Source organism: Ursus arctos, unplaced genomic scaffold, assembly GCF_023065955.2.
Source record: "Ursus arctos isolate Adak ecotype North America unplaced genomic scaffold, UrsArc2.0 scaffold_30, whole genome shotgun sequence".
In the NCBI taxonomy this organism is placed as follows: Eukaryota; Metazoa; Chordata; class Mammalia; order Carnivora; family Ursidae; genus Ursus; species Ursus arctos.
In genome coordinates, this window is record NW_026622986.1 from 9,705,930 (window position 1) to 9,850,108 (window position 144,179).

The 144,179-nt window shown below is 38.1% G+C and overlaps 1 protein-coding gene and 1 long non-coding RNA gene across 11 annotated transcripts in view; one reads left to right on the forward strand and one right to left on the reverse strand.

The window, feature by feature from the left end:
• Positions 1-22,745: 22,745 nt before the first annotated feature.
• Positions 22,746-105,083, reverse strand: WAC (WW domain containing adaptor with coiled-coil). Of its 10 annotated transcripts, none has more exons than XM_026483507.4 (14): positions 104,875-105,083; positions 103,832-103,868; positions 102,068-102,263; positions 58,441-58,547; positions 52,042-52,157; positions 51,346-51,458; positions 46,753-47,061; positions 34,452-34,697; positions 32,888-33,010; positions 31,857-32,005; positions 29,005-29,123; positions 27,328-27,514; positions 26,167-26,294; positions 22,746-24,211 (listed from the first exon to the last, which is right to left on the reverse strand). In XM_026483507.4, exons 3-14 carry the CDS (start codon positions 102,204-102,206, stop codon positions 24,142-24,144), a joined length of 1,806 nt encoding a protein of 601 aa, XP_026339292.1. In that variant the 5' UTR covers positions 102,207-102,263; positions 103,832-103,868; positions 104,875-105,083; the 3' UTR covers positions 22,746-24,141. The 10 variants fall into 10 exon arrangements, with proteins under 10 accessions (XP_026339292.1, XP_057160636.1, XP_026339290.1 ...); XM_057304653.1 differs by having other exon boundaries at positions 102,068-102,280; positions 103,831-103,868; XM_026483505.4 differs by lacking the exon at positions 104,875-105,083 and adding an exon at positions 104,278-104,746.
• Positions 105,084-141,801: 36,718 nt separating this feature from the next.
• LOC123000264 (uncharacterized) overlaps positions 141,802-144,179 on the forward strand; it is a 21,598-nt gene continuing 19,220 nt past the window's right edge. Inside the window, exons 1-2 of the long non-coding RNA XR_008956509.1 lie at positions 141,802-142,052; positions 142,480-144,179. The exon at positions 142,480-144,179 is cut by the window's right edge and continues 6,526 nt beyond it. This is a non-coding gene — a long non-coding RNA (uncharacterized LOC123000264). The remainder of the gene's footprint in view (positions 142,053-142,479) is intronic.

The window sequence follows — 144,179 nt, forward strand, 5'->3', positions numbered from 1 at the left end:
ATAAGTGATTGAGCTTCAGTATCTGCCTTTAAAAAATTTTTTTGATTTATTTTTATTTTAGAAGGGGGGGGGAGAGAGGGAGAATCTCAAGCAGACTCCACAAGGAGCCCCATGTGGGGCTCGATGCCAGGACCCCGACCATGAGCTGCGCCAAAATCAAGAGTCGGACGCTTCACGGACTGAGCCACCAGGGGCCCCTTCAGTATCTGCCTTTTAGCCCCAGAGGCGTGGCTGTGTTTGCCACTACGAGTCTGTTCAGCATGTCCAAGGCTCATTACTGAGGTCTGGGCACCACCGGCCGGGGGGCAGCGGCCCCGTGTGAGTGACGCCTCACAGGCCTGGATGTGTGAGCCAAACTGGCCTGGGATGGAAAGCTGGAAGGAAGAGAAAGGTCGTGCGCGAAGCAGTCCCTTGTATAAAAAGAACCGGCTAGTTAGTTACGCGGGTTCCCTCCACGCTTTCTCCCTCGGAAAGCTAGACGGCGTCACTGAAGGTCCGATACAGAGTAAAACACACAGGCTCACATTCCCGGGTCGAGCCGAACATCCTCGAGGATTAACTGCTAAGTCTATCTCGTGTTCTTCTTCCTTTTGGGAAGGCTTTTCCATTTTCTTCCTCATCAGGTTAAAAAAACAAAACCACCCAAGCTTTATTTTCAGAGCAGCCACTGGTGCTGCTCGCAGCTCTGCAAAGAGCTAGTTACTAGTGTTGAGCTCACTAACTAGCCTCCCTCTTTAGAAAAGAGAGGAAGGCTGTTTCTGGCAGATTCGGTTTTCCCCCTGAATTCTGCTTCCTTTTATCCCCTCTGTGATCTGAGTCAAAAGGCAAAGATCAGAACTAAGCAGGCTCGCACCAACACCGCCAGCCTCCTGATGTGTCATTTCCCTCCTTTTAATTTCCTCCCAGCTCCATAGAAACACAAACCTCACTATTTTAATAATGTTTGCTTTTCACCAAATCATATAAATCATAAATACCATTTACTTAATACCTTCTATGTGCCAAACACTGGACGAGGTGCTTTACTCCGAGAGGTGATTTGCCCAAAGTCTCACAGCTAGAAATCAACAGAGTTGAGATTCGAACACAGGTCCACCTGCTGTTCTTCTCACTGCCAGTCCTGGCTGACAGTTAGTGGAGACTAATGCCATCTTGCTCTGTACTAGAAACCTAGCATGAAGAGAAAGCCCAGGCAGCCACGGTCCAGCTGAGTTTAAGCTTGTCCCCAATGTCCTCTTATGGCACTGGCCTGCCTCAGTTTCTCTGCCATCCAACCCAGACCCTATTGAAAAGAGAGCCCTGCCCTAAACGACACTGGGAGCTTCTTGCAAGTCAGGCCCTAGTGTAGGCCAGGTTTGAACCAGACCTCAGTCTCCTTGCCCATGATCTAGGCATTTTTCCTGGTTTATCCAGGTCCCCACCCCACAGGACCAGTCCCGCTCTTGGCTTCTGGTTGGTGTCTTCCCATAGATCTGAATCACTGTCCACCTGGGCTATCATCCACCTGGACCCTTGGCCACGTCCAGCCACCTGCCAATGGCACACTCATCAGATGGGCCCCTTTTCCCCAGGTACCCTTCTCCTCCTCCCAACTAGCCAGTTTCTTTCTCTTCCAAACCAGTCTATGGAACGTCATACCAGCACATTCTGCACTCAAGCCCATTTGCATGGTGAGAGTGGGTGGTTAGTGGACCTACGCCGTCTATAAGGCTTTGGATTTTTCAGAGGGGCTGGAAGAGGGCAGGCAGACAGCTTTCTACAAAGCCCAGCACATTCTTTTTGCAGGTCCAGTGTGGCTCCAACAATTTACTCTTTGTCCTTTCCCTATGTCTTAGGAGCTCATCTCCAAGTGTATATCTGAGCACTTTGTGCATGGGGTCATCAGAACAGTGACCTCAAGGATGTTTTCCAGCTCCAAAAACTCACCCTCTATGATCTGAACACCAAATGATAAGCCTGCAGCCAAAGAAGTAGCTACCAACACCCAAGGAACTGCGCAGGACGGGCACTCGGAAGGTTCACAGCTGAGTCGTAGTGGGCACTAAACAGAAAAACAAACAAGACGGACGCCGTCTCTGCCCTTGGGGAGCTCATCACGCAAGTCATGAGAGGGAAGCCACAAACACAGAGAAAATAGAATGAGATAACCTTTCCTGAGGCCCCCGGATGAATTATTGTAAACTTAGAGAGTGATAAACGCCATGAAGAAAGTACCCAGAGGGGTGGCGTAATGAGCGACTCGGAAGGGAAGGCTCCTTGAGAAGGTGCCGTTGAGGAGCTGGGCAGGGAGAAGGATCAGCAGCGTGAGAATCTGGAAGGGACCAATTCCAGGCAGAGGAAACAGCTAGAGAGAGCAGAGCGGATTTGGGGTAAGAAGTGGCAAATGCATGGAGAGAGAGGCGGGCACCCCCAGCCCCAGCAGAAAGCCAGAGGAGAGGTGGTGAGGTCGGGATCCATAGGCTGGGAAGTGGGGTTGAGGTGGACAGGAGCGTGAGCGGGTGCGGAGGGCTCTGGGACAGCGTGCGGGCTGGGATGAGCCACCCAGCGACCTTGGAGTCCTTTCCACTCCACTGTCTGGGCGAAGCTGACTTGCACACATGGGGCAAAGCAGTTGGTGAGGGCGCTCAGAAGGGGGCTCGGTTAAGCAGCAGAGGGCTTGAATGTCTCCAGCCAGTTTGTTCCAGGTGGTTTCGTGCCACTGTTTTGTGAACCCCAATTCAGGACCTTTGTCCGTCGGGTCACTTATATTTACAGGATAGGCTCTATGTGGCTTGGGGTGTGCCGTCCTGCTTCTGAACCCATGGGCGCTGCCCACCTACCTAACCCTGAAGAAGAATCCTCCGTCCACCCAACACACAGTAGCTCTGGAAAACCGGTTGGCCAGAGCAGAGGCAGAAGTGGTTTTCAAGAGGATAAAGCCAACAACGACTTGGCCAACATGGCGCGTGTCCTTGCTTCGTGTCCCACTCTGTGCTAAGGGCTTTCCGAGTTTAGTCACGTTAACCCTTCCCCGCAGTCCTACAAAGGATGAAACAAAACCAAGCCTTCTCTGGGTCAAGTTGATTGCGGCAAGTCAACTCCGAAGGGACAGAACCTGGGTTTGAATTCAGTAGGTCAGACTCCTGTGACAATGCTCTATATAGCCCCCCAAAGAAGTGTGTTCATTAAAATAGTTCTCTGGTCATTTTGCCCCTTCCTGTCTCTTCGGGGTCTGCTCGCAGTTCTAACATTTACTTTGAAACCGTAACCATTCTTTTGCTCCATCCCTAAAGTTTCTTGGGGAGCCAGCTCACCGGTAGATCTGGCTGAATGTAGCCCAACACCGCCACCTAGTGTCAGCGGCAGGATCACCCAGGCCCACCAAGAGCCCAAAGGCCACACAACCCAGAAACCTACTGGTTCTGACTCAGCTTCCAACACCTGTGTCTTTGTTTTGTTTTTCCGACTACAAAAGAACACGCTCATTGTAACACTTTCAAGTATACTTGTGACGAACGACTCTAAAAGCTTTCTTTCGTAGTGGAAAGCCAGCCAAGTCAGCCCTGCTTTGACCTCCAAATGGGTATTTCCCTGATTTTCCTTAACCCCAAATGCCATCAAATTGTACCTGTTCTTGTGATAACAGTGTTATGCTTATGTAGGATAATAGCCTCACTCTTAGGAGGGTCACTCTAAAGTATGTAAAGTATGAGTGCCACAATGTGTGCAACTGGCTCTTAAATGGTTCGGGGGCAGAAGAAGAGAGGCTGGGGGTGGGAATGAATCTAGACAGTGGTATTCAAGATGTTCGCTGTACAGTTCTTTCAACTTTATGTATGTTTGGTCACCCAAATAAAAAGCCACAGGCGTCACTGGGATGTGTGAGGAGAGAGGGTAGGCATGGTTCAAATGTTACTATCCAAGCTTAGAAATGTGGCCCATGTGTGTCCTTCCCCATGAGTAGAACTTCTAAGGACCGGGTATTGCTTATGGGCCAATCGAATCATGTGGGACTGGATTCCAGCCTACAACCTCAAGGGTAGCGTCAAACCTTCCTGGACATAAGTAATTTTCCTCTACTTGATAAACACAGTGGTTCCAACCAAACAAAATATAGTAAATCTGATACATACTATGGTCAATGAAGAGGAGCAAAATTTGCTACCCCAAAATATGTCACTGTGGCCCGAGGATTTTTTTGAGCTAAAGGTGATCAAAACCCAACAGGTCTAGCTAGATCTCTTTAGCTCCCCTGAGCTACCTAAATTTACATTGGAAAGGAGGCCCGTAGCAGGAAGAGAGCCATTATCAGAGATATCTCTTTACCTAAGAAACCTATCTGCACAACAGGGCCACCTTTGTTTTCCGAACATCTCCCTTTCCTGTGAATGGCCTTTCTTCCCTTTATGTCCTTGGACTCCCACCCCTTTCCTTAGCTCAGGATGTTATATAAGCCTCCATTACCGGGCTGCCTTTTGAGGATCATATCTTTATGCGGCTCCCATAAATACAAAATTAAAATTTGTTTTTCTCCTGTTAATCTGTCTCTTATCAACTTAATAAAGTGACTGGCTGAAGAACTCAGAAAAGAAGAGGGAAAATGTTTTCTTCCCTACAATAACATATGTGATTACACGGAAGAAGAGGGAATGCAGAGAAAAGGGTCCTTGTGATGAGTGGCTGCTGAGACATTGTCACAGGCCCGCAGCAAGGGCTTGGAGTTTGCTCTGGGGTTGAAATTGGCCCGTCTATGAGCGGTTCCTCTCTTTCCAGTTGTTACACAGGGGAGCTCTATTCCCAGATGTTTCTCCTCATAGGCTTTCACTTTAGGCCCTCAATAACTGCTGATACTACTTTGCCATTTTTATGCAAAACCAGGAAATGCTGGATCCTAGCAAAAGGAATCAAAAGCAAAATGGAAAAGAACAATGGATTAAGAGACTGAATTAAGGTCTCCAAAGTGTAAATTGATACCTCTTCCTGTGGCGGCTGGGACAGAGGGGACCGGGTGCCTGTGCAGGGAGAATGTAAAGAGCCTGACCAAGCTGATGGGTCATGTGACCCAGAGATGGCCATTGCTTCTGAAGGCAGACACTCCGGTCACCTGACAAACTCCTGTGGTGAACATATATTTAGCTAAAGTAAACGCAGACTTTTGCAACTAATTGGATATACTGCTGGGGGATACAAAGGTGGGGAAAGGCTATAGTGTAAGCACGCCTCTCTCTTCTGATTTACACCCTTTTTCTCACAGGCATGCTGTGAGATTTCTCTAAGGGAATTTACATTGTCTTCAAAACTGGAAAGTGCTTTACATTTTAAAGGAGGACCCCTAAGGAAGAATATTTGGAGGTCATCCATTGCAGGGCATAGCCTCTTCACTTCCTCGGTGAGTCTGGTCCTGGTTGAAAAAGGATGTGGCTGACTGCACCTGCCTACACTCCTCCCTTTTGGTCATGCCTACCTCAAGTACGTGGAAGATTGTGGCCTGAGGTTTTGTCTACACTTTTTTTTTTTAAAGATTTTATTTATTTATTTGACAGAGAGAGACAGCCAGCGAGAGAGGGAACACAAGCAGGGGGAGTGGGAAAGGAAGAAGCAGGCTCATAGTGGAGGAGCCTGATGTGGGGCTCGATCCCATAATGCCTGGATCACGCCCTGAGCCGAAGGCAGAGGCTTAACCGCTGTGCCACCCAGGCGCCCCTGTCCACACTTTCATTAACTAAACATTTTAGTATGATCGTCCTAGCAGGATACGTAGGCTTGTGTTGATAAATATTGAACAGCAGTTTTGGGGAAGTGAGACCCTGATTTGAGGCTTAGCCCATTGCCGTGTATAAATGTTCCCACCATGGCCAATTTCGAGCTGCCAACGTGAGGTCACTAAACAGAGTTGGGAATGAGTGTGCACAAACACCCAATCTACACTCCTGAGCTTGACTCCTGCGCAGCCCTGAAAACCAGAGTAGAAAATGCCGAGTATGTGGAATCATATTAAATGAAAATAAGTTTTTCTTCCTTTGCCCGCAAGTCATCCTCTTCAAAGTCAGCCACTATTACTGGTTCTTCACGTATATGCTGGAAATGTATTTTATGTCTGTGCCTCTCTCTATATGTGCATACCTTCGTGTGTCTGTGTTTTAAGTAATTGTCCAGACTCATACTCTACTTACTATTTTATGTCTTGCATCTTTCACTTCATAAAAATCTTAGACATCTTTCTTTAGGAGTGCTGTTGAAAAACAAAATTCAACTCAGCACATTTGAAAGATCTTATTGGCTTTAGTCAATGATTCATAAGTCAGGGAGCATCCAATCTAGCAAATAGAAAGGAGCTTTGAATTGCTGGACAAAAGGAAAGAATTTTATAGGCCGCTGGGGGCAGGAACAAGGAAGTTATTCTAGCAAAAAGTAGACTGGCTGTGCCAAGGTCACTTTCCTTTAGGGGACGGCAGGGGTCTATCAGGCAGCTGACTTCACTACTGCTCATCAGGGGGATCCTGACTAGCTGGTTTAAGATGCCATTTCTGGGGGCACCTGGGTGGCTCAGTCGTTAAGCGTCTGCCTTCGGCTCAGGGCGTGATCCCGGCGTTCTGGGATCGAGGCCCACGTCAGGCTCCTCTGCTAGAAGCCTGCTTCTTCCTCTCCCACTCCCCCTGCTTGTGTTCCCTCTCTCGCTGGCTGTCTCTATCTCCGTCGAATAAATAAATAAAATCTTAAAAAAAAAAAAAAAGATGCCATTTCTGGGAGAGGTTGAAACGATAATTAAGTTAATTCTTGATTCAGAGCCTATCTAAGTGACTCCCTTTTGGATCTGTTGTCCTGTTTGTAACAGTTACATACAGATCTGCAACAGCCCGTATAACGGCTGCACAGCATTCCCTCGTGTGGCGGTCCCAATCAATATTAAGTACAAGATCCCTGTCGACAGGTTGTTTATTTCTCTTTTTTATTGTTCTAACATAAACAATGCTGCAATCATCATTCTTGCACGTATCTTGGTCTATTTGTGTGAACGTATCCATGTTGCCGTGAACTTGCTGGATCTCGTGGCATGTGCATTGAAAGATTTAAAGACGCTACCAAATGTGTTCCTGTTCCCCATGTATTTATCAATATCGTGGATTTTGTCAAATTTTACGATTTTTGTAAACCTAATAGTTGGAAATTGATGTCTTTTTGCTTTAATCTGCATTTCATTCTGTCACCCGTTCGACAGGTATTTATTGCCAGAACTCTGATGTATTGAAAACGGCAGTAAGTAGGGCCGTGAACCACATTCTCATAGAGTTTATGAGCTATTTATACTTCTGCTTCTGGGAACTGCCTGTTTTATCTCCTGCTGCATTTTTCTTGGTTTGTTCCTAGTCCTTTTTCAGATTTGTAGTTACTCTTTGTGAGGACCTCTCCGATTTTTCATGCGTTGCCAGTTTTTCCTCGGTTGTCTGTTTTTTATGTTGGGTTTGTTTCGGATTTTTAAACTTTGTTTTTCCACTAGCGAAGTTTGTGTTCCTATGTAGTAAAAATAACTTATGGCATCTGCGTGTTGTCTCTGGCTCAGAAATACCTTCCCCACCCAAGATTATCAATAAATCAACCCATGATTTCTTCTACAGTTTTTACATTTAAATGTTTGATTCATCAACAAAAAAGATTCAGATCCAGAGTTATAGCTTTTAAAATTCCTGGGCCAGTTCTTCCCAGTTTTGAGTATTTACTATTTCCATACCAATTTGAAATGTTCCTTTTTATCACATCCTAAGTGCATATTTATATTTTTCATCTTTTCTGGGCTGCTATTATGTTCTGCCACCTTCTCTGCTAGAGTTCACAAGTTGTGGACTTTATGTAGTGTTATGGTGTATAGTATGTAAAACATGATAGTAATATGTTTTCGTATATGTTTAAGATACGTCCCATTAGGCTTTTGTTGTTGTTCAATCCCACAAATGTCTTATTATTCCCTCTATCAGTTAGGATGTTTCTACCTTTAAGTCACAGAACACCCAACCAAAAGTCAGGAAACCTTATTTTCTCACATGACAAGGATAGAAGATGAGCTATTTCTCAGCTCACGTGGCATCAAGAATATAGGCAGGCACTTTCCATCTTGTTCTGCCATTCTCAGGTAGTGTCACAAAAAGGCTGCAGAGTTCCTGCCATCGCAGCAGACACGACATTTAGCAAAGAAAGATGTTTTATCCCATGCTTGGGAGGTTCCCCCCCCTGGGTTTTAAAAACATTTTATTTTGGAAAAAATTTATCATTTACAAAAGTAGACAGAGTTATATAATAAATCCCTGCTTCTGTTGCCCAGTTTCAGCAATTTTCAACTCATGTTTAATCTTTTTCATCTATAGCTAGCCACTACCATTTCCTACCAGATTACTTATTATTTATAAATCTTTGCCATCATTTAATCCTATTCATAAATATTTTAGTATGCATAATCCAAAAGTAATAATTCTTCTTTAAAAAAGGGCCCAAATGTCATAAGCATAGCTAAAAATATTAACATTGTTAAATATTATCAAATACAACTAGTACTCAAGTTTCCCTGTCTTTTAAGTATTGTTTTTTCCTTTCTTTCTAATGTTTTAAATTTGATTTATTTAAGCAAACAAAAAAACAGTTCACCCACTTCTCCCACCCAGAACCCCCTGCCTCTGGAAACCACCATACGTTCCTTAAGCTATCTTCATATTTTTTCATTTTCTTTTCTTTTGACAGCTCCACTGCCTTGTCTTCTTGTTGACTGATTCTTATGCTCCACCTATCTGCTGTTGAACAACAGTGTATTTTTCAGTGTAGTTACTGTATTCTTCAGCTCTGTGACTTCTATTTGGAACTTTCTTCTATTTCCCATCTCTTCACTGAAGTTCTCACTGGGTTCGTCCATTCATCTCCTCAGTTTTCTGAGCATCTTTATGACATTGACATTGAACCTGTTATCAGGTAAATTACTTATCTCCATTTTATTAAGGTTCTTTTTTTCCCCTCCTGAGGTCTTATCTTGTTCTTTCATTTGGAGTACATTCCTCTGTTTTTCATTTTGCTTGACTCTCTGTGCTGGTTTCCATATGGTAGATGAAGCGAACAATTCTCTCAGTCTTGAGGCAGTGGCTTCACATAGGACATGAACCTTGTCGTTCGAATAATCCTGCCTCAGCTTCTGGTTGTCTTGCAAACCTCCATGCTCGTCCAGGCAGACAACAATATTTTAATAGCTCCAGTGGCTGAGGATGTGCCCACACCTGTCAGTGTCCCCAAAGGGAAAAACTCAGCACCTGGATTCAGGGTGACTAGAAGCCAGACCCTCAGACATCAGCTATTAAAGATATGCCAATAGATACAGTCCTGTGGGGCTGCCAGCATCGGCCGTGCTGGCCAGCAGAGCCAGGAGATCTGGAGGGGTCCCCTGAATGGCACTCACAGAAATCAGGGTGCCAGACAAGTGTGTATACTTTCTTCTGGGTGATACCTGAGACCCGGAACAGAACAGAGGGAGAGCGCCAAGATGGCTTCCGCAGACCGTGTTTCCTCAGAGTAGCTTCGTAGGCCTCCACAGGTATACCAAACTACGGGCTGCTCCCCAGGCTGAAGCTCCGGGACAAGTAAGGAGGCCTCCCTCACAGGAAGTCTGGGGAACGCGCCTCTGTCCGCGGTCGGCACAGCATCCTGAGGGTGATAGGCTGGCAAGAACTGTCTCTCTGGTTGCACCGTCTCATGGGACCCAGGAGTCCAAGCCCCACTTCGGCCCCTGGAGCCAGGCAATCAAGGGGTGTCTCCTGGGCAGCAGCCACAAAAAATGGGAAACAGAAACAGAAGCCAAGGCACCAGCCATTTTTAAAGCCTTCCTCCGGAAGACACTGGCACTCTGGAGCGTGGCGGAGGGTGAGCATGAGGACAGGCCTGCCCTCTCGGGTCCCTGGAAAGGATTATAGTCGGTCCCCAGATTCGTGCCTAATCAGAAGGCCACCACAGCCACAGTCACGATGTTCAGCTAACAGGCCTCGTTCACAGAAACAGTGAGCTCTTGGGCCTGTTGCCTCTGCTGTGCCGTGGAAGCTGGTGAAGAACTTTTCTCCATTGATCACAGTCCTGGGGGACCCATGAGCATAAGCCCCACCAGCCGCTAGAGCCAGTAGACATAGAGGTGTCCCCTGGGAGCAGTCACAAAAATTGGGGCACCAGACATGTCAAGAGCTTGTCTCCAAAAACACTGGAGTGCAGCAAAGGGAGAGTTTAAAGATGGTACCAGCCTCCATCCCCAAGTGTTCTAGCAGGTTCCTGGATGTGTGTGTTAAATTAGATACCTGCCCCTCAGGCTAACTTTAATAGAAGCAAGTGGGCCTCCTTTACTTTAAGTATGGGTGAGATTGACTGCTTCTGGGCTAGGTCCTGGGGCAGGTGAGTCCAAGAGCGCAAGCCTTTTAAGAGCAGCTGTCCAGATCACTTGACACAGGACTCAGGACACAGACGCTTTGGGGGCTCATCTTTCAACTGTATGTCCCAAAAGTTGGGATGCCCAATGTGGGGTCCAAACGCCTTGCCCCTCAAGGAGAAGCTCTGGATTCTGAGTTCCCTGCATTGTGGAATGCTACACCAACTGTGGGATTTACAGAGAGATTGGTCCCAGTCTCTGCTACGCATTTGGAAGTGGTTTTCTTCTCGTTGCCCAATGTGTAGGCCAACCTTTGGGATTTTTTATGCTTTTTTTTTTTTTTTTTTAAGATTTCCTCTTGTTCCATTCGTAGCTATAGATTCCGTGTTGCCATGGGAGGAGCTGAGTGCACGATCTTTCTATGTCACCATCTTGAACTGCCGTCCTCAGTGGCCTTTAAAAATTTTTTTCCCAATAATCTGTACATTTATTTTTCCAGGTGAAGATAGGTATCATTCTAACAAATTCTCACCAAAAAAAAGTGGCATTTTATTGACATTACATTGAACATATTGAGGATTTTGACACTTTTTTCAATATTGAGTTTTCCTATCAAGAATATGCATGTTTAAGGGGCGCCTGGGTGGCACAGCGGTTAAGCGCCTGCCTTCGGCTCAGGGCATGATCCGGGCGTTATGGGATCGAGCCCCACATCGGGTTCTTCCGCTGGGAGCCTGCTTCTTCCTCTCCCACTCCCCCTGCTGTGTTCCCTCTCTCGCTGGCTGTCTCTACTCTGTCAAATAAATAAATAAAATCTTTAAAAAAAAAAAAAAGAATATGCATGTTTGCTATTTAAGCTGTATTCTATATCCCACGGAAAACCTTTAAAGATTTGTTTCACATAGACCTATACATATTTTCCTCTACCCCCGTTTTATTGAGAAATAGTTGACATATAATATTGTGTAAGTTTAAGGTATACGACATGATGATTTGATACATGCATATATCACACAGTGATTCCCGTGATCAGATGAATTAGCCTGTCACCTCACATGATTTTGCTTTTGTAGTTAGAACATTTAGGGGCGCCTGGGTGGCACAGCGGTTAAGCGTCTGCCTTCGGCTCAGGGCGTGATCCCGGCATTATGGGATCGAGCCCCACGTCAGGCTCCTCCGCTATGGGCCTGCTTCTTCCTCTCCCACTCCCCCTGCTTGTGTTCCCTCTCTAGCTGGCTGTCTCTGTCTCTGTCGAATGAATAAATAAAATCTTAAAAAAAAAAAAAAAAAGAACATTTAATCTCCTAGAAACTTTCAAGTATACACTACAATATTAATATTAATATTGATACAATATTAATATTAATATTGATACAATATTAATATTAAGAGTCACCATAGTATACATTAGATGCTTAGAACTTATCTTCTTTAAAAAAAATTTTTTTTATTATTAACATATAATGTATTATTTGTTTCAGGGGTACAGGTCTGTGATTCATCAGTCTTACACAATACATGGCGCTCCCCAAAACACATACCCTCCCCAATGTCCATCACACATCCACCCCATCCCTCCCACCCACCTCCCCTCCAGCAACCCTCTGTTTGTTTCCTGAGATTAAGAGTCTCTTATGGTTTGTCTCCCTCTCTGGTTTCTCCATGTTTCATTTTTTCCTCTCTTCCCCTATGATCCTCTGCCTTGTTTCTCCAATTCCACGTATCAGTGAGATCATACAGTAATTATCTTTCTCTGATTGCTTATTTCATTTAGCATAATCCCCTCTAGTTCCATCCACATTGTTGCAAATGGTAAGCTTTCATTTTTTGATGGCTACATAATATTCCATTACACACACACACACACACACACACACACACACACACACACCACATCTTCTTTACCCATTCATCTGTCGATGGACATCTGGGCTTTTTCCATAATTTGGCTATCGTGGACATTGCTGCTATGAACATCGCGGTGCAGGTGCCCCTTCGGATCACTACGTTTGTGTCTTTGGGGTAAATACCTAGTAGTGCAATTGCTGGGTCATAGGGTAGCTCTATTTTTAACTTCTTGAGGAACCTCAAGATGCTGTACTTTGTCAAATGCTTTTTCTGCATCTATCAAAAGTATCATATGGTTCTTGTCCTTCTTTTATTAACTTAGTGTATCACATTGATTTATTTGCACATGTTGAACCAACCTTGCAGCCCAGGAATAAATCCCACTTGGTCGTGGTGAATAATCCTTTTAATGTACTGTTGGATCCTATTGGCTAGTATTTTGGTGAGAATTTTTGCATCCATGTTCATCAGGGATATTGGTCTGTAATTCTCCTTTTTAGTGGGATCTTCATCTGGTTTTGGGATCAAGGTAATGCTGGCCTCATAAAATGAGTTTGGAAGTTTTCCTTTCGTTTCTATTTTTTGGAACAGTTTCAGAAGAATAGGTATTAACTCTTCTTTAAATGTTTGGTAGAATTCCCCTGGGAAGCCATCTGGTCCTGGGCTCTTGTTTGTTGGGAGATTTTTGATTACTGCTTCAATTTCCTTGCTGGTTATGGGTCCGTTCAGGTTTTCTGTTTCTTCCTGGTTCAGTTTTGGTAGTTTATACGGCTCTAGGAATGCATCCATTTCTTCCAGATTGCCTAGTTTGTTGGCCTATAGTTATTCATACTATGTTCTTAAAATTGTTTGTATTTCTTTGGTGTTGGTTGTGATCTCTCCTCTTTCATTCATGATTTTACTTATTTGGGTCCTTTCTCTCTTCTTTTTGATAAGTCTAGCCAGGGGTTTATCAATCTTATTAATTCTTTTAAAGAACCAGCTCCTAGTTTCTTTGATCTGTTCTACTGTTCTTTTGGTTTCTATTTCATTGATTTCTGCTCTGATCTTTATTAATTCTCTTCTCCTGCTGGGTTTGGGCTTTATTTGTTGTTCTTTCTCCAGCTCCTTTAGGTGTAGGGTTAGGTTGTGTATTTAGGACCTTTCTTGTTTCTTGAGAAAGGCTTGTATTGCTCTATATTTCCCTCTCAGGACTGCCTTTGCTACATCCCAAAGATTTTGAACAGTTGTGTTTTCATTTTCATTTATTTCCATGAATTTTTTAAATCCTTCTTTAATTTCCTGGTTGGCCCATTCATTCTTTAGTAGGAGGCTCTTTAGCCTCCACATATTTGAGTTCTTTCCAACTTTTCACTTGTGATTGAGTTCGAGTTTCAAATCATTGTGGTCTGAAAATAGGCACGGAATGATCCCAATCTTTTGGTATCAGTTGAGACCTGATTTGTGACCCAGGATGTGATCTATTCTTGGAGAATGTTCCATGTGCAATAGAGAAGAATGTGTATTCTATAGCTTTGGGATGGAATGTTCTGAATATATCTGTGAAGTCCATCTGGTCCAGTGTGTTATTTAAAGCCCTTATTTCCTTGTTGATCTTTTGCTTAGATGATCTGTCCATTTCAGTGAGGGGGGTGTTAAAGTTACTGTATTATTGTCAATGTGTTTCTTTGATTTTGTTATTAATTGGTTTATATAATTGGCTGCTCCCATATTAGGGGCATAAATATTTACAACTGATAGATCTTCTTGTTGGATAGACCCTTTAAGTATGATATAGTGTCCTTCCTCATCTCTTATTAGAGTCTTTGGTTTAAAAATCTGATTTATCAGGCGCCTGGGTGGCTCAGTTGTTAAGTGTCTGCCTTCAGCTCGGGACATGATCCCGGAGTCCTGGGATTGAGCCCCACATCAGGCTCCTCCGCTGGGAGCCTTCTTCTTCCTCTTCCACTCCCCCTGCTTGTGTTCCCTCTCTCACTGGCTGTCTCTCTCTCTGTCAAATAAATAGATAAAATCTTTTTTAAAAAATCTGATTTATCTGATATAAGGACTGACACCCCAGCTTTCTTTTGATGTCCATTAGCATGCTAAATGGTTTTCCACCCCCTCACTTTAAATCTGGAGGTGTCTTTGCGTCTAAAATGAGTCTCTTGCAGGCAGCATATCAATGGATCTTGCTTTTTTATCCAATCTGATACTCCGCGTCTTTTGATTGGGGCATTTAGCCTATTTACATTCAGGGTAACTACCGAAAGATATGAATTTAGTGCCATTGTATTACCTGTAAGGTGACTGTTACTGTATATTGTTTCTGTTCCTTTCCAGTCTATGTTACTTTTGGGCTCTCTCTTTGCTTAGAGGACCCCTTTCAGTATTTTTTGTAGGGCTAGTTTGGTGATTGCAAATTCTTTTAGTTTCTGTTTATCCTGGAAGCTTTTTATCTCTCCTTCTACTTTCAATGACAGCCTAGCTGGATAAAGTATTCTTGGTTGCATATTTTTCTCGTTTAGTGCCCTGAATATATCATGCCAGTCCTTTCTGACCTGCCAGGTGTCTGTGGATGGGTCTGCTGCCAATCTAATGTCTCTACTGTTGTAGGTTACAGACCTCTTGTCCCGAGCTGCTTTCAGGATTTTCTCTTTGTCTCTGAGATTTGTAAGTTTTACTATCAGATATTGGGGTGTTGACCTATTTTTATTGATTTTGAGGGGGGGTTCTCCGTGCCTCCTGGATTTTGATGCCTGTTTCCTTCCCCAAATTAGGGAAGTTCTCCACTGTATTTCTGCCCCCCTCTCTCTTTCTTCTTCTTCTGGGATCCCAATTATTCTAATATTGTTTCAGTTTGTGGTATCACTTATCTCTTGAATTCTCTCCTCGTGATCCAGTAGTTGTTCATCTTTTTCTCAGCTTCTTTATTCTCCATATTTGGTCTTCTATGTCCCTAATTCTCTCTTCTGCCTCATTTATCCTCACAGTTAGAGCCTCCATTTTTTATTGAACCTCATTAGTAGCCTTTTTGATTTTGACTTGGTTAGATTTTATTTCTCCAGAAAGGAATTCTCTAGTGTCTTCTAAGCTTTTTTCAAGCCCACCTAGTATCTTTATTATCGTTATTCTGAACTCTAGTTCCGACATCTTACTAACATCCATATTGATTAGGTCCCTGGCAGTCAGTACGGCCTCTTGTTCTGTTTTTTGAAGTGAGTTTTTCCGTTTTGTCATTTTGTTGAAAGAAGAACAGATGAACGAGAGAACAAAATGCTAAAAGGGTAACAACGACCCCAGAGAAATATACACTAAACAAATCAGAAGAGACCCAAAAATGGGGGGGGGGGAACAAAAGAAAAAAGAAATATGATCAGGCTGGTGAATAGAACAGAACTCCACACTGGATTTTGGGTGTACTTTGTTCTGTTAGAAGAAACTGCACCCCAAAATTTTAAAGAAAGAAAAACATATATACAAAAATAAGGTTAACTATAATGAAGGAATGGGATATGACGGTAAAAATAAAAATTAAAAAAAGATTTTAAAAAAGGAATTGATAAGTTGGTTGAAAAAAGAAAGAAGAAAAAAAGAGAGAGGGAGAGAATGTGATCAGGTGGGTGAATAGAACAGAGCCATACACTAGATTTGGTCTGTTAGAAGAAACTGCCTCCCAAAATTGTAAAGAAAGCAAAACTTATATATATATAAAGATAAGGTTAGATACAATGAAGGAATAGAATATGACTGTAAAAATGAAAATTAAAAAAGATTTTTTAAAAAGGAATTGATAAGTTTAGGATGAAAAGGGAAATAAGAATAATTCAAAAAAAAAAGAAAAAGAAAAAAAAAGAAAATTAAAAAAATTGAAGTTGAAAGACTAAAGAGTCATGGGGAAAAAGCCATGAATTCTCTGTGCTGTACTCCCCTAGGGCTGGAGTTCGCGGTTCTCACTGGTCGGTAAACTCGGTCTTGGCTGGACGCTCTTGCTCATCTTCTGGGGGAGGGGCCCGCCGCATTGCTTCTCAACTGTCTTTGCCCGGGTGGGATTGCGCCGCCCTTGCCCGGGGCCAGGCTAAGTCTTCTGCTCCTGTTTGCGGGAGTTTTATTCCCTAAGGCTGTCCGCGCAGCTTTAGAGGATGGGAATGGAAACGGCGGTGTCCCACTCCCCGGCCGGAGGAGCCAGGAGCCGAGAGCTCGGGGCCCCTCCTCAGTGCGCGCTCAGAGAAAGGCAGGCGCTCGCTCGCGTCTCCCTGGTGTCCCGCGCCTCTCCGCGCTCACCCGGCCTGGGACCGAGCGCCTCTCTCTCTGGCGCACGGCCCTGTTCGGAGTGTCCAAACCCAGCAGACTCGGGCGGTGCTCTCAGGCTGCGGCTCCCGGGGGAGGAAGGGGAGTCTCCCCGGTTCTGCCCCTTGTTGGGCCCCAGGGGAGAGAACAGTGGCCCGACCGTGCCACGGCTCGTGGTTTATGGCCACCCCGAGCTGAGCGCCCACTCCTTGGCTCTCTGTTCCCGGCCGGATTCCCCACTCCGGTACCTGGAGCTCTGCCGCGGTCAGGCAGCCCCCGTCTTCCTGTGACCCCGAGGATCCTGAGACCACACTGTCCTAGTGAGGGCCCCCCGCCCTGCTTAGCCACGGGAGCGACAGCCCTCACCGGAGCCGACTTCTAAAACTTCCGATTTTGTGCTCCGCAGCTCTAACCCTTGCCCTGAGCTGGCTCACAGAGGCTCCCTAGCCCGCGGTCTATCTTCCCATATGTCGCCTCACATTCACTTCTCCGCACGTCCTACCTTCCAGAAAGGGGTCGCTTTTCTGTTCATAGAGTCGCTGCTATCCTTTTCTTCCGTTTCCTGTCGAGTCCGTAGGTGTTCAGAGTGGTTTGGTAGCTATCTAGCCGACTTCCTGGGGCCAGAGGAAATTTAGGTCTACTCCTCCGCCGTCTTGGACTCTCATCTAGAACTTTCCTTCTATTCTTAAGTTTGTACCCTTTGATCAACAACTCCCCATTTCCCTTACCCCTCATTCCCTGGCAACCACCAATCTATATTTCTATGGGTTCAGCTTTTTTAGATTGAGTCTACATAGAAGTGGTACCTCACAATATTTGTCTTTTTCTGACCTATTTCACTTAGCATAATGCCCTCAAGTTTCGCCCACGTGGTTGCAAATGCCAGATTTCCTTCTTTCTCATGGTTGAATAATATTCCATTTTATAAATACATTTTCTTTGTCACTCACCCATTGACGGACACTTAGGTTGTTTCCATATTTTGGCTATTGTGACTAATGCTTCAATGAACGGAGAGCACAGACATCTCTTCGAGACAGTGATCTATCATTTCCTTCAGATATATACTCAGAAGTAAGATCACTGGATCCTATGTGGTGTTCTATTTGAAATTTTCTGAGGAGCATCCATACTGTTTTCCACAGTGGCTGCACCAATTTACACTCCTACCAACAGTGCACAAGCGTTCCCTTTCCCCCCACATCCTCCCAATATTTGTTATCTCTTGTCTTGTTAATAGCCATTCGAACCGTTGTGAGGTGACATCTCACTGTGGTTTTAGCATTTCCCGGATGCTTAGTGATGATGAGCACTTTTTCATGTATCTGTTGGCCATTTGTGTCTTCTGTGGAAAAGTTTCTGTTCAGCCCTTTGCCCATTTTTTAACTGAATTGTTTTTTTGCTATCAAGTTTTAGGAGTTTTGCACATATTTTTGATATTAACTTCTTGTGAGGTGTATAATTTGCAAACATTTTCTCCCGTTCCATAGATTGCCTTTTTGTTTCTTTTGCTGTGCACTTCTTAGCTTAGCGTTTTTCCACTTTAAGATTTATTTTTTTTTTGAGATAGAGAGTGGGGAGAGGGAGAGAGAGAAGGTCAAGCAGACTCCCTGCTAAGTTCAGAGCCCAGTGAGGGGCACGATATTTGCTAAATATAATATTTGGGCCACAATACATTTACTTACACATTTCCTAGAACTTCATAAACGTGGTGTTCCATTATCTAATATCAGGAAATGTGGCTTGAATTGACAGTTTTGCTCTTCCCTTTGTCTACTGGTAGGCTCAGAGGTTATGCTGGTTGTTTGCTCTCAGATTCATTTTTCTCTACCCCTCTCAGCATCGCAGGGACTGTCCCAAACTCTCCTGCCCTCTTGCTTCTGAGTAAGCTCTGCCAATGAAGGCAGAACTGAGGACAAAGGGGTACAGCCTGGGTTTCTCCCTCACCCTACTTCAGAAAGCATCTTTTTCAGCAGCTTTGTCTTTTCCTCGGATCCAGCTCCCTCCATACTGCCCCTCTGTTCATATTCCCAGCTCTCTCTCTCCTTTATCGTCTCCTCCAACAAGGCCTGCCTTGGTTTTATTCTCCCCTAGTTTTAAATTCTCTCCTTTTGAAATGCCTAAGGTGATTTCTACTTTCTGACTGAACTCTAATTTGGGATGACTAAATGTGCAAAATTATACCAAAATTTTCTATCTTCCTTTCTTTCCATCCATCACCTTTCAAAGATTATAGAAGTTTCATGTTTCTTTCATTGTCTTGATGTTTGTGGAGAAATATTTTGGCTCTTTAAGTACTTTTGTTAAGCACTGGGTGGTATTTCATCAGCCAGCTTATCCTGCAATTCCATTACCAGTATTTTACGTGGTATCTTTGGAACCCTTGGGCTTCTGAAACAGGTATAGAGAGATGCAGACTGGGACTGAACTGGCATTTTAAAAATTAGAGCTCTTGCCAACCATGGTAGTATTTAATCATTTTAAGTTTTAGTTCATGAAGATGACAAAATAAATGTCAAGGCATCCAAATGAAAAAAAAAAGTGACATTTAAGCAAGAGGCTTGTTGAAATTTCAGTGACTCTCTGCTCATGGTCCCTTTAATAATTTAAGACTGTATTTGTAAGTAATCTCTACACTCAAAATGGGGCTAGAATTTACAATCCTGAGATCAAGAGTCACATGCTCCACTGAGCCAGCCAGACACCCCAATAAATTAATTAAAAAATATTTTTGAAAACATTATGCTTAAAGATTAAATACAATTTCAGCAAACTTACAGAGCAAATATTTAAAATATATATTTCATTCACTCATTCCTGCAAGCATCTTGAGCACCTACTATGTGCTGATTTTTCTAGATCTGGAAGATATACCAGAGACAATTTTGTTCTTACATTCTGCCTTTCTCATCTAAGGTAATAATCCTGTAACTACCCGAAAGAGGTAAGAAAAGTTTTGATCCTAATGCAGCCACATAGGCTGGTCGAATTAAGCAAGTAACACTAGGCACTTTAGGAAATGAAAAAGATCCTGTTTAGGAAGTGCATACAATGGTATCAAGGGCCTGTCAAATCTTACATCTTCTCACCCATCACCTATTTTCCTGTTGGATTTTATATGTAGTACAGATGTTCTATCGGTGACACATCTTAAAATGTTGACTTGAATGTTTCTGGCCTTACACCCCTGTCCTAAAAAGTCAGAAGGGTCTTGTTGGATGTGAAGGCATCATCTGAACCAAATGGGCCTATCAAAGCATCCTACTGTGAGAGCACTCTAATTACTACTGGTTCGGTTGATTAAATTGCTTAGAGAGACCACATTTCATAATGATAGAACAGGTTTGGAGTTAGGTTTTGGTAACCATTAGTAAATAGCAGTAATTTCTTTTTTTAAAAAACCCAAAAACCAAGAAACTAGTTGCTGTTACTTTCCTATCTCCCAAGGTGAAAGAACCAAAAATCAAAACTTGAAAAGAAAAAATATCAGTAAACTTTACAAATTTTAAGTCGATTGTTTCCATAGCCCTTTTTCTTGACTCATTTAACATATATTTCTGGAGTACTTACTATGTATCAGACTCTGTTCTTTCGAAGAAAATGAGTGAAGGGGCTGTGATGGTGTTTTTAGATGGGAGGTCAGGAACAGAAGAGACTGAATGGGCAGCTGCTGTGCAAGTCTCCAAAAACAGAATTTTCCAGACAGAAAATAAAAAAACCCTAAGGTGAGATTGCAGTGAGGGAGGGAGGATCTAGTGGACGAAATCAGGGTAGTATTCAGGGGCTTGAACCAAGCCATGGTAAGAGATTTCAGTTTTGTTGTATGTGAAATCATTGATCTTAAGATTATGAACAGAAGGACGTGTTTTGTTGTGTTTTTTCACTCTGGTATGGACAACAGACTGGTATGTGTGGTGGTGGTGATAAGCAAAGAGAAAGGTTAAGAGGTTGGGGCAGTAGTCTAGTTCGTAAGAGGACTGTGGATTGGAATTGAGTGCTAAACACAGAGATAGTGAGCTCTCAGATCTAAAATACATTTTGGAGAGAGCTCATGGGTCTTGATGATGGATTAAATATAGGGTGTTAAGAGAAATAAAGGATGCCTCCTCTGGGTCTCAAGCAATGGGGAATGATGGTGTCAATTACTGGAAATGCGGACACTGGAGAAAAAAGTCTGAAGTACAAGAGTTCTTTTCAGAGAATTTGCCACGTTAAGGCAAGTATCTGAAAGGACTGCTGTTCAGAGCTCAAGAAAGAGTTCAATACTGAAGACAATTTAAATGTGACCTAAGAGTAGGAATCTTATAGCCAAGGGCCTGGATAAGATCACCTAGGCAGACCACATGAGGGCACTCCCAGAATTCAGAGATCAGAAAAAAGGGGTATGGCAAATTAGAACAGGATTTATAGATCTTAAAAGATCTTTAAGCCAAAATTTTCATTAAAATAGTGCAAAGAAATTATGTTGAAACTTCTGAAACACTAAAATCTTAGCAGTAATTTGGCATTTTCTTACTCAAATGCAAATTATGCATACTAAGACTTTCAAAAGACTGTTCTGAAATAACTGCACAATATAGTCAAAACATATTTATTACTTTAAGTGTCATTTTGTACACTCCAGTACAAATACAAGAATATAGCCATATTTACAGGTATCGAAAAGAAATCCGTATATTCAAATCCCACATCTAAATACAGTAGCTTTAAGTCCTGAACTACAGTAGTTCCGGTTTGCAGAGTAAGTTACTTCATGACACCCTCCCCCCTGAAATAATCCCTTACAGCTAGTTGGGTTTAAACAATAGATTGTTTGAAATGGGGTAACAATTCATCTTTGCAAAGTTTTAAGCACCTCCTTTCCAAGGTTTTTTAAGTGTGAAATATATATAAAACTTAGAAGATAAAACCATTCATCTGGGCTATTAAAAGAAGCATCATGTCTTTAAGAAGAGTTGAAGCACGGAGTTTTCAGTGTGCTTAAAATCTGGAGTTATAGTCCAAGTTTTAAAATTAAAAGTTAGTCAAACTAAACAGAAAACAAAGGAAAAACACGTAGGAAAGCTGGTGAAGAGGAAAGACTTTCTAACAGACCCACCTTCACAAAATACATTTTATTACATCAGTTTTTAAGGTTTGAATATAAGACTACTAATGTCCTTTTAAAAATAAAAACCCTGAGGTTTCCTGGGCGCTCTATTTCCTTATCTGAACCAAGGTGCAAATCAAAATGAGATATACGTTCAAAGTCATGGCAACAGGCCAACCATAAAAAGAATATTCTTGGATATTATGCCTATTTTAATAAATATTCCCTGGTTATCTCAAGGAGGTTAGTAGCTGGACACACTGTATTAAAGTACAACACTTAAAATAATATACTACAGAATAATAAGCGAATCAAATATTGTAAAAATATTTCCACAAAAATTTTAATTTTGTTTAAAAATTCACCAAGAAATTTCATATTAGGCATCTTCTATATATATGTGAGCAATTCATTTAGGGACGTAAACACTTTTTAAAGCAAAGGAATAAGGTGACATAGATCAATAAACTATTAGCAAATAAAATTCAAATTTACCTTAAATCACAAGTCAAGTTGCCATCTGATCAGGAAACATTTGCCTACTACATCGCAAATCGCTCACTTCTTTCCAGGAAAGACACAGGACTCCGTCAGTGAGAGTTCTAGCTTAACATCGCTCTTTGGAGTTTCACTTACATGCACTAAGCAAGCCCAGCAAATGTTAACAATCTTACAGGTATGAACATTTCATGATAGGATTTGACATTTGTCTTTTCTTACATTTAAGTATGCTCAAGTTAAAATAAAAAAAAAAAGTTTCCAGTATAAGATTTTAATTCCTCTTAATTACACTGGAACATTTTTTTTGTATTTTAAAAAATATCATTCATACTATCGCTTACATTTTACTTTTTAAAGTTTATTGAAAGGTCTGAGCATTATCGTCTATACTTTAAATATGCTTAAAGCACAAGAGCAATTTTGGAATTTTCATATCCAAAAATGCAGTAACATTAATGTCTAACATCACAAAATAAGCCCTTGGTGCTGGCAGTTCTGAAAGCACATAAATACATCTGCCTCAACAGGAAAAAAGTCTCTAGATCGGGTAAGATTTTGAAATTAAAATTAAATTTTCTGCATAAAGAAACCCTTGTGATTTGATATAATACTGGCAGTGTCATGCTAAGGCCATGTGACCAATATTTTAGAAAAGAAAAAAAAAAGCCAAGGTAATTTTATAGTAGCAATAGTTTCTTTTTTTATTTTAATATACTTTAGGAAACAATATACAAAGCTGAGCTTTCCCACCATTTCCAGATAACAGAAGGAAGCTCCAATTACACAAATTTAGCGTTTTGTGATGGCTAAGAACAGCAGTCAGCACCAGACTTGAACAGTTAGCTACAACACAAACATCCTTCAAAATGAAATGTCATAATAGCAAGACAGGTTAAACCAGGGTTTATAACAAATGACAACCACTTGGGAAGTGACTTAATCATTCTTGTTGAATTTCATATTTCATTAAATATCTTATACACAATTTCCTGTTAATATGCTTTAAACAAAACCTCCCTTAAGGAATTATTTCAATTAAGTATAAATATTCAACAAGAATAGTTCTGATAAAGAATCCCCAGGTAGTTCAAATTCTAATATGCATTGACCGAAGGAAAAGAAAAATAACAATTTTTTGTTTGCTTTAACATGTTTATTACAACAGATACAATTCACATCTGACTAGCTTTGTTTCCTCTTTCCCCTCCCACAACCATGTTCATTGGGCCATTTCCTTATATTTGAGCAATCAATGTACTTTCAGCACACATGCCCAGCAGTACTTTCAAGTCCATTCTTACAGGGTGCAAATGGATTTCAATAATTTATACAAACAAGTGGGTTATGCTCAATCACTGCAATTTTAAGCTACTGTACACAGGAATGAAAAGGTTATAGAAAAGTGCCATAGCAACAGTGCCTTAAGAAAGGAGAAAAAGAGGAGCCTTTAAAAAATGGATAAAATCAGATCAAGGATTTCAGAGGGAAATGGAACACACGGGAAATGAAAAACATTTCTCTGCAAAACAAATGGAGAAGCACTGCTCTTGATCAGGTGCAAGTGTGGAAACAGTTGTTTCATGATATTTTGTACACTGCCCATATGGTTCAAAATCGTATCCTTAGACACAGATCGCCTGGCGCTTGCACTGAATTTTTGAAAATGCAAGATTTCTGAATGATAAATTAACCCCCCCAATTTTTTTTTTTTTTTTAAAAAAAGCTAATTTTGCAGACAGGTTTACATGTAAAAGGCTAGGTATTTAGCCACCTCAGCATTGATTAGTTTTGGATGTCTAAGCTCTGTTACACATGGCTTCCCATGGCTTCACTCTACAAAACATATTTACAACGTGAAGAATACATCTACAAGAAATCTACATTTCAAGGGTTTTACAAATCAATCTTGTATCTTTCCCCTGAATTGACTCTCACAGACCCCGTCCCCTTGTCATTTCCTTTGCCCAGCTTAACGGTCCAAAGTCTACTTAAATGCAGCTCAAAAATGTTAAGATTGGGCAATAAGATTTACAGTTCCTGTACGCAAAACCATGTGCAATTATTCACATCTTCACACCATGAAGGAATTCTGATTTTTTAGCTTTTCGAGTTCCTTAATTTGTTGTCTCAAAAATAGTATCCTGAAAAAGAAAAAAAGAAGGCATTAGAACTTGTGTGGTTCACATAAATGTTACAGAAAAACCAAACAAAACTTTAGCTACGAAAGTATCTTAGAAAGATAAAATGAGTAACTACAATTAAGACTTAAGTAATTAAAAATGGATTAATCTAGGGGCACCTGGGTGGTTCAGTCAGTTGGGTGTCCTGACTCTTGGTTTCGGCTCAGGTCCTGGTGTCAGGGTCCTGAGATCAAGCCCCACAGGGGGCTCTTGTGCTCAGCAAGGAGTCTGCTTGAAGTTCTCTCTCCCTTTCTCTCTGCCCCTCCCCCCTTCAAATAAATAAATCTTTAAAAATAAATAAATATGGATTAGTCTAGAGTTAAGACAAAATGACCAGTGAATGTATGATGTATTAAAGAATTAGGATGACAAAAGTTAGAATGTTTCCTAGTTTTCTAACAATTTCTCAATAATTTGACTATGAAGACTGATTTAAAATGTGGTTTGTTTTATCATCACACACACACACACGGCAGCAGATATTAAATAGGAGACAAACCTATACTGTGTATGTTTTCTAGGCCACAACTGAGTAAAAGCCTAAAATTAACCAGGTGCAAGAGACTTAATCATTTTGAAGAACAATTCTCAATATAAACACAGGCTCAGAAAAACAGAACTGAGTCAAAGTCCAAATGACATGCATATTTAAAACAAACTAGATTTCCTATGAACTTCATAAAACTGTTCCCCTTCTGACCCCTCCTGTAAAGTATGATTATTTACTGCCTGTTCCAGTGAACAGGCATAATCCTCAAGTGGCTGGTATTTACCAGTGTACACTGTGTCAACAGTTGAGGCTGCAAATAATTTCCTAAAAGTCAAATCATCGGTCTTATTAAGCCAAAATTGCAGTCAAGTTTTACGTATGTTTGAAGTACTTTCAGAGCAATCCTAGAGTAAACAAATCCCAGCTGATAAACACAATGTAATTCCAGATAGTTTAGTAATTGAAAGATTGGATAAAAACTTTTTTCCAAATTTAATATAAATTCCAACTTGGTAGTTGCTAAATATTTGTGGCTTCATGTTAAGACTAACTCTACTGGTGACCCGGTGACTTATATAGGGCAGGATGTGAGAGGCCATTAAACGTTTGTCCTTGCTTTTGTAAGACGCATTTAAAAAATATCTGTACTATTTACTGGGATGTAGATATCCTTGAGTAGGATACCAGACTAAGATATGTGAGACAGTTAAGAGTTTAGGTGAAAACAATTCAGAAAATAGATACACTTGCTAGACAACTAAATTTCCAAGGCGTCTATCAGTGATCCAAAGACAATGTAAATAGTGATTTCAAATTTCAACTGAAACAAGTACCCTCAGCAATAGAGTACTACCCTCGATAGAAGAGGAGCCGTTTATAATTAGTTGCTATCAACAATACACTTTTTAAAAATATTTTTATTTTTTAAAAGATTACAGTATAGTTAACACAGTGATATGACATTTCACTTTTTAAATATTACTATACCTTACAGAGTTGTAAGAATAGACCAATGAAGCATTTACCATGGGTTAGAGAACTAAAATCTAGATGCCATTATCATTCACGAGGAATATTATTAAATTATAACAACACAGTCATAGTGTGGGGTGCCTGGGTGGCTTAGTTGGTTGAGCATCTGACTCTTGGTTTTGGCTCAGGTCAGGATTTCATGGGTCTTGAGATAGAGTCCAGTGTCAGGCTCCAAGCTCAGTGGGGACTATGCTTGAAGATTCTCTCCTTCTGCCCATCGCACCCCACAACCCGCCAACTAAATAAATCCTTTTTTTTTTTTAATGCAGTTACACAGTATTATGGAACGTGATATATCAAAGAGAACTTTAAATTTCAGAAATGAAATTTGATTTATATTCTTCAGTCTGATTTAAGAATGCTAAGACAAAAAGTTTGTCCATGAAAAACTTACCTTTGCTCTCGCAAAGTTGCTTGAATTTCACATACTCGGACTAAAGATCTTAAATTTTTTAATTCAGTACAAATTTCTGACATGTGAACACTTCCCATATTATGGGCTTCTTCTCGCAATCTTGATGCCTATAATTAGAGAAATAAAGATCACATAAAATATAAGCCACAATCACATACAAAAAAAAAAAAAAATCAAACACTAAATTTCTGAGTACAACTTTATACCAAGATTACAGGATAATCCTCCTCCCTTTAAATCCACAAAAATGATAGTGAATCAAAGGGGGAAAAGGATTTTCTTTAAAAAAACAAAAACAAAAACAACAAAAACCCCGTCTCTAATGGTGCAAGGCACTTTTCAAAAATTTCCCCTTCAACTTCTGGAGAAAACAGTATTTCCAATTTCAGTACTGCATAGCACTAGGATAGAGTAACTCATGATTTGTGGTTAATAAAAGATGCTGAGTCAGCAAGAGTAAAGTTCAGGTGTAACACTGATAAAAGGGCCTTCACTGTATTCTTGTGTCATAAGATACACAACATTATCTCTGTGAACTTACAAAAACTTTCAGATGGTCAGTAAACCACTAAGAGAGAGAAGCCAATGGCAGTAATTGTAATGTCCAAAGGTCTCTCATTCCAAAGCAAAACTGTTTCCTAACTTCTAGGTGCTAGTCTAGTGGAGAGATGTAAGAGTAGTAGTATGGAGAAGTTCTAAAACTATGAGAGCGAATGGCTGAGTGGAAAAAGCACACTAGCTTTGAGCCCCGTTACTGTTTTAACTGGGTGACCTTGGTATGTAATTTATTTGGTCCTAAGGGCTTCATTGGTAAAATGAAGAACTCATTATCTGTACTGGCTAACAGTTTTAAGAAGTGGAAAAAATAAAGCACTCAGCACAGTTCTAAATGCGGAGTATTTGATAATGGCAGCTGTAACAATATTAAAATATTTTATGTGAAACTATAAAAACTTATAAATACCCTAAAATAAGTACTTACCAAATATTTTATAAACTGACTACAGACAATCTAATTAGAAATTAGTTATTTCAAACGTAGTTTAAATTTAGTGACCTAAATTAGATTTTCTAGAAATAGAAGTTTTATTTTGTCACTCATCCACAGGTAAAACATCTGCTGTGAATCATGTAACATACCTGCTTCTCTGCATGATCTGCAGGCCATCCTTGAACATGTTTTATGAGATTTTCGTTGAAGTGTGCTGCTAGCGTAGGTGTTAGTGAACACGTAGGTCGGGCAGATGAATTCTGTGGGACAACTGTTGCATTTGATGCATTACTACTAGAAGTGTGATTTGGACCAGGTGATGGACTTCTCTGGCTACTGGAAGAGAAAACAGAATTCAATGTGCACTTTGTTTTAAAAAGTAGCTATCCTAAAAATTGTCAATACCTTCTATTAAATTAAAGATATCCAAATTCTTAAGAAAAAATTGTTATTTTAAACATCAAATAAACAGAATTTAAAATCCAAAGTGTATTCATATCATGTATTCCTCTCACACACTTTTGGGGGAAAAAAGAGCCCTTTTCATAACACTAATGTCAGTTAAATTTAAACTAATAATGCTCTCTAAATTTGACAGCAGCACCTGCTGATTTTGCATACCAGAAACATAGTAAGAATGTAACTAAGAAATGGTCACATTTTAACAGTTGTAGATATAAGGCACAACTGAATATTCTATCTTAAATACATGTAGATAAGGAGGGGAAAAAATCTATTGCCTTTAACATCAGAACAAAGTATTGAATCGGAGGGTAGATAATGTGAAGCAATATACAGGCATTTTATTGGACAGCAATGAATGAGTTTAGTGGCAAAATAAGACCAAAAACAACACTCTGAGACTGAGATCTTCTTCTTAAACTGTATGGTTTGGGCTAGGGTTTGAGGATATGGTGGTGAGAACCAAAAATTTAATCACCCAAGTTGATTTCCTACCTGCTTCACCAGACTTGGCTCTGAATGAATTTCAGTTATTTCCAAAAACTAAATCTCCCAAAGGATGAAGAGTTTTCATCACTGAGGATATTTAAAATAACACTGCAGCCTCTAAAGACAATTTAAAAGAAGAATTTCCCAAAAATGTTCTGAGCAATGGCAACATTGCTGGAGTAAGTAGACAGCTTCCCAAGGTGATTATTTTGAAGGGAACAACTCTCATTTGGATGTATAAGTTCTGAAATGCTTGTTTAGAAAACAACAATAAAAACAACAGTTGAATTATTTTGCCACCTCATAGCAAGAAATAAAAATAGGAAAATCAATCAAATGAAAACCATTTAAAGTTGTATTTGTTAATTAACAAAGAAAAGTGACAACACAATACAGCCTTATCTGACAAGTACTCCACACAGGGGTCAGAGTTGAAACTATTAGGAAAACCCGACACATACCAGTTGGGAAATACTGGCCCGTGTTTTAGATTTAACATTTTTGGCTTCATCAATACACTCAAATCTAAAACTGCTTATGAGAAGGTTAAAAATGAGGTCATTTCCAGCAAGTGAAGTATTATAGAATCAGGTGCCCTCTTTGTACAAGTATCACATATTGTTACTCCTATCATATTCTACTAAGTAAAATTCTAAAGAATCACTTTCTTCAAAAATAACCTGGCTTCCCTACTAGAGACAACCACCTACTTGTAGATAAGATTTGCCTTTGTAAATCTTATAATACATAAAATTTAGGCTATCCGTGGATTCTTCCAAGATCAAGTACTATTATACATATATTTTTATAATATTCAAACAACGCAGCATGCAATATTAAGGGAAAAAATGATGTTTCAACACGTATCAACTTACTTTGAGCGCTGAAGACTTCGAGGAGAGACAGGTTCATGACCTTGCTGCTTGTCAGCAGTTACAGGCTGCTGCGTGGCCGATTGTGAAACCGGTCCTTGCTTAACTACTGGAGTACTAACCTGAAATGTCAAAATCTGGTGAGACAGGCTGCTATCACACAGATAATACCATGGAAACTAGATAAAAGCAAAAGTACAACCAATGAAAAGTCCCTATTATTTCTATTCTTCAGTAATTTTTAAGATAACATGAGCTGAGTGATATAGACATATTTAATTGTGTGAATCATGGTCATTTAAGGACCCAAATCTGCATACCCCTCCAAATCTAGTTGGATAATTTTAAACTCTGAAAAATCTAGATTTAAAAAATTAGAATCAAATAAAATTCATGTAGTTACAAGACAGTCTAGTTTTGAGACTAAGATCTAATTTCTTCATAAAATGGTCCAAGGCCGTAAGATTACTTTCTTCTTAGCACAACAGCACAAGAAACTAGTTCTCCTAACGTTGAGCCCAGTTTTCTTTCCAATACACTAAAATAGCTCTTCTGAGCTACTGTAACTTTTGTATCAATAAAAATTAATGTTACCACATCCTACAAATACAGCTGCTCAAATTTCAACCACATATGCAGAGAATGTACAGATTGGTTTATCAGAGAATGAACTATGGCCCATAACAAAATTCAACTGGAGTGGTCTTCCAAGAGATGTCACCCTTTAGAGGTGGGACAAGAGGTCCATGACTGTTGGTGGGGATATATACTATACATATTTAGATGCCAAAGAGAGAGAAAACAAATAGTTTTAAATATAAGCCTCAAATTAAGGCAAAAAGGCAGACAGCCATTTGTGATTAAGTCATATCCTCCAACAGCAGCTTTAAAAATTTTTTTTCTTCTTCCTTTTAGATTTGAGAGAGAGAGAGAGAGAGAGAGAGAACAGGGGCATGGGGGGCAGAAGGAGAAGCAGACTCCCTGCTGAGCTCGATCCCAGGATCCTGGAATCATGACCTGAGCTGAAGGAAGATGCTTAATCGACTGAGCCACCCAGGCACCCCTTTTTTTAATTTTTTTTTTTTGATTGATATTCTCCCAAACAAATCTGGATAGCCTGGCTACTTCTGAACATAAAAGAACATGCTCTTTTATAAAGAACATTTTTATAAGGTCTACATATTACTGAATGCCCACTTAAAAAAAAAAAAAACTTGGGAAAGTTTTCAAATGCAAAAAACTGACAGCCATATGCTTAAGGGATTTGAAATGCTAATTTTATAAAAGACTGTAAAACTAACACTACCACTTACTTCACTTTTAGTCATCATTTATTGTACTCTTAAGATACACCCTGACAATGAGTTTTTTAAGCTCTAGTAATAAGGTCTCCATTGCTGAAACTCACATTTTTATTCCTCTCCCACCAAAATGCAGGCAAACAATAAGAAACTGCATAATAAACTAATACTTTAACACAGAATTTAAAAAAAAAAAAAATCAATCCAGACTGACCCTAAAACATGCTTATTAGATAAATGACTTAAATAGGGAAGGGATGAGCCAATAGGAAGACCTAAAAGCTGGCCTACCATCAATTTCAAGTTATGTTTCAATGCATTTTTATTTTTAGGCTTCTGTTTAGCAGAACACCTGGCTGGGTCAGTAGGTAGAGCATTCAACTCTTGATCTTGGGGTTGTGAGTTTGAGCCCCACATGAGTAGAGACTGCTTAAAAATAAAACCTTTAAAAAAAAAAATCTTTGGCATAAAGGATTCAAATAGCCCACTTTTTTTACTAAAAAGAATTTCCTCAATTTACGATTAAGAAAAAAACAATTGCAACTTGTGCATATACCAACTTGCAAATCTTTTAATGTTTGGCTGGTAAGAGGACTACAAAGCAAAGAATGAGTATAACTGGGATTTGCTTACGAATTTGTGGGCAAGACTCAAATGATGTAGTACAAAATCTGAGTGCAGCATTGTTAAGGTCCTGTTTATAGTCCAATGAGAAGAGACAAGGAGAACCACCTTTAACTGTGCTCTGGGGAGCCATCCACGCAAGATTATGCTTGGATAAACAGGTAGTACAGCTTAGTAAAATGGGTTCTGTGTTCAGAAAGACCAAGGCCTCAAATTCTGACTCCACCACAAAAACTAGATTTAACTGAAGGCTTCATTTCCTTATCTATTAAATGAAACAAACAGTAGTTGATTCTCACGATGTGAAGCTAAGTACAATACATATAAAGCTCTTAGCACAGAAACGGACTCATTTCTAAAATAAAACTATGGGAGGAAAAGCCACTGGAAAACCTGTTCTCTCGTATCTTTTAGAGCTAAAAAATTCTACAAATATTAAGACAATTAGTATACCCTCCTTTATCCCACAGTCCATGTCACAAATCCCAAGCCAGTAGGAGAAAACAATCAGCGTGTAAAAGTAGCACAGATGATGGGACACCTGGGTGGCTCAGTCAGTTAAGCGTCTGACTTCAGCTCAGGTCACGTTCTCCGGGTCCTGGTATCGAGCCCACGTCAGGGTCCTCGCTCAGTGGGGAGTATGCTTGTCCCTCTAGCACCCCCCAATTCTGCTCATACTTTTTTTCTCTCTCACAGAAATACAATCTTTAATAATAATAATAATAATAAAAAAAGTAGCGGATGCAATTCCCTCCTCTAGCCCCTCAATTTACTGAGAATCTAACCTACATCTATTCCCACCCATCACTCACTCCACCACTACTACATTCTCAAAGAGGGCTTTTTCTACAATACAGATTCTAAAACATTAAGCTTGTTTTTCCAAAAGTGAGTGCTTTCTTTTTCAAATTTCCCTCAAAGGCAACATACCTTTGGCTGTGATGAAACAGGAGGAGTACTAATCAAAGGTTTGATAGGGACTGTGTTAGTCTGAGGTGTGCTTATTCTTGGAGACACATACGATCTTGGGGATGATGCATCAGAAGTTAAAGACATTGGAGACTGATTAGATGGCTGGGCTGTGAAAAAGTGAAGCAATTAATTTCAAATAAACCAAAACTTCTATAATATATGTACAGAGGTCTTTCCATCTCTCCATATGCCACCTTAACCCCAAAGAGAACACTTATGAGAAAGTCAGAATCTGAAATACTCACTGGGGCCAACACGGACTAAATGAGCTGTGGATTAGAACGAAGCACACCCAATGTGTGCCCCCCCAACCCCTTTCTTAGGCTAAAGCAAGAAGGTAAGCCTGAACCTATTCTCACATGGAAGGCATCCTCACCATTCTTATTTCTTTCTTATTCTATATTTAGGCCTTTATCTCCCACCTCATAAGGCTAACCAGAGGATTATAAGTCTTTTTCCCTATTATATTTCAATTTTAGAACAAGTGTTTCTACTCAGTTTATCAGTTTTCTGAGTTGGGGCTGGGAGACAAGTCAACGTGACCCTTTCATTTCCCCTTTGTTCCTATGTATGTCTCTTTTCATTGGCTGCTTCCACAGAAAAGAGAAATAGCTCATTCAAGAAAGGACTTGAGCATTTCTGTATCCTCTGGTCAAAAACCATCAAACATCAAACGTGAACCAAACTTCAACTCTTAAAATATATTCTGTTTCACAAGGATTGAGAACATACCAGTTTACGTTCAGCTTTGGTGTAAAATATTTCATTGACAAAGTCTGAATTAAATATATATTATAGATTTAATGGCAATATTGCAAGATAAATGTTAATGCCTGCCCCATCTCAAAAAAAAAAAAAAGACTATATACTAGTGTTAAAATCAAACATCAAATCAGTATAGCTAATCTCTTCAAAGACTAAAAAAAATTTGCTATGAATCCCCCTCCAAAGCAATATACAATTCTAGTGATACCTAAGAAAATGAATACCTTGTGTAGAGAGCTGAGCAGCTTGAGAAATCAAAGAAGTTATGTTGAAAGCAGATGGTCCAGCAGTAAGAAACTTATGAATTATAGACTGCAATGAGGCTTGTGTCACAGCTGCTGTAAGAACTAAAAACATATCTTAAATTAAAATAAAAACATAGAGGCGTATTATGGCATTAGTAACAACTTGAAAACTCAAAAAAAAAAAAAAACAAAAAAAACCCCAGAGAAAACAGCAGTGTATCAAACTGGAACTCTCAAAACAGAAATCTAGAAGATCAGAGTAATAAAAATGGGTCTAGAGATAGGAAATGATCTGAGGCAGAGGAAAAGATTTAATAGATTTACAGTAAAGGAAAACAGTGGTTTCCTTTGCACTAAAATTCAGGCGTTCAATTTAAGAAACTCCTGAGACTTTTTAAAAACAATAAACAGTGTTCACTGGAACTTCTGATTATACCAGAAATCTAGTCATCAATAGCTAAAAGGCTTAGTAGGTTACGTGGAATTAACTGGGTAAATGGTAGCTATTTCATGCAAATGCTTTATTAGACAAGCTGGCCACTCAAACCCTATAAGAACACCCACTCCAACAATCTTTTAAAAACAAACGTTAAAAAGCTAAATAATTTAAGAACATCATGTATATTCAGAGAACAAAATCTTCTATTCCTGACATTTTCTTATGCTATCATTTCAAACTGTTTCGAAGCCCCACTTCCCCTAGTAAAACATGTACCTATCAAATAGGAGAATGGCACAGTTATCCTAAAAGAATAAAATAAAAATGCAGAAAAGTACAATAAAAACAGAAAATTATTGACCAACTAGCCTGAAATAGCTCCATTTTTAAGATAAAGAACTTAAGCACTTAATACTACTGTTAAATATATTATGTGACAACGTACACAAGTCAAAATCGACTATTCAAAACAGGAAATTTTGCAAAGCTCTTAGGACTATTTGGCTTCTGAATTAAAACTACATCCACTTTTATTCAGACTTCTTTGAGGTAGCTACGTTAAGTAATGTAGTAGCATACTGAAAAAGCAAAGTTGGAATTAGCAATGCAATTAACTAGGAAAACCAGAAAAATGTTATCCATTACCTCCCATCTCAAATTTTTTTTCAAGTATTCTAAGGAACTACCTGAATTCCTACTTTTAGTAGCCTATTTTTAATACTCTAAATAATTATTTACCCATATATACAAGAAGTTTTTTGAAATATGCTAGAATTCAAGTGTTTTTATACAGTTTTGGGAAATGCTCTTAGTTTTCATTAAAAAAAAAAAAAAATTTTACCACACACATTAAGCAGACAGAACAGCTCCAGTAACTACCAAGTACATATCAAATCTAGGAAAAGATACAGAAAAATCCAAGTATTGCTAACTCAATTACAATACCAAAGCCCTTAAACCATGGGGGATATAAATTCGAAAGAATGAAGCTCAAATGGGAATTTTAAAATGAAACAAAGACCATTCCTAAACTGGGGATTTTACTAATTACAGAATTCTGCACAATGCAAATGAATTTAAAAAATTGTCACTATGAAAATTTACCTTCATTTATTTTGGATATGTCCACATTAGAATTATTAAGTTGCAGTGTGGCTTGCAAAGCAGGAAGCAGCTGTCTAAGAAGGTTTGGGTCCTGAAGTAATGGAGGTATTGGTGACTGTGGAACAGGAGAAACAGGGATTGCTGAAGCAGATGTTGGAGGTGCAGATGTCGGATTCAGTCCAGAGGCAGAAGATGTGGAAGGAGTTGTGCAAGAATGTGATACAGATTTGTCTCCTGGTGTAGACTCTAAGTAAAAAGGAGATAACAAGGCTGAAAAAAAATACTTGAATAGAGGAAACTAGAACCAACATCGAAAAATCAACTTTCATGTGCCAAACACCTAACTCAAGTAACCTCATTTAATCTTTCCAAGGTAGCACAGAGGGGGCTTAGTAAATACTTGCCTGATTAGAATAATGAGGTAGGCCATTTTTATATCCCAATTTCATAGGTGAGAAAAGTTCTCTGAACAAGAAAGATTATGTAACTTGCTTGAAATCACAAAACCTGGTTAAAGCAGTGATTCAACCATATTCGTGTCTGATTCTAAAAGTACCATGTTCTGTTTACTAGTAATGCTGTCTCAAACACAGTTATGTATTAACTACACGTTCAAATAAGCTTCTATTAGGATAAAGGGACAATACAATTCTCCTGAACTTAAAGTGGAAATGTTTATGACCACAATAACAATCCTCCCAAATATGACAATGGCCTGAAAACAAATCAGGATTGGCACCATGGTGAGCAATTCCAGAATGGGCTAAGGGGATCAGATGAATGAGACTCCGACTTTGTATTTTTATACTTAACAACTGAGTTTCCAGATTATATACTTTCCTTTTCTATTAAATATATAAAGCAACTAGCTCTATTTGTAGCTTTAAAAATAATCGGCACTAGAAAGGATCCTTTTTAAATAGCAACCCCACCCATAATACTCTATATATTGAGTATTTTAACACCCCCCCCCCAAAAAAGTATGAAACATGCATGGAAAATTACCATTATTTGAAAGCTGTTGTTGCAAAATTATGAATATAGAGTCAATGCAATTGTTATCAAAACCCCAACAGTGTTTTTGGCAGCATCTGACAAGTTCATTCTATTAACTTATTTGAAAAAGGTAAGGGCTAGTACAGCCATGAAATTCATGAAGAAAAAGAACACAGCTAGTGAAATGTGTCTTGCCAGTATAAAAACTTACATTTAAAACAAAACCTAAAAATTTAAGGTAGATTAAACTTCCGTATATATGTTTAAAGTCTTTACAACTAATAGATGAAATCAGGAAGGTATCTTTGACATCTAGATGCCAGAAAATTACAAAAAGCAAACATTCAAAGCACTGATAACCAAAGTACTTTAAGGAACTATAAATGAGAAAAGACAACCTACATAACAGACATGAAATAAAGACATTTTACAGAAGAAACCGGAATGATTTTAAAAAACACAAAAGATGATCAACTTCACTGATAATCAGGAAAATGCAAATTTAAATCAACAGGATATCCTTTTACACTCACCAGAATGACAAAAATTTTAAAAATCTGACAATATTAAAAATTGAAAAGGTCTAACAGGAACTTCACATTTCTGGTGGAGACTAAATTGATATAACCACACGGCAGAACAATTTGGCATTATCTAAGAAATTTGAGATGCACACGCTTAATGACCCACAGTAATTCCCCTTAGGTATAAAAACCTTAGAGAAACTATGATGTATATAAATTGGGAGAAACATTCAACAATTTTTATAATACTACTATGCTTGTTTTTACTTTAGCACAAAACTAGAAACCAACTAAATGTCTACCAACAGAAAGATGAACACTATTTTCACACCATGGAATTTTACTAATACAGTAACTTTAATGGAAGAAAAAAAGACAGAAACAGAGAGCCTCTGGGTAAAAACTTTTAAGATTCCACTATCCAAGATGTTCATACATATTCTTACAATACTGGCCCAAAGACTAAATAGGAAGATTTGCTAAAGAATCTTTAATTTCCCATATACCCCATTTCTCGAAGATTTTCAAGTTCATAAATACATGATATAACCTGAATTAAGACTTCTATTATTATGTATAAAACTTCCAGGAACACTGCATTTGAATATTACACTGCTACCTAATAACTGTAAATCCTCATTTCCAATTCTAAGAACTAAACATTCATTAATCTTCACGTCCCCACAGAAGCTGCGAATTACCAGCAAGCTTACTAAAAAGGGACTCCTCTATCAGTCTTTTTATACCATCACTGTAATAGGAGAACTAGGGGGAACAGCTCTCTGAAGTATGGATCTCACAGCTGCTTTAAAATCATTTCATGGCTATGTTGATCAACTATGATCAAAACTCAAAGTGTAAGACATTTGAATTTTTGTAAGGCATGCATTTTAAAGGAGGGTTATTTAGTCTAGCGGACTGCTGGTATATTCAACTTTGCTGTTCTGGATTCACAGACAAGTGTACAGAAACTTGAATGAAGTAAGATCTTCCCTGTGTAAACCTGTCAGTTATTGTATTTTATGGGGTAATTACAGAGCAGCAGTTTTCTCTAGGATCATATTCCTTAAGGGTAAGCTTAGGGGATATACAGCGTAGGGGCATTCTTCATTAATGTTTAAAATGAAACAAGTTCTGTATTTTTACTTTCTGCATGAACAATCAAATCAGTACTCTTTCTGTTACTTTTACTGTGGCTTTCTTCTGTTTTTAATGATAGGAGAAGGTATAACTGTTTTCAAATGTATTCTGATGCTGCTAAATCTACCCACGGATTTGAAAAATTAGCACAGCTTAAAAACTCTTCAGTGCTGCCCTTCAATCCAAGAAAAGGAAACACCCCAAAATAGAAAACTAATACTTATCACTATGAAGAAATAAAGTAACAAAAACTAAATATCCTTAACTCTCACTTTTAATAAGTTTATTTACCCTAAGGAGAAGTTTCTTTTGAAGTTCTGTGAGAGAAGATCATTGATGAACCAGTTGATACTACTTATTATGAGACCCTTGAACAGCTAACATCTTTACCTAAAGGCCAGAATTTTTCTATTAAAAGGTTTGATTTTGAGTATTAGTTTTCAACAGAATGCGTATCAGAATCATCTATAGACAAAACAAAATAACAGATACCTGGGCTCCACTCCTAATGAACCTGGGGAAGCCCAAGCGTATGTTGAACTTGTAAGGATTCTATGGGTGATTCTGACATCCCTTGATGATTTTTAAAAAAATAGTTTAGAGAGCTTCCAAGGTTGCTTTTGACTTTAAAAATCAAAGGAAACGAAACCAAAATAAAATAAAGCAGCGTAGCGCAAATATACAGGAGTGGAAGTAAGGATAAGATGCAAGACAGGAAAGTGCTAAGTCATTTTTCCAAGGCAGGTCTTCAGCATGCTAGTTTCTTATTGAGGTGTATGTAACTGACACACAACATTTTATTAGCTTCAGGAGTTCAGCACTGTTATCTGTATATACAAGGAAATGATCACCAAACATAGTTACACAATTTGTTTTCTTGTGATGAGAACTTTCAAGATTTATTCTCTTCGCAACTTTCAAATATGCAACAGTATTATTAATCCCATAGCTGCCACACTGCACATCATATCCCCATGCTTTATTGTATAACTGAAGTTTGTACCTTCTGACTTCCTTCACTCATTTCTCCCCTCGGCAACCACCAGTTTGTGCTCTGTATCTGTAAGCTTGGTTTTGTTTTTTTAGATTCTTCATATAAGTATTTCCACACTATCTTAAATAATGGCTCCACTCACCTCGTCTCCCTAAAAGACACATCCATACAAATGCCCTTCCAAAGCATGTTACATGTTAAAGATTTTACCTATTACTTACCTCAATCTACATGTGTTACTGAGAACAATGTACTGAGTTTAATAATATAAATATAAAATGCTAAAAGGCAGTCTTAAGTTTCAGCATTAAAATACTACAAGAGGGGCGCCTGGGTGGCTCAGCCACTAAGCGTCTGCCTTCGGCTCAGATCATGATCCCAGGACCAGGGTCCTGGGATCGAGCCCCGCATCAGGCTCCCTGCTTGGGGGGAAGCCTGCTTCTCTCTCTCACACTCCCCTTGCTTGTGTTCCCTCTCTCGCTGTCTTTGTCAAATAAACAAACAAAACCTTTAAAAAAAATGTTTTAAATAGTACAAAACAAAGGTATTGGTCGGCTACCTTTCCCCTACGTTCTGAGAGCCCTAACGGAGATCAATTTTATTGCCCAGCATCTACTATTATATAGTTTATCATCTTTCCCTTCCATTAGAACTTGAACTTCCTCAGGAGAGGAATTTTGCTGATTTACCTCTGTGGCCCTGGTACAAAACAGGTCTTGGCACCAAGATGGCATCAACATGTACTTGTTGAATGGGTGCCTCACACTGCAATAAAGGCCCAGGTTCAAGTACATGTCCTCTCCCTCTTAACCTCCAGGTTTAGAACTTACGACAATGGGGAGGAAAGCCTAAGGTCTCCATCCATAAATAACAGATAATTAACTGACAAAACAGACAATTAACAGCTTACTTTATGCTATTTTCATGAAGGTGAGTAACTATATACAGTCTTAGAGATAAATTTAACTTCTGTAGGCTTTTATTTTAAATAATCATATAAAATACTAAACCTCTTCTTTTAAAAAAAACACAGAAAAGAGAACTATTTGGAATAAAAAGTCATCAAATATACTTTTTCTCTATATAATTTTAATTAACAATTCTATTTATCTGAAAACTTTCAACCTGGATTCTGTTAGGAAGTAAGGCTAATATACTTACTAATGTGCTTATACAAACTTGTATCAAACATAAATAAAAACTTGGATCTTTGGAAATAAAGACAATTAAATGTACATAAGGGAATAAATGTAGTATTTTGTATTACAAAACCATTTCTTTTTTTTTTTTAATTTTTTTTTTAAGATTTTATTTATTTATTCGACAGAGATAGAGACAGCCAGCAAGAGAGGGAACACAAGCAGAGGGAGTGGGAGAGGAAGAAGCAGGCTCATAGCAGAGGAGCCTGATGTGGGGCCCGATCCCATAACGCCGGGATCACGCCCTGAGCCGAAGGCAGACGCTTAACCGCTACGCCACCCAGGCGCCCCACAAAACCATTTCTATAGGTTCTTCCACTTTTAAAGAATATCATCCTCCAGTCTCATTTACTTTCCCAAGCATTAAAAAAACCTAGCTTCCTTCGAGCATTTTTTCAGTCTCTTACCTAACCTATTTTAAACTTAAACAAACTAAGTCACTTTCCCATCTGACATTTCTAAGACTTACAGACCTCTAACCAACTCTTTAATATGAGCTTTAAAATATGTTATCCTCTGATTTTTTTTGTATATATGCTTTGACAAAACTTTTTCCCCTTTAAAAGCTTGTAAATATGTTTTATTCATTTACATTTCCAATGCTTACCAGTAGGGGGCGTAGCCTACCAAAGACTAAATGTCCCATAAAAATCACATAGAAATCTGTTACTATACCCTTGTTAAGGTTTAAAGTAATATTCACCTCTTCTAATTCTAGGCACCCATTCAAAGTATCCAAGAGCATAAACCAAAGTCAAAATCTATTTCTGACCTACATTTTTCTGCTATGACAAATAATTCCTTTTAGATCTACAATAAGATCTAAAAAGATACTGCACTTTAAAGAGTAAAAAGTACGATACTGCATTTCTTATCATTAATTTCCTCTGATGCTTAGAGAGTTGCTATAATAATATTCAAAGAGACATGTGAACAAAGCTCAAACCACTGATGCAACAAGGGCAGTCTGTTGTTGTATTTTGTAGTAGTAGTGTTACACTGAAGATTACACATAGAGAAGTTACAAAGTAAAGTATTCAAATGTAGTAGGAAAAAAACTGTAATAAGGCAGCTAGGTGACAGCACTTGGTTTATAATCTGTGACTTTCATTGATTTTTAATTTGATAATTCATGAATATGTTAAATCATATATCCACCCAGAACCTTTACAAAGGTACGTAAGTATGGGGCTCCTGCAAAATATATTAAGATATACTTTTGCAAATTGCTTTTTGTTCAATCAAGGAAATCTTTGATAATACATATAAAGAATAAACATATTTTGTAACTTTTAACAGATTTTATTAAAGTGATTCCTGCAATAACCAACTTAGTCCCACCAATTGTGCTTCCTCATATTCCAACTGGTAGTAGTCACTAATCTTAAGGGTGAAAAATCTTATTTTAATCTTAATTTCCAGTATACAATAATCTCTCTCTTGAAATTTTTTACCCTGTTAAAATACATATACCATAAAACTTACCATTTTAACCATTTCTTGGTTTACAACTCAGGGGCAGTTTTAAGTATTTACACATTATTGTGCAAACATCACCACTACACCCATCTCCAAAATTTTTTCATCTCTCCAAACAGAAATTCTATAACCATTTAAACAAGGGCTCCTCCTCATCCCACTCCCTAGTCGCCACTATTCTACTTTCTGTCTCTATGAATCTGCCCATTCTAAGCACTGCATATTAAGTGGAATCAAATTTGTCCTTTTGTGTCTGGCTTACTTCACTTATACTAAGGTCTTCAAGGTTCACTATGTTGCAGCAGCATGTGTCAGAATCTCATTCCTTTTTAAGGCTGAGTAATATTACACGCCCATCTAACAGGTTTTATTTATTTATTGTCCCTCAGCTGATGGGACACTTAGACTGTTTCCACCTTCGGGCTATTGTAAATAACACTGGTACAAACATCAGTGTACCTGTTTGGTTTCCTGACTTTCAGTTCTTTTGGTTATATACCTAAGCACAGAATTGCTTCATCCTATGGTAATTCTATGTTTCATTCTTTGAGAAACCACTAAACTGTATTCCATAGGCGCTGCATCATTTTGCACTCCGGCAAGCAATGCACGAGAGATGCAAAGCATCCTCAAAAACGCTTATTTTCATTGCTGTTTTTGTAATAGTCATCCTAAGGGTGTGAAATGTTATTTTACTGTAGTTTTGATTTGCTTTCCCTAATGTTAAACGCCTTTTCACGTGCTTACTGCCTTGGCCTTGGAGAACATGTCTATTCAAGTCCTTCGCCCATTTTTTAACTAGGCTGTTTCATTTAATTGTTCCGTTATAGGATTTCATATATCTGGATATTAATCCTTTATTAGATACGTGATTTACAATTTACTTCCTCCCATTCTGTGGGTTGTCTTTTCACTCTGGAGTGCCCTCTGATGCACAAAAGTTTCTTAATTTTGATGAAGTCCAGTTCATCTATTTTTTCCTTTGTTGCCTGTGCTTTTTGTGTCACATCTAAGAAATGACAACCAAATCCAACATCATGAAAATTTTCACCTGTTTTCTTCTGAGAGTTTTATAATTTTAGCTCCTAAGTTTAGGTCTTTAACCCATTTTGAGTTCATTTTTATAACTGTAAACCAAGGCTGGCAATCTTAAATTCCTCATATCTGTTGCTAATTTTTCTACTGGATTGTCTTTTTCCTATTGTTTTGGTGTAGTCTTAATGTATCCTTAACGTACTGTTAAATCTGTTACAAGTTATATTCTCCCAATCTGAGATGTGTCCTTTTCAAACCTTATCTCTGTCAGAGAGTTTTAAATGTCTTATGTGTTCAAATCTATCAACATTTTTTTTAAAGGCAAATGCATTCTGGGTCTTGATTTAAAAACCCCTCCCTTACCCCTCAAATTATAAACAGTATTTTCTAATATTCTTTTATCACAGCTATCTCCCCTGTCTCATTATTCAAAGTGTGCCATCTTAGGCTGACTAACATAGTTTTAAACTTACTAAAACAGACTAAATTTTTCCACTAATGTATTCCGTTATTCAACAAAATTTGAGTCACTAAGTCTGTGGCCAGTTTTCCTAATTTTCATGAATAGTTAGTAATCCTAAAAATTATCATAAACCAAAGCAATGGAGGGAGGGCTGAATGTAGCCCACTAAAGCTAGTTAATGACCTACACTGGCTATAAAAGGCTACTGCCTTAATGCACACCAAAGTCTTCAGGTTCATTCAAGTCTACAGACACCATCAAAACATAAAAGGGTTCCAAGTGATTAACTCACACCTCATGTTAATGAATGACTGACTAATCCCCCCTCCCATTAGACTGTGAAACTATGTAACCATTAAAATATTTAGATACATGCCAGCCCTCAGAAGATTAGCATAAGTCACTGAATAGGTCTGCTTCTTTGGCTATTTTGCTTTACTTTTCAAGTTTATCTATGCTAATAAATCATAACTCTAAATTACTAAGTAAGAAACTTGCTAATTAAGGTCATTAAACTCCTCTGACTCTGGCAGTTATTTGGCCAAAGTAATGGTCTCCTGCCTATTTTGTCATTTCATGAATATGGAAGAGAAGGTAGAGTAATAACAATTTAGAATGGTCAATGGAGGCAGGGGGGGGGCAGAGCTGCCTGGATGCCTCACTCGGTTGAGCTTCCCGACTCCGGTTTTGGCTCAGGTCATGATCTCACGTTCATGAGATCAAGCGCCTTGTCATGCTCTGAGCTATGCAGGAAGTCTAGAGATATTCTCTACCCACCCCCCTCCACTCATACTCCCTCTCTTGCTCTCTAAATCAATCTTTAAAAAAAAAAAAAAAAAAGAATAAAGAATGGTTAACAGGATGCCAACTGATAAAAATCAAGTTTTAGGTTTAAAGCACATCACTCTCTACTACTTTGTTTTATGGTTGTCCAAGAGAGTAATCTTGCCAACAGATGTTCAAATGTTACTCTAACAACAAATACAGATCTAAAAGAAGATACCTGACCTTGTTTCACCCTACCTAACGTCAGGATTGTTCCCTACAAAACCAGAGCTTCAAATTCTCCACACTCTCTTCAAGCAAGCACAGACTGAATTTCTTAGGTTCTTTTTCTTTAAAGGCAGAATGGTATTAAACAGATCTAAATCTACTGCTGACATCCTTTAATTAGATTCACAACAAATGTAATACTCTTCTTTTTCTCCAAATACATTTTTTAAACCATGACCACTGCAGATGCTTCCCCAACCCTTAACACACTCATTACCATTCTTTCAGTTATTATCCACCTACAGCAAGTACTGACTGACTGCCTATTACTTTGTCAAGAACTAGGGATAGAGCAATGGTACACAGTAACAAAGATCTCGCTCTCATATTATTTATTACAGCACCCTACCACCGACACCCCCAGATAGAGCTTAGTTATACTATTACCACTTACAACCAAAAGTCAGATCTTACCCAACCATCAACCTTTATAATATAAATTATCTGTTAAAGAAAAAATCAAACAAGGAAATCATATTGATGAGAAGAGTCAAAAGAAGGCTTAACTTGAATAACATTAATGTCTCCGTTGAGGAAAAAAATATTTTTCAAATTAATGGACACTTCACAATTTAGACAATCTGAAAAGATCCAAATTGTTATACATTTAAAAAAATAATACTGCTTTCATTTATATGTGTAAGGAGGACTTGGAAAAGTTATACAATTTTCACTATTTCAACAGTCAATCACAAGGTCATCAAGTTTTTTCCTGTTTAAGTTTAAAATTATTATATAAAGAAGTTATAAAGTTTGTAATTAGCAAACATACTTTGTAGGGCTGAAATTGACTCATCTATCATTTGTTAGGAATTTTGAATTATTGGGAGTCCAAATTAATATAGATTTGTTTGTACCTTTCATTACCTACAGTTTTATGGAGATAACATGAATTTTGGAGAAGGTGCCTCTGACAAAATGTACTTAAACAGTGGCAATGTTCAGGTTCTTATCTAAGAGATACACCACCTTCCCTCACAATGTTGTTTTAAGAAATAAACTAAAATATACAGTAAACACTTAGCACCAAGCCTGGTACAGTTAATTTTTAATGGTACTTAAAAAGTTTGTCAGGAATGGAGCTTGAAGCATGGAGGGAAAGGGCAGAAGGTGAACCAAGTTCAACATGAAATTAACACCTAACCCTAAACACTTTAATTATATGAACTAAAGTTATAATGTGGTAAGTGCTATAATAAACAAATATAAGCACCAGGGCTTAGGAAACACAAACTGGGAGAGGTTAACTGACACTGAGAACCCAAGGACATTAGAGCTGGCTCTTAAGGAAAGAGTACTGAGTTCAACAGCATGGAAGACAGAACATGTCCTTCTTTTCAGCAAAGGCTCAAACCAAGAATAGAACACGCCCTAAGAAATGTATAAGTTTGCAAAGGATGAATTATAAGGAATGGAAGAGTGGAATGTTGGAGATCAAGCTAGTCAGGCTGCAACAAGACTGTCAAGTACTTGCTATAACCTCACTAAGTAGTATGGACTTTATCCTGTGGATAATGGAAAACTATTAGAAGGAAAACACACAATCCAATCTGTATTTTATAATGATGCCACCATAAGTGAATAGTCTGGGTAGAAGGAAGCAGAGCAGTTATTAGAAGGTTATTTCAAAAGAGATGTCCTGAGTTTCAATAATGGTAGCAGCAATAACCAGAGAAAGGATATATATACATAAGATACAGAAGTCAGAATCTAGCATTTGTTGATAGGCAGGTAGGGACGAACGCTGAAGAACAAGAAAGAGTTGGGAGGATAGTGTAGTTACTTACTGAGAACCTGAAAATAAGTTGTGGGGAAAGGGAGGAATCTGGGAGACACCAAGTGCTTACCGAAAGGAAGCAGATATATCCAAGAGTTAGAAATTAAGATTTGGGAGTCACTTTTGTAGACAAGACTGCCCGGCAAAAGGGAACACACTGAGCAAGCAAAAAAGAACAAAACACAGCAAAAGGCTGAAAAATACTGGTATTTAAGGGGAGAGAAGAGAAATAGGAAATTGAAGGCTAGCAGTATTCCAGAAGCCAAGCAAAAAAATTTCAAAAAGGAGGTAAGAGCTAAGAGTTAAATGAACAAGAGATGAAATGAGATAAAGACTTTTTAAAGGCCATCAGATTTTTTTAACTGACCAGGATTTTAAAATAAAATTTCTGTGACCAAGTAATTAAAACTTTAAGAATTGAAGAACCGTTACTGTCCTTTAGGAAGTACTATCATATTAACAATTACAGCATTTTTCAGATTTCATCTCTCAAAAATTCTCTTTATAGTACTGATTAAATTCTGCATCAGGGTAAATATGACTTACACATATGGATTTTGATACAAACCATCTTAGGGGAATCTGACAACATTTGGAACCACCTGTTTATAATGCAGTAAGCCCTATACAATAAAAGTATGTGGCTTAATAATGTCATGAGGACTACAGACGAAATCCAAATAACATGCATAAAAGGAAATGTAGAAGCAAAAGAAATCTAATTATGAGAACCCTTTGTCAGCAAATTAAATCAATGTGAAATAATGAATCAGACAATAGATTAAAAGCTTAAAGACTCATTAGATCCCTGTAGCATCTCCTGAACCCACAGGACATTTAAAAGTTTCTCAATATTTACTGATGCTAATCTGCTAATTAGTCTAATGGGTCTGCCCATAATTTACTTATTGCCTTTTAATTTCCTTAATTTCTTAAAACACATTATAATGTGTTAAGTTTAGAATTGTGAGTGGTCTGTGCAAATACACTTAACTCATCACTGTGCTTGTTACGTGTTACCTTCTAAAGGAGTTGTTGCCACAATTTTTCTCTCTTAATAAGCTACCGTTATCAGCACTGAGCTGGATAAACACAATTTGAGTTACGAAGTTAACTTCCCTTCAGATTTAAGTTCTAATTCAGACATTAAGACTCTATCTTGTGGCCCAGGACACAGTTTTCTAATTCACAAACTGAAACCAAGAGTTGCATGTTATGCAGAAGTAACAAGTTTTAGAATGTCTCTATTCATATCAAATTTTTAATTAACAGAAAACTGAGACAATATCTAAACTAAACCATCATGACAATTATCACAAAAACCAAAAATCACTTTATACAAATATGAAGGGACAGTCCTCTGACTTTGATAAGTTAGTTAAGCCATTACTGTTATAAATTAAGCACTTGACTTCAAAGTGTCAAAGGCAAAAAACAGTTCTAAGGCTTCGTAATTAAAAATTAGAAGAAAAAATCTAAATATGGCTAATTCTAGACCTAAATCTATGCAGTAACATTCTAAGAGACTTTTAAAAAGAACTTATAATTAAGAGTCTTATTCAATCTAATGGAGATAATGTAATATAATCAAAAACTCAGAAACTATAGTTCAACGTGCAGCATCTAGTAATAATGGCATACCTTTTCTTTCTGTTTTCTGTGCAGGGACAGAAGATGTGGGTGTAGGCAGTTTTGATAAAGTAGATGCTCCATTAGCATCAAATGATTTCTTTGGCTGGTGATCAGACTGTAGCGTAAATGGACTAGAAGGAAGAGTGCTTGGGGTAGCAGTTGGATGAACCACTGGTTTGATGGGGTGCTGTACTGGCGTAGAACTACTGTGAGTCTCTGCTCTTGGCAGTCTGTAGTCTCTGTCATTGTGTCTGCTTGTCTGAGACAAAATATTCTGTGGGAGCAAACTACTGGCATCACTGGAATGCTTGTCTTCCACTTTAGTTCACAGTTCGAAAAAAGAGATGTCGGAATGACGGAAGGGGGAAGAAAAAAGATTACGTTAGAATCCTGTCTTTAACATCAGCTAATTTAGCAACATACTTGTATCTTGTTATAAAACTGCAAGCCCAGTTAGTATCTGCAGTTTTACCACCAGCATAGAAATATCCAAATACTGAAAGAGGATTTTTAGCTCAACTCTAAGTAACCTATATTCAGATTTCAAGTGGGCTACTAGTTTTGGGGGATTCTTTAGAACCACACCGCAGTTCAAACAAAACACTGAAAAAAATGAATCAATATACGGAGTTACAACATTTTACTCAAATGAGAAATTTTAAAATATTTTAAAATATGAAAGGCAAATAGTCCGTTCTTTTAAAATACGGGCCATGGGTTCTAATATAACTGAATTATCCACAGTGGTTCAACTGCAAAGGAATATTAGCTTTATTAGCCTGATTTTTCTGAATACTAAAGTAGCTATTAGTGGTCTCTAAAATAGTTTGTGCTAAGGCTTACATGACCTCATTCTGGGATGGCTGAATTTATGATGAACTGTGCATTTGGTAAGTAAATCAGTTCATATTTTTGATAATGCTAACAATACCAGTTAGTTATAAACTCAAGTTATAGATAATGCTGTCTGAAAATAGAAGGCCTACATCCAGCAGCACAGTCAGAAAAATCTACTTGCTATTACCACTTATACTACAAACATCCTCTTCCAATTTAAAGTCACAGAAATACTTAATCCTCAGAAGTACTTCTGCTTCCAAAAAGAGTATAAGAAAATTTTCAATAATCGTAATAAAATTTATACTGATCAAAAAAATCTCTAGCCAAAATTGTCATAGTCTAATCAGTAACTAAAAATTAAACAACTTTCAAGTAGAGAAACATCTTAAGATTCGAAAGCACATATGTAATAATAATAATATTACCAAAGGATTCCCTCCCTGTTGCGTACTTTAGTTTTTTCATTCATGGGTCCTCTGAGTCTAGAGACCAAGACAGCACAAAGAAGGAAGTATGCTTAAACTACAAGTCAGTTTCCAAACCTTCAGTGCACAACTCCTACATGTTACACACTAAACAAAATGTACTGGATACTGCCAAAAAGCTTCAGTTACACCAAAACACAAAGTCTTGACTTAATAAATGAAATTCAATGTTATAAATTACACATATATCAACCTTAGCAGAAAAAATGAGCAAATAGATTGAGCTAACACAGAATACAAACATCTGTTGCATGACATTAACTCATCGGTAAACTACCAATTTGCATGCACGAGAAACTTAAGAAATTTTATTCTACAAGTTCTTTCTGAAAAGAACACTGCTACAATAGAAACTTTCAGGGACAGATAAAACAGAAATAATACCATGTCCAATTCCCACCAATCCTGTCACTTGACTACCAAAAACTTTTATTTCCTGGACATCAGAAAAATCGCTCTCAGTTCCGTATGACTACAGTGAAAGAATATCAAACAAATGTATTCAGATGAAAATTAAAGCTGTTACTTCTTCCAACACTTGTAAGCTCTGGGGGAAAAAATGGCAGCATCATCACAGTAACTAAGGAAGCTGCAGCTGCAACAGCTTTCTGTGATTCACAATTCTAGGCAAAACGGTTAATGCAGTGACTCTATTTGCACACCCCCCAGAACAAAGACATTTGGCAAATGTCGGGAGACATTCTGGGCTGTCACAAGTAGGAAGAGGGGAGGTGTGCTACTGACATCTAACATGTAGAGGCTAGGTACAGTACTCTACATCCTATGACACAGGACGGCATCCCACAACAAAGAATCACCTAACCCAAAATGTTATTAGTGCTACTGTTGAGGAACCCCAAATTAAGGCTTCTGTAAGCATCGAACAATCATCCTATGAGGCACAGATTAAAGACAATGAAAATAATCTAGTAGCAGTAATATTAAATTAAAAATTTTATCCATAAAGTTTTCAATGTCAAGTTCTGAATAAAAAATCTACTTTCTACCTTTATCTCTTTACATATAAAATCTTTCAGTCTCCCCACCCCCCACACCTTTTATTGGCAGTTACGAACTACAAAGCTTTAGGTCTTACCCAATATGAACTCCAATGTACTGGACACATGGAAAAACTCTGCCAACACTTTTTTGATAGTAAAAGTTAACACTTAAATGGCTTAATGACTTCCTCACTACCACACTATTAAGTATTTAACTCAGTTGACCAACTAAGGAAAAATAAAAGGAAATATAGCTAAGGTTTTTCTCAAATATTACTTAAAACTGAAAAAGTGAGACACGTGACACTAGTTCAACACATACACAGACCTACTGACTCATCATTTGCACTTCTAGGAATCTGGCTAAGGAAGCAACAAGTGGGCAAAGATAGAAATCACAGCACTGCTGACAGTAGGAAAAGGCTAAAAACTACCCAAGTATCCATGGATAGAGGATTATTTATAAATGAGGGAACATCCAAAAAAAAAAAAAAAAAAAAGTGAAAACCATGCAATATAACACATACGCATTTCCAAACTGACACAGAAACATTTCCTTGAGCTATTACTGAACAAGTTAAACACAGTAACATATAATCCCACTTTTGATGTAAAACCTATACATACGTAGTTTTTATACACATGTATATATACACACAGGAAAAAAAACATATGTCCCCCAAAGTTCCTGGTTCATGAATTAAAAAACGTTCCCTCTTATTTTTAAATAACAAACATGCTTCACTTTTCAAATTATGAAGAAAAAAGAAAGGAACTCCTTCATTTTTGAAAGAAAAAGATGCACACAATTTAAAAACACAACTCTGATTTTATTTAAAGATGGTTTATTAAAAAGATAAAAAATACTACTTTCACTTCCATCAATATTTCCACCAGATCTTTAATTACTTCCTTCATTTACCTCAAGGGAGAAGAGACTTAAATGATAGGGTATTTTGGAAAGAATAAAGCAGACACACTAGACTCTTATTTTTTCTCTCTCTGGGAACCATCGCCCACTTAGTGAGAGGCATGGCCCAATATCTAAGAAAAAGTGATTATTTTTACACCCATCTGCCACTCCTCCTCCACACCCCCTAATATCCCTCAGCAGTTTGTTCAGGAGGACCACAAGCTGGGTGCTATTTTTTTTAACCTGGAGAGGAAAACCTTTACCTCATTTCTGATTGCTTGGCAGAAGTCACAGTTACTTAAGATACTAAGTAAAATGGAACTAGAACCCAAGTCTTCTGTCTCAAAATATAATAGTTTTAATTTCCTCACTTCAGTACTTTAAATCACTGCTTTCTAAGAATTAAGTACAATTTCACTAATATAAAAAATTAAGTGTTCCAAAGAACATACCGTAAACATTCAGTGCTGAAGAACTATGTTACTTTACTATGTTTTATCTTAAAAATTTTCCTGTCAAAAAATCAGTATCCTCTGCTGAGACCAAATACATCCCCTACTTAAGTTACAGAAGGAAGATTCAAATGCTTAACTCCAAGAATTCCCTGAACACATCTTTTAAAAATTCTTCTCAAATCTCAAAATTTAATAAAGAGCCTAAGAATTCTATGGCGGCATTTAAATTCTATTCTGGGCAAGGGAAGCCACTGGGAATACAATACCTTTAAGTAAAAGCTTCAAATACAAATTTAATTTGAATTCAGAAATAAATGTACGTTACTCATATTGTCCCACTTACACAAAAATCTGACCTCAAAAAAACATTACAGGATGCCCAGAGTTATGGAGATGTTATCTACATCTATGATCATGATAAAATCAGTTTCCAGATACAGGATAAAAAAGTTTCTCACTGATGAACGTAAAACACTAACAGACACTTTGATGTCACTACTTCTGTGTGACTACAATTCAACTATTAGACAGAAAGACAGTGAGTTTTGGAAGGCATCTCACTGTCCAGTTTAAGAGGAGACAATTCAGGAAAAGGGGGAAAACCCAAAAAACTCCTGTTTAAAAAAACAATCCACAATATTATGAAATTTTGTTTTCTACCAGTTCAACTGTTACAACCATTGTAAGTAGTGATGAATACATGTGTGTACTATTTCTTTGTGCACCCTTTTTCTTTCCAGGAAACAAAATGGTGAAGGTTAGGAAGACATATCTAACATAAAAGAAACCTGTATGTTTCTATTATTTTAGTTTACATATGTAAACAGCTATGTATATAGATAGAAATATATGAACTAGAGGAGTGAATCAAACACCACATTGTTTCAAAGAAAAAAATTAATACTTACTTCCACTGGCAAACCCACTAGTGGCTGTTGCTTGCATCACCTCCCTTCTGTAATCCCTATCTTTTGGGAAGCTATTAACTGCCATCTTGTTTGCTTCTTTCTGTCTCTGTTCTCTAAAAATAAAACATACATAAACCCATAAAAATCACATCAAGTACAATGAGTTTACATGTAACACTTCTGGTCAAATGCTCAACAAAACGGTATATGGAAAACAAAAGAACGGAACACAGCCATAGTATCAACTGGTGTGGGAGATGAACTATGGCTAACAGAACAGTAATGTTTCTCAGGGATGGTCATATTATAGCAATTATTTATAAAGTCATTAACCCTACAACCAAAATTCTCCAGTATTAATTCTACATATATGAAGGAAACACATTATTGTACTTTAAGAATTATGAAGACTTCTATTACAAATTACAAGGAAGATGTATTAAGTGTAGGCTGATATAAAATCTTAAATATACTGACAGTTTACAAGGTCCTTGTGGACAGTTGTTTATCTGTCCAAGTTGTTTTTTTGTTTTTTAAGTAAAGAGAAAATTACAGAAAACACAATGGGCCAATTACTACAGTTAAAGAGGGGAATGATGAGTTTCACTGTAAGAAACCTAAGCTCAGAATGTTCTAAAGATGTTAAGCTATAAAATCAAGAGTAAGAAATATTTTTCAATTAGTAAGAGCAAATACCTTTCAAGCCACTCTTTTGGTTTTTCCCATTGTGAAACTTCTGTTCGACAATTGTAGTAGTATTTTTTCCCAGATGAGCTAATATGCTCAGACCAGTCATCTGCAGAATCATAAGGCTTAAAAATACATTTTTAAAAATTAGAAATAGTAATACTATTTAATCACTTGATATGAAACATCAAGATTGCCAATGGTTTTCAAAGCACATATAAGGGAAAAGGCCATGAAATAAAAGCATTCTGATCTAGAATGTAATTATCTGTGTATATACATCTTAGGAGACCTTAGTCTATGAACACCTTAAAAAATAACAATGGAAAATCCTGTAAAATATGAAATTAAACACATTAATATACATTAGTTTATTAGGCACAAAACAAGAAACGCAAAATTAACATCTTGACTTAGAAAAGCATTACCGAAGTTCCCATTATAATTTTACTTGCTGAAATCCAGTCACATGGGGGGGGGCGTTTAGAAAATCCACAGTCGACTAACTGATTTGATGACATGATAGCACATCAGTTCTAAACTCATTATGCACAACAGTGTTCATATACAGTATTAACAGAGAACAACCTGCCTGTATTTACGGTTACTTAGTGGGAAAAAAAAAACCCCCACAACATTAAAAAAAAAAACCCACAAAGCTAATTAAAAGCCTATTATTTGTTTCACTGTCAAAATCCATGAGACGAGGCAAGTGTTAGCTAAACCTTGTCTCACACACAGGGTCAGCAGCATCACTCAAGTCCCTGTTAACAAAACCAGCCTTTCAAAAACTCTCAAATACATTCTCTTTAGGTATTTTATAAGTACCAGGAAATCTGGTAGAATACTGAGTACACTTCTAGATGCATTTCTTGACTATTTTCTCAAAGGAGCTTGAAATGTTATACTTTGGTAGTCTACACTTCTTCTGGGTTCACCAGTGTACCGTGACACAATTTTAAAGCTTGAGGAAACGAACGCTCAAGCCCTGCTGACTCAGCTTTAATTTTACCAAGTAGGAAACAGGCCTAGAGAACGTTAAGAGTTGTCGATAGGTCACAAAACTAACTGGTGATAGAAGAAAGGATCAAAACCTAGCTTTCAGGATGCCCGTTATTTCCAACAAATCAACACCAATTCTCAAAATGCCGCAATAATTTGGAGGGTAGATGAAAAAATATTGCATATTCTGCCACGTTTATGCTCTTGGGATTATGGCTCAAAATAATAAAGTGACTGGAAATCAGCCCTGTGCCTCCAAAACTCTCATACTAGGGGGAAAGTTAATTCTCAATCCTTCTAAGTTTTCAGAAGTAGGCTACAACCAAGTTGCAGAAACCCACAGAAGACCAAATTCAGAAAGTTCTCTTTCACCACTCACCACTCCTTGTACCTAAATTATTATACAAACTGAACACTTCTATGGATGTATCTGGAAAATTTGGTTTCCTTGGAAAGTGGTTATATGGGATTGATTACTAGTTTGGTCTGAAGAAGTAGAGTAAGATCTGAGGCAGGTGGACATAGAACATCAGAGTGGGGCAGAGTGGTCTACACCAGTGCTCTTCAAAGTGATGGTTTTGTGAACTGTTCTGAAGAAAGTAAGGAACAGGAAGGAGTATATATTGACATACTCTTTTCTCCGTCAAGAGTCTCACTTTAAGAAAAACAAAACAGAACAAAACTTCAGCTCAAGTAAACCACGTATTATTTAACGACAGTTAATTTACATCCTGGCATAACCTCCAGGACAGTTAAAAGTTCACAGACCAGAACCTTGAAGAGTATGGGTCTATGACACTGCACTGATTTTGCCCACCAAATCTTAGATTAGTGCAAGTTAATGTCTTACTTAACAAAATGTGTTTCAGGGTACAGCATTACAATAACATACCAGTAACTTTAGCTTAACTTCTCACCCCACTTCCATCCTCAAAAAAGGATAAGGGGATGGGGAAAAAGGTTAGTGATGGGGAATTTTTAAAATGCTGATGTGCAACAGGTGTTACTGCTTTTCTTCATTATGTATTTTCAACTTTACTGAAGTATAATTGACAAAACTGGAAGATACTTTGTGTATGCTGTGATGATTTGACACCATGAAAAGATTCCGCCTATCTGGTTCACTAACACATCCATCACACCTCACAGATTTTGTGAAAACATTTAAGTCTTCACTCTTAGCCAGTTTCAATTACACAATATAGTGTTACCAACTATCATCATCATATTAAACATCAGATCTTAAGTTATTAAATTTGATTAAAAAGAAAGAATATCTACAACTAAGAACCCCCAAAAAGGCCTGCAAACACTTCAAATATTCTGAATTAGGCTTGATGTACTTGCCAACATAAGCACTAAGGCATATAGTAATACTAAAATGCTTTTGTCTTTTTCTTCCTCATTCTATCACACGAACAAAGTGAAATTTCCCCAGATGCTATGGAAGGAGATTTGTTATCACGAAAGATTGAATGCAGAGCACATGTGAAGTTCTAGGTATCTCCTATTAAGACAGGCATTAAAGAGATAGTCAAGATCTATTTTTTTTACAAAGTTATTTTTCATAAAAACATTACATATGCTAACATGTAAAGGGTTTACAATCAAATGATTTTAAAATTATTTTTCAAGTTTTTTTTTTTAATAAAGATTTTGAGTGAGTGAGACAGTGACAGCACAAGCTCCACACACACAAGCAGGGCAGGAGGCAGAGGGAGAAGCAGACTCCCCGCTTAGCAGTGAGCACAACATGGGGCTCCATCTCAGGACTCTGGGATCCTGCCCTGAGCCGAAGGCAGACGCTTAACCAACTGAGTCACCTACCTACACAGCCCTCATATTTATCACGTTTTAATTAATTTTTAAATATGGTAAATATTGATAAAAGATAAACAAAAGGTCTCAATTTTCATGAATGTAGACAGAGGTCTTGAGACCAAAAGGTAGGAAAAGGACTGCTCTGAAAGAATAGTACTGAACAGTTACGGAGGCACCCACCTGCTCTCCTTCAATTCAAAATGTCTTTTAAGTGTGCTTTTCTCTTAAAAAAAAAAACTGTATCCCTTTCTGCTCTCTCTCTTAAAATACAGAATCCTACCACTTCTTCCCCAAGTGAAATGATGGAAAAGAAATGGTTAATCCTGGAATTAACTTACGAATTTTTAGTAAGGAGCCGTTCATTGAATAACAACATCAACATCAAAGATAGCATTTATTGTAACAAAGAATTTCATGGAGTCTTAAGAGTTCTCTGATAAATTTCTCATTTTTTAAAATTAAGTAGAGTATCTTCAGGCAAAGACTGGTTACAGAAAATAATCTTGAGAGCCTCAAGCTGAAAAGCTGCAAAAAATGCAGAAGATATTTACGTGATAACAAATGGAGCTGGAATATAAATGCGAAGTCATCTGTCATTGAATTTAAAGTTACTTCCCAGCAAATCAAGACTGGTGGATACACAGAAGGGAAGATATCAGTTATGTGTTTAAATGGGAATAAATTTTTTCTAAATGAAGCAATTCAGAGGCCTCTTAAAAATTACAAATACGCATAACTAATCTAAAACAAGCTACATGAGGTAAGTCCTATTATGATTTAGATTAGGAAGGAAGAAGCATTCAAAAAGCTTTTCCTAAATAGTTACCATGGGTCAGGCTCTGTGTTAAACCACAATAAATAAATAAACTGCATGTGAGTGAGTATCTTAATCTAATAGTGAAAACATAAGGCAACTTCAACTCGACTATCAACAGTTGATAAATATAAATCACCCATACAACCAAACGTCTGTGTAGATAACTAGATAATATTGTTACTGATTTTCAAAGACAGATTTAAAACCTGAAAACTTCAAAGAGAAAAAAAACCTATTTTTTAAAAAAGTTATTCTATATTTTAACCTGGGTTAAAAATGTGTTGACCTAAGTTACCTAATATTCATCTGTTCTTTTATCCTTTCACTACGAAAAAACTAATTTTATGTTTTACTTACTACTTAAAAACTTCCATCAGAAGTGATTTAAAGACAAAAAGTGAGTTTATAAGTAACCTGCATAAAGTTTCAAAAGCCAACTTCTCAGGTAAGATTAAATTTGCAGTTTATAAATAATATATGTGTCATGCTCACTGGGCACATTATAATAAAAATGACCACTACTTGGAGATTAATTATATACCTACAGCTGAAAACTACAGAAAGGGAAATCCTGATTCTTAAAACATGTAACACTTAATCCATTCATGTAACAGTCTTCAGCTTCTACCCACAAAATGAAAACCCCTGACACCATGTATGATTTGGATCAATCAAGCTTATCTGCCCATTATTTATCCTTTCTGATCTATGTTTAATCTAGGTCTTAGAAATCAAAACCACCAGAATTAGTTTTCCCTGAATTAAGATTTTTTTAAGCCAAAAGAATGTCCACATGGCCTGCCACCGTAACTATCAACAAATACCAAACTGGAAATGTCAGTGATAAATGGAACTTTAGTGTTTGTTACTTTGTAAATTAATGGGGCCAACTTCTACAGATTCATTCTAAAATCCTGAATATACGTACACCTTATTGGAAATAACTCATCACAAGTAGTTTGATGCTAACACCTGTTAAGGTTTACCAAGCTGCTGTCCCAGTCTCACCACCACCCCCTTCTATACTGTTCTGTGATGCTAGGACAAATTACATTGTTTAGTCAGCTAGCTACCTGTTAGATTCTGCCAACAGTAGGCACTGGAGTTAAGACTGAAAGGCACGAGAAGCCTAGCAGCCACGGCTATCTCCAATTTCTAGCTGCTATCTGTCCTGAACCAAAACTAGCTTCATCATACCCCACAGACGTACTATCAGCAGTTCTGTAGGGCTCCTCCTCTAAGCTATTAGGTTCTAAATACCACAACCTCTTCCTATCGAACTCGAGCCCTAAGGGTGAATACTACATTCTATATGTGTATTACCTCAGTGTTCCTTTTTTTTCCTGTCCTCAATAACACGTAGTATCTGCTTAGCCAATCCTGTATATAAAATTCTCTGTGCTATCAAATTTTCTGTGCTAACTAGCATGTTTTGTTTTCCTACCTAGACCCTGATACAATACTTAAAACTTCTAAATTTATCTTAATGAAAATGCTATCATTTATGTCTTGATTTTCTTTGGAAATGTACTATCCACACTGCTTCATTAAGGAATAAGAAAAAATCACAAGGACCTTTCAATGTTGATTAAGGTATGATGATCACCCAAATATCCAAGGCAAAATCTGTTGGATGCAACCTACACTTTATAGCCTTCTAGTTGTTCTTTCCTTCTTGTATTTTCCACGCTACTACCTGATAGAATTTTTAAAATTCCAAGTATGAGGTCACTTCACCAACTGTATCCTTCAATAGTTCTGCACTGCCTTTATACAAAATTCATATTCCTTGGTAAGATATACAATTTTTTGCAATCTTGCTCCCACTTATCTCTGTAACCTGAGCTCTTGCATTCTTTCACACTTTCAAAATCCTTGCAGTTCTCCAAATATGCTATGTTATTTCACACACTTCTCTAAGTCTTTGTAAATGTTGTTCCCTTTGCATACCACACAAATTCCAGACCTCTTCAACTAGCTGTTATAGTCAATCCACTGGGGAGTGTTACTTGTACTTTAATACTTTCCTCTCATCCCGCTTGGAGTTTCCCTTCTGAGTGCTCCCAAAGCAACTTTAACATGCACTGTTTTCACTGTTTACTCTTCAGTTTTCACCACAGGTCTAGAAGTTCCTTTAAGATGGGCCACATTTTCTTAGTACTATATATCTACAACCTAGCATATGCTTGACAAATTGAAAACTTATTAAACTTTTGTTGAATGAATGTATTAAAACTTCCATTTGAACCCTGACTTTTAAAAAAGCCAAGCTGAGTTACTTCAGTTTAGAAATATCTAAAATTCCTGACTTTCACTGCCTTGAGGACAGGAATCTACATCACTAGTGTTTAGTAGGGTGTGTAACACACAGATGTTCTGAATATATGTTTTAAGAAGTGTATATATTACAGAAGGAGAACAAGCTCAAGGTACAACACCTTAACTACAGACATTTCATTATCTATAGTTCTTTCTACCTCAGATATTGCAATGGTAAAATTTTGCTCTGTATAAGAAAAGTGATGAAATAATACCGAATGGTATCTCCTGACTAGTCTCAGTTCTACTAAGAAGGTTAGCACATTACTTCAAATACATTAAAAAAAAGGTCAACTTTAGTCAAAATTTTATTAGGTTTAACAAGACTTGGTGGAGGAATTTTTTTTTGGGGGGGGGGCGTAATAAACACACATACACATACACATACACACACACACACACACACGAACCCCCCCCAAAACCAAAACTGGGCATGTTTATATACTTACTGTATCTGAAGTTTTGCTTGGATTATTGCTTGTATTAGAAGAATGTGAATTTGAACTATGAAGAGCACTGTGGTTGTGTGAATTTTCTTGTGGAGAGTAACTGGTCCCTTAAAAGAAATAAAGACCAAAGTGAATAATACGTTGTATTTCATGTTTAATTTCAATTGGTTTCTATCATACTACAGATCGTGTATCCCTAATCATCATTTTACATAAGCATCTGGAATATATACATATTCATACTTCTTATATATAAAGTATTTGTGAGCCTACTGAAGATACGGCTTAAAGAGCATATAGCTTACATGGCTGACAGCCTATGGAAAATGTTATGTATAATTAGATGAGCAAAACTTCATCACTATCATTTATAGCAACTTTTTTTAAAAAATTAAGAGTTTTATTAGGGAAAGACAAAAACACAACATAAAGAAAAAAGGCACAAAATTCAGTGATACAGAATTAAAAGTCACAAATATCCAAATATTTTTGCAATTATTTTTCAATTTCTTAAATAGCCTCTGCAACTTGATTTTAAGTAGTTTCGCCAATTTTTCAACTAAAACAATACTAAGAAAGTTAAGTCTTAGGGAAGGTACTCTCTTTCAAGATGATGAAGATGGTATCAAGTCTCCTAATTACAGGACCAACTCTAAGAATTGCTTAAAAGTAATTTGTGAGTTTTATGAATTTTATGAGTTTTATGAGTTTTAATCCACACATCTCAAAGACCATCAGGGACGATAGCATTTACTGTCTTAAGAAAAGCCAAGGTGTAAAAATACAGACTTGCAAAAACAATGATTAAAGATACAAAAAGGTTCACCACAAAAGTCTAACTGCTATTACAATTTCTAATTGTATTTCATTACTTTTTTTCAGCAACAACGTACCATAATTCAACTTAAAAAACAAACAAACTGCACCGGCAATGGTATGAAGGCTACACTATAACGAACAGAAAGTGGGAAGAGTCATATAAACGGCTGAGTGGTCTAGCAATTAGTCACCAGTTAGAACCAGAGTTGTTACAAGTAGAAATGATTAAGAATTAACTATTTCAGTTAGGAGGGAAAATAAGTAGATAAGAAAAGTGAACTGGGACAGACAGAAGATGACTATAAAGTTTCAGATATCCAAGTGGAAATGTCAGCAGATCTACGGAGTACTAGAAATTCAGAAGTGACCTGGAAGTCTCCTCCATTAGAAGTGAAAGGCAGGGGACTCTAACTTGCCTTGCATAGTATCAACAAGCACTATGAGCTTGGAATTAATTAATGGCAAGAGAAAAGGCAATGGCCAACATCTAACCTTGGATAAGGGCCAGTTTATAAGAGAAGCTAGAAGCAGATTCAAAGACCCAAAAACACTAGTGATGTGACAAAAGACAGTACAGGGTTACTGAAGAACGTGGCATAATGTAGGTGGTACAACAGAGGAAATTCTCAACCAGGATACTGCTTGATGACTTCTTCATCTACTTGTTTTTAATTGTATCTTGCTGTATGTGTTTATATAAAACACTCTAAACTTTAATACAGCAGGCAAAATATTCTTTAGTAAACAGTGTAAGAATAAACACAATCAAAAAGAAATCAGTCAAGAGAAACTCAGTGGGCAGAAAAGTGAACATAGCCAGCCTAAGATCTCTATACTTAGAAAGGCCCGCTTGCACAGCTGGCCCTTGGTTGACATATGGGAACCTAGATTTCTGGAGAGTTCCCACAAGACCTGACAGTTGCTCACTGTGCCTAAGCTGCCTGTGCATACAATATGGTTTATGCTTAACATATGCTTTCCCATTGGGAATCCAGACTTTTGGTACATGGTAAATAGAGGTGCCTATGTAACAAACCAAATCCAATAAAAAAACTTTGGGTACTAAATCTCTAATAAGCCTCCTTTATAGTCAACATTTCACAAATATTGTCACAATTCATTGCTGAAGGAATGAAGTATGTATGTCTTGTGTGACTCTACTGGGAGAACACTACTGGAAGCTTGCACCTGGTTTCCTCCAGGCTTTGCTCTGCATACCTTTTCCCTTAGCTGACTCTGCTTTGTATCTTTTCACAGAAATAAGTCATAGCCATGATAATGACTATACACTGGGTCCTGTGACCCTCTTAGAGAATCACCAAACCCCAACACACTCATTTACAAAGAAAAATTAATACTCACAAGCTTTTAAGAAAATCTTAAACCTATGCCAAAATTTGTACTTTTCAGATGTAACTTATAATTTAAAAAAAAAATCAGATTTACAGGACAATACAGATAAGAAACTGAATAACATATACAAAGAATGTCATATTTATCCATCCCTAGTAGAGTTGAGATTCCCACTGAAATTTCCATAAATATGTTGGCAATAATAAAGAAAAGGCCAATTTTATAGACTGAAATGAATCCTAGAATGATCCTTTAAGAAGCCTGGGTTAGATGCCCTGACATTTATTTGCATATATTCTTAAGCAAGATGAGCTACACTTAAGACTATGAAATAAAAGTGCCACATTAATGATTTGTTAAAAGTGTCTTTTAGAAGTGAAGTACTCTATAAACATAAGGTATATTAGGAATGAGGTCTACCGATCTCTCATGAGGTTAAGATCCAGGAATCTACTCCAAGTGTTATTCTTAGTATCAATGAAAATTCAAAAAGTGATAAGCACTCAATTTTTATAAACTCTTACCTCTGAAGAGACAGTGAATATTCCACCAGTCTGACAGATGGTATCAGATAGTTTTTAGGCCTAGTATATGTTTTTTCAGAGGGCATTACATACTGAAAAAACCCAAGCATCGAGGCACCCTAGCCTAAGACTTTAGAGACAAGAGAAAACCCAATCAGCTGTTGAGAGGGAAGACATTTTCAGAGACAAGAGCTTCTTGACTAGGGATTAGAGTCTACATCCTGTGAAATAGATTTATCAAGACCACTTAGCAAAACCAACAACTGAAACTTAAAAAAGAAGTGAGAGGCAAGATTAAGATCTCAAACTTCTGTATCTTAGAATAAACTAACGTTCTTAAATAGGATCCAAAACTAAGTAAAAGAGGTTTTATAGAGAGTATGGTATGGTATGGTAGGCAATAAATCTTTAGATTCCAGCAGAAGGATGTGCTTAAGAACTGAACGCAGGGCAGATTTGCCCCTAAAAAACATGATCATACCAAGTTACAGTTAACTCTCCTTAATAAAAGCTACAATTTATATTATTTTCCAAGGTATTTTTGGGAGGTATCTCATTTGAGCCTTTTAATTCCCGCATGTAGTTTTTTTCCAAACTGAAGTTAACATACAAGTAGAAGAGCAAAGTGATTATACACACCCTACCCAGCATCAGAGTAACGATGACGGTGGTTATGATTTTCCAGAGCTACATTTTTTATACCTAATATACAAAGCACTACAACACAAAATTTCTTTGAAATCTTTTTATCTAAAAAATTCACATAATTTTTATTTCCTGCCCTACAAGGAGTCTTTATGTTTCAGGATAAGAACACAAGCTTTTTGTTTTTATTAATACTTATGACACACAGAGTCTAAGACTGAGAGAAGGAAGTGATCTGTGGATGCCAATATATCCAAAGAAGAGTAGAGCCATGCATAAAACCTGAACTCAGAATTTCAATAATAAATCAGTGATTATTCAAGTGCAAAAAGGAAGATAATATATATGCTGGTAAGAGACAGTCTCATGGATGCTCTCTGGCCCAAGAAAGTAATGGGAGCAAAAGCTGTTTCTATGGTCTGGTGCCCTTTATGCTCTCTGCATACTACCTAAAAATGGGCTCACTACTTAAAAATCTCTTTGAAGAAAGTAGTATTTATAGATTAAGTGGGAGACAACTGACTTTAAATGATACCTAAGAAATTAAAGTTAGGACTAATGAAGCAAGTTTTCAAGATTTCTAAGAAAAGGATACTACTGAGAATTACTTGGGCTTGTGGGGGGAGTGGAATAAAGGGATTATATGTTTATGCTTGGGCGAAGTTCTCTCATCCAGTGCTTAACCAAAGGCAGATATAAAACGGAGATGTTTTAACTTGACTGGATGCTAATGTCAGACTAGAATCCAAGGATCAGCAAATTACGATCTGCTAGATGCATGTTTTCTTTAATGAAGTCATTAATCAAGTTTTATCAATACACAGCGACAGCCAATCATTTAAGTATTACCTATGGCTACTTTTTTAATTATGACAGTGACTGTGGGACCCATGAGACTAAAATATTATCCAGCCTTTTAAGAAAAACTTTGCTGATTCCTAGATTAGACATTAATCTAAGATAAGCAATTAATGTAACACAATGCATGATACGGACCTCTCTGACAGAATCTTCATTATTTAAAGGGCAGAATAATCCCTACTTGGCATCCTCTGTAACTTCAGAAGCTAGAGCTTAAGGGTGAAAAGGCTAGAACCTTCGAACTGAGAAAGATGGAGCCCTAGGAGAGTACTCTGGGAAATGGGTCAAAAAATGTAGCAAAATGCACCCGACTCAGCTAGAAATTAAGCAATTACATTGCATTTCCACTTAGAAAAGGGATCTTGGATATTAGAGGGAAAACAGAATATACACTTCTATATGAGCCAACAAGGCCGGGAAACGCAGCCAGCTTTTCAAAAAATTAAACAGTAAGTTTTCTTTCTATTCAGGGGTAAATATTACGGCATTTGTGTCCTTATTCAGAACATGACAACCACTAGAATTCACTAGAACCAGGTCCTCGGACTTAGAAATTAAGTCTTAATGCTGCCAGCTACAATTAACTGGAAAGAATGGGTAAGGCATACCTAGGATACTAAATGAAAGATTTCAAGGACATCTACCACCCTAAACTGCTATTCAAACTAATAAAAGCTGACAGTAGGTATGACTGAATAAAGTTCAGCAGTGGATCTCAAACTTCAGTATATTTTTAAAATGTACATTTCAAGGTTGAATCTCACAGAGATTTTGATTCAGAGGATATGGGATGGGACCCCCAGGATGTAAATTTTTAAGAACATGGTTTTGATGTGGTGAGTATCTAGGCCACACTTTAGATGCTGTATTGCCTTCCACTGTCTTTGGTCTTCCTCTCATCAGTCCAAAACAAGAGACCACAAATAGTTAAAAAATAAGGAGATTTTACAAAGAAAGCCACATCTATAATGAGTATTTTTACCATAACAGGATAAATGTTTTCCTGACAAACCTTAAATTCTGCAAAATCGCACTAAAAATTAGTTTTACAGGAAAAATAGAGCACATCACTCAAAATTATGCAACTTTATTATAACCAAAGCACTAACAAAAACTTGAACAGCACAGGCAAGCAGCTCAGCGTGGTTATAGATTGTTTCAGGGTATATTAAAAATACAAAAAAAAAAAACAAAAACAAAAAAAAAAAACACCCCAAAAACACATTAGGGTAGAAATGAGGCTTGCTGGGGCTGAGAACATAGAAGTGAAGTTGTGAGCACTGAGGCTACAGTTAAAATGGACAGAGAAGAAAGTGCAACTTGCCACAGACCAGAGAGCCATGCAAGCAAGGCTGGGGGAGCAGACTTGAATTTTCTTTAGGGGTCTTGCCTGTGCAGCAGCTGGATGAGTGCTTTTTCCTTCCTATTTGAAGGTTATAACCCTACTCCTGCTATTCTGATTCTCCTTGCCTAGAAAAAAAAATTTCACATATGAACCATTACAGCTTCAGTTTATTAATGTCATGCTCCAATTTATTAATTGTATATGAGCTAAATGGTGGTAGAAAAGCACAATGTAGCTAACAAGACTATGTCTCCTGGTGAGGGTAGAAATGATTCAGATAATGCAACAACAGGTTTGGATTTGACAGTGCCCTGTAGTTGAGTACTCCCTCTAGATCGGTGTTATCCAAGTGACAGCCCACTAGGCCACATACAGCTACTGAGCACTTGCAATGTGGCTACTCTAAATCGAAATTTGCTGCATGTGTAAAACACACTGGATTCAAAGACAATACAAAAAGAACGTAAAATAGCACATTAATATTTTTATACTGATTACATGATGAACTATTTTTGATACATTGAATGGTATTTATTATTAAAATTAAAAATTAACTCCAGATGTTGGCTAGCAGAAAATTTAAAATTGCATACATGACTCACTGGACAGCACTACTCTAGATGAAGGTATCCACTGGCAATTAATGGAAGGAGGCCAAGGATGCCCACTATGCAGAGGACATTTCTCAAAGACCTGTCCCATCTAAAAAGTCAGCTCCTAATTAGCTGAGCCCAGAACCTAATTCTGCTTAACACAATATGTTACATTTTCTAGGAATGTAACTGCTGTGCAAAGTGTACTGCAGAGTATTTAGCTTTGTTTCAAACTTTCACCAAGATATTCACCACTTGCAAAAATTTCATCATCAACAATAATGCTATGCAATTTGTCTGCACTTCTATCTACCATGAACAAATACTAACAAGGAGATCCCTCTGTTAACACAGTAAGGACCAAAAACTATTAAACTAGCACAGATAAATGAAAGACGCAGCTTTCACTAAATTTCATTAATAAAACTTGTTTTAAAAACAGTACTACTGGGGCGCCTGGAAGGCTCAGTCAGATAAGCATCTGACTGTGATTTCAACTCAGGTCATACCTCAAGTGGCCCTGTCTGGCTCAGTGCTCAGCAAGGTGTGTACTTGAGATTCTCTCCCTCTGCCCCCCAACTCACATAAGCACACCCTCTCTTTCTCAAATAAATACATCTTTAAAAAATTAATAAAAACAATACTGCTATCCTTTACATTAACCCCAAATGAATACACTACATATTTTTTTGCACAGTGATACAAACTACTTTGTGCAAAGTATGTATTACATATTTCCTTTGCAACTACCCACATCTTTCCTACTCTTACATGTGTAGGTAACATACATTTATGTTTATCTAAAGACTAGAAATGGAATTTTGCAAAATACTTCAAGGGACAGTGCACATGCGAAAGAATAAAGTTAAGTTGGACCCTTCCTCATACTACCCACAAAAATTAATACAAAATGAATCACAGACCTAAATGTAAGAGCTGAAACTGTAAAACTCTTATAAGAAAACATAGGTTTTTTCCATTACCAAATTTCAAGTGAAAAAAAAAATAAATTAGACTTTGTCAAAATTTAAAGCTTTTGTGCTTCAAAGGATATCATCAAAGTGAGAAGTCAATCCACAGAAGAGGAAAACATATTTGCAAATCCTATGCAAAGGAATTTTATCTAGTTCTACTTGTAGGAACTCTTACAACTCAATAAAAGATAAGTAATACACTTTTAAAATGCCTGAAAGATAACAAACACCTCTTCAAAGACGACACATTAAATGACCAAAAAGCACATGAAAAGATGCTCATCAACATTAGTTATTAGGGAAATGCAAATCAAACCTGCAATGAGATACCACTCACATCCATTAGGATAGCTACAGTCAAAAAGACTGACTATAACAAGAGTTGAGGATGCAAAGAAATTGAAATCCTCACACAAACTGCCGTTGTGAATATAAAATACTCAGCTGCTTTGGGAAACAGTATGGCATTTCCGTAAAAGGTTAAACACAGATTTATCATATGACCCAGTAATTCTAGGTATATATCCAAGAGCAATGAAAACATGTGTCCACACATGTTCATACTACATTATTCTTAACAGCCAAAAGATGGAAACAAACCAAACGTCTAACCAATTAACAAATATGAATTATTCAAAAATAAGGATGAACAAATACTGCCACAAGATATAACATGGATGAACTTTGAAAATGTTATGCTAAGTCCTATAAACCAGTCACAAAAGACTATGTATTAATAGGATTTCACTTATATGAAACATCCACAATAGGTAAATCTACAGACAGAAAGGAGGTTGCTGAAGTCTGGGGGCAAAGTGAAAGCTACAGGGTTTCTTTTTGGGTGATGAAATTGTTCTAAAATTGATTGTGGTGATGACTGCACAACTGGGAATACATTAAAAACCACTGAACTGCACACTTCAAAAACTGGTAAACTGTATGAAAGGTGAATTACACATCAACAAAACTGTTACCAAAAAAAATTATCTACCATACCTTACATGTGACTTTGACTTGTATAGCTTAGACAGAGATCCCTAATATATCATTTCTCAAACTCTAATCCTGTGAGATGCTTTGAACAAAAAAATGTCACATGGTCATGTAAATCTGGAAAAAGTTGTGTATGATATTCTCTTATAGAAAATTTTACGTGTATTTTAAAGGATCTAAGAATTACACTGAAGTAAAGAAACTTTAACCTGGGGGAAAAAAAAAGAGAATTAAGTATTGATACAGGATATAACATATGTGAACCACAAAAACACTATATTAAGTCAAAGAGGCCAGTCACAAAGAATGTATAATCCATTTATATGAAATATCCAAAATAGAAAACTCTATAAGATAGAAAGCAGATCAATGGTTGGGAATCAGGCAGGGAGAAGAAATGGGGAGTAACTACTAACAGGTATGGGGCTTTCATTGGGGGTTGTGGTGGTAATTTGTGTGGTATGTGAATTAAACCTCTATTTTTAAAAATAGATGTTTGAGGGGTGCCTGGGTGGCGTAGTCGTTAAGCGTCTGCCTTTGGCTCAGGGCGTGATCCCAGCGCTCTGGGATTGATCCCCATATCAGGCTCCTCCACTAGGAGCCTGCTTCTTCCTCTCCCACTCCCCCTGCTGGTGTTCCCTCTCTCGCTGGCTGTTTCTGTCAAATAAATAAAATAAAATCTTAAAAAAAAAAATAGGTGTTTGAAACAAGAACCACTCAATCAGGTAATCTGGGCTTCAGTCCAGATTTTGCCTCTGCCTTACTAAATAAAAGTGAGGAGGTCACCTAACTTCTATGGTTATCTTCACTTGTCAAATAAGATACTGGTTGAATAGTGTAGAATTACTTCCATTTGTTTAGAAAAATTATCATCGCAGGACTCTTGACTCTTCAGTGATCTCAAGCATTTGATTCAGTACCACGCAGAACAAATAGGTGGCATTACAGGGTAGAATTAATCTTGGAGTAAGGATCTCTTCATTCTTACTGACTCCAGTAGAAATTCACTGGGTTCACCATAATATTCTCAATGCTCTCCCACTTTCATTCTTACCTTTCTTTCAAAACAGACTCTACAGAGCCAAGTAATCTTTCAAGCCTGCATCCCTAAGCACGACATGTGTCTTGAATTTTAATGGGTACAGAGGGAAGCCATTCAATTTCATGGTCCTACTTACCCTCCCAGCCTCATTCTGCAGCACTCACCACACCTTGCTCACTATACCTTAGCTGTCCTGGTCACTTTCAGTTCTTTGAACACATGCCCAGTTCTTTCCCATACTAGATCCTTCACACATGCTTACCTCTTCACCTCTATCTTCCATTCTTCCTTTGCCTATTTCTTGGTCATCCTTTGGTCTCAGCTTAAACGCCACATTCTTAGAAACGCCCTTCCTGATCCTCCAATCTAAAACATGCCCCCTATCATATCACACAATCTCTCCTTAACAGCTATTTTTATGCAGTGTAATTAGATTACATCTCACATTATTGTGTTTCCTTGTTTTTGTATTAACTATGGGGCTAGTCAAAGTAAGGAAAGCACTCCTTTGAAAGAAAAAGTTAACATGAAAAAAAAAAGTTTTAAGAGAATGTATGAAATTATCGTAGGATTCGGAAAAGGCAGGGTAGGCAACAATGTAGCTGCAAACCGAGTGTTACCCTTTCCCAAGCTGATGCCTTTAGAGAGTACAGCAAACAAGGAGAAAGAGAGGCAGGTCCTGTCATGCCTATATGTCTCTCCAATTTTACCTTTTGACTATAATCAACTGAGCAAGAAGTAACCAATTTCAACTTTGGAAGCCTCATGATACCCCTCAAACTAAAAATGGGTGAAAAATACAAAGGAATCTTCAAGTATGTGCTATGCTCTCATAGGTTTCACTCACAATTCTCAGTTATATTAAGATAATAAAGGAAATTACAAAGATCATCTGACAAAAAGACATTTAAAACTGGGTACAATGAAGTTAAGAATTAACTTCAATCAAGAAAAACTATATGAGTGGGGCGCCTGGGTGGCTCAGTCATTAAGAATCTGCCTTCGGCTCAGGGCGTGATCTCAGGGTCCTGGGATCGAGCCCCACATTGGGCTCCCTGCTCACTGGGAGCCTGCTTCTTCCTCTCCCACTCCCCCTGCTTGTGTTCCCTCTCTCGCTGGCTGTCTCTCTGTCAAATAAATAAAATCTTTTAAAAAATTAAAAAAATAAAAATTAAAAAAAAAAAAACTATATGAGAAATGGCATACGAAGAGGAAGGCACAGGGCGACACAGGTTCAAAGGGCAAGGAGTAAAATTAGTCTGACAAGAACACAAAGCTCATACAGATGAGATAAAAGGGGTATAAAGCTAAACTAAGCCAAAGACTACTAAAGGGCCTTGGAAGCCAAGCTAAGGAAAAAAACATTTTATCTTTTGGACAAAGAGCTCTCTAAATAAACGAGTAAAAACTGTTTATTTCCTTTCTGAGTATTTTGGTTTTTTTCGATGCTTTTGAACAGAACTGTGTGCATCATGAAAAAGGGAGACTTTAAAGTGTGTATCTTTAAGGGGGAAAAAGTATACAACTTTAAGGATGACACAAAAACTAAAGAAAATTCTTTCAAGGACATGGCTGTCTAATATTTTCCCCCAACTATAAGCCACAGAATTCTTTCCTTACATGGCTTGGCTGCTCATTCTTCAGATGTCAATTCACAAGTTACCCCCTAAAACAGCTTTTCCCTGACCACCTCCTACCACGTGTCATTACCACTTCAAATCACTGTTTCCTTCATGGCACAAATCACAATATAAAATTATCGTGTTTGTCTATTCCATATTGTCAATCTCTTCTACTAGGAGAGAGAAACTCCCTTTACACAGGGACTTTGCCTGTCATGTCATTGCTATAATCCCTGTAATTACAATAGTGCTTGGGTCTGTCAGACTAAAATAAAACAAATGCATGAATGGAAGCCCAATACTTAAAACAGGAGCCACTGTTACTGCAACAGTAACAGTTACTGCAACAGTGGATTGAGGATCAACACAGTTCCAGTCTTGGAACATCTAGCCTCCATACAGCATCATTTAAAAAGGAATGATATCATCTCTACAAACTAGTTGTCAAATAGCTGGGTAGTAGGAACAAATCCTGTGTTACATGCAGGTATATAAACTTCTCCTGTTAAATGTAACTAATATGACACAGCAAAAAAGTGTTAAGAAGACAATACCTGTTAACCCCACTGACTGTGTAATTAATACATATTAGTAAAAAAATTACTCTCCTCTCCTCTCTTCTTCTACCTGTACCCATCATATAAATTGGAAACGTGCTTTTCCCAAAATCATGAGGTATTACAAAGAAAAGGCAGCATATTACAGCAGAGTTTTTCAAATAAATAAGGGTTTTCCCCTTATTTTTCAATATTTTAATACTTCTTAAATTTTTAATATTTTAAACATTGCTCTTGTGTCACACAACAGAATTTATCCAAAAACTCCCATCTGTCTCTGCTGCTTAGTCAACCTGCTTTTGTGTTGAGACAGGGCTGCAGTTTTGGTTACAGCTACTGGTAATCTTACATAGGACAATCTGTATCTAGGTGTTCTCCAACTGTGAAATGGTTGTCTATTAAATGGAAAAGTAAACATTGCCACATTACCTAATTTAATTGTATACACATCAAGCAGCAGATGCAAATATATGCAAGTAAGCAGATGCCTACTATGAGGTACTGTAAAAATTAAAACCAGAAGCTCAATAATTAGGAGAGGAGAAACTCGACAGATCACATTCGCTGATAATGTTTAACTGACATAGCGACAATTTTATGGCAACATTCTTTGGACAAATACTGCATATCTCTTCATTCTCCCTTCAATCCCATCTCTTCATTTCTCACCACCTTCCTTGTCCAAACACAGCCCTAGCCAGACTTTGATTATATAGGTTTATTTAAGAACTGTTTCAAACATTCAAGGAAAAAGTAATTACTGTAACGTATCTGGTCCAGAAACAGACTCAATCTTAAAAGAAACAACTACAAAATTCTGACAAAGATAACAAGAACCACAGGGCAATACAGAATCAAGAGAATTCACAACTATATACAACTCAGGACAGGCACGCACAAAAGCTGAATACGGAAAGACTTACATGAATATAAATCTTGAATGCTAATTTTTTAAAAAGATTTATTTTAGATAGGGGGCGCCTGGGTGGCTCATTCGTCTAAGCATCTGCCTTTGGCTCAGGTCACGATCCCAGGGTCCTGGGACAGAGTCCCATGTCGGGCTCTCTGCTCTTCCCTCTCCCTCTGCCCCTCCCCCTGCTTGTGCGCGCTAGCTCTCTCGCTCTCTCTCAAATAAAATCTTTAAAAAAAAAAGAGAGAGAGGGAGAGGAGGAGAGAGCATGCGCATGACATGGGGGGGGGGGAGAGCCCAACGTGGGGCTCCCACTCTCAACCCTGAGATCTTGACCGGAGCCAAAATCTAAGAGTTGGAAGCCTAACCAACTAAGCCTCCCAGGCACCCCTTGAATGCTCATTTTTAAAAACAGTTATTGAGAAAGCATTTGCTAAAATTTAAACAGACTTTTAACAACAAATTACCAACTAACTGTATGAACAAGTAGATGTCTCCTTAATACGAAAAAGATGAACTTCAAAAAGGGATGATCTTTACATAAGTGATCATTTATCACCAAGTAATACCTTTTAATACCACGAACATCCCCAATCAGGTCTTTCTTTTAATACCACTTCTTTGGAAATTGCCACTGGAAATTGCAATAACTTATCTGACTTTCCAACATATTACACTCAGAATCTAGAAAAACATCAGGAGAAATAACTCTATCCTCTTAGGCTTTTTTCTGCAGGTACCTTTAAAATCCCAAATAGAATAATAGTACTTTAATGTGTAGATTTTCCTACTTAATATCCAGGAACATTTTCACTCATCAGTAAAAGTGGTTCTACTACATTATCATTTCTAATGGCAACATTATACTCCACACCACATGCATATACCACAATATGTAATCAGAGAAACATTTATGTTCTCTATAGTTACCATTTATCTAGGTGTCGGAATTCCCAACCCATACAAAAATGGACTGAGTCAGCAATATCTAACACTGAAAAGAACCATGAAGGAGTCATCTTAAGAGACCACTTCCAAACTACTTTTAAAAGCCAGTAATTCAATGATTCAAATGATAAGTATACTTCGACAATTAAATGATTCACACAGCACAATTTTCTAATGAAAATTACATTAAAAGTAGACTTCCAGAAAGATGACAATATGAGTATGTTTCTGTATTTGCCCTCTATAAAACCTATCAAAATTAGGGGGGAAAATTTTAATCAAATCCAACAATGGAATAGTTACAGCCCAACAAACTCGTACTGACAAATGGTTTCAAGAGAAAATTAAAATTCATACTCAGTACAGAAAAATTACTAAAGAACAACACTCAATTCCTCTAAAGTCTGTTAGGATACATATTTTTAAAACTATGCCAGGCAGAAGAACTGGGAAAGAAAGGTCGTTTGGCCCATTAAATTGACTTTTTGGCCCAATTAACTACCTGAAACAGGGGAGGGGCCTGCCATTCTAAACCTCTGCCTGGACCCCAAGAGTGAGCACTGAGAAGAGAGTTAATCACGTAGTGTGAATTCAGAAAAAAACAGAATGAACTGCTCTTTCTCACATTATCACTCTCCTGCCAACAGACACCTCGCAAACCTCTTTCCCTGATCTCTAGGCAGATTATAAGCAACCAACTTCTAAGGACACAATTAATATAGTGTCCAGGAGTATAAGAAACAGAATCAAAGAGAACTGAATCACTTTACACATATACATATACATGTGTATATTCAAATTCACTCAACACAAGTACATACACAGAAACCACCCTACACAGCCTGCGCAGAGACCAAAGTGATGGTATATTAACATTAATATGGTGAAGAAAATGCTTTGAAATAAATATCGGGAAACCGATAACTTCAGACAAATTCTGTTCTATCTCAGAGTACAGAGAACAGGAATTCTATGAAACAAAACAAAACAAATGAAGGGGTGGGGGATATAATAAAGGGGTGGGGGAACTGGAAGAAATAAGAGCAAGAACTTAAAGATGAAATCATCAAAGAAACACATTACATTTGAAGTAATAAAAGAATCCACAGTGCTAAAAGCAATGTCAACCATAAGGAGGAACACCAACCTGAAAAATATCACAAAACATTTAAGATTAAGGACAGAGATGATAAGCACTTAAGAGATAAAAATGCCACGAATGAAAAATGAAGTCAACATATATGTAAAATTGGAGGTACTGAAGAAGAGAATAGAAAACAGGACATGCAAGAGTATTTTTAAAAAAGCTTTCCTGAAATATAGGAAGGTCTCAACATGGAGATTGAAGGGGGTTACCACGTGCCAGGAAAAACAAAGAACTGATAAAAACTGAAACATAACTTCGTAATCTGGTGAAGCTGCTGCATTTTAAACATAAAAATTTCTTAAAACATCCAGGTAGCAGAAGTATGTCACTTATAAATCAAACAAAAAAGGGCTGACCTCAGACTTCTCCATCGAAACCCTAAATTCTACAATACAAAGTAGTAATGTCTTATGCTAAGAGAAAAAAATGGATGTGACCCAGAAAATTATTTTTCCAACCAGGATACCATTTACACATAACACAACAATAGGAGGACATTATCAAATATTTAAGAATTCAGAAATCAAAGCACTCATAACTTGGGGGTGGGGTTAGTAGATTAACACAGAATAACAAAGACAATCATAGGAAAATCAAACCTGCAAGTGGAGAGAGGCTATACTTCTAAGACAGCAGTATGCACTAAATGCACCTGACCTCACCTGCTTAATATCTGGACTCAACAGCCATTCTGATTACTGTTTGAGAACTTCTATGCCAAATGACTGATGTTATACAGCAAATATTAATTTCCTCAAAATATACTCTTGAAATTTTTCTTTATTGTAATTTTATTTCATAAAAGCACTAACAGGGAGTTACCATTACTCAGGAAGAGTGACTTACCCGCCCCCTCCCCAACACACAGAGTATTCATTTGACTGATACTGAACAGCAAATGCCCAAGATCGTACAAGACACTAACAGAATCAAACAGAAGTCATTCTTCCCTACTAGAGTTTTAGTTTCCCAAATTTAACTATGTATATCAACAGAAACTGAAGTGCTTTTTAAACTGTTAAGATTCCTGGTCCCATACTACCACTTTAATAAGGAAAATTTTCAGGCTGGTTTGTTTGCTTGAACTTTCCAGGTGATTGACAGATACCTGCCAGAGCTACAACATATATTACAACCTCTTCAAGTCTCCTAAATCTTCAAAGGCAGATTAAATAACATCCATTAATTTTCTGTTGACTGTATTTTATCCCACTTCAAGTTTTTTGACAATTGCAGTTTATTTAGTAGGTATTGGGACTCTGCAATAAATGTCAGATTCTAGATTGTCACTGTTTTTTGAACACAATTTTATATATCTTAAAAATACAGTTGCAGCAAGATATACTTCTGTGAAAATATAACAGCTCAAGAGTTTGACAGGTTAAACGAATAGTATATTTGTTCCAATGAGGATAGTGACCAAATATGAAAATACAGGTTATGCAAAAGAGTTGCTTATACTATTTTCTGAACAAAATAGAAAGCAAATTGGATACATTTACCATCACTCTACATTAGATACAAATATTGAAACAATAAATTGGCATCCAGTAATTATGCCTTTCCTTAAAAAAATTCAGATATTTGTATAATGACTTAAAGAAGAATGTGATTAGAGAGAGGACCATCGATGAGGATTAAATTCTGGGAACAGGAATAATTTGTAATAATATAGTCTGATGACTGATTACAGCAACTGAAGATTTCCCCGTTAACTGTCATTAAAAAGTTAAGCAGCTAACAAAGAAAAGCTATTTCACACAAAAATTTGTACATGAATGCACGGCTATGTTGGCTATGAGCCCAAAAATGTAAACCACCCAAATGTCCTTCAACAGGTGAATGGTTAAACAAACTGAGGTATATCATACCACAGAATACTACTCAGCAATACAACAGAAATTCATCGATACACACCCCCTTGGTTCTCTAGGGAATTATGCAGAGTGAAAAAACTCAATCTCAAAAGGTTACACAGTGTGCTTCCATTTACATAACATTCTTGAAATGACAAAACTGTAATGACTGAGAGCAGCTAGCTTGCTAGAGGTCAGGGAAGAGTGGAAGGAGAGAGATGGCTGTGGCTGTGAAGAGAGCACAAGAAATTACTGTGAGGAGCTGCTGCTCTGTATCTGGACTGTGGCAGAAGTCCATCTATTCATGTGATAAAATTCCAAGAAACACTAACACATACACGTTGCATGTAAAATTGGTAAAAATCTAAATAGGGCCAGTGGATTGTGGAGAACAGGATGTCACCCCAAAATATACCACTTTGGCATGTGGATCACTTTGAGCTGAAGGCAATCAAGACAGAACAGACTCAGGAAAAACTTCTCCCTCTCCCATACCTACCTGAAAGAATTTAGAAAGGGAGTTTGAACCAGAAAAAGACTACCTGAGGTAAGTTTTTAAACTAAGAGACCTATTAGGATGGCAGGGCAAACTTCGAATTACAAGCATCTGCTCTTCTTACCATGCTTTGAGTTGCCTTCCTCCCCTATAAAGCCCCAGGCCCCATCCCATTTCCTAGCTCAGGATGTTGTCACATTTACCTCAAATGCCTGACTCACCCTTGAGTCTCATGTTTAGGGCACTTGTTTTTCTCCTATTAATTGGTTTTATGTCAAAGAACCTTAGAAAGGAAACAAAAATTTTTCCACCCCTACAACTGTAACTATGTCAAATGTCTGGTTTTGATAGTATACTATAGTTATGCCAACATGTTATTTACATGCAGGCGAACTGGATAAAAGGTACACAGAACCTCTCTACAGCATTTTTGGTAGAAGCGCACTTTCATCATTGCTCCTCACTATCCCTACTAAAGTTCCTCATCTCCACGAAGTATGTTTTACGTTTAATCACCCTGCTCACTCGTCCAACCTCCACATTCTCTCTCATTCCTTCACCTTCATATAAGTCATTTTGCCTTGTAGAGACAACACCAATATCAGCCAATCACACCAATGAGCTCCACACTATCCTTTCCCATTGTTCTTGCTCCTTGATTTTTCTTTTTTCCTTTTTTTTTACACTTCTAGATTTGATGCCATTTCACAGAAAGGCTTTATTCAACTAATGTTTTACTGTATTTGAATTCTCCTTAAAAACAGAGTAATCTCTTGTGCTACTATCATTAAATTGCCATAAATTTTTAGAAGTTCCAAGTATTCATAAAGACTTAAGACAGTTCAGGTCAAGCTCACTGTATAAACTGGCAAATCTAACTGATTAGTGCTATAAAATATAGTATTTTAGAGTTAAAATCCAAGAAATATTTTCAGTAAAAAACAGTGCCACATTTAACAGTCCCCTTTCTGTGTTATTTTTAAATCCAAAATCTCATGTGTTCTACCTTCTAGAACACAATCACTAAGCTTGGCTCTAGGACAAAATAAAGACAGAAATATTAGGTATACTAAACATCACAGGTACAGAGAAGAAGAGATTACCTGAAAAGAGTAACGCTGAAAGAATAATACGGTTCTTTGTGTATAAATCAAACAGATTTTTACTCAAAACAAAGTATCATAAAACAGAAACAACTAAATAAAATATTTTGATTACCTTGAACATGTTAGGGATGGTTACAGATTTCAGGTAATTATTCCATTTAATCCTCAAGCAAATCTCTGAGGGGGTAGTAGTAAAAATACGTATTTTAGGAGCATCTGGATGGCTCAGCCAGTTAAACATCTGACTCAGTTTCAGCTCACATCATGATCTCAGGGTGGGGAGACTGAGCCCTGGGCTAAGGGCTCCAGTCTGCTTGAGATTCCCTCCCAGTTCCCTCTCAGGCGCGCGCGCGTGCACACGCACGCGCACACACACACACACACACACACAGATGCGCCTCTCTAAAATAAATAAATAAAGTTTTCCTTTTTTTAAACCCTATTTTACAGTTCTAAGTTTAGGAAAAATTTTTAAATAATGAGCCCAAGGCTACAAAGTTAATAAGAGGAAGACGAACATGGGTTAGTGTCCTTTGACCTAATGTTAATTTTATGTTATCTTCATTGAACCACAAAGCTATTAATGCATCACACTATTTACATAATTGACATATGGTAGAGGAAAACCAATATTCAATTAATTTGACCCTTTCAAATAAGGAATAGAAAATGCCTAAATATTGTCAATTTTATTAATTTTTGTTACCTTTCTCATCTCCTAAAAGTGTATTAAAAGCCATATTCAAATTCAGAAACTACTATTACCCATAACATTATTTTCTCATTAAATCACAGTATTCAGCATCTATTATGTGTAAGGACAACACATTCCAGAACGAAAGCATGTTGTAAATGGTGCACTCTACTTGACTCAGATTTTCAATTAATGTCACTGCCCTTAAGGAGCTTGGGGAAAAAACTTGGACTATCTATTAGGAAACAACTCATTTCAAATGTCTGCAACGTATCGTGTATCACAATCAGTTCCTGGTTCTCTGTTCCCCTATCCCCTCATGTTAACCCTTCCCCAACTATCCCCACCCTAGAAAGATTCTGATACAATAGTCTAGAAGAGGAAGCCATAATATTTCACTCACCATCCCACCTAATGAAAAAACTTAAAAGTTTTGCAATCCTTGTTCACCCCTTAGGGTCAAACCCCATTAAAACGCACACACATCCACACACCCTAATGTAAATTGTTTTAAGCTAATGTTTTTAAAAAATACCATTTAAAAGTAAACTTTTCATTTCTGGTTGAATTTCTGTCAAAAGAAAATCTATAAAAGTACATTTTAGATAAACACAAAATCTCGACAAGAAAGTCAAATTCATGGGAACGACAAACACCAAAAATCGGGGTAATTCTAGGAAAGGGGCAGGGCTGAGGGTGGGTGTCCGAAGGATAGTAATGATTGAGAAAGGGGAGTACACAAGAGGCTTCCTTTACTTGTAATAATGATTTCTTCAATTAAGTGGGGAGCATACAGTTCTGAAGGGCTATAGTTCTGAAGGGCTACCTTGCATTAGTGTTCTTTTAAGTTTGACATCACTTCATATTAACAGAATATATTCTGACAAATGGTTTTCAAAGCCTTTTAAAAAGAATCTCTTTCCAAAACAAAATCTTACCCAGAACAGCTATCTAAAATGAATAAAAGTAGAATTGGTCTCTCTTCCCTTGCTCCCAACAGTGACCTGCAAGGTTATTTGCAGAACACCAATGGCACCAAAGGTTGCAGTCTGAAAGCATTAAGGACACCAATTCAGCAACTATAGTTTCAAATAAATCTTCCTTTAACTTAAAAAATGGTGTTACAGTGATCTCTCCAGCTATAATTAAATGACAAAGAATAATCAGTATATACACTATAATCACTGAACTGTTAATACTCTAAGGCCAACCTTTTATTTTGTATACTAAATCTCAACAGTACTCCACCAACTGCTCCCTTTACAATTTCTTCCTCTACTGGAGCAGTTCCATCAGCATATAGCTCTCATCAAGGGAAAAGGAAATGAAAAGGAAAAAAAGAACAGAAAGGAAAGGATGGAACAGAAAGGAGGGGAAAGGGGAAAGGAAAGAAAAAGAAAAGAAAACAGAAAAGGAAAGGAAAAGTGAGAAAAGGAAAAAGAAAAGGAGAACCTTTTCCTTTAACCCACATCCTACTCCAGCCATACTTTTGTTCTCTATTCCTTTTATAGCAAAATGCCTCTGTGTTATCAATGTCTTCACCTCTTCTCCCCACTCCAATCAGGTCTTCATTTCCTCAAGTCCAATGAAACTGCCTGTCAAAGTCAAAACCCTCAAGGGTTCTCATATTACCCAACCTACTGGCAGACCTAGACATAAGTCATCACACACATCCTGGAATACTTTCTTCACTTGGCTTCCAGGAGATACTCTCAGGTTCTCTTCTACTCCACTGGCTGCTCCTTCCCAATCTCCTTTGTTAGTCACTCAAGTTCCTGACTTCTAAACGTAGTACCGCCAGATAAATCTGCAGTTATTTCTTGATAGCAGAGGTGTGCAAATGTCTTGCTAGCTGAATCTGACCACACCCATTCCTTTACAAAATGCCATGGCTCCACCACACTACATTGGTTGAGCTGAGTATTTGCAGGAGACCTTATGGCTGCAAGGATGAAAATATTTACTTATCTAGGTCCTTTATAGAGAAGAAAGGCTGCAGACCCCTAGTCTTCATTCATTTTCTATAGTTTGGGTGAAATCTATAGTCTCATGGTTTTAAACTGACTCCATATGTCAATGCCTCTAGCCCAATCTCCTCCTTAAATTCCAGACCCAGTCATCTGCCTATTCCGCATCTCTCTTTGACATCTGAACAGGATTCTCTAATGTACAACAACCCAAATCACAAAACTCCCAACTCTACCCGCACCCCAAACCTTCTGTTGTATAGTCTTCTTCATCTCAATAAATGACAATTCCAGCTTACAAATGCCTGGGTGAAAACTCTTGGGAGTCATTCTTCATTTCTGGTTTATCTGTTGATTCTTTCAAAATACATCTAGAATTACATCACTTCTTTATCATCCTAATTCAAGCCACTACTGTCTCTTTCGACTAATGCAATAGTGTTCTAAGTGACCTCACTGCTTCTCTTATTCATATAGATTAAGTCATCCAATATCTGCCAATGGTTTTTCATCTTATTCAAAGTAAAGCCCAAATCCTTTCAAAAGCCTACACGGCCTAGCTTGATCTGGCCCTTGCCCCACCTCTCTTGAGCTCATCACCTTCTATCACTTCCTCACCCTAAATACATCCATGGCTATCTTGTTCAAACACCAAACATGTTCTCACGTGAAGCCCTTGCCATTTACTGTTTTCTGCCTGGAACAAACTTTCTTCACCCCATAGTCATATGCCTACCTTCCTCATTTCTTTATAGCAAACCTTACTTCCAAAATTTCTTTGTAACAACCCCTACTTCCCTAGATTATTTTATTTCTTCTTATTCAGCTTTATTTTTCTATGAGACAGCACTTTTCTCTAACTCATATATTATTAGTTTATTATCTCTCTCCTGTTAGTGTCAATTTCTGAAGAGCAGATTTAACGATCTTGTCCTGGCACATGGTAGATCCCCAATCTAGCTGTATGTCCTACAACAATATCTTATGGAAAATATAACACTTTTCCTTGTTTTCTTACCTTACATATTCCATTTGTGATAATAACAAATTCATGTTGGTTGATCTGTACCAATGCAGGACTACAGATTCATTCTGAAAGTCCTTGATATCTTCTACTTCGTTTCTAGTCAACCTTTGACTTCTAAGTGCCTGCTAATTGCATCAACTAATAAGCCTACAGTGTATAAAAATTTTGCTCCACTCTTTCATGTGTCTTTAAGCCCCAGGACAGTCCTACCCTGGGATTCCCTGAACTTCTTGAATGCACCAGATTTTACTGATTCTAAAGCAAATTCAGTATTTTTTTTTAACTTGCTTTCATTAAAATAACTGTAGTCTTTGACACTATGGAGTGCAATAATAAGGATCAAGGAGAAGAAAAATTCCTAAATTTACACAGGTTGGTCTGCTCACATAAAACTTTATAATTTATTTTTATAAAAATAGACTGCTAGGGTCCCTGGGTGGCTCAGTCAGTTAAGCGTCGGACTCTTGATCTCAGCTTAGGTCTTGATCTCTGGGTCATGAGAATTCAAGCCTCGAATAGGATAAATAAAAGAAAAAAAGCAGACTGCTGCATCTAACATTGGAGAACAAAGTAAAGTGGTAGGGAAAAAAAACGAAAAATAATTTCACAGAGGTAAAGTTTTATCTCTCAAGACTAAGCTTGCTAAATCTGAAGATACCTTATATAGCTAATGATAATACTGTATGACATTAAAATACAGTCTTATAATGCCGTTGTTATACTGCCTCAATATGATTTATACTGGCATTGAAAATGCATTAAATTATGCCTAACAGTTTGTAAGTCAATTATACAGATACTCAAAGATAATATCTAAACACCTCAGGGTATAGCCAACTATTTTTACTAGAAAAAGACTGTTTCAAGTTAAATAATTTTGACTTTAAGCAGCCTTTTCAGAAACATTACCAAAGTATCCAAGTGCCAGTCCCAAATGTTTACGACAATCTCCAACTTAGAACTGTTATACACCAAATGGATTTTAAAAGCAGCAAAGTTTTCACTTAACAAAACTGTGAGAAGGTAGGAAAAAAATAGCTGTCCTCAACCCAAAATAACCCATTCACATTCAGGCTAAAAACTGAGCGCTAATGTAAAACAGTTCACAATTACTATAACAAACACCTAAAATTTTGTTGATGCAACCAAAGCACTAAGACAAAAGATGCATTTCCCTAGAAAGAAGGGGTTTGTAGACTCTTTACAATACTCTGTTATGTTTCTATGGTTTGAATCACAGAGTATTCCCAAGGTTCTCTAGTGTAATCCCCAAGTAACAAAATGTCCTTAAGAATTAGAAGGCATGTGAGTATCAACTCCTCCTCCTAGATCCTGGATCAATCCCAAAATGTTTCATACTTGCCTCCAGAAAAAAAAGACAAAAGGGTTCTTCTGCACTCTTAAAGAGCCCATGTTCTCTTAGCATCAAAATTATAACTTAAAATTTTTTCGAAGTTTTAAATATATTTAAATTAAATGTTAAGTTTTAAATTAAAGTCTACCCCAAACTTTCTGCCACTAATCAATCACACCATGGAGTTCTTAGTTCCTCTAGTGCATTATTAATTTTATCATTCATGTAGCACAAAGCAATGGTTTTTAAACTTTATGTGCACCAACATGACTTTTGGGAGCATATTAAATACGCAGACATCTAGGTTTCATCACCCAGAGGTTCTGATTCAGTTGGTTGTTGATTAGGACTGAGTGGCATTTTTAAACATCGCAAGGATTCTGGAACCAGTGGTCCATGAACCACACCTGCACATGCTTTTGACCAAAAGGAGGGAAAAAGTCGAATGTTTCTCTAAAAATGTAATGAATACAGCGTTCTCTGAAATAAACCATGATTTGAAGAACACCGAAAAAATTGGTAGACTAGTTAAGGTTACCGGCTGTGTATTTTATAGTATATGTACACCTTCTGTTAAATAGAAAAAAACTACAGACTCTAAATAACTGCACTGGATTTAGTCTGGAAGATTAGATATTTAGTCCTCTGGTAGGAGAAAAAAGATTCATGAGAAACCGAGCATTTGAACAATCTGTTGCCATCCTGGGTAAGAACCTCAATACCACAGATGTCACTGTGATCCTTTTGATTATTCCATTCAATTCATTCAGTTTATTATTCTCTAATAATTACCCTTAATCACTCATTTTATATATCATTTTCAAACTACCTAAATGATAGAAGATATTGGGAATATTCAGTAAGAAGGAAAAGCAAAGACAGACTGTGAAGGAGGAATGTGCACGAAATGCTCAAGGAACTACAAGGATGTCAGTATGGTTGAAGCTGAGCAAAGGAAAAGGAAAATGAAACAAAGAAAGGTAACAATGGGGAAAGGAACAATCACACTGCGCCTGTGGGCCACTGTAAGAACATCTGAGAAGGTTCTGAGTAGAGGAACAACTTGATATGATTGCGGCATGGAGAATAAACTGAAGAGCTAGAAGGTCGGAAAGCATAAGGACCGGTTTAGGAGGCCCAAGAGATTATTGGCCTGAGCAACTGGGAGGCTGCATTTCCCATTTAACAAAATACAGAAAACTGGGAAAAGCAGGTTTGAGAGGGGAAAATGAGAAGCTAAGTTTTGGGCACTACCATATAATCAACATAAATAAAGTGCTGCATGCGGTAACAGATGTGCTAACCAACCTACACTGGTGACTGGGAGGTTAGAGGAAGTTAACTTCCAAATTGAAGCCTAAAAAACAGGAAGGAATTAACAAGGCAAAAGGGGCTGGAGGAGAGAGAGTTTTCTAAAAGGAAGCAGCATGTGTGAAGTACCCATGCATGACAGAACTTATTATCTTCAAAGAACTGAAGCATATAGGAGGGCTAGAAAATTAGAGATGTAGCAAGCTGTTCAGGGAAACATTTGTACTTTATCTTAAGGGCAGTGGGAAGACACCGTTTACGTAAAGAATGAGCAAATGCACTTTCCTTAAAAGGTGATTCGGGCTGTAGAGCAGAGAATGAACTGTGAGGAAGGGAAGGGGCAGTATGCCACTGCTTTAATTCAAGCAAAAGAGGCTCAGGGTGTGAGTTAGAAAAAATGAATAGATTCAAAAGCTATTTCAGAGGCAAGATCTGAGAGACTCAATTAAGTGGATATTGGGGATAAGGGAGGATAGCGGCATTAAGAGAGTCAAGAGCTAAGGAAAGGAAACCAAGATGCAAAGAGAACCGAAGCTCACAAAACTGATGAATGCACAACCAGGATGTTTCACCCAAGCATGAGTGCTCATTCCATTCTGCAGCTACATAAACATATATAATACTGTAAGTATTTACTCAAGCCAGATATTCGCATTTTGAAAAATCAATTTTCAACGAAAATACACTGTCAAATTTAGGTATTAACATTTACGCTTCACTTATACACTTTAAACATAAAACCTGTAAGGACTCTTCCCACAGTTTTAAATGGCACTACATAACTGCAAAATGCCTGTTCTATAATTCTCATAAGTATCTCATCCATTAAGTAACAACCAGAAAAGGCTCTACATTTAAAATACAAAGAATACAAAAGAATTTCTAGAATATGAGGTTTATATCGCTTTCATTTTTTAAACAATAAACCCACAAGAATCTGTGGTGTTTGACCAGTAGATTAAAATGTTTAATACTCTATTTGGAGAGTCAAAATGAGTATACCCTGACTTAAAGCAAAAAATGAATTCTGTATTTGGTGGGCAACTTAAGACTTAATAAACTGGAAACTGTAATAATAAGGTTAAAAAACTAAACCACTTTTATATAAACAAAATCTGATTTCTGCACTATATACAGTATATACAGTAAAAACTTCTAATAGGATTTCTGTTTATAACAGTCTTCAAAAATGTCAACCTTGGTTCTGAATTTGAACTTAAAAAATGCAAGGAAGGGGCGCCTGGGTGGCTCAGCCGTTAAGCATCTGCCTTCAGCCCAGGGCATGATCCCAGTGTCCTGGGATCGAGCCCCAAATTGGGCTGACTCCCTGCTCCGCTGGGAAGCCTGTTTCTTCCTCTTCCACTCTCCCTGCTTGTGCTCCCTCTCTCACTGGCTGTCGCTCTGTCAAATAAATAAAATCTTAAAAAAAAAAAAAATGCAAGGAAAACTATCATGCTGTTCTACCTTTCTCTATAGAATGGTGAGAATACTAAATGAACCCTGGTTTACTATTTTAGAAATATTGGAAAATATTCCAAAGGTCCCCACACAAACAAACAAGTTATACGAACTGTATTACACTTCTAGCAGGAAGAGTGTTTTAGTTAACATGGAATGGCAGGACACACAGAAAATATCAGAAATCATAAACCACAAAAATCAGAAGGTTCTCATGTACACATCTCAAGCTATTTATTTGGAAAAGACCTTGGAGATTATCAATCCAACTTGTTGAAAAAAAGGAAAGGAAAACAAAAGCAGTAGCCAAGAAGTTACATGAATATGATTTGCCCATGGTTAAAAAGCTAATAACCAGCAAAGCAAAAGCTACAATATCCACGTCTCAAGACTGGTACTCCTTCCACTTTACATGTTTTCACCTTAATTCTTATCAAGTTAACAATGATCTATCTCTAAGCAGCACAGCATCCTGAAAGACACATTATAGCCAAACCCCAAAAGGAACTTTCTTATAGACAATTAGAATCCAGTCAATACTCAAAGAGCTCTGGCTGCATGACTCAATATTTTCTTTTTTGATGTTTTAAATTTTACTTGGTAATAGTTTCTGAACATGATGCTTTGACATATATATTAAAAACTCAAAGGCCAACCAATAAGGTTCTTCTGAAATAACACTACACATAATGGAAGCTCTCTCTATGCTTCCCTGCCTTCCTCCATTGATACTAATCTTAATGATACTGAAGGATTACAATGTTAAAAAAAAAAAAAGAAAAGAAAAGGAAAGAAGGGCTGACAAACCAAAACTTAAGTACCACTCTGCTCAAAAAAATGACTTTCTCCATTTAATTTGATCAATTCTGAGCCTAGAGAAAAAATCTTATGATACACCATTCCAACATCTATAAATTAGTGATTTTCAAAGCCAGAAGATAGCTTTTAAAATCCACACATATTCTTCAGAATAAACACAAAAAAAAATTGGAAAAGGGACAAATAATGTGATTAAAAAAAAATTAGAATACTCACATATAAAAAATTAGGAACTTCAAAGTATTCACTTTAAGACTTTCCAATGTCAATTCTCAATTATTACTCCTTCTTGATAAACCATTTCTGAGCCTATAATACATTCACTCAATTACCTTTTTTTTTCCTTTATATGATTTTATTTATTTATTCATTCGACAGAGAAAAAGAGACCACAAACGGGAATGGCAGAGGGAGAGGGAGATGGAGAAACAGGCTCCCCACTGAGCAGGGGGCCAGATGCAGGGCTCGATCCCAGGACCCTGGGATCATGACCAGAGCCAAAGGCAGATGCTTAACCAACTGAGCCACCCAGGCGCCCCTCACTCAAATATCTTAAGCTAATTCTTTAATCACTGAAGATGGGCTTGGGTATTAAAGACAACGAGTAATTCAATTAAAATACTGGTAAACAGAGTAGAAGGAACATTGGCTAATGTTTCGTATCAAAAACAAAATGAGATTGAAGAGAAAGAGCCACTGCAGCTCTTGGATTTTCAACAAAATGCGAATTCAATCAAAAAAGACTTCAACTGAGCCACTGCTGGGTAAGAATAGCTTACACAACTTCAAGAGTTTACCCTTTTTTTTTTTTTTAAAAGTAGGTTCCACACTGGGCTTGGTGTGGAGCCCAAAACAGGGCTTGAACCCACAACCCTGCGATATCAAGACCTGAGCTGAGATCAAGAGCAGGATGTTTAACAGACTGAGACACCCAGGTGCTCCTCAACGAGTTTACTTTTTAAAGTCATAGTTTTAGGGGCGCCTGGGTAGCGCAGTCGTTAAGCATCTGCCTTCAGCTCAGGGCGTGATCCCAGCGTTCCGGGATCAAGTCCCACATCAGGCTCCTCGGCTAGGAGCCTGCTTCTTCCTCTTCCACTCCCCTGCTGTGTTCCCTCTCTCGCTGGCTGTCTCTCTGTCACATAAATAAAAATGAAATCTTTAAAAAAAATAAAATAATAAATAAATAAATAAATAAAAGTCATAGTTTTACTGTCAAAATGCACAAGTTCAAGAGCTAAAGTATGCCATGTTATAGCTGCATTCCTTTATTTCCCTGATTCAAAATGATCTTCAGTTAACATTTTAGTCACTTTCAGGAATAAAATCACAACACAATGAATCACTAATTAAAAATAATTAGAGCAGCAATTCTCAAGGGCTTACCCTTGAGAAATAGAGCACTACATATGAGAATTTCCAGGGAAATTCTTAATTTCAATAAGCTTGAAAAACCTACTGAATATTCAATTCAAACATAGGGTTATAGCTGGAAAACAGACTAACAACAATTAAAAAACAAAAAAATCCAACCCATTATCCTGCCTAATGTACTACAAAAAGTAAAACTCTATAGTGGGGCATGAACTTAAGAGGGTCTGAGAAACAATAATTTAGGAAAGGAACAGTTAAGACTAGTAAGTCTGTAGAATTTAAAATACATACATCTGCAAGATTATAATAAAGCTACTGATATTAGTCTAAAAATTAGAGCTACTTAAGAGACTAGTAATGTGGTGAAATTAACATTATCGATCACATACACAATTGTTTTTAAGTAACTAAAACTTTATGTATTTTCCTGAAGGTCTGAATAAACTATTTGCTTCCTTCATGAAAAGCACAAAAGCAAGTTCAACCACTTTAGGAATTCTAAAACAGTAAATTCTTACTATTTTACTCTTAACTGCACCTGAAAAATTAACTTTAACTTGAAACCGATTAATTTCCTGAATGTTATTACCACTCACTTATTTCTGACACGTACTAGACATGTCAAATGGCATGTAAGACATTTAACATTATTGAACACCTGCATTTATATGCCAGGTCCTGATATAGTAAAAATTAAAGCAGTCTCTCCCTTCTCAGAGCTTACAGTATAGGAGGCAAATCACATATGCAAACAATTACAATTTCCTATAAAAGAGTGATAGAAAAAGGTTCAAGAAAGTCTTCATACAATAAAGGACTGGGATCTTGAAGGATTCAGAGGCTTGCCAAGAAAAAAAAATGTGGTAGGATTAGAGGACAGTTTTAGCTATAAAAACATATATAAGGGCAACAGCAATTTGATGTTCTAGGACGGGGTAGGTAGATTTACATGACCGTAGTACAGAGAGAGGGAGGGTGGGTTGAGAAAAGGAGAATTTTGGACTCCTGGCAAGGATGACTCAGATTTTAAATTCTTCCAATTTTCAAGCTATATTTACAAGCAAAAATCTATTCTGAGATGCCAGATCTCTGGAGTGAACATAACAGTATTCCCTTTTCATCTGTCTTCTATGTACACCAGATAAGTACACGAGGAAGGAGGAAAGTCATATTTAGACAATTATGTTGTCAATACAATATCAATGAAGACTTTAAGAGTTAATGAATAATATGTTTAAATTTAGTCTAAAATTTTTACTCAGACAGCAATGCATGAGGAATGAAACAAAACATCTGTTAAAATGATGCTGCAATAGTTAAGAGGACAATGAGGTCTAGAATTCCCCTCTAAAGACAGAAGAAAAGGAAAAGGAAATCAAGGATGACTTTCTAGAAGCATTAACCATGGAATAATCAATTCAGGAACAGAATTTAGGGAAGTTATTTATGGGACACCATATGAAATATGCTTAATAAGCAAAAAGACATGTGGCCCTGGAAACCAACGAGTAGGATTTACAGAACAAGCAGCAGCAAGGACAGAACACCTCAGGGAATACTAACTATTCAATACAGGTAATGAGATGAAAACAGCACAGAAAGAAATCCAGCATTTTATACACACACACACACACACACACACAAATATATACACACACATATATGTATTTTGTGATAGATACATATATCAATAAAAGAAGGAAAAATCACTTCAAAGAACTTGTGAATCCAAAGGTTTTCAGTGGACCTGTTAACAAAGAGATCATTAACAGGTCCAAAAAAAGCAGTTCAAGTGAGGAGAGAAGTAGCATAATGGCAATGGGCTTAATTTAAATTAAATAATATTAAAACCTGAATTTCATAGTTCTACTAGCCACATTTCAAATGTTCAATGAGCACATGTGGATAGTGGCTACCATATGGACAGCTCAGACCTTGAACATTTTCAACCACATAAACGTTCGATTGGACAGTGGCTAACCTAGACATTCATTCCCAAATGTGAACAGTCAGCTACCAACAGCAAACATCCGTGGAACCCAATAATATGGAAGAGAAGTGCCAAACTCAAAAAGAAAACCTTCTGAGGAAACCTATCTGACGTGGAAAAAACTAAAATATAATTTAAATTCCCAGAGTATTTCTACCGAACCAGATTCATAAAATTATAGGTTATAAAAATATTAAAAGTAGACTGTCCAAAATAAAACTTTCAACAGGTGAATGAAATGAACACATCTTTAAATCTAATTAGAATGCTGGAAGAAATATGCCAAGGAATTCTCTCCAGACTACAACATATTTTCACTCAAAAAGTATCCAAAGTATCCAAGTACTATTTACCAATAAAGAGAGAAGTAGAATATAATCAAAAGACATCTAACAAAAGTTCCAAAAGGTTAAGAGTCAAAAACAATTTTAAGGGGCACCTGGGTGGCTCAGTTAAGCATCTGCCTTCAGCTCAGGTCATGATCTCAGGGGTCCTGGGATAGAGCCCCACATGGGGCTCCCTGCTCAGCAGGGAGCCTGCTGCAGGGGAGCCTGCTTCTCCCTCTCCCTCTGCTCCTCCCCACGCCTGTGCTCTCTTGCTCATGCACACGCTCTCTCAAATAAATAAAACCTTAAAAAAAAAAATTTTTTTTTAAGAGGTAGAGGGTAGCAGGAGGAGGAGGGAACAACTCTAAGGGGTCTCTTTTGATGAAAACAGCCATACGGAGTATGAAAAAATATTCCAGTTACAAAGAGACACTGGTGAAATTTTACACATTAGGAGAAAGAAAAATAAAAATCCTAAAGGCTCTCCAGCTAGGGGATGGGAGAGTTAAAGTAAAAGACATAACATCATAAGGGAGAACTATACATAAAAAGAACCAGGTTTGAGAACAGACTTTTTACCTGCAACAATGAATGGTAATCACCAATTTAGAAATATCTTGTTGGGGGGGGGGGAGAAAAAGGATTCATATTTTTTAATCTAGACAAAAGATCATTCTTCTTGTATAAGGACAAAGGAAGACATGTCAGGGCATACAAAACTTCAGATTACCACTCATAAAAAATATTAGTTATAAATCTTCATGCAAACAGATAAAACACGTGAGGCAAAAAATGTTTTAAAGAATGAGAAGTGAAATCCACTATCACAATGGAAAATTTTCTCACCCGTCAGAAAACAAGTGAAGTAAAAATTAAGATTACTAAAGATCTGTATTATACAGTTATGCTACATAATTAAAGAACTTGATCTGACAGAATCCTCTGTACCATAAAGAAATACGTTATTTTCAAACATCCACAAAATACTTACAATAATTATTCTGATAAGGAAAAAAACCTTAATTCCAACAGGCCAATAAAACTGGAATTTAACAGAAAGGTAGTAGTAACTTTTAAAATACTGGTTTATAAAATCCACTAAACATTTTTAAGGGGCGCCTGGGTGGCTCAGTTGGTTAAGGCTCCAAACTCATGATTTCAGCTCAGGTCGTGATCTCGGGGTCATGAGATCAAGCCACACACTGGGCTCCATGCTCAGGAGGGACTCTGATTGGGACGCTCTCTCTTCTTCTCCCTCGGCCTCCGACCCCCACACGCCTGTGTGTGCACGCTCTTATTCTAAAATAAACACATAAGGGGTGCCTGGGTGGCACAGCGGTTAGGCATTTGCCTTCGGCTCAGGGCGTGATCCCCGCGTTATGGGATCGAGCCCCACATCAGGCTCCTCCGCTAGGAGCCTGCTTCCTTCTCTCCCACTCCCCCTGCTTGTGTTCCTTCTCTCGCTGGCTGTCTCTATCTCTGTCGAATAAATAAATAAAATCTTTAAAAAAAAATAAATAAATAAAATAAACACATAAAAACTTTAAAAAAAAATTTTTTTAAGGTACTCCCAAATACTCCTGGGCTACAAGAGAGAAAAGAACAAAATGAGAATCACATCTAGACTTGAATAAAAATGCAATCACTCTATAACTGCATCAAAACCTATGCAGTATGAACAAAGCGGTAAAGTTTAGAAAATTTACATGTTTAGATGCTTTCAATAAAACAATCAAAATAAACTATTCAACTGAAGAAATTAAGGCCAAAGAAGAATCCAATAAGAACTGAAATAAAAAGTAGAAACCAGAGTTGTTTCTCTGTAGCTTGTTTAAAAATACCAATACAAGAAATGAGTCTTTGGTTAAGTCTGACTCTTAAAAAGTATAGGAGTAACAATATTAAAAGTTACTACTATCTACAAGAAAAGAGTCAAACTGTTGATATATAGAAATTTTAAACTATCAATACATTTTCTAATAAAATATTAAAGGTGGCAGGAAAAGGGAGTCAATAACCATATAAAAAATGTGAAAAGAGCTAAAGTTCTACCACTCACTAAGGCAGTAACAGCAGAGTTTTACAGCAGAATTCAACCACAGCTTTCAGAAAGTTACTTCTGGTACCATTTAAACTGCTTCAGGGCACAGAAAAAGACAAATGTTTCTCATCCATTTTCAACAGTGCTTCTCATTTGTGGATATAAAAGCAAAAAATTTAAAAAATCAAATAAAAATTAGCACATCAAAATGACAAATCCCACGACCAAGAACAGGTACTTCATCAAGAAACCTATTGTAATTTATTATATTAATGAACTGAAAAAGAACCAGATGATCATTTCTTAACATCTGCAGAAAAAGCATGGATTCATCAAGATTCACTTCTGATAAATATTCCTGGCAAACTAGGAAAAGGAAAATATCTTACTTGGTGAAGTATCTACCAAAAAACTAAAAGCAGCATTCTTAAAGGTGAAACTATGGAAGTATGCCCACTGAAGTCAGAAATAAGGATGTTCATTATCAACACAATGAACATTAGATGGATGCCCATCTTTGGCAATAAACATTAAAAAAAATTATCGAGGCAGGAAAATATATTTAAGTACATCCTAGATGTTTCTGAAAAACAAGGGGACTGCCCTAACAAGAAGCAGAATATGCTTAGCTGAAACCACATGAAACTGAGGATTATTTTTTTTAGTTATAGAAATAGCAGTATTGTACGATTTAACCTCATATAAAACTACAGTGAGGGGCTGCAGTAGAACTGTATATTCTACCTTGCATCAACACTGCTGTTCTCATTTTTTTTATTTGAGAAAGAGAGTGTGAGCATAAGCTGGGCTAGGAGGTGGGAGGCAGATGCAGAGAGAGCAGATTCAGTGGGCTTGACCCCAGAACCCGTGGACCAAGACTCGAGCCAAAAGGCAGACACTCAACCGACTGAGCCACCCAGGCGCCCGCCCGTTCTACTTTTAAAGAAGAAATAAAACATGCAATTAGCAAGAACTGCATGTAATGACTACCTTGAACGTGCTTTCATTGTTGTAACTGTTTTCTCTTTGGATACTGTCCTGATTTTATAAAAATTAAATAAACCTTTTTGTTTTAAAATAGATAATGTAAGATGTTTTTAACGCAACCCATTCTACATTATCAAAGTAGAACGGAGAAGTGTCCACATTAGTGAAATTTTGATATGGTTCCTATATAGCAAAATTCTAAACAAGATTATAAAAGCAAAAGAAGTAACCCAGTAACATAACGTGTCTAAAATCTAACTTTCTACGCCCCCACACCCTCTATCTCTTGGATTCTCCCACGTATCGGGTTCAAGCTTGAGCTCTTCCTTAGCATTTCTCATCAATCTGATGCCAAAGTATTCATATCAACTGTAATTCTCTTTCAATTCTACTTCCACCATCTTAATCCAAATCCTAATTACAAGCAATGCTAGTAACATATAGCTTTATATAACCAAAAGCTAGCTAATGTGCCCAAAATCAGCACACAAAAGGACAATTTCAAATCCTAAATGTATAATGTGCCAATGTGCAAGGACATAGGAGGGAAAAAGTAGTGAATAGTGTATAATCCCTTAACTACGCTAAACACATGTGCTGACAAAGTCGATTAAACAGCTAGGAGTAAGGGCTCCCAGTAGTTCTCCTGCTCAAGATTGACCATACTTACTTTAAGTCTTTCCATGAACTATTTTTATAGTTATGATGAAAACGAAAATCAACTAATACACTAAATTAAACAGTAAGGTAAGGGTTCCACCTCCTAATGCCTGTACTGAAAATAATAGTTTAAACATCAAAATACTAAAATGAATGCTGCATTTTGAAACCTGTTCTTCCCAAGAAATCAAGAACATCCCTACATGAGTCAGTGTCTGGGACTCACCCACTCCTAGTCAAGGTAATAATAAAACTGGCCCAAATCAAAAGGGAGATTTTAAAGGCTAAGCACTTTGTCCTGTTTTTCCAAAATAATCAACACTGACATTTAACAGTTATATTAAAAAGGAATTATCATAATTACACAAAAATATAAAATTAAGGTTAGTCTACAGTTTTATCAAGTACAGCTTTGTGACTTAACCCTTAGTATTTTTTATAATTTAAATGTCCTGTGATAAAGAAAGACTCAGATATTTATGCATACAGTATTAAATACAAATGCTTTAAAACCCTGGTAAGGAGCCAAAACATTGCAGGAACAGAAACTGGACCAAAGCACCACAGAAAAGGCCACAGGCAGCAGAGAACACTACTACTTTTTTTTTTTTTTGAGATTTATTTATTTAAGAGAGAGAGAGGGAGCCCGATGCAGGACTCGATCCCAGTGCCCCGGAATGATGACCCAAGCCGAAGGCAGATACCCAACCGACTAAGCCACCCAGGCACCTGAAAACACTACTTCTTACAGCCTATCATACTGTGTTCCAACTTCCTAGCTTTTTCGTATTACAATCAATGTTTCCATGATCAACCAGCACACATTTTTATGAAGTTGGAAGTCTGCAAAATTATTCTTCACAAATCAATTACTTCAAGAAAATGATCTGCTAACACCTCAAACCAGACTGAGTACACCAATAGGTGAAACCTATTTTTGAAACAAAAACTAAAGTTTACCACTCAACAGTCTCAAGACAACAGGAAGGCACAGGGATTGGGAGGTAGGCGGAGGAGGATACAGAGTGCCGAAGACAATTTTATCTAAAAAGCAATCACAGTAGCTCTTGATACTACCCAAATATATCTCACTGGCCTGCCAGCTGCTGGTACTGGTTAGAAACTCCTCTACTGTCCAGCATTAGTTCTACTGTGGGGCATTACATGTCCATGCCACAGGATACTAAGCTAGCTTGTTTAATGTGCACAAACTGTACAATCTATACAGCAAGAAACAAAGTCAAAGAGAAAATTCTTTAAAATGCAAGATAACAAATTAACATGATCTGGCAAATAATAAACTCTAGACTTCTAGATTCCAAATGATTAATGTCCCACTTGGAGTTATTCCTCCTCTTCCACGTATTCTCCCTAGATCTGCAGTTTGTAAGTATCTAAAATAAATCCATGTTTATTTAAAAATTCAGTTTTCTAGGTTACATCCCCTACTGCTCTGACTCATGGTCATTCAGAGGAAGTCAAGAAACTTGTTGCTTTAAAAGCTTCTCAGATGATTCTAATAAAGCAGCCAAATCTGGGGAAATTATCCTTACATCTATTCTAAAAATCTCTGAACTGCAAAGTCCTGGGCATGAGCAGGCACCAAGTGAGAATTGCCCTAGCGCCCCCTTCATGTAGCTCTCACTTGCCAGGCTCTTCACAGTTTGGCAACTGAAATACCCAGTGTTTTCCTTCCTAACTCTAGAGAATAGTAGCTTGAGACCTACAGTTGCTGATCTGACACTAACTTAGTCATAGGAGTAAGAGCAAACCTAATCATTTAGGGCGTCACAATCCAGGCACTTAGCTATGTGCTTTAAAAGCATTTTAGATGCATAATTTCCACAACCCTAAGGGAGTGAACGCAAAAACTCAAATTTTGTAGCGTGCCTAACATCACCTAACTACAAGGATCAGAGCCTAGACTTAAACACTCATCTAACTGAAAGAAGACTTCAGTACATCAGTTAAGGATAAAAAGAAGTAGAAATACTCTCTAAGAACCAACTAAGAAGTATTCCTAGTCAGTCCTCTAAGACTGATACTGTCACTATCAAGTGTCCACTGAACCCGCTACACAAATATTAAATACAAGCCAAAAAAAGGGGGGCATAACAGAATATGAAACCATTTTAATAAAAATTCCGGAAACTATTTTTAAAACCCTTCTGATATTTTAGGACAATGTATCCTATGAAAACCGATTAATTCCAAATGACAGGATTTAAGGCAATTTTATTTCCCCCCTTTCTCTAATTTTTCTGATAAATGTATCCTAACAGAGAAAATTTTTAGTACAAGAGCACCATATAGTTCAAGGATTCATTAACTTTAACCATACCTTGCATTTACATGGTTATTTCAGATATCAGGCATTTAAAAATTTTCTTTAGAGAAATAGAGTGGTATGTGTGAAGCTAGAAAGACCAACAGAGTAATCATATTCTCCACAACTGTGCTGTCCAATAGCCACTAACTACATGTGGCAAGTGAGCACATGAAATACCGCTAGTCCAAACTGAAAGGTGCTATAAAAATTAAGTGTAAAATACTGAATTTCAAAGACTTCGCACAAAACCAGGAATGTAAAGAATCTTACTAATAGCTTTAAAAATAGCAAGTACATGTTGAAATGATAATATTCTGGACATACTAGGTTAGAAAATACGCTAAAATTAATTTTTTTACTTCAACGGAATACCAGAAACCACACATGTAATTTGCATTTGTGGCTCACATTAACTAGAATATGCATTTCAGCCAAGATCCCCAGGTGATTACTATACACATTCAAGTTTAAGAAGCACTGTTCCACAAAACTGCATTTCGTTTCCTTTAAATCATAATAACAATTCCAATATTATTCTAGCCACCCATTTACTGAAATGCTACAAGGTGTCAGGCACTACTCTAGGCAAGAGGAATACAAGTTAACAAAACAAATTCACTCCCTGTTCTGGTAGAGTATATTCCACAGAAGACAAGCAACGAAAAGCTAAACTATAGTTAGTTCTGCTACTAACTGGTATTTGAAAATGCACATTTGTTCCAGCACTATCGATAAATCAAGAAATTATCAGAGCATAACACAAATTTCCCACTTATGAGAAGTTTCACCTGTGAAAAAACTAGCTGTGCCCGGATGAACCAAGCTACACAGGAATTCACAAAGCACACACCCCAAAGATGCCAGCTACCTCAATTTATCCTGTGAGTTATGAATCATATCCATCCACAATTAGTGTTACAACTTTCAGAGGGTTATTTCAGATAACCCTCCTTCCATCACTTCACAGTAACTCACAAGCTGCAACCCTTTCAAAAGATGCCCACCTCCCACAAGCTAATTTCAGGTCTTTAGGAAGATGAAGTACCACATTTATTATACTGTTAATATACTTCTTAACCATTTAATATGTCATGCTATTATTTTTGTTAGGTTCCTATCTCTTTAACGTGCCCCTAAACACTTTTCCCATAAATCCTGTGGTGGGATTTTGCATAGCATGATGAATTTGAGAGACACACAAGTCAGGTTATAGCAGAATGACTATAAATAACATCAGGTCATGGAAAGTACAAGGAAGAACAATCAATGAAAGTATAGACAGTGATGGGGATGGCTGTTTCGGACTGATCAGGAAGTGTACGGAAGGCCTCTGGGAGATGGTGACATTTAAGCACATTACAAGTTGACAGTGCACCAGGAGGACACACAAAAAGATGAACATCCCAGAGAGAAGCATAACATGCAGTACTCTTCTTCCTGTTAAGGCCAGAATGGACAGAGCAGCACAAACAAGGGCGAGAGTGGTCGGTGAGGAAGCTGAAGAAACAGACATCAGCTTACACAGGGTCTTTTATAGGCCTTGTAAGTAACAGGGAGTCACTGGAGTGTTTTCAGAAAGAGAGTGATGTGAGCTGACCAGCATTTTAACTGGACCACTCTGGACTGTTAGGGCGGGGGTGGGGAGATAATTGTGTGATGCAAAAAGAACACCATTCAGAGGCTTTTGCAGAGTCCTGGTAAGAGAAGGTGGTAGCTAGGAGTATAATGGTTGTATTTTAAGTATTGAGAAGTGGTTACAACTAAAATCCAAGTGAAGTATTTAAGCTACTATTAATTGTTAAAATTGGAAAGCCAGTGTCTTAGCTATATAGTAAACACCCTAGCTCTACCTTCAAATTATATTCCCACTTAAACAGGAATAAGCTTCATCAGTCTATTTCAAAGGGCTGTTGTGGGATCAGATGAGAAACAGTGTAAAGGGGCTTTCAAAATTACGAAGAATCACATAAATAAGTACAAAAGAGACTCTTAGGAGACATTTGCGAGACCTAAATAACTGGTTTTGAAATGATTAACAGATAGTATCTCCAGTACTTAGTAGAGTCCCAGAAGCAGAATAGTTACAGATGTGGTCCCACTTACAGAATCCCTGTAAAGATGCCCCAGCTCATCGCTACCTTCACTCTTTCCAGCATCATAACAAAATGATAAACTACATACACCACAACCATTCTGCACAACAGAAAACAATAAGCAGACACAACAGAGACGATCTAGTTTTCTGTGAATTATGGACCCAAAATCCTAAGTATATGTTATACCAAAAAATTTAAATACATCTTGCACAACTAAAAAACAGTTCAATTAAGACTGCCTTAAAAGTTTAAAGTGAACCATTCCAAAATATTTTTGGTTGTGAAATAGAAATACCATTGTATCATTAACAACACATAGCCATCCCTTCAAAAATAACAAAAATGTTAAAAAGTGATGATTAAGACAAATGACATGGATGTGTTCAAATACATGCACATATGTCTAGGATGTATATACTTTATAAAATAAAAAAAAAAACACTGAAGAACTGAAATATTAGGATCACTAATCTGTTTCTCTTGAAATGGAATACCTATTTCCTGTGGTCTTTAACTGACTTATGGAGATCCAATGCAAATGTATCTGCCTACTTCACTATATTATAAAGCATGGATCAATAAAAATAGGTAATATTTACCTCCTATTTCACTGGACTGAAATCCAAGGTATTAATAAACTTTACATTCTGTATGAAATTTCCAAGTTGCTTTAAGTACTGAATATGAGGGCTTGAGAAAAATGGCTGCTTCCAAACGAAAATTTTGGCAAACTTTCACATTAAAACTCTTTAAAAAAGTAAAACACTGATGTGCTATCTTGGTCTAGAACTACACACATATATTGTGCCAATGTCAACGTCGTGGCTTTGATAAGGACCAAATTAGGTATAACCACCAAGGAAGTTGGGTGAAAGCATTAAAATACAAGAGTATATGACTTTAAGTTAATTTGTGCTATAGTAAACACTCACCAAATAAGCTATCGTTATGCCTAAATGTTTCCTCTCTGACACTGTGAACAATTTACCAGAATAGAAAGGACCAATTTCTAGAGTCAGCTCTGCCACTATTCAATTTTATTCAAGTAAATTTTCTCTCATTTGTAAAACCATAAAACGGATGCTATCTGTTCTACCTTCAAAGAGCAACAGGAGGATCAAATGAGACTGTTCATTTTTATACTTTCTAGCATTACAAATGCAAAGCACATTTCATTTTATTCAAAACATAAGGTTACCTGAATAACCATAAGGCCTTGTGTGTTACCCAAGTATCAGTCTATCACCCAATGCGAAAAGATTCAAACATTACTAAATTGTATTTTAAAAACTATAAAAGCACCAATTACCCCCAAATAATCCCTACAGAACAATTTCTTCAAATGTTATATGGTATCCTTTGTTTGAAAATTAGATGAAAATACGTTTCCAAATATTTCCAAAAATGGCTAAATGACAAGATAAAAACTTTCACCATGCAGCTAAAATTTTTTCAAATCTTTAGAAACAATGGTTACCAAAACCACTAAAGGGAACCTTACTTTTGTACACAAAGATATCTAAATGCTAAGGAAACCAATGAAGAATATTTTTCGATTAGTCCATTTAGTTAAGCTATCTCCCCAAAAAAGAGGTGTCTAACAAGTATTCCAAATGTATCTTACAATAAGTCTCTTACAAATAATTCTGAGAGGGATAATGTGAAAAATGGGACAACCCCCAAGAGGCTGAAGTTTTGTGGAACAGCTTTCCGGAATCCTTGTAAAAATAACTTTCATTCCTAAACTCACCTGTACTATCATCATTCTTAAAGTTACTTGATAAAATAATCATTTAAAACAGGTCCTCAAGAAAGACATACTTTAATAACTAAAGGGAAAGTGTTTTTAAAATTCCACGAAAAGTACGAATTCAACATGTACTGTACTATCATGCTTGTGCGGTCTGGATGTCAGCCACGCTTTTAAAAAACATGTTTAAGCTATAAAAACAAATCTAATGATTGTACCTTAAGATTCTTGCTTTTGGTTATTTTTAAACAAAAGACTGTTTTGCAGATAAATCATGGAATATAAAAATAACTCGATTCACCAAGTTAAAGAATCGTTTAAGTAACTTATACTCTCACATAACTTCCCTTAATTTACAATAATCTACATTCCCTTTAATAAATCCGAAAAGGACAAAATCTAACTCTCTTAACTGTACATACTACGCTATAGTAAGTCTTTTTTAAACTAAAGATTTCTACAACTGACAATCTTTCTCCTTGTTTTTACTTTTCCTAGTATATTACTTAAAGTCCTTTTACACATTACTTCCGAACCGGCACTTTCTAAGGAAATCCAAGGTGCCATAAAAGAAATCTAGTACTCACTGTAAAAAATACGTTGTGATGTAGATAGATGCCAGTAAAGCCCAACCTTGGTTTTTTTAAGTTCTACATTTGTTAACCTGATTTGTAAAATGCAAGTTACAAATCACAGCACATAGGCTCTTAAGTTAGTAGATATTTACTAAAGACTAGGTTTTTTTAAAAACCCTAAAATGAAAATAACACATCCGATATTAGATCAATAAACAATATAGTAACCTGTTCTTAAAGTTGTTTTTTTTTTTTTTTTCTTAAGAGGGAGAGGGGGAAGGAGGAAGGGGAAAAGGGAGAGAATCTTAAGCAGGCTCCAGGCCCAGTGTGTAGCCTGATGTGGGGCTGTCTCTCACAACCGAGATGATGACCTGCGCTGAAATCAAGAGTCACTTAACTGACTGAGTCACCCAGGCACCCCATAATCTGTTCTTAAGTTACTTACACAGCTGCACAGATAATCCAACTCACTGTATTTAACTTTGGAAAATAGTTTTGACTTTACATATACAAGTACTTATATATATAATTTACATTTGTTTAAAAATAAAAATCTAGGGGCGCCTGGGTGGCACAGCGGTTGGGCGTCTGCCTTCGGCTCAGGGCGTGATCCTGGCGATCCAGGATCGAGCCCCACATCAGGCTCTTCCGCTATGGGCCTGCTTCTTCCTCTCCCACTCCCCCTGCTTGTGTTCCCTCTCTCGCTGGCTGTCTCTATCTCTGTCGAATAAATAAATAAATAAATCTTTTAAATAAATAAATAAAAATCTAAAAGAATACAAATGCCTGTAATAAAAAAATCATACTTATGTACTTTAAAAAACTCAGTTTCAAACACATATCGGCAATAACACAAAATACCAGGAGTCAGTGTATAGCAACTAAATATCTAAGTATTAAATGAGGAAAGAATGACCACTTCACATCTGAAAGAATTAACATCAAAGAGACACTCCAAGCTTCAAAATGCATATCTCATATATTGTATTTATTACTTATACATAGTATAAAGGAATATGGCAGCCAGGCATATGAGAAATGGTAGATAGAAATGGAGCTATTTTATTAGTTAAAAGGCTCAAGGAAGACAGATGAACAACTAAAAAGCAAATTAGAAAGTGGGGCCTAACTTAGCAAATGACTAGATCAGAAAAATTAGAAGTTTCTTACAAATGAAGCATCAGCAACCAGATGCAAATAAAACTAAAAGCCTAGAAGTATCTGGAGTTCATACAGGAAGCAAAATTAAAATCAACATGAAGAAAAAAGAGTATAGAAAAAGTTAGCAGCTAAAACCACCACTAGCTGGCAAGAGTCAAAGCCTTTCAAACTACTTTTTCAAGACCAGGATCACATTTTATCTTTACTTTCCAGGAATACCACACAATTGTTGCCCCATGTTTGTTGAATGAGTAAGTAACAGAATGGTCTTGGGATTTCACCTATAAAGGAATTATCAGGTATAGTTAACTGTGAATGTTCGAAAGCATTTACAGAACTTTCCCAGAGCCTAAACTGACTTCTTCCTGGATTTGGAGACAGAAGATACATTAACCAGATCACAATCACCAAAAGAAAACCTAAGATACTTATCTGTAAAGAGATGAAGTACCACATCCTATTTTGTCACAATCACCAAAATTTTAAAAATAAAGCACAGTTCAACACAATTACCTGCCTTCCAAGAGTACCTGGAAGTACCTGCCTTCCAAGAGCTAACATTTAAAATGAAATCCACTGAAGAAGAGTAACTGAAAATAGTATCATCTCAAACCGTAACACTGGAAAATTTACCGACAAAATTAAAAATCTTTATAGTTTAAGTAATTTTGCCATCAAAGGACTTCTAACACTTTAATAACCAAACCCACCTCCTACTGGTTACATACAAACAAAATATAGTTTATCTTCATTAGTGGCACAAAGCTATAGCTATATTCAACAGAACTATATTCTCCTTCCATCCAGTAAGTATTAAATTCTTTCATTTCAATGCTATCTTCTGACCATTAATTTCCTCAACCCAGTAACTATGGACAGAGGAGACCCGCATTTCTGATTATCTGATCACAATGAATAAAGATGACCTCCATCCTAAGAGGCAGAAAAAGAGGACCAGAAGATTCAGGATATTTTAAAAGTGAGCAAAGTATTAAGAAGCTCATGGACAGAAAGCCACATGGCACTCATTTGAGTTTCCTTAGAAGCTTCTGAAAACACAATCACTGTTGTATTTATGTATCTCAAACATGTTATCTATTAAGCAATAGAAGATCTTATAGTGCGAAAAAACATGTTTTAATTACTCTAGTGAAAATGGTTTGTGCCTCAATACATGCTTTAGATATGAATTCCAATTTTTTGGTAAATTCTGGACAAATTAAATCTGAAAATAGTTACTGAATTTATTTACTTTTTCTTGGCCTCCTACCACAAAGAGCTTGAGGCAGGGTAATAAGTGAATAAGTAACAGCACTGTACCAAAAAAATGAGACTAACTTTAAAAAAGTTGAGTATTTGTACAAACACAGTATAAAAATTACATTAATAAAATCCTGGAGAATGTGGAAAGTAACATTTTAAATGCTAACAACAAAAACCCAAAAGAATTTTATGATCACAGGTGGTTTAACTTGAAAAATATCTTGAAAATTGTACTAAGCTGTTAAATTCATAATTTATCAGTAGGAAACACACTTGAACTCCTTATAAAAATAAATTTAAGCAGCAACAAGACTCTCAAACTGAGCCAAATAAACTGAAGGCTTCACTTGAAAAGGTAAAAGTTCTTTTCTTGGAAAAACGTCCTGCACTTCTCTCATCATTAATAGAGCATTTGGTAGGTTATATTCATAAACGCATTCTCTTATGACAAGCCATTGGTATCCATTTTAAGATGATCAGCTCAATACCTTATTTCTACAGTAACTTGTTTAGGAATTAAGTAAATTAACAGAAATAAAATATTTTGAAGACAATCAGATGGTAATGTCCCCAAGCTGGAAATATCACTGCCACCTATTGTTTTACAGAGAGCTATAGTTGAATATATGTGGAAGTTTCATCAAAAAAGCTACTCACCACCATCCCTCTCTCTAACTCTGTGAATATGCACATTTTTGGCCTTACTGTGACCTGTGCTGTCACTATATTTGTTTTCAGGACTATCAGATCTCCGCAACATTTTATTTGGTGGTGAAGGATCTGCGGCGTCTCGCATTTTTTCATGTCTGTGATCACCGCTACTGGGGTGACTCTTCGATGAATACTTAAGTGCCTGTAAAACATCACCCCCCCAAAAAAAAGAGAGAAAGAATTGAAACTTTAAACTTAACTTCCTAAATGATTTTATCATAAAATTTGACATATTAACTTCAGTTTATGAACTTATAAAATTAAAATTTCTATTTTCAATTCTGCCTTTAAGTTATTCAGACAACACCTAAGAACCTAAGATTTATTATAAGGCTTCTTGCACATATCACGTTTTAAAAAAACAAAAATTCATTAAATATCTTTTAACTACAAAAAAAAAAAAAACACCTTGGTACATTTTTCTGGCAATTACAAAGTTTAATCCAAAGTAGAAACTAGTGTACTAGTTTCATCTTGAGTACTAATGTAATCCTGTGTTCTACAACTGATATGCATAGACACAGTATACATAAGCATAAGCATGTTTCTGCAAACCTAAAAAAAACCAAAACATCAGTTTCTCCAATTTTTTGATCCAAAAAAACCATTTCACACCTAACTTACCTACTCTTGCAGGTATAGAAAATTATTTCAAGGTATAAAAATGTTGGTGAATATTTCTAACATAATTTAATGGAACTCCCTCACAATGGTTTAGTTTTATTCTGACACACATTTAAGACAACCATAATAAACCAGTCTTTCACTACAGGTAATTAGTATGTTTCAGAGGAGCAGAATCAACAGGGTTTAATCTTTTGACTAGCCAAAGATAATGAACAATGTTTTATACACCAAGGGACCTAGGGTTTTTAACTTCAGCTTTTAACAAATCATGCTAGCCAGTAACAGAACCATCAGCTTAGAAACTCCTTTAAATAATTAGGTGTAGAAAGTAGAAAGTACTTATTCCTGGTGTCATCTGATAGTTACCATTTATGAGATTTCCCCCGCAAAACGGCCCACTTCTATCACAATTTTAAAAAACTTTACATGCAGAAACCGCAGTAACAAAAAGGAACCCACCTACCTAGAACCATCTATATTAGAATGAATTACCCATAAAGACTTCTGACCATAGAACGAATTATCCAAGTATCCAAAGATCTCAATTCTTACAAAGAGAAAAGCACTTTCACTAGTAACTCAACTATTTGTACTAAAAACAATTAAAATGGGGAAAGGATAGTTTAGGACACACATAATGAGTTGCAAATCAATTAGTTGTTTTCTTCCCAAGCTTTCCATCTAATTTAAGGATCATTACGTTAACTTTCAGTTCCCATATACAATAAATATGGCTCAGAAGTCACCTATCATTATCTCATCCCATCGATTCCCTCACACCGAAATAATCGAGTTAGGTCCTTCCTGGCCAGGAATGATTTTTTTCCTAAAAAAAAAAAAAAAAAAGAAAAAAGAAAAACCACCCTGAACTTCCTCCAGTCACCTGTCAAAATAAGTCACTAAACGTTGCTGGAGAGCGCTAACAGAACCAAACACAAAATTTTAAGGGGACCCGCGGTGCTAGTTTCAGATTTGTTGCACCGAAGGGCCTGTAGCGACTTCTGAAGCCTGCGCTCGAGTAGCAGTTCCTCCCTTCCCCCTCCGTCCCCCCACCCACCCCTCCACCCCGGCCTCGGCTGGTACCTGGTAAGGCTGCGAGTCCCCCCTCCGGTCGTGACAGCTGAAAAACAGGAAGAGACACAGCGATATGAGACACCTCGGGTGGGAGGAAGAAAACGGGTTCCCCCCCAGCGCCTCTCCCCGCGGGAGACCTACCAAACGTACCGGCAATGAGCCCCCCCCACACACACCACACACACACACCCCACACACAAACAGCCGGCTGAAAGGCGGTAACGAGGGCGAAACGCCGAGAACCCGGCCCTCCACTGCCTCCACACTCACTCCGTCCTCGCCCGCTCGCGCGGCTGCTCCTCCTCCCAGCCCGATCCGGATCAGGGTTAACAACAAAAATGGCGGCTCGGCCAGCACCAGATAAGGAGGAACAGCCCCCCCCCCCCCCGCGCGCCGCCGCCGCCACCGCCCCCCGCCCGCGCTGCGGCCCGGCCCGAAACGAAAAGACAATTTACCCATCACTGAGTCTCTGCTGTTTCCTCGCATACATTACCATCAATGCCCGGCCTGTGAGTGTGTGTCGGGGGAGGGGGAGAGCGGCCGCGAGAGGCGGGCGGGCGGGCGCGCAGGCGGCGGGCGGGCGGCAGCACCGGCACCAGGGCCCGGCGCGCCCTCGGCGACTCTCAGCACCTCCCCGTTACTGGCGCCGGCGTTCCCGGGCCATCTCCCTCCGCCGACACCACGCTCACTCTCAGCCCGGGCACCCGCGCCAACTACACGGCGGCAGCGGCGAACCGGGGGGAGGGGGGCAAGAAGACGCGTCCGGCTCAGCCCCGCGGAGAGCTACTGCCTCCTCCGCCTTCTCTTCCTCCTGCTCCGCCGCCTCCTCCCCTCCTCCCCCCGTCGCCGCCGCTGCCTGGTCCTTCTCCTCCGCCTCCTGCCGCCGCCGCCGCCGCCGCTGGTGCCGCCGCTGCCGCTCCACCAACTACATCCGGGCAACTCGGACGCCGCGGCCTTCGGAAAACCTCGGCAGTTTCCGCCGCGCCCCTCCTCTCCCACCCTCTGCCTTCCTCCCCGCCCCGTGCGGCTCCGGAACGCCGCCTTCGGCAAACCTCGGCTCGCCCCGGCCTTCCTCTTCCTCTGAGGCCTGGCCTGCCTCCTCGCGACCCGTCAGCTCTTTCCGGTTGCCGCTTCGTTTCCTCACGCGCAAGTCCGGCTGCTGCCGTTCCAGTTTAGGGATACTCCCGCTCGGGGACCTGCTCGAGGCTGGTCCCGGGGGCTCCGGGGTGCGCGGGGTGGGAGCCGTCTTCGGGAGGAGGACGGTGGGGCGCGAGAGGAGCCATCACGGACTAAATAAAGGAGGCTGCGGCTGCTGCGCGTGCGCCCAGAGGCGCGGGGGTGGGAGGGTGCCCTTGGGTGAGCTCTCCGGCCGCCGGCCCCCGCCCCTTCGGGCTCCGGCGGGGTGGTCGGAAACCCCCCGGTTAGGCGGCCGGCGGGCGGTTACCAAGACGCTTCCTCGGTCGGCAGCGACGGCAGCTGCCCTTGGGGAGGTGGGGAGCGTGCCGCTGCTCCCTGCGGCCCGCTCCCGGGAGCCGGAACCCCGGCGTGGGCACCTGCCTCAGACCGTGCGCCGAGCGCGCGGCCGGCCTTGGGTGGGCCGGGGCTTCCTGGAGCTCGCCGGTCGGCACGGTAGAAAAGTAAGTCTCACCCCCGGAAGTGTGCAGGAGAGCGAGCTTGCCGAGCGAGGACAGACGCAGGAGTTAAGGGGTGTCGTACCGAATGCCGGGAGGCCGTGCGCCGGTGCGGCTGTAAGGTGGACGTGCCCAGTTAGAGGAGGGTGCGCCGCTGCGGGCGGTGAATGGAAACCAAGGCTGACGGGGAGCGGGAATCGGTTACTGGGGGAAGGTGTTGAACCGCCTCATCCTTGTTTCCTGTTTTCCTCCCCTCCCCCTCCGCCCGTCCCCCCCGTCTGTGTCCTCCCCACCCTCTCCTTTCTTTATTTCCCATTTTTCTCTTCTAGTTTCTCTTCCTCGCTGAATCCTTTGGTGAAAGAACATCCATGCGGACGTTGTGCATGTGAATAAAGGCATAGGGTGTGCTAAATGCAGCTACGACGAATTGGATTTTATAGACCGCTACAGACACAATACCAGCATTGGCATATTGGGAGGGGGGAATCCAATATACCCCCCAAAATTAAGCTTTACTTGAGGGTAGTGGGTGATACTCAGGTGGGGCTTTTCTCCCCTGCTCTAAATTCCTTATAAGGCAGCATTAATTTAACGAAAAGATTGTAATAAACACAAAGTAGATATTTGCATAGAAGAAAAAGGTAGAAGAGGAAACAAACCAGAAGAAATAAGACCCCACCAAAAACCAGTATCAAAAAGTAACTGACTTGGTATCCAACAAGTTTCCTTACTGCTGGGCCTAGTGAAGAGAAGGAATGATGTGGGGGGCCCTGAAATCACAATTGATTGAAAGAAATTATTACGTAGCCTTATTTGTCACATCCACCTGCCAGATGTCAGGATTATTGCTGTTTTCGAGAACCAGTAATAGAAACCTACTTAATGCCCTCATAAACTACCAGTAACTAAAAAGACAGCCAATGACTGAAATGGGAAAAAAATTAAAAACCTTGCGTTTTATGTACAATTTCTTTTCTTTAAAGATTTTATTTATTTCAGAGCGTGGCGGGGGTGGGGGGGGAGCAGAGGGGGAAGAATCTCAAACCTACTCCTGCTGAACAGGGAGCATTCAGATCACTACCGCAGCTGAAACCAAGAGTTTCAGCTGAACGGACTGAACGACCCAGCTGCCCCTTATGTGCAATTTCTAACATTTTTGTAACACGTTGAAGACAGAAGGTAGATTTGCAGAGTACACAGAGTAGTATATCTATCGTATGCAGAAACTTTTTGAAAACTGGCAGCAAAATTTATTACTAATTTGATGGTAATCATGTGCTGAAATTTTGATATATATCATTTGATCAAAAGCAGCAAACTGGAGGAAACTGTACAAGGCAATGTAGTCCTCATAGATCCTATATTTACAAATTTGCCTACTCATTAAAATTTGTAATCACCAAATAGTATGCATAGCAGTCATGGACATGCATAGTGATGAAAAATTTAACATTCCCAGTTGAGTTTAACAAGACAACACTGGTTTATTCTGTTCTCATACTGTAAATAAATGTACTTTTCACAATATATATACTTTCAGGGTTTTTGCACTTTTCATGCTTATCGGTGGTTTTGCTTTTTTAAGTGCCCCTCGAAGCATAGCGCTGAAGTGCTGTCTGGTAATCCTAAGCACAAGACGTGATGTGCCTGGTGGAGAAAACATGTCCTAGATACCATTTCAGGCTTATCATTAGTGCCCTTGGCCATGATGAGTTCAGTATTAAGGAATCAACAATATATATAAAATAAGCTGTCTAAATAGAAACACATTGATGAAAATGTGACCTAAGTCTCTCAGGAACCTAACGCTGTTCTTTAACAGAACTCCCTCAAATAAATTTCAACCACTTAGTAAAGGTCCCTTTCTAAATGTTATACCCATTTTTAAGAAACTCACTGCCTATTATAGATTCCATTATCCAGTGCTATAAATCCTTTAGAAATACCGTCAATCCTTTCCTTCTCTCTCCTTCCATTTTACCTGTCTGAACCACACTCCTGGTTAATTCACTGTGCGCTTGCAGCAGAGCAGTTGAACTTGGCTGGAGAAGAACAGCCATCCTAACTGGCCCGAGGTCCTTGTATTCACCACACCCCCCAGGCTTATTTCCCTAATCCATTTACCCAGCTCTTAAATAGCTGTTTAATGTCTTTTAAAGTGAGAAGACATCCCCCACTCCTCATTCTGAGTAAGGCATTATCTTGCTTCTTGTCTCTCTAGGGAAATAGAAAAAAAATCAGAAATCAATAACAGCTCCCTCCTACTCAACCATTGCTCCTACCAACCTACATCTGAATTCACTGCCACACTCCTGTAACTATGGATAACTGTCAAAGTTCCTAGGATCAGAGTTACCACCTTTTCCCTGAATTCCATTTTACTCTTGGAATTGTATGCTTTCCTTAACGAATTTTTTTCCTCTCAACTGGATCACTTCTGTCAACTTATAAACATGTCTTAATAGCTACCATCTTTAAAAAAAACAAAACTTGACTTTTCTCTCCCTCCAAATACCCTGCCCCACTTTGATTTGCTCTTCTGTACAAACTTCTCCCCTTACGCCTCTCTTAAATCCACAAATCAGACTTGATCTCACTCCACTGTGAAACTGCTCAATATCATCAGTAACCTCCATGTTCTCAAATCCAATTTTTATTTTCAATCTCCATCTCATTTCAACCTGTCAGCAGCATTTGACACAGATGGTGAGTTACTTTCTTCCTGAAGCTCTTTATCTGGCCTGCCAGGATTCCATTCTGTCTTTCTTGCTTCTCTTCCTTAAAAGGTTGCTTAGTCTTCTTGCTGGTTCCTCCTAATTTTTAGCCTCAAAATGTTGGAGTGCCCTAAGATTCAAATCTCACAACTTGGACTGCTTCTCTGATCTCTGGTCTCCCTCACTAAGCAATCCTACCCATGTCTCTGGCTAAATGAAATCCATGTTTGAATCTCCAGCCTATACCTTTCCCCTGAACACTAGGCTCACAACTGCCTACTGTACTGCTCAAATGTCCAGGTATCACAAACCTGAGTTATCCACAACCAAACTCTTAATTCCCCCCCCCCAAATAAATTCTGATTAGGTCTTCCCTATTTCATGAAATGGCAACTCCATTCTTCCAGTTGAGACTAGAGACTTTGGAGTTCTTGATTCTTTCATATCTCATCTACTCCATCAGCAAATGCCACCAGTATTATCTTCAAAATATACTCAGAGTCTGATCTTTGGTCACTAATTCTGTCACATTCATTCTGGTCCAAGTCACCATCTTATCCCTAGGCCATAGAAAAGGCCTCCTAACTCATCTGCTTTCACAGGGTTTACTAGCTCACACAGCAGTCGGAGTGATCTGTTTACAAGTCAGTATTATTTCTATCTTAAAACCCACCAATGGCTTCCCATCTCAGAATAAAAGCCAAAGTTCCTCCCATGGTCTATGAGTGAACTACCCCCATCCACATTACTTCTGGTTTCATATCCAGTTACTTTTTTACTTGATCATTTCCCCCCATCTCTCTCTCCACTTTTTCTCCAAAATACCAGGCATGTCTGAGGACCTTTGCCCTACTATCCAGCCTGGAATGTTCTTCCCCTTTGGTCCTACTTGGTTCACACTGTATCACTTCTTTAGTTCTCTACTTGAATCTCACCTTATCAGAAAGGTCTTTCCTCTGAGAATTCTATATAAATGGTACCCCACTATTATCTCTCACCCTGCTCTATTTTTCTTTTACTCTTTGCCATATAATATATATTTCATTTATTGGTTGTCTCCCACCAGAATGGTATCTCTGTGACATCAGATAAACATTTGTTGAGTGAAAGTATATTTGCCTACAAAATTACAAAGAAAATAGCAAAATATTGTTCCTTCTTAAGAGGAAAAGATGTGGTTTTAAGATCCAGCCCTGCTGTCATGAATAGGGAAAAGCTGACTTATTCCTAATGCAGATAAAATACTGTATTAGATAACATTTGAAAATTTACATAAATTTGCATATATAGCAAATCTTAGACTATTTGCATTCCTCTCTATTGAGAGATTGCAAGTTTGTAAGTGTTCAAAAGCCCCATATTTTAACCAACAGATTAACACATATCAACCAATAGAGGGGGAGAACTATCAGCCCATAGGCTGTAGGTGACCATGACTTTAATGTGATCCTGTTCATGGAGAATCAAAAAGTGAAGGCCTCAAACTTCTAGTAGAAGGGGCTATAAAGGTTTTGCTAGCATTTCTAAAGGATCACAAACTAAGACTGTATTGTCTGAGATTTTTACCTACTCTTATTTATTTATTTACTAGAGAGAGGGAGGGCGCACACAAGCAGGGGGAGAAGCAGGCTCCCTACTACACAGGGAGCCTGATGTGGGACTCAATCCCAGGACCCTGGGATCATGACTGGAGCTGAAGGCAGATGGTTAACCAGCTGAGCCACCCAGGGATCTCTTCCTCCTCTTTTCATTTCTCTTTTTTCTCTTCCTTGCCTTCTTCTCAAACAGGATAGTATAGTGGTTAAAAACATGGCTTTTGGAATCAGAATGACATAATGTAGAGCTCTGGCTACATTATTGACTGACTGGCAGTGTGATGTTCAGCAAATTCCCCAAATTTTAGAGATTACGCTTCCTTATCTCTAAAATTAGCTTAATAGGGTATAGGGCTGTTTGTCAGAAGTAAATGAAATCACTTTACGTAGTTAAGCAGCACTTGGCACATACATGCCCCACTGCTGGTGGTTATCATTCATTCATTCAAAAAAACATTATTGACCTGTGTATCATGTCTTGGGAACACAGTATTAAGCAAATTCACTTGGTTTCTGCTTCTGTGGAGTTTATATTTTAATATATAACTAAAAGGAGACCATTTGAGTTCTCAGAGTTGTGATGTGAGGCTTTCATTCAAGTATGTGGAAAAATGGGAAAACTGCCACAAAAATTACTATTTAGAAAAGGGGAGTAAAAATCTCCAGGACAGGACCATATCAGTATGATGTATTTTTTTACGTAGAGATAATAACGTAAATAGTCAACGATCCAAAGTTCCTTATTTACTCATGCAGAGGCAGTAAAGGGAGGCTCTGGATTTACAAACTGGCCACTTTTTAAAGTCCTTCCAAGTGATAGATAGTAGGGTACAGCCAAGATTGAGAACTAGGGGCACCTGGGTGGCTCAGTCGTTGGGCATCTGCCTTCGGCTCAGGGCGTGATCCCGGAGTCCTGGGATTGAGCCCCGCATCGGGCTCCTCCACTGGGAGCCTGCTTCTTCCTCTCCCACTCCCCCTGCTTGTGTTCCCTCTCTTGCTGGCTGTCTCTCTCTCTGTCAAATAAATAAATAAAATCTTAAAAAAAAAAAAAAAAAAAGAATGAGAACTATACCCTAAACCCTTTTCCTCTGTCTGGCAAAATTGCAGCTTGAATTAACCCAATCATTCACTTTCTCAGTGCCTCTGAGCAATTGCACACTGCTGAAGACTATTGGACAATACAAAAGATTGATTCCGCTAAAATCTCATGATCACCAAAATCAAATGAACACCCAGTACATCTAGGCAATCTTTTATTTCTCTCTCCAACTCTCTCACCACTTGAACAAGGTTTTCAAACTCCACTCTCCACATATCTATCCCCCTCACTTTACTACCTCCCCTTTACTCTCAGCAGATAACATCACCACTTTCCTCCCAAATTCGAGCCACCAAAGGGAAATTTCTTCCTGCTTCAGTATTTGCAAATCTACCTACAGTCATCCTTCTCCCTATTTACTCAACAGTGTATTGAGTACCCACTATGTGCTGGGGATACATCAATGAAGCATACAAAGAAAAATCTTTACCTCCCCCCGGCCTTCGACCTTATATTTTAATGGGGAAAGTCAGGAATAAGTGATATGATGATTTAGAAAGTAGTAAGTACTATGGAGAAGAATGGAAATTTATAGGAAGTTGCTGATTAAGGAATAATATTTTAAATAGAGTAGTCATTGAGCTGATGACATTTGAGCAAACACTTGAAGGTGGTGAGAGAGTAAGCGGTATGGGTGTTTGGAGAGGAGTATTCCTGGCAAAGGAAATAGCAAGAGAAAATGTCTAGAGGCAGGAGTGTGCCTGGTGTGTAAGAATAATAAGGAAAGCTGTGGGATGAAATGTGACCTAGGGGGAAAGTTTTAGGAAAGGAGATCAAATAGGTTAAACGAGGGGATGAAGAGGCAGATCATGAAGGATCTAATAGGCCATTGCAAAAAGTTTGGCTTTTATTCTGAGTGAGATGAGAAGCCATTGGAGAGTTAAAAGCAGAAACGTGATGCTGGTTACTGTGTTAAGAATAGTCTATATGGGGGGCGCCTGGGTGGCACAGTGGTTAAGCGCCTGCCTTCAGCTCAGGGCGTGATCCCGGCGTTAAGGGATCGAGCCCCACATCAGGCTCCTCCGCTATGAGCCTGCTTCTTTCCTCTCCCACTCCCTCTGCTTGTGTTCCCTCTCTTGCTGGCTGTCTCTATCTCTGTCAAATAAATAAAAATAAAATCTTTAAAAAAAAAAAAAAAAGAATAGTCTATATGGGGGCGCCTGGGTGGCACAGCGGTTAAGCGTCTGCCTTCGGCTCAGGGCGTGATCCCAGCAATCTGGGATTGAGCCCCACATCAGGCTCTTCTGCTATGAGCCTGCTTCTTCCTCTCCCACTCCCCCTGCTTGTGTTCCCTCTCTCTCTGGCTGTCTCTATCTCTGTTGAATAAATAAATAAAATCTTTAAAAAAAAAAAAAAAAAAGAATAGTCTATATGGTAAGGAAGGAAGCAGGGAAACTACCTAGGATACTACTGCATTGTCCTGAGGTCACTGTTTCAAAACAGGAGTTAAGCTTCCTCTCTAAGGCCATTTCCTTTACATATACTTTCCTTCCACCTCGAGTTACTTTACACTAACAAGTATCCCTTTCTTTGTATACTTAAACTCTCCCTTTTATCTGATTCATATCCATTGTTTTTAAACACATCTGAATCTTATGTCAAAATAAACACTTCCTTGACCCCAGTTGCTGCCCGGTTACATTCCTCACTTCAGCCAAATTTCCAGTAAGCCTTGCCTCTGACATCTCACTGGTTTCATTGTTCACCCCTTTATTCACATTCCAGGTTACTATCATCTGACATCTGCCCCCTATAATATCACCAAAACAGAGATTCCTAATGGAGTGGTTCTTCAAGAGATAGTGCTAATTCTCCAGGAGACATTTTGGGATATGTGGCAGTACTTTTTCTAATCTGATTTGTATATTTTTGGAAGGGTGCTACTGGTATTTAGTTGTCAGAGGTCAAGGATACCTAACATACTGCAATCTGTAGGACAGTCTCTCACATTTAAGAATTATCCTGCTCAAAATACCAAAGTCAACCTGTTAAAAAATACTCTTGGGCGCCCAGCTTGCTCAGTTGATAGAGCATGCAACTCTTGATCTCGAAGTCATAAGTTTGAGCCCCATGTTGGGTGTAGACATTACAGAAAAAAAAGAAAAGAAAAGAAAAAAGAAAAGAAAAGATTCTTGAAAAATAGTCTTGAGGTCACAAATGACTTCTATGTACCTGCATTCACTGAACATTTTACCATCTTTTTCCTAGAATCCTAGAATATTTTGCATTGATAGCTACTCTGTTTGTATTACATTTCTCTCTTGGCTTCTCTAACACATCATATTCCTTGTTTTCTTTCTACCTCTGGCAGGTCCTCTCATTCCTTTTTGCAGACTCATCCTCTACTCCACTACCAAATGTTGAGGTTCTCCAAATCAGTCCCTGGGGGGGTGATGTCAGTAAAAATGGCCATTATAGAACTCCAAGGACCTGTCTCTCCACATAAACAGCAAATAATTGGGCAAAAATTATCAGAATCAAGTTTATGTGAACTTATGTAAAAAGTTACAATAACCAGGCAAACGTTTATTCAAGAACAAGGTGATTGAATCCCAGTAGGAGAGCTTTGTGTTATTGAGACTTACCTTAGCCTCATTGCTTCACCCCCAGTTCAATGGCAGTTTTGGACAACAGCCTACATTTCTGGTGTAGATTCCTGGTGCCAGAGGTAACAGAATGGACCTTGTTCTCAAAGAATTGTGGTAGTTTATTTTGACCTGTCTGGTGGCTCCCTGAAGGACTAGTGCAAGGGCTTGCCCTTATTTTGCCTAACTTAGAATTCTTCTGAGGCAGAAGTGACTACCCAGGAGATATTAAAGGCAAGTTTATTAGCTGCTGCCAGTTGGGGAAAGGAATAACAATCAGGGCAAACAATACACATAACAAAAAGCCTGAGAGGAAAGGCTGAAGAGTGAGATACTTTGGAGAATAAAATCTTTGAAAAGCTCCTATATATTCCTGGGACTCTGAAAGGTTACCTGGGGGCACCTGGCTGTCTCAGTTGGTAGAGCATGTGACTCTTGATCTCAGGATTGTAAGTTCAAGCCCCATGTTGTGTGTAGAGATTACTTAAAAATAAAATCTTAAAAAAAGGCTACCTATATATCTAGGGTGGGGGCAAATGCACAGAAAAAAACTGCAAAGTTCCTAAAGTCTCTTCTCTGACTAACATTCAGGCTGTGCTCAGATAGAAAGTGAAAGATAAGGTAGACTTATAAATTGTCCATTTGAATGATAAAGGCATGCCCCAACACACCTGGAAAGAGACTTCTAACAAAACCTGGAAGTTGTTTTCTTCATTTTTTGGTTGTAGGCATTTAAGGAAATCTCTGTTGAATCACTAGCCAGCCACTAAGCCAAAAAAACAGAGATTTCAGTAGTCACACATAAGAAGGGATACAGACTTGACAGAGTTAGTTTAGAAGAATCACTAAACGAACAAGAGCAACCACAATAAGCATTGACAACAAACTCTAGGGAGGGAGGAGAATATGATTTCTGGAATTGCCACATTATATTAATCAAAATGTCCAGTTTTCAACACAAAATAACAAGGCAGAAAAAAAAAATGTGGCCCATATACAGAAAAAAAGAAGTTGATAGAACCTGTCCTCAGGGAAGCACAGATGTTGGGCTTACTAGACAAAGATTTTTCCACCAACTCTTTTAAATATGCTGGAATAGCTAAAGGAAATCATGGACAAAGAACTAAAAGAAATCAGGACAGTATGTCTCACCGAGTAGAGAATATTGATAAAGAGGTTGAAATTATAAAAAGGAAGCAAATAGAAATTCTGAAGTTGAAAAGTACAGTAAATGAAACTAAAAAGTCACTAGAGGGATTCAACAGTAGATGTGAGCTGTCAGAAGAAGGAATCAGCAGACTTCAACATAGGTCAACTAAGACTACCCAATCAGAGAAGTGGAAAGGAAAAAGAATGAAGAAAAATGAATAGAGCCTAAGAGACCCGTGGGACAGCATCGTGCATATGAATATATGCATAATAGGCATTCCAAAAGGAGGGGAGAGAAAGAAAGGGGCAGAAAGAATATTGGAAGAAATGATGGCGAAAAAACTTCCCAGATTTAATGAAAGACATGAATCTAGATGTCCAAGAAGCTCAATGAACTCCAAGTAGGATAAATTCAAAGGGACCCACACCAAGACATATTGTAATCAAACTGTTGAAAGTCAATGACAAAGAGAATCCTGAAAGCAGCGAGTGAGAAGTGAGTCCTCACATAAGAGGTAGGCTCAATAAGATTAACAGCTGATTTCTCACCAGAAACTATAGAAACCAGGAGACAATGAAATGATATATTCTAAGTGCTGAAAGAAAAATTCTGTTAGCTAAGAATTCTTTTTTTTTTTAAGATTTATTTATTTATTTGTCAGAGAGAGGGAGATAGCATGAACAGGGGTAGCAGCAGGCAGAGGGAGAAGCAGGCTCCCCGCTGAGCAAGGAGCCTGATGTGGGACTCAATCCCAGGACGCTAGGATCATGCCCTGAGCCAAAGGCAGATGCTTAACTGACTGAGCCACCTAGGCATCCCTGTTAGCCAAGAATTCTATATCTAGCAAAACTATCCTTCAGAAATGAAGAAGTTAAGACATTCTCAGATAAGCAAACACTGAGAGAATTTGTCATTAGTAGACCTGCCCTACAAGAAATACCAAAGGGAGGTCTTTAACCTGAAATGAAAGGACGCTAGATAGTAACTTGAATCCACATGAAGAAGCACTGTTAGAGGTAACTATGTGGGTAATATAAAAGTCAGAGTTCATGTACTGTTGGTTAGTAACTTCTTTTTTTCTGTAAGATTTAAAATACAACTATGAAAACAGTAATTATAAATCTTTGTCCTTGGGCATATAATGTATAAAGATGTAATTTGTGATAACAAAAGAGAGAATGAAGCATAAGAGCAAAGATGTTTTTTGCCCTTGAAACTAAGTTGGTTTTTACCTAAAAAATATTATTACAAGTTGCTAATTATAATCCCTAGGGCAACTATTAAGAAAATAACTGATGTAGTAAAACAAATGACAAGAAGTACAAAAGATGGACTAGAAAATATCTAACACAAAAGAAGTCAGTAGTGGAGGAATTGAACAACATAAAAGATATACAACATATGAAAAAGCAAATGGCAAAGAAAATTTTTCCTTATCACTAATCACATTAAATGTAAATGCATTAAACTCTAATTAACAAGCAGAGAAATTGGCAGAATGGATTTTTTTTAATGTTCTAATTATACCCCCTCTACAAGAGACTCACTTTAGAACCAAATAACCATAGAGTTGAAAGTGAAAGGATGGAAAAAGATATTCCAAGATAGTTCAAGTGTATGTGGAACAGTCTCCAGTATAGAATATAGGTTGGTCTATAAAACAAGTCTCAGTAAATTCAAAAGATTGAAATCATATCAAGTATTTTCTCTGACCACAAAGGTATGAAACTACAAATAGACATCTTTAAGCTATGAATATGTCATAGAAGAAATCACAAGAGAAATTTTAATATACTTTAAGATGAATGAAAAAGAAAATACAGCACACTGAAACATGGACTGAAGCAAAAGCAGAGCTCAGTGGGAAATTTATAGCTATAAGTGCCTACATTTAATAAGATCTAGAAACAATAACCTAAGCTTCTACCTTAAGGAAATAAAAAATAAAAGCAAATGAAACCTAAATCAAGCAGAAGGAAGGAACTAGCAAAGATAAGAGCAGAGATAAGTGAAATAGACAATAGAAAACAACCACAAAAAATCAATGAAACCAAAACTTGGTTCCTTGAAAAGATCAATCAAATTAACAAACCTTTAAACAGAATGGACAGGAAAAAAGAAAATTCAAATTGCTACAATCAGAAATAAGTGGGAACATTACTACTACAACTACTACCAACTTTATAGAAATAAAAGGAATTGTTAACAATTATATGCCAAAAAATTAGATGATCTAAATGAAACAAATTCCTAGAAACAAACTACCGAAACTGACTCAAAATAGAATAGACAGTAGAAGAGACTGAATCAGTAATCAAAAAACTTCCAAAAAAGGAAAACTGAGAATCATATGGCTTCATTGGCGACTTCTATCAAACATTTAAAAAAAAACAATACCAGTCTGGGGGACCTAGATGGCTCCGTTGTTTGAATGTTTGATTCTTGATTTTGGCTCAGGTCATGATCTCAGGGTTGTGGGAGATTATCTCTCTCTCTCACACCTCTGCCTTCCCCAACCCCCTCTCCTCTCCTTCTAAGAAAAAAAAAAACAAAAACAGTCCTTCTCAAACTCTCACCCACATACAAAAAATAGATAAAGAGGAAACACTTCCTAACTCATTCTATCAATTCAGCATTACCCTGATACCAAAGCCAGACAAAGACACCACAAGAAAATAAAACTACAGACCAATATCCCTAATGAATATGGATACAAAGATCTCAGCAAAAGTAAATTCAGCAGCACAGTAAAAGGATTATCTACCATGTCCAAACGGAATCCACAAAAAAATTTATTAGCTCTAATAAATTTGTCAAAATCTCAAGGTACAAGGTCAACATACAAAAATCAGTTGTCTTTCTGTACATTTGCAATGAATATTCCAAAAATGAAATTAGGAACACAATTCCATTGACAGCATCAAAAAGAATAAAATACCGAGAAATAAATTTAAATGAGGTGTAAGAGCTGTACACTGAAAACTGCAAAACTTTGGGGATTTTTTTTTCATTTCATTTTGTTTTGTTTTTTGAAAACTTCAAAACATTGTTGAAAGAAATTCAAGAAGACTTAATAAATGAAAAGACATTTCTGTGTTTATATATCGGAAGACCGAATATTGTTAGAATGACACTACTCCCTAATTGATCTACAGATCCATTGCAATACCTATCAAAATTCCAACTGCTTTTTTTTTTGCAGAATTTGACAAGTTGACACTAGAATTCATATGGAATAACAAGGGATCCCCAAACAATCTTAAAAAAGAACAAAGTTGGAGGACTCATAGTTCCTGATTTTAAAACTTACTACAGGGGCGCCTGGGTGGATCAGTCAATTAAGTGTCCAGCTCTTGATTTCAGCTCAAGTCATGATCTCAGGGTTGTGAGATTGAGCCCTCTGTTGGGCTCCATGCTCAGCACAGAGTCTACTTGAGATTCTCTTTCTCTTCTCCCTCTGGCCCTCCCCCACTTGTGCACTCCAAATAAATAAATTAAATAAATAAATAAATAAACAAAATCTTTAAAAAAAACTTACTACAAGTGTACAGTTACTGGCAGAAAGATAGATAAATAAATCAATGTAATAGAATTGAAAGCCCAGAAATAAACCCATACATCTATGGTCAATTGATTTTTGATAAAGATATCAAGACAGATCACTGAGGGAAGAATAGTATTTTCAATAAATACTGCCAAGAAAACTGGATATCAACATACAAAGGAATGAACTTGGACCCTTACCTCGCACCATGTAACAACAGTAACTCAAAATGAATCAAAGACCTATGTGTAATAGCAAAACTATATAAATCTCAGAAAATATTGGGGTAAAGCTTCATGACTTTGGGTTTAACAATGGATTTCTAGATATGATATCAAGAGCACAAGTGACAAAATGAAAAATAGATAAATTGGACTTTATCAAAATTTAAAACTTCCGTGCATCAAAGACATTACCAAGAAAAAGAGCCCATTGAATGTGAGAAAATATTTGCAAGTCATATATCCATTAAGGGTCTCTAATCTAGAATATATAATAATTCTTGTAAGTTATCAATAAAAAGACAACCCAGTGTAAAAATGGGTAAGGATTTGAATAGATATTTCTCTAAGGAAGATATTCTAGTGGCCAAGAAGTATTTGCAAAGATGCTCAACATTGTAAGCCACTAAAGAAATGCAAAGCAATTACAATATCACTTCACACCCACTGGGGTGGCTATAATTTGAATACAAGTATTAGCAACAGTGTGGAGAAATTGGAACCTTCATAAATTGCTAGTGAGAATGTAGAATGGTGTAGCCACTGTGGAAAACAGGTTCTTAGTTCCTTAAAAGTTTAAACGTTGAATTACCATATGACCCAGCAATACTACTCCTAAACATACACTCAAGAGAACTAAAAATAGATATTCAAACAAAACTTGTACGTGAATGTGTATAGCCAAATAATAACCAAGAAGTAGAAACAACCCCAATGTCCATCAACAGACGAATGAATAAACACATCGTGGTATCCATACAATGAAATTATTCAGCCGTGAACCAGAATGAAGTACTGCTACGTGGATCAACCTTGAAAAACATGCTAAGTGAAAGAAGCTGGGCACAAAAAGCCACATATAGTATGATTCCATTCAAGTGAAAAGTCAAGAATAGGCAAATCCATAGATGTAAAAAGCAGTATTAATATTTGCCAGGGACTAGGGCGAGGCCAGACTGGGGAGTTACTGCTTCATGGATGTGGGGTTTCTTTGTTGAGTGATAAAAATGTTCAAATTTAGTGGTGATGGTTGCAAACATGGTGAATGTACTGGAAGTCACTGAATGGTGACTAAAATGGTTAAAATGGTGAATTTTATGTCATGAATTTTATCTCAATTAAAAAAAATCAGTCTTTCCCCTCAAAAAAACCCAAAAGCAGTCTTTCCCCTCACTATTTTTTTCCAGGCAATTTTTTAAAAAGATTTTATTTATTTATTTGACAGAGAGAGAGAGCCCAAGTAGGGGAGGAAGCAGGCAGAGGGAGAGGGAGAAGCAGGCTCTGGGATCATGACCCTAGCAGAAGGCAGCCACTTAACAACTGAGCCACCCAGGCGTCGCTTTCCAGGCAATCTTATCCACTCCCATGGTTTCTGTGTATAGCTACCATCTACACACAGATGACTCATTAATTTATATCTCTAGCCCAGATCTTTTTTTCTGAGTTCCAGGCCTGAATATCCAACTGCTTATTTACCTAACACCTCCACATGTGTGCTTTAAATGTATGCTTTGAAATATATGCAATTGAGCTCATTTCTTGCCTTTCAAACTGGATCATCTTTGAATGTTTCAGTAAAGACTAAAAATAGCTCACACTCATTGAAGGCTCACTATGTGTTAGGGCTGAAATAAGTATTTTATATCCATTAGTTCATTTAATCCTCACAAGAACCTCATTTACTGTTTCCTGCTTTTTGAAGTGAGAAAACTGAGAAGAAAATTAACTTGTTGATATCACACCCCTTGTAAGTAAGGCTAACTTTGAACAGAGGTATCCTGACTTCTCAAAATCTTTGCCCTTAATGATAATGCTAGACCGTCATTCACCTTTTTCTAGAAACCCAGAAGACATCCTTTTTTCTTTTTTAAAGATTCTATTTATTTATTTATTTGAAAGAGAGAGAAAGAGCATGCATGAGCAGGGGGAGGGGCAGAGGGAGAAGCAGACTCCTCACTGAGTAAGGAAACCCCAGGTGGGGCTCGATCTCGAACCCCGGGATCATGGCCTGCGCCAAAGGCAACCACTTAATCAACCGACCCACAGAGGCGCCCCCCAGAAGACGTCCTTGTCTCTTCCTTCCTTTACATGCCATATCCAATTCATCATTAGGGCTTGATGATTTGATTTTATCAATTTCTGTTAGTCCAGCCAGTTCGTTTCATCTCTACTACCACCAGTCTCAACTGAACCACCATCTTTTGTCTATACAATGTCCTCCTAACTGATCTCTCCATATTCACTGAGAAAAACCTAATGAAAAAAATTATAAATATAATTTTGTATCTTACAAGTAGGGAATTCATACTGTCTTATGTCTGTGGAGCATTTCCAAATATTAATCGACTTTGGCCACATAGAAAACCTCAGTGTATTTCAGAAAGTAGAAATCTTAAAACCTACTCTTAAGATGTTAATACAAAAAAACTTCAAGTCAACAGAGGTTACCTTTATTTCTTGATGATTTTAACTTTGTCAGTCTCTCCAACATTCCTGCCTCAATTCTTGGTGATCTTAATATGCATGTCAATGATTTTTCTAATGCTTTGACTCTCGTCTTCTGGACTACTTTTCAAACTACCTACACCACTCCCTTGGCCATTCCCTACTTAGAGCTACTTATTACCAGTAACTACAAAACCACCAATATCTTAATTTCATGCATTCCCCTCTATGGCCATCTTCTCCTATCTTCTCCTATCTTTCCAGCTTACCCCCTCTAGATACCTGCTTCACACTCATTGGGAATTCCAATATATTGATCCTATTAGTGTTTCACTGCCCCTCACCTTTTCCCCCCCTCTTCACTCTGCTTAAATTTCGTGGTCTAACATTGATCACTCTCTTGGACATTTCCTTAAAGTTCTCTCTTAAATCATCATACTCACCTGGCAAAACTATAACTCTAGTCAGCCTTTACTTACTCCACTCTTACTCCCAGGAAGCTAACCATGACTGGAAGAAAAATGCAAGTGTGAAGAGGTCTCACTTTAAATTCGATGAACACAAACCTCAAGTGATCTCAAAATGCTGCCAGGCAATCAAATTATATTGGCTCCAAGTTTATTCACTCTCCTTTTCATAGACAACTTTTTTATACAATTCTCCTCTTCAGATATTCAGCATTTTCTGCTCTCAATCTTACCTTCTGATAACTTTTCCTATTTCCTGGAGAAAACTGTAGCAATCAGAAGAGAGGTCCTACTACATCTGTCTGCCTACCAGCAGCTGAACTCATGTACTCTGCTTTCCAGACTCTCACGATTCAAAAGCTATGCATGCTCTCTATGCTCTTATCTAAAATCAGCCTTTCTGGGGTGTCTGACTGGCTCAGTTGGTAAAGCATGTGACTCTTGATCTTGGGGTTGTGAGTTCAAGCCCCATGTTGAATGTAGAGATTACTTAAAAATAAAATATTTAAGAAAATAAAAATAAAATCAGCCTTTCTGTCTGTGTACTAGATCAGGGATTGGCAAACTACAACATGTGGGCTAAATCCTGCTATTTGTTTTCACATAGCCCATGAGCCAAGAATGGTTTTCACATCTTTGTAAAGCTGGTGGTGGGGGAGAAAAATATACAACAGACACCATGTGTGGCCGGCAAGGTCTAAAACACTATCTGGCCCTTTACAGAAAAAGTTTGCCGATTCCTATACTAGATCCTATCCTCTTAGCTACTCAATGATATTAATTCAACAATTCTCCCTTCTCTTTCCTACATCAACAAGTTTTTGCCTCCATACTAGATTTTTTCCACCATCATTCAAGCATTCTGTTCCTTCTTCCATTTTAAAAAAAGTACAAAACTCTCGACCCCACTTCGCTTGCCAGTTACTGTCTCATTTCTTTGCTCCCCTTTGTAAAACAGCTTCTTGAAATAATCGTCTATACTTGTCTATACTATGCCTCCCTTCCAATTCTTACCTGAACCTATTTCAGACTTTTCACCCCATCACCAAAACCACTCTTGTTAAAGTCACTAATACCCTCCGTATGCCAATGGTTAATCTTCAGTCCTAATATTAATGGACCTAACAGCAATATTTGACACAGTGGATTACTCCTTCTTTCTTGATATACTTTCTTCACTTGATTTCCAGAATATCAAAATCTGTTTTCTCCTTACAGTACTGGTGTTTCCTTCCCCGGTCTGATGCTTCTTTCTGATCTCCTCACATTGGAGTGTCCCAGGGTTTGGTCCTTTATATACCCTGGTGATCATATCTAATTTCATGGCTTTCAAAACCATCTATTTGCTGGTAACTCCCAAATTTATATCTTACCTTGACTTTTCTCCTGATATCCAGTTTCCTATATCCAACTGCCTACTCAGTGTCTCCATTTGGATGTCAAGTGGACATCTGAAACTTAACATCCAAAGCCAATTTCCTGATCTTCAACCCTAAACCTGTTCAGTTATTGTCCTCATTTCAGTGTTGCTAACACCATCCTTCATGTTGCTAAGGCTAAAAACTTTAGTCATCCTTGATTTCCCTCTTTCACAACACGCATCCATTTTATCAAGAAATTCTGTGGGCTTTACCTTTGAAATGGGACTAGAATCTGACCACTTCTCAGTTCCTCTGCTGCCCCCACTCTGATTCAAGCTATCATTCCCCACCTGGACCACTGCTCGGTTGCCTATTACCTGAACTCTCTGGTTCTACTCTCGCTCCCTATAATCTATGCTGAACCTAACAGCCTGTGATGCTTTGAAATATAAATGATAGTGTACCACTCATCTGCTTAGAATTCCTCAATGGCTCCCTATTTCACTCAGTGTGAAACCTAAAGTCATAACAGTGGCCTCCAAAAACCGTATATGAATTGGCCCCCTTAATATCTTTGACCTCATCTCCAGTTCTCCACCCTTGCTTGCTTCCATGCCCGTCTTGTTCTTCAGATACTCTAGACGTGCTACTACTTGAGGGCTTTTGCACGGGCTCTACACTCTTCTTTCTTCTGCTACATATCCACTTGGCTGCCTCCTTCACCTCCTTTAAGTTCTTGCTCAATTTCACCTTCTCACTGGGGCTTAATTTGATTAGCATATTTAAAATCTCAGCCCCTCCACCTGCATCCACGATTCCCCTTTCTCTGTTCTGTTGTTGTTGTTGTTGTTGTTTTGTTGTATGTATAGCATTTATCATTTTCTAGCATGCTATATAATTTACTTATTTTGTTTATTGTGTGTTGCTCATCTCTTGCCCGCTAATATAAGCTCCGTAAGGTGGAAATCTGTCTCTTTTGCTCACTGATATATCCCAAGCGTGTGACTCACAGATGATGCTTAATAAATATTTGATGAATGAATGAACAAATGAGTCAAAAGATGTAACACCTTCCTAATTTTTAAGTACTCTACTACACAATTTTTAGGTTACAGCAGAAGTCAAAGTCGAGATTACAAATTGTATGCAAATTGAAAAACCAGAACATTTCATACAAAAATATATGGGATATGAATAAGACCTACACTCAGAGTAAAACATCATAGATTTAAAGGAATATAATGCCAAACATTAGAATTCTCACTGTGATCAGAGCTCTAACTTATAATGCTCCCTCTACCATCTCCTCCTGCATCTATCTCAGCAAGGCTACTGGAATTTCTCTCGCAAGGTTATTACACTAGACCAGTGGTTCTCCAAGTGTAGTCGTTGGACTAACAGCATCAGCATCACCTGAAACCTTGTTAGAACACAAGTCCATCCAGTGGTTCTGTTGCACGTGATTGCTGGAGAGTCTATACATTAAAATCAAGGAGCTTATTTCTTACTTTTCTCTTTTCAAGACCCAGGTAGGGGAATGGAATCTATTTTTGACTCAAACACTTTATCTTGCTTGAGGAGACATAGTTAATGGATCAGACAAGTTTAGCAGACAAACAGTTTACCCTTCTTAGTGCAAAATTATCTTTAATTCTTAATGCATTTTGCCCACCCTATACATTTTGAATACCTGAACTTCTATTTTTCAAGATGAGGCAAAACAAAAATATGGTGCAGAAGAAAATTCACAATCATTTCTTATAATTCACAATCTGCCTTATAGTTTTTATCCTGATTGAGGGTGATAATCACAGACAGATCTTTCCAGAATAGCCTATTTGATACCTAAGAATAAGTTTTAAAATAAGTAGCAAGACTATATTGAGAACATCTTAAGAATTTGCTGAAAGATGTAAAAAATAATTGGACTAAGTTCGAAGCCATTTAATTTCCCGGATGGAATAAGTTAATTTGTTTATTTGTTTGTTCGTTTGTTTGCTTTTTAATTAAACTCTACAGTCCAACATGACGCTTGAACTCACAACACTGAGATCAGAGTCACATGCTCCACTGTCTGAGCCAGACAGGCACCTGGGATAACTTAACATTGTACAGGAGGACAGTGCTTCCCAATTAATATATAGATGTAATGTAATTCCAATCACAATCACAATTTGGGGGAAGTAAGGGTTGTATTTGAAAAATTCATTCTAAAGTTCATGAAATCAATTCATGAAAAAGTCAAAATTATGAGAAAGGAGAATAATGAAGGGGAGCTTTTCATAGCATACATTAAATTTACTGTGAAGCTAAAGTAATTTAAAATGTATGTTATGGATGTTGGAAGAGACAAATACTATATGGAACAAAATAGAGCAATCCGAAAGTAGATCCACGTGCTGTAACAAATTAGTGTGTCAGAAAGAAGACATTCTAAATCAGCAGCAGATTAACGGAATATTAAAGAAATGATGTTGAAACAATTGGCTACTCATTCCGCAGGGAAAAAAAATTAGATCCCCTCTTCTACATAATAGTCCAAAATAAATTCTTAGTATATTACATCTCTAACTATTAAAAGTATAAACTACAGAAATGAAATGTAGAATAGTTTCAGTCTAAGAGTAATGAGACATGAGAACCAGAAGCCATGGGAAAAAGACTGATAGGTTTGACACATAAAAATTTAAGACTTCTTCATGATGAAAAATGCACCACAAATAAAAGGAAAATTATGGATTTGGAGAAAATAATAGCAATATCTACAAGAACTGCGAAGTTAATATGTATACTATATAAAGAGGTCATAAAATTAGTAAAAAAGACTAACTCAACAAAAAGATAGTCAAAGTATATTAATAAACGAGTCAAAAAAAGAAATACAAATGGCTGATAAATGTACCAAAAATGTTCAGCTTCACATATAAGCTAAGAAATACAATGAAAGTAATAATGAACTTCCAGTTCAAGACTAAAATGAGCACCGACATACACCCCTCTTTCAAGGTTCTATTTTATTTTACTAATTTCATAGATATATACCCTTATGTTTATCACTTCATTATCTTTATTCTACTAGGGCACAAAGTAGTTGTGGCCAAAGTCAAACGGATAATAAAAGTGGCAGGCAGAACTGGGGCAGTTTAGCTCTAAGATCTGCCGTCTAAACCACTGTACCCCACTAGCTCGCTCCAAATGAATTAAAGCAGAGCTTTCCAGTGTGATCTGAGAGTAGTTCGGAAGATTTTCCTGCAGAAGATTTATGAAGTCACAACTTCATATAATAATAAAACATTGTTTGACTTTTTCACTGTCTTTCATGAGTGTGCAGTGCAGTTTACGGAGGCCACATGATGTGCGATGTTGCAAAAGACGGAAGGCAGAAGCAGATATGAAAATACAGCTGAGTTCCATTAAGCCAGATATTAAAGAGATTTACAAAAATGTAAACAAAAATAGTAGCTTTTGTTTTGAAAAATAGTTATTTTTCATAAAAATATTTATGTTAACATGTAGTTTATTATTATTTAAAATGAATTAGTAAACATTTTCAAATTTTCTGTTTTCATTTCTAATATGTTAAATATCAGTAGCTAAAACTCACATAAACAAAAGCTCACTAATTTTAAGGATATAAAGAGGTCCTGAGACCACTAAGATTGAGGACTACCAAATTAAAGAATTACCTTCAGACAACTGACATTTTTCTCACATATACAGAGCATATCTTGTGGGAATCTGTGGCTTTTCCCCCAAAGAAGAAAATCTTAAGAACTGTTCTTTAGGCTAGAGTAGTGTTTCACATACATAGTATGACTACACACAACCATTTGTGATGGTACTATGCTACCATCAGCCCATGGCCACTCCCTGGGCACACATCTGTGCATAGGTACAGACTGTCCATTGAACAGCACCTTCTTTTTTTTTTTTTTTTAAAGATTTTATTTATTTATTTGACAGAGATAGAGACAGCCAGTGAGAGAGGGAACACAAGCAGGGGGAGTGGGAGAGGAAGAAACAGGCTCCCAGCGGAGGAGCCTGATGTGGGGCTCGATCCCAGAACCCCGGGATCACGCCCTGAGCCGAAGGCAGACGCCTAATGACTGCGCCACCCAGGCGCCCCTGAACAGCACCTTCTGTCCAATAAATAGTCCCACGCCAGCATGCTGGCAGATGTAATTGGGCCCACCGTTAGGGCCAGGACATGCTTATCTAGGTCCACCAGCAAGGGATGTCCTGGTTGACAAAGGAGTAGCTGATGTTTATAATCTGCTGTGGCTGGAAGGGTACCTTATTCTGGTTTGCCATTTACAATATTGATTTTAAAGTTTTCTTTTAAGATAAATTTGATTTTTAAAATTGAGTTGATTTAAAGAAAAGTGTGAGCATTAGTTATCTACATAATCCATTTGCAATTCTTCTTATCCCACATTTGGATTACCCAGAAGACAGTGGTAAACCAGATTTCTATTTGAAAGTTGGCATTATTTTATCATTTTAATCTTGCAAGTTGTTAAAACCATGATTCTTAGTTGAAATTCACGTTTGTCTTTGTTTTATTTTGGCTTTTTTTATTTGCCACACAATGTAAATGTAAAAATGTACAATAATATCATTCTAGAAAAATTGGAGAGAACAAACAGCTCACCAAAAAGGAAACATAAGTGCTTAATAAATATGAACATATGTTCAAAAAAAATAAAGAAAAGTGTGAGAAAAAATGTTACATATTACGTGAATATGACAAAAATTGTTAAGTGAGGGAAGTTTGAGAAACACTGCCCTAAAGCAAATCATTGATCTGTCCGGGGTGAGTCTTTGATATAGTTGTTGAGATTGGGAAAAAGAGAGAGAAACTTCAGGTGATGCCACGCCCACACACCAAGGGGGATAAAAAAGGAAGGAGAACTCTGCCTAAGACTGATTTGATCCTTGCACTTTGGCATTTGTGGGGGATTTCTAGACTACTTATTCTTTCCCCCATGAGACCTGTTTCATTCACTTACAACAAGCTTGTGTTCATCCCATGAGTCTTCCTCTACTCAGCCAGCATTAAAACACTATGTGAAATCTTACATCTGATAGGGACTGATTTCCAGAATATAGAAAGAACTCCCTACAACAACAACAACAACAACAAACCTGATTAAAAGTGAACAAAGAACTGGAACAGAAATTTTTCCAAGGTAGATAAACAAATGGCTAATAAGCACATAAAAAGGTGCTCAATATCATTAATCATTAACGAACCGCCAGTCAAATCCACAAGGAGATACTACTTCACACCCACTAAAATGGCTACGATTAAAAAACCCCAGAAAGTAATAAATGTTGATGAGGATACAGAGAAACTGGAAAACTTGTACATTGCGGATGGGAATGTAAAATGGTGCAGCCACTATGGAGAATAGTCTGGAGATTTCTCAAAAAATTAAAAATAGAATTATCGTATCATCCAGCAATTCTACTTCTGGGTGGATACCCAAAAGAAAGCAGGGACTCGAACAGATATATATATCTATATATCTATATCTATCTATATATATTTTAAGATTTATTCATTAATTTTAGAGAGGAAAGGGGAGGGGCAGAGGGAGAGAGAGTCTTAAGCAGACTCCGTGCTGAGGATGAAGTCTGATGTGGGGCTTGATCTCATGACCTTGAGGTCACAACCCTAGCCAAAACCAAGAGTTGGACGCTTAACCAACTGTGTCACCCAGGCACCCCAACAGACATTTATGAACCAATATTCACAGAAGCATTAGTCACAATAGCCTAATGATGGAAGCAACCTAGTGTCTATTGACAGATAAATGGGTAAACAAAATATGGTACACATATACAATGGAATAATATTCAGCCTTAAAAAGGAAATTCTGACACATGCTACAACATGGATGAACCTTGAAAACTTTATGCTAAGTGAAATAAGCCAGTCACAAAGGTTTACATATTTACACAAATCATACAAATATTGTATGATTCCATTTATATGGAGGACCTATTTTAGTCAAGTTCAGAGAGATAGAAAGCAGAATAGAGGTTAGCAGGGGCTGAGGAAGGGAGAGGTTATTAGAGAGCTGTGTTTAATGGGCACAGAGTTTCAGTATGATATGGTGAAAAACAAGGGGTACATGGTAGTGATGGATGCACAACAATGTGAGTGTACTTCATGCCACAAAACACTTAAAAATGTTACCACAATTAAAATAAAACACTGTGTGAGTTATTTCTATATAACTTAAAGTACAATCTGAATCGTAACACCATGTGTTTCATACAAAATGAATAATCAGACAGACGTACAGCACAGATGACCCCAAGATACCAATCGATCCCTGCTCCATAAAACCACAATATTCAATGTAATTTACATAGCATTGACTACTGGTAGGTATGCTCATTTACTCACAGATGAAAATTTTAAACTGATGAAACACTGCTTCTGGGTCCCCATTTTCAGCTTTACTTTTCTTTTGCAATCCTGGTCCTATTACAATAGAGCAGCTGTATCCAAAAGGGAAGCTCTCAGTTGTGCCAGGAAGTTACCCCAAAACAGAAGCACCAGTTATCCAACTACAGGCAACTTCCCTTGGCCAGGGAGTTCGAGTGCTACAGTAACAGCTGCTTAGAACTTACCATTCAGATCCCTGGTTTATCCACATTGTTTTGCAATGCAAACTTCCCTTTGCAAACTTCTTTTTTTTTTCTTTTAAGATTTTATTTATTTATTTGACAGAGAGAGAGGCAGTGAGAGAGGGAACACAAGCAGGGGGAGTGGGAGAGGGAGAAGCAGGCTTCCCGCTGAGCAGGGAGCCCGATGCAGTGGATCCCAGAACACGGGGATCATGACCTGAGCCTAAGGCAGTCACTTAACGGATGAGTCATGCAGGCGCCCCTCCTTGGCAAACTTCTTTTTGCAAAACAGTATAAAATCCTAAGAGAATGGTAAGCCACTTTTTTTAAAAATAGAAAAGCCAATTTTTATTTTGGAAAAGTTCATAATTTCATCTACTTTTACCAAGCTACTGCAATTACTCTCGTGAGTGAAAAGAATGAATGATTTTATTTTTTATAGTGTAGGGACTGCATACTCTAGCCAAATTTCTCTGCCCACCCCCCACACATAAAAAAGAGTTTATCACTGCCTTCAAAGGCTTCTGTGTCATCCGTTAGCTATTATTATCTGTGTTTGAATCAAAGCAAAGGAAATCCTCCAAGTGGTTTCTTCAGACTTTTTTACTCTCCTAAATTTTAGAAAGATCAAACCCATTTAAGGGGTCTTTGCCAAAGCAAAATTTACTTACAGGTAGAGTTTGGTGTAGAACACTAGAGGTTTCTAATACTTTCTGCAGTTATTTTGTTGTTGAAGTAGGGTTTCTCTGGATCCTGTTGTTAGCGATCATTACCCCGGTCGACACTTTCTCCTGACAGATTCTAATGCTCCATTAAAGCATCATAGGGTCCACTTCTGCAAAACCTTTCCAACATGCATATTCAGGTATTTATTCATAATTTGAATTCCTGGGAGATAGATCAAAGGTGTTGTGAGGCTATAGCTTAATTCAACTTGGGATAGAATGACTAGGTACCCAGTTTTACACGCAGTGTTTCAGAAAACACTATAATAATTTCAGTCGTGTAAATGTCCAGTATTTCCTAATTAATCAAGCTTCATTATCGTATTGAGATGATATGACTTCTGTGGGAATGTTCTTTTAAGCTCACCATTGGCACAGGTTATATGCTTTTAGGTCACTGCAATAAACCCATTGCAGCAAGGAACACCCTTGCCAGACACAAGCAGGTGTGTGGCCTTGTAGCCCAGCCTGATAGGAACATATGACTCTATCAGCGGGGCTCCAAACTTATCTAGTGTTGTCTCCTGGCCAGTTACTTCCTTTTTTTTTTTTTTTTTTTTTTTGTAAGATTTATTTATTTATTTGAGAGAGAGAGAGCTCGTGTGTGAGGGTGCACACACACAAGTGGGGGAGGAACAGAGGGAGAGAGAGAATCCTCAAGCCAGTTCCCCACTGAGAGTGGAGCCCGATGTGGGGCTCGATCCCAGGTCCCTGAGATCATGACCTGAGCCATAATCCAGAGTCAGCTGCTTAACTGACGGAGCCACCCAGGTATCCCTCAAATTCCTTCCTTTTAAAATGTTGTTCTCCATCTGGCTTTCATTCTTTCTTCATCACAAAGTATACTTCTAGATAATGGAATATTCATCAGTTATATCAAAAAAGGCCATCGTAAATCATCATTTAGAAAGTTAAATTTAGCTTGCAAAATTCCAAAATAGATTTTTTTTTTAAGATTTTATTTATTTCACAGAGAGAGAGACAGCCAGAGAGAGAGGGAACACAAGCAGGGGGAGTAGGAGAGGAAGAAGCAGGCTCCCAGCGGAGGAGCCTGATGTGGGGCTCAATCCCAGGACTCTGGGATCACGCCCTGAGCCGAAGGCAGACACTTAATGACTGAGCCACCCAGGCGCCCCCCAAATAGATTTTTGATGTTTACTATATGAGAGTTATTTTTCTGTTTGAAGGGATATCGACCTTTTTATATAATAAATACATTTACCTGTGGAACATTAGAAATCTAAAAGCCCTCTGTGGCAAAGAAGCTTTCTTCCAATTATTTTTCTCCTTTTCTTTCTTAGTAGAACCCCTGGTTTTTGATGAGGTCCATCTCTGTCCAGAAGAAGATTGTATTTCCCCACCTTCCTGCAGCTTGAAGTGGCCATGTGACCAAATTTTGTCCAATGGGATATAAGGAGAAGTAGCACATGGAACTTTCAGGAAATGTCCTTAAAGGGAAAGGGCTATTATACTTTTCTCCTTCCTCTGGCTACAATGTGAATGTGATATCTGGAACCTGAATGAGCCAGCTTGGGCTATGAAGTGGCAGCCATGTGCTAAGGGTGATAGAAAAAAACACAGGATCTTGGTTTCCTGGCACCAAAAAAAAAATTATAAATAAAAATAATTTAATAATAATAATAATTTAATTTCCTTTTTAAATTTTAAATAATTAAATTGTAGAGAATCTGCCTGTTTATCAGCCCTCAAGAGAGTGCCTCCAGATTTTTTCACGGGAGAGAGAAGATAACCTGCTATTTTGTGAAGTCACTGTGATTTGAGATTTTTTGTTGTTGTTGTTACTTATAGCTAATTCGACTCTCAAATATGGAAAGAAATATACCATATTGTGCTCTAAGCTTAGTTTTTGTTAATTGTGGCATCTCCATTTAATGAAGTAATTCAAATCATAATGATGTTCCTCATAGTAAAAATAGTAATAATAATAATGATAATAATAATCATACAGCTCACTCTCCTCTCTCTTTCAGATAAGAGGAGAAAAACTATGGGATTGGCTGCTGTCCTTCCTTTCATATTTAATATTGCCTGTGGTTTCCTGCCTACTTAATACCTCATTTTATTGTGCTTTACTTCATTGCACTTCTCAGATACTGCATTTTTTACAGATTGGAGATTTATGGTAACCCTGCATTGAGCAAGTCTTTCACTGCCGTTTTTCCAACAGCAATTGCTCACTTTGTGTCTCTGTGCCACATGTTGGTAATCCTAGCAATATTTCATATTTATTATTATTATTATTATTATTATTATTATTATTATATCTGTTACAGTGATCCGTGATCAGTGATCTTTGCTGTTACTATTGTAGTTGTTTGGGGGGGGGGCACAAACTGCACCCATATAAGAAGGGTAATTTGGGGCTCCCGGGTGGCTCAGTTGGTTAAGCATCCGACTCTTAGCTTCCGCTCAGGTCATGATCTCAGGAATGTGGGATAAAGCCCCATGTGGAGCTCTGTGCTCAGCATGGAGTCTCCTTGGGGATTCTCTGCCTCTGCCCCTCCCCCCCACTCACACGTGTGCTCGCTCGCTCTCAAATAAATAAATAAATCTTAAAAAAAAAAAAAAGAAGCTAACTTAACTGGTAAATGTTGTGTGTGTTCTTACTGTTCCACCGACCAGCCTTTCCCCCATCTCGCTCCCTCTCCTCAGGCCTCCCTGTTTCCTAAGACACAACAATATTGAAATTAGCCCAATTAGTAACCCCACAATGGCCTCTAAATGTTCAAGTGAAAAGAAGAGTTGCACATCTCTCACTTTAAATCAAAAGCTAGAGATGATTAAGCTTGGTGAGGAAGGCATGTTAAAAGCTGAGATAAGCCAAAAGCTAGGCCTCTTGCACCAAACAGTTAGCCAAGTTGTGAATGCAAAGGAAAAGTGTTTGAAAGAAATTAAAGGTGTTACTCCAGAGAACACATGAATGATTAAAAAAAAAAAAAAAAAGCGAAACAGCCTTATTGCTGATATGGAGAAAGTTTTAGTGAGCTCGACAGGAAAATCAAACCAGCCACAACATTCCCTTAAGTCAAAGGCTCATCCAGAGCAAGGCCCTAAGTCTCTGCAGTTCTATGAAGGCTGAAAGAGATGAGGAAGCTGCAGAAGAGAAGTCTGAAACTAGCCGAGTTTGGGTCATGAGGTTTAAGGAAAGAAGCCGTCTCCATAACAGAATAGCATAAGGTGAAGCAGCAAGTGCTGGTGTAGAAACTGCAGCAAATTATCCAGAAGATCCAGCCAAGATCATCCATGACAGGGGCTGCACTAAGCAACAGATTTTTAGTGAAGATCGAACAGCCTTCCACTGGAAGAAGATGCCAGCTTGGACTTCCGTAGCTAGAGAGGAGAAGTCAATGCTTGGCTTCAGAGCTTCAAAGGACAGGTTGACATGCTTATTAGGGGCTAATGTGACTGGTGACCCTCACTTGAAGCCAGTGCTCACTGAGCATTCCAAAAATTCCAGGCCCCTAAAGAATTATGTTAGATCCACTCTGTCCGTGCTCTATAAATGGGACAACAAGGCCTGGAAGACAGCACATCTGTCTACAACATGGTTTACTGGATACCTTAAGCCTACTGTTGAGATCTACTGCTCAGGAAAAAAGAGATTGCTTTCAAAATATGACTGCTCATTGACAAAGCACCTGGTCACCCAAGAGCTCTCACGGAGATGCACAAGACTAATGTTTTCTTAGCTACTAACACAACATCCATTCTGCAGCATGCGAATCAAGGAGTAATTTTGACTTCAAAATCTTATCATTTATGAAATGCATTTTGTAAGACTATGGCTGACATAGGCGGCGAATCCTCTGATGAATGTGGGCAAAGTCAATTGAAACCCTCCTAGAAAGGATTCACCAGTCTAGAAACCATTGAGAACATTTACGACTCATGAGAAGAGGTCAGAATGTCAACAGTATCGGGAGTTTGGAGGAAGCTGATTTCAACCCTCATGGATGACTGTAGGGGTTCAAGACTTCGGTGGAGGAATTCACTGCAGGTGTGGTGGAAACAGCACAAGAACTAGAATTAGAAGTGGAGCCTGAAGATGGGACTGAACTGCTGTGATCTCATGACATAACTTGGACAGATAAGGAATTGTTCCTTATCGACGAGCAAAGAAAGTGGTTTCTTGTGATGAGATCTACTCCTGGTCTAGATGTCGTGAGGACCATTGAAATGACAACAGAGGATTCAGAATGTTACATAAACTTAGTTAATAAAGCAGCAGCAGGGTCTGAAAGAATTGACCCCAATTTTGAAAAGAAGTTCTACTGCGGGCAAAGTGCCATCAAACAGCATTGCATGCTGCAGAGAGATTATTTGTGAAAAGAAGAGTCCATTGATGTGGCAAACTTCAGTGTCTTATTTTAAGAAATTGCCACAGTCACCCCAGCCGTCAGCAGCCACCACGTCAGTCAGCAGCCATCAACCTCCAGGCAAGACCCTCTGTCAGCAGAAAGATGAAGATTCACTGAAAGCTGAGATGACGGTTAGCATTTTTTAGCAATAAAGTACTTTTTAAAGATTATTTATTTATTTGAGAGAGAGAGAGAGCACGAGTTGGGGAAGGAGTAGAGGGAGAGGGAGAAGCAGACTCCCCACTGAGCAGGGAGCCCAACGTGGGGCTCGATCCCAGGACGTCGAGATCATGACCTGAGCCAAAGGGAGAAGCTTAACCGACTGAGCCAGCCAGGCGCCCCAGCAATAAACTATTTTTAAATTAAGGTCTATACATTGTTTTTCTAGACACAATGGTAGTGCACACTTAATAGACTGCAGCAGAGTGTCGACATACGCACTGGGCAACCAAAAGCTTCATTTGACTTGCCTTATTGCAATAGTCCCTGTATAGCCCTGGTCTGGGACCAAGCCTGCAATACCTCTGAGCTACGCCTGCACCGATGACACGTGATAGTAGAGGGTCCACGCACAAGGGCTGGCTTAGCTGTGATGGCAGGCATTTTTCATGATCTTTAATGAGACGCTGTATTTTGTAAGGAAATAGAACTTGAATCCAGGAGTGCTGGGCTTCAAAATCTTCCTATCACATCAGACAGGTTGGGTGTTTATCATCCACTATGAGTGACAGGCAAAAGACAACGTGGCCTGAGCAAATTCATGATTTTTTTTTCCTTGCGAATCGAACAAACTAAGCTAAGTATCAGGATTTCGACGATACCACTGCAGAACTTTCTGTGGTTGAATCAACAGACAGTTCCTACCAAGTACAGCTTCCCTGCGTTATCAAAACGGGAACTCCACGAAGCTGTCTGTGGTCGCTCGCAGCAGCGGCGCTGGTGGACGGAGATGACAGTGGTGACCGAGAACTTGCAACTCGCTTCTTCTTCTCTTCAGTCCCCAAAGCTTTTTCTAAAAAAAAAAGGGGGGAGCCAACTTCTAAGGGAGCTCAGTAAAGCCATCCCGAGGTCACCCACCCCAAAGGCCTGTCTGTGACCCGCCAGGAGATTTGCCAAAGTACATTTGTGGAGAAGTATTCTGTGACTCTCCACAGATTCTCCCTCCACAAAATCTTAGGTTTGGCTGCTGGCTTCTCAAATTTTTCTTGGATGAGCTTAAGCCAAAGGGACTGCTCTTGACCAACAACTTGCAGCAACATAATCACTGGTTACTGAAATCCTGAAAAGTCCATACAGCCCCTAAATTATAGTCTGCTTTGAAAATGAATAGCTGTATTAGATAAATACACAAAGGCTAAGGGTAGTGTGCTTCTAGATTTTTGTCTCCAACTCTAAGATTGTGATATAGTCAAAAGTAGGAAGCGATAGGTAGGAAAGAACAGATTGTGATAAAATCTTCCCACTCAACGTTTTCTGAGAAGAGTGTTTTTCTCCCCCCCTTTAAAAAAAGATTTGATTTATTTGAGAGAGAGACAGAGAGAGAGAGAGATCTCAAGCAGGGGGGAGGGATAGAGAGAGAAGCTGAGCAGGGAGACTGATGCAGGGCTCAATCCCAGGACCCTGGGATCATGACCTGAGCTGAAGGCAGACGCTTAACCAACTGAGCCACCCATGCACCCTCTTTTCCCTTTCTTCAGGGGCCACCCTGTTAACTCCCTTTCCATATTAACAGTATGTCTCAACTGTTTGCTCTATTTTGTAAGTCAGTTTTTTTCTATCCGAAATAGCAAGCATGGAAACTTTTTAAAAAGAATGACTGTATCAGGACTAAGATTTGAGAAAGAGTAAAAATAGATCAGTTTAGGCTTCACTAGAGAGTATGTTTTAAAATACATATATAGTATGTATTACGTTAACAGAACAGCAAAAATCTAAGAGTTTCTATATTTGGAAATATTTTTGATAAAAATTTTGGCATTTATTAGGAAGAATCACATTTTTAAAAAGGAAAGCTTTTGTCTTTGCAAATTCTGTTTGAAAACGAACATAGACTTGGGAATATACCCTGGTAGTGGGCATATGATAAAGTGTAACCAGAGAACAATGGTTTGTAAGAAAATCAAGATATGAGCCTTGTGTCACTGAGATGGGCTGGTGCAAGTTTAGAAGAAGAATGGAAGGAAATACATTAAGCTTGCAGAGCAACCATGCTTTCTGCATGGATGTGAGCACTTGAAAGCAAGAACAGCTTATGGGAGATAAGCCCAGCTCTGTATTCCCAGCAAAAGGGAACTGGAGTTAAGAACATTTTGTAAGAATCAGTGTTAAACTAGGTAGGGGTTTATTTGGCTATCAAGAGTGCATTTTTCGCTTGTACTGGGAGGCCAGACTTAGGGCTCAGATCGAAAGGAATGTGCTTCCCTAGTACCCAAGGGAACTGAGAAAAAGAAATTCAGCAGCTGCTTCAAATCTTCTTAGTAGCAGTCAGGGTATATATCTAAACTAACCAAATAAATAAATGGCTCTGGTCTTGGACTGGCAGTGGAAATAAGGGAACTAGAATGGAAACTGGAAACAATTTAAAAGGCAGCTCTCTACGGGACCATGAGTTAAATGGCTTGAAACAACACACATGCTTTTTTGCTTCCTTTGTACATAATTTGTACCTAACGATTTGCCTGGACTAGACAACTAGTTTATACACCCTAAATGGGTAACAGTGAAATGGATCTGGAGATCACAGGACATGATCTCAATGACCTCCCGGGAGCAGAGTGTGAGCTCCTCACCCGACTGTCTGGGTCCTCAGTAAAGGTTTAGTAAATGTATGAATGAACCTTACTCCACTCTGGAACCTACTCTTTGAGCTGTCCCTGCACATTTCCTCCCTATTCCTCCCTCAGCTTGGTAGCCACCATATATTGTTGACAGCCAAACATGGCTATCGGTTCTTTCTATTGTAAGTGTATACCCTTTGCCACACTTCTCCCTTCAGGAGACATTCTATTTCACCCTCCTTAAAGCTGGACTTGACCATGTGACTTGCTTTGGCCAATGGGACATTAGCAAACAGAATGTAAGCAAAGGCTTGAAAAGCACTTATGCATAAAGGCTTGTCCTCTCTCAGGGACTCTGCCCACTCCCACTCAGAAAAAGTCCAGGCTAGTCTTCTAGAGGGTGAAAGAGTCCATGGAGGGAGGACCCAGACGTCCCAGCCCATCCAGCCTCTTCATAAGACAGAGAGTGAGCCGAGTCCAGCTAACCCTGCATCGGCAAAACAGACCCAAATTGCTTACCCACATAATTGTGAGCAAATAATGAAACTCTGAAGTAAGGCATTACATTCGGGGGATGATCTGTTACATAGCGAAAGCTAACACCAGTACCAGAGTATATACCAATTACTATCTTTCAAATACAAAAATGTTACAAGGCTTTAGCAAACATGATATGGGGATTCCTTTTTTTTTCTTTTTTGAAGACTAAAATAAATGTAATATTTCTTTCTTTCTATACTAATTTATTTTACATTTTAAAGAATAATACAATTTAAAGCAAGAGTTAAACTACAACACCGAGCTACAATTAAGTGATTCCCTGAATTAAGTAATTTGAATATCCTCAATAATCAAATCTCTTGTTTCTTAGTTATACATCTAATACCCTCTTTTATGTATTTGTGCAAATTCACCTTACTTATTTTACATTCCAAATCTGAAAAGTTAAACACCTGTAGTCTTTCAAATCTGATTCTGTTATTTCTGCAACTCTCATTCATGATAGCCTGTTTTCCTCACGTGTTTTGTATTTCCTGACTGTGAGTTAATCGTTGTAAATTTATCTCTTGTAATTCTTTGAAGTCTGTATTTTCAGTTGGATATCTGCAGAATGGATTTACAATTGTTTCTTCCAGGTACCCAGGGACACATAGGTAGCATGAATTTGTGCCTTCAAACTGTAGGAGGACCTGCTTGTAAGAAACTCAGGGAAATTTCCTATCCACCTGACTCCAGCCGGAGCTGAGGCCAAAAGAGGTAAGTTAGTACTATCTTACTTGAGGGGTAGGGTTGCCAGTTTAGCAAATAAAAATATAGGACAGCAGTTAAATTTGAATTTCAGAAAACAAGAAATAATTTTTTAGTATAAGAACAATTGACCCTTGAACAACATGGGTTTGCACTGTGCAGGTCCGCTTAGACAGGGATTGTTTTTAGTAAATACAGGACAGGACAGTAAATGTATTTTGTCTTCCTTATGACTTTCTTAGTAACATTTTCTTTTCTCTAGCTTACTTTAAGAATACAGTGTATCATACATGTAACGTGGAAAATATGTGTTAGCCGACTGTCTATGTTATGTTTATGTTATCAGTAAGGCTTCCGGTCAACAGTAGGCTAATAGAAATTAGGTTTTGGTAAATTTTGGACCACATGTGGGGTCGGCATCCCTAACACCTGCAAGCGTTCAAGGGTCAACTGTAGATCCTTTTTCTAGAGATGGGTCATTTTGTAGTTCATCCACTATGGGGTCTCCTTTGAGAGTTTTCACCTTACACGGGGTCTCTGACCCTACACCGTAGCTGTTGTACTCCCCCAGTCTACAGAAATCAGCAAATGCTTTCTAGACAGATTTAGTATGCGCCTGCTTCCTTGCTCACTTTCCTTCCTTCCTTCCTTCCTTCCTTCCTTCCTTCCTTCCTTCCTTCCTTCCTTCCTTTTTCTTCCTTCCTTCTTTCCTCCTGAGGATTTCCCTTACTTTCCAATTGAGCTTTGCTCTGAATAGCAATAGGGGAAAAGTTACTTGAGACATTAAATACTTGCATTTCAGTGTTGCCTGAGCTTTACGTGTTGAGTAGTGCCTAAGGACTTTGTTTAAAGTCCACAATTAGCACAAAGTGAGACTGTATGTCTTCTTTATCTTGCCAGTTTGCAACAGCTCATACCTAGGAAAAGAAGGCATTTTTGAAAGTATATCCAAATTCCATCCAAAGTTTTTGGAAATGAAGAAAAATACACAATTTAAATCGTCTCCAAGCTCCTTGTTTTAATGTGTATGTTTCTATGTTTAAAGAATCTTCTTGGCCAGGAAGTTAAGTTTAAAAGCATTTCAATTTTTCAGTTAAGAAAATATGCGTATGTCGGGGCGCCTGGGTGGCTCAGTCGTTAAGTGACTGCCTTCGGCTCAGGGCGTGATCCCAGCGTTCTGGGATCGAGTCCCACATCGGGCTCCTCCGCTGGGAGCCTGCTTCTTCCTCTCCCACTCCCCCTGCTTGTGTTCGCTCTCTCACTGGCTGTCTCTCTCTCTCTGTCAAATAAATAAATAAATAAATAATCTTAAAAAAGAAAAGAAAATATGCATATGAGAAAATGCAGGTGGTTTTGTGAATGAGAAGCTTAGGGGAAGAAACCAAGAACTAAAATGCATATCATGATGAGTACAATAAAAATTGGAATATAAAAGTGACTGTCTTTCAGAACTTTGAAAGTATGGGTTTTATGCCTTCTAACCCATTTTTTTGTTTTGTTTTGTTTTGTTTTGTTTATATCAGAAAGCTTCCAAGAGTTCTTTGTCGCTTTTGTAAAATGTCAGGAGGATGTGGCTAAATGTCAGTCTTATTAAAATTTATTCCGCTTGGCGCATGATGGCCCCATCAATCTCAGCTTGGAGAGATTTTCTCTATTGTATCTTTAGTTACTAACTCTATTCCCTCTCTCTTTTCTCTTCCGAGAATTGCATTAGACCTCTTGGATTGATCTTATGTGTCTCTTAACTTGTCGGTCATATTTTCCATCTTTCACTTTTTTATCTGTCTGGAAGCTTATCTTGACTTGTCTTCTTAATCCATAAATGGGGTCTAGATAAAAAGAAATTCACTTCAGATATATCTAAATTCTCACTTATAGTTCACATTTCTCTTTCACAGTTAAGATACATTAACTGAAATAGAGCCTTAACCATTAATATACACTTTGTGATAATTTTCCTAAATTTTATTAAAAGTTTACCTATCAGGAAACAACGATCTGAAGAGGCTGGCTGATTATGAATATTCATGTCATCAATAACACATAAAAAACAAAAGTAACCAGTGGCAGTGTAGGATTAAAATATATGGACTCTGAATTGAGTCTAAATGAGTCCACAATGGTTAAATAATCTTACCAGCCTACTCCAAAATGAAAATATCCATTTCTAACAAATATATTTTACTCTTCTATATATAGCAGGAGCAGTTATTGAATTTTTAAAAAGATTGTGTTTATTTATTTGAGAGAGAGAGCGTGCACAAAAGAGCAGGGCGAGAGGCAGAGGGAGAGGGAGAAGCAGACTCCCCACTGATGTGGGGCTCCTTTTGGGGCTTGCAGGGGTGAGGGACTTGATGGGGGGGTGGCGCTTCACACGGGGCTCTGCCCGGGGCTCGATTCCAGGACCCTGAAATCATAACCTGAGCCGAAGGCAGAGGCTTAACTGACTGAGCCACCCAGGCGCCCCACAGTTCTTGAATTTTTAAATGTATCTACAGGTATGCGCTATTCTCATCAGCCTAGCTCCAAGCGAAAATATCAACCTCTAACAAGTACCTGCCTTAAAAATAAAGGGTAACTATGAAATACATAGACAAACTTTGAAAACTGAAAGATTCTTAGTGTAGCCCCTTCATTTTAATAATGAGGAAGCTGACCCACACACATTAAATGATTTGTCTAAGATAACACAGCTAGAAACAGGGTATCTTTATCCATATCTCATTAGAAACCATTCGTTGTCTTAATCATCAGCATGACTGATGATTGACAGTGAGATGTAGCCTTGGACACAAGCCTAACGTTGAAGAGAAGAGCACAGATTCGCCTCCGAGTGAACCATACCACAATGACCACCTCAACACCATAGAGCCCAACTATTACAGACTCCAAGCCCTGGGCTCACAAAGGTATTAAATTAGGGAATGGGACATAACACAGTAAACTGTTACTGAAAAAGGACTTTGGGCAGTAATAGACACATGTGAATAAAATCAATCCACAATGTGGCCTTACAATCTCCATATTAAAACCATGCCTAGGGGCGCCTGGGGGCACAGCGGTTAAGCGTCTGCCTTCGGCTCAGGGCGTGATCCCGGCGTTATGGGATCGAGCCCCACGTCAGGCTCTTCCGCTGGGAGCCTGCTTCTTCTTCTCCCACTCCCCCTGCTTGTGTTCCCTCTCTCGCTGGCTGTCTCTATCTCTGTTGAATAAATAAATAAAATCTTTAAAAAAAATTAAAAAAAATAAAATAAATAAAATAAAAAATAAAACCATGCCTAGTCCTTCTTATTTACTTATCTCTCAAAGCCTCCTTCCCTTCGCTGTCTTCTTTCCCCATCAAAATCCCCTCGATAATGTTTTTTTTTGTTTTGTTTTGTTTTTTTATTTGACAGAGATAGAGACAGCCAGCGAGAGGGGGAACACAAGCAGGGGGAGTGGGAGAGGAAGAAGCAGGCTCACAGCGGAGGAGCCTGATGTGGGGCTCGATCCCAGAACGCCAGGATCACGACCTGAGCCGAAGGCAGACGCTTAACCGCTGTGCCACCCAGGCGCCCCCCCCTCGATAATGTTTTAACCAGATTATACCTCCATAATTAATTTTTCACATGACAGGGGTAGGGGTGAAAGGTGTACAGCACATAGGCAAGGTAATTTCCCCTTCTTCCGGAATTCCACAGACTTAGTCTTAAGTATATAATTGAGCAATTTTCCCTACATATTTAATTTAAGGGTAAGTCGAGAATAAAGCATTCTTTTCCTTTAAGATAATAAGATTGCTGCCTCATGCACGTCACGACCCATAATTCGTAAAAAAAAAAAAAAAAAAAAACCACACACACACACAGAGAAAACAAAAACTTGAAGAAAAACAAAAAGCATTAAACTAACCAAACATTTATAAGACCAGAAGTACCTCTGCCTATGAATCTTGCTAAATAGAGGATTAAATAGCTTTAAAGGAATAATCTAGAAATGCCTCTAACTCCGAAATTTACCAGATAAAGGCTTATGTCCCTATAAAGCAAAAAGAAAATAGTAGAACCCTAACCTCTAATTCTGTTTTCTTTTTCTAAGGTATACTTTGTTCTAAATATGCAACCGTCTTGATACAGTATTCGCTTCGTGCTTTGATTGTGTATGGCCGTGGCAGCCAAAAGGACTGTTCATTCTCATCATGTTGTCAAAAGGTAATGAAAACTGAGGATTTCTCGGTGGTATTGATGACATGTGAGTACAGCCAATTTACAGTTATTCCAGGATCCTATTTTAGGCCCGTGTTGATAATAGAGTCCCCGCTGTGTTATTTCTTTAATAATGTCTTATATTTTTGAGTCAATTGACATTCAATTTGTTGGTGAAATTTGTATTACAGAAATTATCATCCCAAAGTATGAACACATACAAGCAGACTTCTAGCTTCTTGAGGTCATGGTCTCCCGAATTCTGAATCTTAGGGGTTTGCGCCTAGGGCTGCTTAGCCCCTGTCTGTAAGGTTGGAAAGTTCCAGCTCACACTGGAATAATTCAGATCCTCCATACATGACGGATAAAGAAAGCGATGGCAGCAGATCATCAACCCAACATTGGCTCAGGCTCTAACTGCTGGTAGGACCTGATCCTTGCACCCCAATATTTGCAGGACATTGATTCCTCATTTATGCTTCTGTGCCTGAGGCCTTGCCTTCCACTTTAATAGGTTGGAAACTTGATCGCCACTCTTCTCCTTATGCTTCACTGCCCTACCCCCCGTGAACTGGACTCTCCTCCATTTCTCCAGTTTCACCTAGCCCCGTGAGTGAATTCCCCTTCTGAGTGCCACTGTTCTGTGACCAAGTACCCAATAACTACTCCTAGACCTCTTTCCTTCTGGAACGTTTCCAACTGCCTGGCATTCGGATGTTTGCCAGCCCCCTGCCTCGCTGAGAGCAGTGTGGCAGATTCAAACCCAGATTTCGTCACCTCTAAATCAAGGCTATGCTTGTCTGCACCAGATCCTTCTAGATCTATCCTTATATTTTTACCATGTTCCCCAAATGAGAGATTTGGTGAAGGAGGCTCTGCAAAGAAACCCACTTAAGAACCCAGGCTTCCTAAACAGTTACCTTGCAGAGGCAAAAGCCAACTCTCTTCATCTAGTTGATGTCGGTGTTACCAAAAGTCTCAGTGTTTCCGAAGGGGGATATTCTAGCAGGCCTGGGGCATGGATGCAAAGATGGCCCACCGTAAGCTGACCTTCACATTTGGCAACAAAGTCAAATTTAAAGCTTTCTGGATCTGTAAATGAGTCTATAAAAATAATTAGGGTCACCCCGGTGGCTCAGTTGGTTAAGCATCTGACTTTTTTTTTTAAGCTTCTGACTCTTTTTTTTTTTTTTAAGAATTTATTTATTTATTTGACAGAGATACAGCCAGCGAGAGAGGGAACACAAGCAGGGGGAGTGGGAGAGGAAGAAGCAGGCTCATAGCGGAGGAGCCTGATGTGGGACTCGATCCCATAACGCCGGGATCACACTCTGAGCCTAAGGCAGACGCTTAACCGCTGTGCTACCCAGGCGCCCCTAAGCTTCTGACTCTTGATTTTGGGTCAGGTCATGATCTCAAGTCTGCGTTGGGCTCTGTGCCCAGTGGGGAGTCTGCTTGAGGATTCTCTTTCTCTCTTGCCCTCTGCCCCTCCCCCCATGCCCTCTCTCTCTCAAATAAATAAGTAAATCTTTAAAATAAATACTTAAGGGAAGCTTTGGAATAATAGCCATTAGATTTGGGGACTCAACGGGC

What these genes read in the sequence shown, in the direction of transcription:
- WAC (XM_057304649.1), bottom strand. Translation starts at nt 104,318, where the DNA reads ATGGTAATGTATGCGAGGAAACAGCAGAGACTCAGTGATGG. An exon ending in CAGCAGAGACTCAGTGATGG is followed by an intron (nt 103,869 to 104,277) that starts GTAAATTGTCTT and finishes CCTGTTTTTCAG; the next exon opens with CTGTCACGACCGGAGGGGGG. An exon ending in ACAGAAAACAGAAAGAAAAG is followed by an intron (nt 34,698 to 46,752) that starts GTATGCCATTAT and finishes CTTTTTACTTAG; the next exon opens with AGTCTACACCAGGAGACAAA.